This window comes from Electrona antarctica (genome assembly GCF_951216825.1).
Source record: "Electrona antarctica genome assembly, chromosome: 3".
In the NCBI taxonomy this organism is placed as follows: domain Eukaryota; kingdom Metazoa; phylum Chordata; class Actinopteri; order Myctophiformes; family Myctophidae; genus Electrona; species Electrona antarctica.
The window spans coordinates 6,958,244-7,090,282 of NC_136808.1; the positions used below are offsets into that span (position 1 = coordinate 6,958,244).

The 132,039-nt window shown below is 44.6% G+C and overlaps 2 protein-coding genes across 3 annotated transcripts in view; both read right to left on the bottom strand.

The window, feature by feature from the left end:
* Nucleotides 1-10,369, bottom strand: part of LOC306920947 (monoacylglycerol lipase abhd6-A-like) — a 14,174-nt gene extending 3,805 nt beyond the window's left edge. The window contains exons 1-7 of the mRNA XM_079497952.1: nucleotides 10,328-10,369; nucleotides 9,616-9,746; nucleotides 6,356-6,515; nucleotides 5,517-5,630; nucleotides 5,090-5,222; nucleotides 3,070-3,227; nucleotides 2,683-2,736 (exon numbers count right to left, since the gene is read on the bottom strand). Coding sequence (XP_079354078.1) covers nucleotides 2,683-2,736; nucleotides 3,070-3,227; nucleotides 5,090-5,222; nucleotides 5,517-5,630; nucleotides 6,356-6,515; nucleotides 9,616-9,734 — 738 coding nt within the window. The 5' untranslated portion in view covers nucleotides 9,735-9,746; nucleotides 10,328-10,369. The remainder of the gene's footprint in view (nucleotides 1-2,682; nucleotides 2,737-3,069; nucleotides 3,228-5,089; nucleotides 5,223-5,516; nucleotides 5,631-6,355; nucleotides 6,516-9,615; nucleotides 9,747-10,327) is intronic.
* Nucleotides 10,370-36,639: 26,270 nt separating this feature from the next.
* On the bottom strand, nucleotides 36,640-120,117 carry kifc3 (kinesin family member C3). 2 transcript variants are annotated; one of them, XM_079497939.1, is made up of 22 exons: nucleotides 119,899-120,117; nucleotides 91,481-91,601; nucleotides 87,992-88,143; nucleotides 81,687-81,938; nucleotides 81,251-81,548; nucleotides 77,703-77,809; nucleotides 75,286-75,351; nucleotides 73,443-73,697; nucleotides 72,207-72,488; nucleotides 71,310-71,483; nucleotides 65,542-65,689; nucleotides 64,479-64,609; nucleotides 63,052-63,163; nucleotides 61,744-61,925; nucleotides 59,892-59,996; nucleotides 58,703-58,833; nucleotides 54,867-54,990; nucleotides 52,954-53,083; nucleotides 49,321-49,550; nucleotides 47,461-47,622; nucleotides 46,935-47,061; nucleotides 36,640-38,789 (listed from the first exon to the last, which is right to left on the bottom strand). In XM_079497939.1, the coding sequence occupies exons 2-22, from the start codon at nucleotides 91,560-91,562 to the stop codon at nucleotides 38,767-38,769; spliced, it is 3,273 nt and encodes a 1,090-aa protein (XP_079354065.1). In that variant the 5' UTR covers nucleotides 91,563-91,601; nucleotides 119,899-120,117; the 3' UTR covers nucleotides 36,640-38,766. The 2 variants fall into 2 exon arrangements, with proteins under 2 accessions (XP_079354065.1, XP_079354064.1); XM_079497938.1 differs by having other exon boundaries at nucleotides 81,251-81,938.
* Between the last annotated feature and the right edge of the window lie 11,922 nt (nucleotides 120,118-132,039).

Below are 132,039 nucleotides of genomic sequence, written 5' to 3' on the forward strand. Positions count from 1 at the left end.
TACAAAGTTATTCACAGATCCGTGCAGTTAGAGGTAAAAACACTTTTCGGCCAGTTATAGCGCCACCATGAGGCTGAGTTGAAAATGTTCATGGGGCATTTCTTCCTCTGCCTAGTGGGAATGTGCGTGCACAATTTCACGGAAATCACATGATGTGTTCATGATTTGCAGCATTTTGTTTGAAACCGAGCACTCCTGCAAAGTTTGGAAGCCAATCTTAGCCAATCAGGATGGAGTCTGAGAAATCTGAAAGACCCGTTTCGTTGAATGGCTCTAGAGAGACTGTGTACCAATTTGCGTGATGTTTGGACAAAATATGTAGGTGTACTGTCCAAAAACATGTTTTGCACAAAGCGGCCTCCTGGTGGCGCTATAACAGGCCATTCTGGAAATTTTGGGGCAGAGGTTCATCGTTGGCATCCAGGGAGTGTGTGTGCAAAATTTGGCATCGACCGGGTTAACGGTGCCGGAGATTAGCTGTTCACAGACGGGCGGACACACGGACACACGGACGGACGGACACACGGACACACGGACACACGGACGGACGGACGGAGTGCAAAACATACTCTCTCCCCAGCCTTCGGCCTGGTGGAGACAAAAACATTGTAGATCGGCTATATTACGCATTTTTTAAATAGAGGTGCGGGCCGCTATGCAGCCCTCACATCTAGAGTTCTACGCGGCCCTGCCGATCTGATGGATATGTCTCAATCATCGTGTCGGGGGCTTTGTCAGAGTCTCCGTGTACCCGTCAGTCATTGCTTAGGGGTATTCTGCTGTAGCCTATATAGCCTATATAGGCTACAGCTGCTGTCCCCACACGTCTCAATATTTGCCATTGACAATGAACGGAGAAATTACGTCAGAAATCCGCTAAATATGACGGAAATTAAACATCAAAACTAAAACTAAACGCCATTGACATTGAAGGGAAAACTTACATCATATGTAAACGAGCAAATCGGCTAACAAATCACATGTTGGTGGGAGCCCTTGGCCAATAAGGGACCACCTTATGTACTTTATGTAGCAATGTCAAATGTCCGCTAACATAAATTGATGTACGATGACAAGAGCGCCCCTCATTTCACACGGGTGTGATTTTGAAAATAGAAGATATGCAAGCTCACAACACATCACACTGCGATACCACTGCTATAAGAGACCACCTTAAAGCTAACCAAAAGATAAATAAGTTATTTTAGAGGCGCTATAGAGCAGGGGTTCTCAAAGTTTTTGGCCGGGGACCCCCGGAAATGCTTTGGCAATGTCTCGGGACCCCCGCCCCGCCCCCTCCCGACCCCCAATATAAATTGACTGCTACAAAAACCTGATACCATTTTGGGTGGGAACCCCTTTTGGTGTTTTAACCCTTAGAAGGTGAAAGACGCCAATTGGCGTCTTTCACCTTCTAAGGGTTAAGCATTGTTATAATTTAGCTATTGAAAAATAGCAGATCTACAAGCTCATAGCGCGCCACCGAGTGGCGCGCTACGAGCTTGTAGGTCTGCTATTTTTGAAAAATCGTGAAAATATATATATATATATATATATATATATATCGTTTTTGAAAATAATTTGGGGACCCCCTAAAATAATTTGGCGACCCCCCGAGGGGTCGCGACCCACGGGTTGAGAACCCCTGCTATAGAGAGTCGCAGTCACGCCCCCTTTCCTTACGACGACAGGCCCAGGAAATAATTCCCCGTTCATTTTTCCCATAGACATTTCAAAAATAATTTATTTAAAGATCTATAAGCCTCGAACAAAGCCAACTCGGATCGTGACAAATCATGACAACAAGCACAATATTTTGGGGGCGAACAAATCATTACAAAGAAGAAAAACAACAATAAAAGTGTTGTAACCTGCCCTGTTTTTTCTTCTTTCTAATAATTTGTTCGGCCTAAATGTTTTTGTTTGTCGTCATGATTTGTCACGATCCGAGTTGGCTTTTCTGGGTCTGCGTCGTCATGAAAGTAGAGTATTGTTGTACTAACAGCAGTAATAGAAATAACAGTAATATAACAGTAATACCTTCTAGTAATTGAGTTATTAGGTGGGATGTACTAGTGTAGTACTAGTACTAGTAGTGCCAGTGTAAGGTAGTAGTAGTAGTAGTCAAACTCCTTCTCACCATATACAAGACCAGGTCCGGTCTCGCTCCACCCTACATCCCCGATCTAACCTCCCCCTATGTCCCAACCCGCTCCCTGAGATCCTCAGCCAAAGAGCTTCTTGATCCTCAAACTTGTCGGCTAAAGTCCAAAGGAGATCGGGCTTTCAGCACCGTAGCGCCTAAACTTTGGAACACGCTGCCCTTCGAGATCAAGCGCGCTGAATCAGTGTCCTCTTTTAAATCCCTTTTGAAAACACACTTGTATAGATTAGCCTTCACTGCCAATCTAATACTTTAGTATTTTTATTTTTATTTTCTCCCCTGCTGCTTAATATATTTTGTTGTCTATTGAAATGTTTTCTGCTGCATATTTTGCTGTTTGTCTATGTAAAGCACTTTGTAATGTAAATTTGAAAGGTGCTATATAAATAAAGTTTTTATTTATTATTTAGTAGTAGTAGTAGTAGTAGTAGTAGTAGTAGTAGTAGTAGTAGTAGTACCAGTGAGGTGGTGATACTTATAGTAATAGTGGTAGTACTTGTAGTAATACTGTAGCCTACCTTCCTGTAGAAGGCATTGTTGGGGATCGGTACATCAATGATAGACTGGATAATCTGTAGAAGAAAACGGCAAAATAATGTAATCACACTGCTCACGTAAATATACGCTTGCGTTGTCACACGGCGACTTCTCCGAGCAAAAACGCAGGTCTCATTGAAAATGAACTACAGGCGCGTTTTATCGCTCCCCTTTAAGGTTCAAGGTTGTACTTTATCTTGTGTACAGGTACATACGTAAGAGTACAACTTATTTTTGTTTGGCTTCCTCCAGGCAATGCAGCAGCATAGATAGTGACATTAAAGTATTAAGAGTAATGAGTAGTTAATAGTACTAGTGGTAGTAGTACTGTTAGTAGTACTGTTAGTAGTACTGTAGTAATACTGTACCTGTTGAGGTATTTTGAAGCGTACATCACAGCAGAGGCTCAGCATGTCTTCCATCTCTTGTGGTGTGGACGGGATCAGAGGAATATCTTGGGCATTCTGACTGTTCTCTATCTCCTTCATTCTCTTTATAAACACACTCTCTGTGGGGTACACCAACCCTGGGACAAAATACAAGAATCAACGATCAATATTTGCCTGATGAAGACCTACAGTAGTTGTAGTAGGTCGAAACATGGCAAATTGTTGCCTCTAAATAAAGTAAGTCTCTTGGAACTCTAGAAACTAGTGTGCGGATGTTCTTTCTCTTCCTATATTCCTATACATATTTGACACTTTGAGGTGTAGTGGAGTAGAAGTAAAAGTATTGGAAATTGGAAATACCTCAAAATCGTGCTTACCCCATTTTGGGGCGGGAACCCCTTTCGGTGGTATAATTTAGCGATTGAAAAATAGCAGATCTACAAGCTCATAGCGTGCCACCGAGTGGTGCGCTACGAGCTTGTAGGTCTGCTATTTTTTTTTTAAATCGTGAAAATGTGGCACAAATTTGGAATATATATTTCTAACGTTTTTAACTCAAATCTTTGCTTCTGGCCCGGCCCCTGGAACAACATATTTTTAGATGGGGTTCAGCGGCCTCTTACATACATTTTTTTGAGTTCCTTGACATGACATATTGAGGACCACTGATACAGAAACATGAGGTATTTCAGAAAACTGTCAGGATTTAGACATTTCTTTCATTTCGACGTCAGGCCAAAATGGGTTAAGTAATAAGTACAGTACCTAAGTAAATGTACTTTACTCTCCACCACTGCTTGTGACGAAAGTGTGAATGATCTTTTCATGGTCTGCAATCGATCAGCATGGCTTAATAACAATTGCTTCTCCAGTTGGAAGAAGCATGATTGTACAACACATGGCCATCAAAGTACTGTATTAGTCAGGGCCAGCGAGGACACTCGACACATTCTTAAAATGTATTGTCTAGATCAGGGGTTCTCAACCCGTGGGTCGCGACCCCTCGGGGGGTCGCCAAAATATTTTAGGGGGTCCCCAAATTATTTTCAAAAAAAAAAAAAAAGGGGTTTTTTTTATTTATTTTTTTCACGATTTTTCAAAAATAGCAGACCTACAAGCTCGTAGCGCGCCACTCGGTGGCGCGCTATGAGCTTGTAGATCTGCTATTTTTCAATAGCTAAATTATAACAATGCTTAAAACACCAAAAGGGGTTCCCGCCCAAAATGGTTAAGGTTATTGTAGCAATCTTGCAATCATTGCCAAAGCATTTCCGGGGGTCCCCGGCCAAAAACGTTGAGAACCCCTGGTCTAGATCAGCGGCTCCCAAACGTTTTAGCCTGTGACCCAAAAGAGAAATTAGATGGTTGCGCAGGACCCAAACTAGAAAGAAAAATAGCAGATCTGTCGCGTCGCACCGCGTCGTGAGCTTGTAGATCGCTTGTAGATTGTAGATTACACTACTTCTTTATAAACATTTGTTTTTCTATTATTTATTCATGAAATCTGTGAAAAAATCTCTAATTCATGATTCTTTCCTGGGGAGGCTTTTTGATATATTTAAAAAATAATATTAATTAAAAACAAAATGTAGGAAACCAGGGACCCATAACATTTTTCAGTGACCCAAAGTGTTTGCATGGAAACAGTGGTCTAGATCTCTGCCTTGATTGATGGGGGCGGCGGTGGTTCAGTGGTAGAGTGGCTGGATGGTAACCACAAGGTTGCCAGTTCGAACCCTGTGGGCTCCCCCAGAGTTAGTGTCGAAGTGTCCTTGAGCAAGACACTGAACCCCTAATTGCTCCTGATGTGCTGGTTGGTACCTTGCATGGCTTCCGCCGCAATCGGTGTGTGAATGTGTGTGTGAATGGGTGAATGTAATGCACAATCTATGTAAAGTGCCTTGGATAAAGGCGCTATATAAATGCACCATTTACCATTTTGATTGGATGACACAGGTGATTGAATACAGCTGAGCTGTCCGGGGTGTTAAGTGTGTACCTGCCGGGCAGATGAGGGTGACTCCTGACAGGTGAGCGGGGAAGCGGGCAGCGTACACCCCCGCTACGTTCCCTCCCATGGACGTACCGACCAGGTGGAATGGACGTCTGTCTAGACCGACGCTCTGTACAAACTACACAGACAAACACGCGTCTTAACTTTATTCTATTACATTCTATGACGTTGTGTACTATTAACCCATTTTGGGTGGGAACCCCTTTTGGTGTTAGCATTATGTTATGCTTTAGCTATTGAAAAATAGCAGATCTACAAGCCCATAGCGTGCCACTCGCTACGAGCTTGTAGGTCTGCTATTTTTGAAAAATCGAAGAACTGTCAGGATGTAGAAGACATTTTTAGAATCTGATCTCAGGTCAAAATGGGTTAAAACAACGAAAAGGACCATAACAATATGCATTATTATTACCTGATGTATACGTTTGACTTGTCCCTCTATGCAGTAATCTTCAGCATTTGTCCTGCTGGTCCCTTCATGTCCAGGCATGTCCAAACACACAACATGCTGGCTCTTTGGTAGGCACTGTACACAAAAACATACCAATATTATTAGTATTCCAACTACTCTAGGGTTCGATGTTTACCCGATATCCTAGTTTTCTTTGAAGCACAATTATCTTTGCGCAGGATTTCATGTTCTTTCTTTCTATGTTGCCCTTCTGTAACATACTTTGGAGATTGCACTTCTTTGACCGTTTAGCAAGTCTGCTAAACCAGGGCTGGGCAACTTTGACGATGGAGAGGGCCACTATAGTTCCACACTCACTCCAGAGGGTCACATACTGTCATACAAAAATAGCAGATCTACAAGCTCAAAACGTGTCGCACTGCGACGCGTTTTGATTTTGTAGATCAGCTATTTTTGCTACAGGTATATTTGAATTGAAATCCTGAATTATTTTTTCTATTTTTGAATTGGAATCCTGAAAAGTAACCTTTTTATTTAATTTCAAATGCATTTAGTTATGTTATGTTAACTTTATGAACTAAATACAAATGCATTGGACATTAAAAAAGACAATAACATTTTAATACTAGTCATTAAGTTACATTATATATAGACTGAAATAATTAAAGCAGGTCATGTTTTGTTTGGAATTGTAACAGCTGAAATCAATAATATATCAGTCTTCCAATATTAACCTGAGGGAAGTGAAGGTGGTGGGGGCCGCATGTGGCCCCCGGGCCTCCAGTTGCCCATGTATGTGCTAAAGCTAAACGGTCAAACTGTAAAAATTGTTGTGATACCTTGAGCATATAGAGCCACATGTCTTTGTTGAATGAGAAGCCATGCAGTAGCAGGACGGAAGATGTGGCGCCCCCTGGCTTTCCACGGTGGGAATAACAGAACCTGTAATTCCCACAAGAAAGATAGTCTACTTTCAGACCCATCCTGTGCCTCGAAAGCCTACGACAGAGGAGAGGAGAGAAGACAAGACGGTGCTTTTACGATACGATACAAACTTTATTGTCAGCTTGCACTGAATTTGTTTTGTGTCCATGACGTCACCGTTCAAGATACAAGACATACACAATACATTACAAAAGATACATTACAGGACACAAATCACATAAGCAGACAGGAACAAGAAAAATAGAACATATCCTCTTGGTTTACCGATTTGTTTTATCCAAAGAGCTTTACATAAATTGTGCATTACATTCACACATACTGTATTCACACACCATGGCGGAAGAAACCAATGCAAGGAACGGACCTGCACATCGGGAGCAATTAGGGGTTCAGAGTCTTGCTCAAGGACACTAGAACACTGCCCGGGTTAGAACTGGGAACCTTGCGGTTCCCATCCGGCCGCTCTACCGGCCACTGACTCTATACCCCTGATCCACTGCCGCCCGCATTCAGTTGTACTTAAAGGGGATATTTCACTTTCAAAAAATCTTTTGGTCATTTCATCGTCTACTCAGGCTTATGTGAACACCCCGGACAGTTTTTAAGTTGCTTTAGTCAGTATTTAGATATTTGATGTTCATTTTAGCTGCCCTCTTCCTATACAAACCCATTAAAATAACTTAAAACTTCATTTTAACCATGATAGATTCATCGAAAACACCCGACCTATTTTCTGTTGACTGATATTGTCCTAATACGTGAGGGGGTCGTGGTTTGTCATTTGCTGTTTTAATTTATTTTTAATAATTATTTTTGATTTTGTGAGGAGGAGGAGCTGGAGAAAAGAACCTCCTCCAGGGAGGTTCTTTTCCAAAATAATTATTAAAAATAAATGAAAACGGTCAATGAAAAACCACGGCCAAATATCTAATTACTGAATCAAGCAACTTAAGAACTGAAAGTGAAATATCCCTTTAACTCTTAACAGATTCATGTAAGTTGCTGCGAGAGTGAGGTCTAGCCAACACCAACTGGGGATTCCTGGATCGCTGCCCTCCACAGTTTCCTATCCAACATCAGGTTCTTGAGCTCTTCAGTGTTGTCAGCCAAGCTGTCGCGCAGCAGCACGTAATGTAAACTTATCTAGAATCATCAACACCGAGAGCTCACTGGCTGAGCTCAGAGAGATGGTCTTATAGGCGAGACAGAATATGTAGGACAGCTGAGAGGGAGATGGTCTGTGTAGGTGAGACAGAATGTAGGACAGTTGAGAGGGAGATGGTCTGTGTAGGTGAGACAGAATGTAGGACAGCTGAGAGGGAGATGGTCTGTGTAGGTGAGACAGAATGTAGGACAGCTGAGAGGGAGATGGTCTGTGTAGGTGAGACAGAATGTAGGACAGCTGAGAGGGAGATGGTCTGTGTAGGCGAGACAGAATGTAGGACAGCTGAGAGGGAGATGGTCTGTGTAGGTGAGACAGAATGTAGGACAGTTGGGAGGGAGATGGTCTGTGTAGGTGAGACAGAATGTAGGACAGCTGAGAGGGAGATGGTCTGTGTAGGTGAGACAGAATGTAGGACAGCTCTGAAATTCCTGAGCTTCCTTCCTTCCTTGACTTCCTTATTGACATCCCATTGTACCGCCTCCAGCGCCGGAACTGGCTAGCTGCGACAGAGCAGGTCAGAGGCAGGAACGTAGGGACGCGCAGCTAGCCAAGCTGGCGCTGGAGGCGGTACAATGGGATGTCAATAAGGAAGTCAAGGAAGGAAGGAAGAGAGAATTTCAGAGCTGCCAAAACGGTCAAACAAAGATTAAAAATACTTAACGGCTTCTGCGCCAAAAGGAAAATTCTCTGACGTTTCCGTTGTCTCCTATAGCTCCTATATGCTTCTTTTGAAACATCTAACCCCCATCAAAAAAGCGCAGCACAGCCATTTCCGAAGCTATGTACGTCTGTATTCCAATAATTCCATTTAGCGAGGGAGAGATGGGGAGGGAGCCTTCGTAAAGACATAAACATCCAAATGTCAGAAACTTTTTACGGGGGTCCCGAGAGGGGCTAATAGGACAGCTGAGAGGGACATGGTCTGTGTAGGTGAGACAGAATGTAGGACAGCTGAGAGGGAGATGTTCTGTGTAGGCGAGACAGAATGTAGGACAGCTGAGAGGGAGATGGTCTGTGTAGGCGAGACAGAATGTAGGACAGCTGAGAGGGAGATGGTCTGTGTAGGTGAGACAGAATGTAGGACAGCTGAGAGGGAGATGGTCTGTGTAGGTGAGACAGAATGTAGGACAGCTGAGAGGGAGATGGTCTGTGTAGGCGAGACAGAATGTAGGACAGCTGAGAGCTATACAGCAGTGGTGGAAAAAGTACTCAGTTGTTTTACTTAAGTAAAAGTACCAATACTGCAATGTAGAACTACTTCGTTACAAGTAAAAGTATGTAATTGAAAAATGTACAAAAGTATCGGCATCAAAATGTATATTGCAGAATGTCCCATTTCACAAGTTCAAAATGTGTGCAAAATCTTTTGAAAATAGCCAATCTACAAGCTCACAATGCGTCGTGTCGCGACGCATTGTGAGCTTGTAGATCGGCTATTTTCAAATGGCCAAAATGTATAGGGTTGAAGTGGTTAATGTATATTTTCTAATCAAAATCGCCAAAAATAATTGTAGTGGAGTAAGGCCTCACTCAGACCTTTACTGCATGTTGTGTGTTGTGTAGTGTCATGGCCATGTAGTGTCATGGCCGCCCCAATGCATTTCCAATGGGAGTCACATGGTTTGACACAACATTTGTGTTGTATGAGGGGGAGGGGCGCAGTCGAAACACAGCCGAAAGCCATACAACAGCTTGTAGTCCAAAATGTGGACTACAAACCATGTGACTTCCATTGGAAATGCATTGGGGCGGCCATGACACTACACGGCCATGACACTACACAACACACAACATGCAGTAACGGTCTGCGTGAGGCCTTAAAGTACAAATTTTGACTCTGAGATGTAGTGGAGTAGAAGTAAAAGTACTGGAAATTGGAAATACTAAAGTAAAGTACAAATACCTCAAAATTGTACTTAAGTACAGTACTTAAGTAAAAGTACTTACTTTCCACTACTGTAACTGGTAATACACACAGTACTTACGTACCAGGTATAAAGCTTGATGACAGCAGCAGGCCAGAATGTAAAGGAAATGATGAAAACCAGGATGGGGAGCGCAAGGGTACTTCCTGATAGCATTAACATTTTAGCCAAATCCAAGTCCATGACTCCAGGCTCCTTTAAGAAAAACACAGTGGATTATTAAAACAATAATAATAATAATTATAGTCACGGGGCAGCCCGTGCCCTATACACACACACGCTCTGATTATCCATCCATTGCCCATCACCTGTATGTTGCCGTTTTAACTGATTGCTGAATATATAATTGTATTAACGGTTTGTTGTAACTAATATTGTTGTTGTATTACTGTTTTTTTGTATGTAATCTCGGCATCATTGTAAATGAGGGGTTCCCTCAATGGTCTCTCCGAGAATTTAAATAAAGGTTGAATGAAGAAATTAAGGACATTGCACGCACACACACAACACACACAGCTGCATCAAACTATTAATTTAGACCACCGGGCCGTTTGGAAGCAACTGAGGGCAGACAGGGCCTAACATGATCTAATGCGTTTAATCGAATGCATCTAATGCCAATACTGAGTGTTGAATGCATTCACAAATTATTCAAATGATTCAAATGACACAAATGTTTCATAACTGTGTACAAATGAAATGATACACAGACTTAGTTGCAGGGTAAAACATTCAGTGTATTGTAACCCGTGTCTGTTTGGCTCATTGTTTGTCACCTGTATGGTCTCTGCAGTGCTGGCACTCTTCTGAAATTTGAATCTGAACTGCTGAACCAGAGCAGGACTCAACCATTCAGCTTAAGAAGGGGAGGGGAAGGTGCCAAGTACTGTTGAGGAGTAGGGGTGTTTCACAATGTGGATGAGCAAAGTATGTCTACTGTCTTTTGAAATGAATGAAAATCCAAATGATGTTTAGTCTAAAATAGAACATCTATTTGATTGGTTAGTTATTCATATTCATCTGATATCTGTGAGCTTGTAGATAAGCTGATGGGAGTTAATTGGTTCTCTGTTTGTGGTAAGTAGTTTCACCCTGTATAAGTAGTTATAAGTAGTTTCACCCTGTATAGGCCACTTGATTGCCTTGTGAAGTGTGTGGTTTAGCCAGCACTCCTGGCAGACGATTAGCAATCAGTTGAAGTGGCCTTATACCACCAGCTGAAAGCGTCAGCTTTTAAGGCGACAGGCGACTTTGTCCAAGTCCGACTTGGACGAAGGCGACAGGCGACTTTGTCCAAGTCCGACTTGGACGAAGGCGACAGGCGACTTTGTCCAAGTCCGACTTGGACGAAGGCGACAGGCGACTTTGTCCAAGTCCGACTTGGACGAAGGCGACAGGCGACTTTGTCCAAGTCCGACGTGGACGAAGGCGACAGGCGACTTTGTCCAAGTCCGACGTGGACGAAGGCGACAGGCGACTTTGTCCAAGTCCGACGTGGACGAAGGCGACAGGCGACTTTGTCCAAGTCCGACGTGGACGAAGGAGACAGGCGACTTTGTCCAAGTCCGACGTGGACGAAGGCGACAGGCGACTTTGTCAAAGTCCGACGTGGACGAAGGCGACAGGCGACTTTGTCAAAGTCCGACTTGGACGAAGGCGACTTTGTCAAAGTCCGACTTGGACGAAGGCGACAGGCGACTTTGTCAAAGTCCGACGTGGACGAAGGCGACAGGCGACTTTGTCAAAGTCCGACGTGGACGAAGGCGACAGGCGACTTTGTCAAAGTCCGACGTGGACGAAGGCGACAGACGACTTTGTCAAAGTCCGACGTGGACGAAGGCGACAGGCGACTTTGTCAAAGTCCGACTTGGACGAAGGCGACAGGCGACTTTGTCAAAGTCCGACTTGGACGAAGGCGACAGGCGACTTTGTCAAAGTCCGACGTGGACGAAGGCGACAGGCGACTTTGTCAAAGTCCGACTTGGACGAAGGCGACAGGCGACTTTGTCAAAGTCCGACGTGGACGAAGGCGACAGGCGACTTTGTCAAAGTCCGACGTGGACGAAGGCGACAGGCGACTTTGTCAAAGTCCGACGTGGACGAAGGCGACAGGCGACTTTGTCAAAGTCCGACGTGGACGAAGGCGACAGGCGACTTTGTCAAAGTCCGACGTGGACGAAGGCGACAGGCGACTTTGTCAAAGTCCGACGTGGACGAAGGCGACAGGCGACTTTGTCAAAGTCCGACGTGGACGAAGGCGACAGGCGACTTTGTCAAAGTCCGACGTGGACGAAGGCGACAGGCGACTTTGTCAAAGTCCGACGTGGACGAAGGCGACAGGCGACTTTGTCAAAGTCCGACTTGGACGAAGGCGACAGGCGACTTTGTCAAAGTCCGACTTGGACGAAGGCGACAGGCGACTTTGTCAAAGTCCGACGTGGACGAAGGCGACAGGCGACTTTGTCAAAGTCCGACGTGGACGAAGGCGACAGGCGACTTTGTCAAAGTCCGACGTGGACGAAGGCGACAGGCGACTTTGTCAAAGTCCGACGTGGACGAAGGCGACAGGCGACTTTGTCAAAGTCCGACGTGGACGAAGGCGACAGGCGACTTTGTCAAAGTCCGACGTGGACGAAGGCGACAGGCGACTTTGTCAAAGTCCGACGTGGACGAAGGCGACAGGCGACTTTGTCAAAGTCCGACGTGGACGAAGGCGACAGGCGACTTTGTCAAAGTCCGACGTGGACGAAGGCGACAGGCGACTTTGTCAAAGTCCGACGTGGACGAAGGCGACAGGCGACTTTGTCAAAGTCCGACTTGGACGAAGGCGACAGGCGACTTTGTCAAAGTCCGACTTGGACGAAGGCGACAGGCGACTTTGTCAAAGTCCGACGTGGACGAAGGCGACAGGCGACTTTGTCAAAGTCCGACGTGGACGAAGGCGACAGGCGACTTTGTCAAAGTCCGACGTGGACGAAGGCGACAGGCGACTTTGTCAAAGTCCGACGTGGACGAAGGCGACAGGCGACTTTGTCAAAGTCCGACTTGGACGAAGGCGACAGGCGACTTTGTCAAAGTCCGACGTGGACGAAGGCGACAGGCGACTTTGTCAAAGTCCGACGTGGACGAAGGCGACAGGCGACTTTGTCAAAGTCCGACGTGGACGAAGGCGACAGGCGACTTTGTCAAAGTCCGACTTGGACGAAGGCGACAGGCGACTTTGTCAAAGTCCGACTTGGACGAAGGCGACAGGCGACTTTGTCAAAGTCCGACGTGGACGAAGGCGACAGGCGACTTTGTCAAAGTCCGACGTGGACGAAGGCGACAGGCGACTTTGTCAAAGTCCGACGTGGACGAAGGCGACAGGCGACTTTGTCAAAGTCCGACGTGGACGAAGGCGACAGGCGACTTTGTCAAAGTCCGACGTGGACGAAGGCGACAGGCGACTTTGTCAAAGTCCGACGTGGACGAAGGCGACAGGCGACTTTGTCAAAGTCCGACGTGGACGAAGGCGACAAGGCGACTTTGTCAAAGTCCGACGTGGACGAAGGCGACAGGCGACTTTGTCAAAGTCCGACTTGGACGAAGGCGACAGGCGACTTTGTCAAAGTCCGACTTGGACGAAGGCGACAGGCGACTTTGTCAAAGTCCGACTTGGACGAAGGCGACAGGCGCCTTTGTCAAAGTCCGACTTGGACGAAGGCGACAGGCGACTTTGTCAAAGTCCGACGTGGACGAAGGCGACAGGCGACTTTGTCAAAGTCCGACGTGGACGAAGGCGACAGGCGACTTTGTCAAAGTCCGACGTGGACGAAGGCGACAGGCGACTTTGTCAAAGTCCGACGTGGACGAAGGCGACAGGCGACTTTGTCAAAGTCCGACTTGGACGAAGGCGACAGGCGACTTTGTCAAAGTCCGACTTGGACGAAGGCGACAGGCGACTTTGTCAAAGTCCGACTTGGACGAAGGCGACAGGCGACTTTGTCAAAGTCCGACGTGGACGAAGGCGACAGGCGACTTTGTCAAAGTCCGACTTGGACGAAGGCGACAGGCGACTTTGTCAAAGTCCGACGTGGACGAAGGCGACAGGCGACTTTGTCAAAGTCCGACGTGGACGAAGGCGACAGGCGACTTTGTCAAAGTCCGACTTGGACGAAGGCGACAGGCGACTTTGTCAAAGTCCGACTTGGACGAAGGCGACAGGCGACTTTGTCAAAGTCCGACGTGGACGAAGGCGACAGGCGACTTTGTCAAAGTCCGACGTGGACGAAGGCGACAGGCGACTTTGTCAAAGTCCGACGTGGACGAAGGCGACAGGCGACTTTGTCAAAGTCCGACGTGGACGAAGGCGACAGGCGACTTTGTCAAAGTCCGACTTGGACGAAGGCGACAGGCGACTTTGTCAAAGTCCGACTTGGACGAAGGCGACAGGCGACTTTGTCAAAGTCCGACGTGGACGAAGGCGACAGGCGACTTTGTCAAAGTCCGACTTGGACGAAGGCGACAGGCGACTTTGTCAAAGTCCGACGTGGACGAAGGCGACAGGCGACTTTGTCAAAGTCCGACGTGGACGAAGGCGACAGGCGACTTTGTCAAAGTCCGACGTGGACGAAGGCGACAGGCGACTTTGTCAAAGTCCGACGTGGACGAAGGCGACAGGCGACTTTGTCAAAGTCCGACGTGGACGAAGGCGACAGGCGACTTTGTCAAAGTCCGACGTGGACGAAGGCGACAGGCGACTTTGTCAAAGTCCGACGTGGACGAAGGCGACAGGCGACTTTGTCAAAGTCCGACGTGGACGAAGGCGACAGGCGACTTTGTCAAAGTCCGACGTGGACGAAGGCGACAGGCGACTTTGTCAAAGTCCGACTTGGACGAAGGCGACAGGCGACTTTGTCAAAGTCCGACTTGGACGAAGGCGACAGGCGACTTTGTCAAAGTCCGACGTGGACGAAGGCGACAGGCGACTTTGTCAAAGTCCGACGTGGACGAAGGCGACAGGCGACTTTGTCAAAGTCCGACGTGGACGAAGGCGACAGGCGACTTTGTCAAAGTCCGACGTGGACGAAGGCGACAGGCGACTTTGTCAAAGTCCGACGTGGACGAAGGCGACAGGCGACTTTGTCAAAGTCCGACGTGGACGAAGGCGACAGGCGACTTTGTCAAAGTCCGACGTGGACGAAGGCGACAGGCGACTTTGTCAAAGTCCGACGTGGACGAAGGCGACAGGCGACTTTGTCAAAGTCCGACTTGGACGAAGGCGACAGGCGACTTTGTCAAAGTCCGACTTGGACGAAGGCGACAGGCGACTTTGTCAAAGTCCGACGTGGACGAAGGCGACAGGCGACTTTGTCAAAGTCCGACTTGGACGAAGGCGACAGGCGACTTTGTCAAAGTCCGACGTGGACGAAGGCGACAGGCGACTTTGTCAAAGTCCGACGTGGACGAAGGCGACAGGCGACTTTGTCAAAGTCCGACTTGGACGAAGGCGACAGGCGACTTTGTCAAAGTCCGACTTGGACGAAGGCGACAGGCGACTTTGTCAAAGTCCGACGTGGACGAAGGCGACAGGCGACTTTGTCAAAGTCCGACGTGGACGAAGGCGACAGGCGACTTTGTCAAAGTCCGACGTGGACGAAGGCGACAGGCGACTTTGTCAAAGTCCGACGTGGACGAAGGCGACAGGCGACTTTGTCAAAGTCCGACTTGGACGAAGGCGACAGGCGACTTTGTCAAAGTCCGACTTGGACGAAGGCGACAGGCGACTTTGTCAAAGTCCGACGTGGACGAAGGCGACAGGCGACTTTGTCAAAGTCCGACTTGGACGAAGGCGACAGGCGACTTTGTCAAAGTCCGACGTGGACGAAGGCGACAGGCGACTTTGTCAAAGTCCGACGTGGACGAAGGCGACAGGCGACTTTGTCAAAGTCCGACGTGGACGAAGGCGACAGGCGACTTTGTCAAAGTCCGACGTGGACGAAGGCGACAGGCGACTTTGTCAAAGTCCGACGTGGACGAAGGCGACAGGCGACTTTGTCAAAGTCCGACGTGGACGAAGGCGACAGGCGACTTTGTCAAAGTCCGACGTGGACGAAGGCGACAGGCGACTTTGTCAAAGTCCGACGTGGACGAAGGCGACAGGCGACTTTGTCAAAGTCCGACGTGGACGAAGGCGACAGGCGACTTTGTCAAAGTCCGACTTGGACGAAGGCGACAGGCGACTTTGTCAAAGTCCGACTTGGACGAAGGCGACAGGCGACTTTGTCAAAGTCCGACGTGGACGAAGGCGACAGGCGACTTTGTCAAAGTCCGACGTGGACGAAGGCGACAGGCGACTTTGTCAAAGTCCGACGTGGACGAAGGCGACAGGCGACTTTGTCAAAGTCCGACGTGGACGAAGGCGACAGGCGACTTTGTCAAAGTCCGACGTGGACGAAGGCGACAGGCGACTTTGTCAAAGTCCGACGTGGACGAAGGCGACAGGCGACTTTGTCAAAGTCCGACGTGGACGAAGGCGACAGGCGACTTTGTCAAAGTCCGACGTGGACGAAGGCGACAGGCGACTTTGTCAAAGTCCGACGTGGACGAAGGCGACAGGCGACTTTGTCAAAGTCCGACGTGGACGAAGGCGACAGGCGACTTTGTCAAAGTCCGACTTGGACGAAGGCGACAGGCGACTTTGTCAAAGTCCGACGTGGACGAAGGCGACAGGCGACTTTGTCAAAGTCCGACGTGGACGAAGGCGACAGGCGACTTTGTCAAAGTCCGACGTGGACGAAGGCGACAGGCGACTTTGTCAAAGTCCGACGTGGACGAAGGCGACAGGCGACTTTGTCAAAGTCCGACGTGGACGAAGGCGACAGGCGACTTTGTCAAAGTCCGACTTGGACGAAGGCGACAGGCGACTTTGTCAAAGTCCGACGTGGACGAAGGCGACAGGCGACTTTGTCAAAGTCCGACGTGGACGAAGGCGACAGGCGACGTTGTCAAAGTCCGACGTGGACGAAGGCGACAGGCGACTTTGTCAAAGTCCGACGTGGACGAAGGCGACAGGCGACTTTGTCAAAGTCCGACGTGGACGAAGGCGACAGGCGACTTTGTCAAAGTCCGACGTGGACGAAGGCGACAGGCGACTTTGTCAAAGTCCGACGTGGACGAAGGCGACAGGCGACTTTGTCAAAGTCCGACGTGGACGAAGGCGACAGGCGACTTTGTCAAAGTCCGACGTGGACGAAGGCGACAGGCGACTTTGTCAAAGTCCGACTTGGACGAAGGCGACAGGCGACTTTGTCAAAGTCCGACGTGGACGAAGGCGACAGGCGACTTTGTCAAAGTCCGACGTGGACGAAGGCGACAGGCGACTTTGTCAAAGTCCGACGTGGACGAAGGCGACAGGCGACTTTGTCAAAGTCCGACGTGGACGAAGGCGACAGGCGACTTTGTCAAAGTCCGACGTGGACGAAGGCGACAGGCGACTTTGTCAAAGTCCGACTTGGACGAAGGCGACAGGCGACTTTGTCAAAGTCCGACTTGACAAAGGCGACAGGCGACTTTGTCAAAGTCCGACTTGGACAAAGGCGACAGGCGACTGAACAAAGGCGACAGGCGACTTTGTCAAAGTCCGACTTGACAAAGGCGACAGGCGACTTTGTCAAAGTCCGACTTGAACAAAGGCGACAGGCGACTTTGTCAAAGTCCGACTTGAACAAAGGCGACAGGCGACTTTGTCAAAGTCCGACTTGAACAAAGGCGACAGGCGACTTTGTCAAAGTCCGACTTGACAAAGGCGACAGGCGACTTTGTCAAAGTCCGACTTGAACAAAGGCGACAGGCGACTTTGTCAAAGTCCGACTTGAACAAAGGCGACAGGCGACTTTGTCAAAGTCCGACTTGGACAAAGGCGACAGGCGACTTTGTCAAAGTCCGACTTGGACAAAGGCGACAGGCGACTTTGTCAAAGTCCGACTTGGACAAAGGCGACAGGCGACTTTGTCAAAGTCCGACTTGGACAAAGGCGACAGGCGACTTTGTCAAAGTCCGACTTGGACAAAGGCGACAGGCGACTTTGTCAAAGTCCGACTTGGACAAAGGCGACAGGCGACTTTGTCAAAGTCCGACTTGGACAAAGGCGACAGGCGACTGAACAAAGGCGACAGGCGACTTTGTCAAAGTCCGACTTGAACAAAGGTGACAGTCGACTTTGTCAAAGTCCGACTTGAACAAAGGCGACAGGCGACTTTGTCAATGTCCGACTTGAACAAAGGCGACAGGCGACTTTGTCAAAGTCCGACTTGGACAAAGGCGACAGGCAACTTTGTCAATGTCCGACTTGGACAAAGGCGACAGGCGACTTTGTCAAAGTCCGACTTGGACAAAGGCGACAGGCGACTTTGTCAAAGTCCGACTTGGACAAAGGCGACAGGCGACTTTGTCAAAGTTAGACTTGGACAAAGGCGACAGGCGACTTTGTCAAAGTCCGACTTGGACAAAGGCGACAGGCGACTTTGTCAAAGTCCGACTTGGACAAAGGCGACAGGCGACTTTGTCAAAGTCCGACTTGGACAAAGGCGACAGGCGACTTTGTCAAAGTCCGACTTGGACAAAGGCGACAGGCGACTTTGTCAAAGTCCGACTTGGACAAAGGCGACTTTGTCAAAGTCCGACTTGGACAAAGGCGACAGGCGACTTTGTCAAAGTCCGACTTGGACAAAGGCGACAGGCGACTTTGTCAAAGTCCGACTTGGACAAAGGCGACAGGCGACTTTGTCAAAGTCCGACTTGGACAAAGGCGACAGGCGACTTTGTCAAAGTCCGACTTGGACAAAGGCGACAGGCGACTTTGTCAAAGTCCGACTTGGACAAAGGCGACAGGCGACTGAACAAAGGCGACAGGCGACTTTGTCAAAGTCCGACTTGAACAAAGGCGACAGGCGACTTTGTCAAAGTCCGACTTGAACAAAGGCGACAGGCGACTTTGTCAATGTCCGACTTGAACAAAGGCGACAGGCGACTTTGTCAAAGTCCGACTTGAACAAAGGCGACAGGCGACTTTGTCAAAGTCCGACTTGAACAAAGGCGACAGGCGACTTTGTCAAAGTCCGACTTGGACAAAGGCGACAGGCGACTTTGTCAAAGTCCGACTTGGACAAAGGCGACAGGCGACTTTGTCAAAGTCCGACTTGGACAAAGGCGACAGGCGACTTTGTCAAAGTCCGACTTGGACAAAGGCGACAGGCGACTTTGTCAAAGTCCGATTGGACAAAGGCGACAGGCGACTTTGTCAAAGTCCGACTTGGACAAAGGCGACAGGCGACTGAACAAAGGCGACAGGCGACTTTGTCAAAGTCCGACTTGAACAAAGGCGACAGGCGACTTTGTCAAAGTCCGACTTGAACAAAGGCGACAGGCGACTTTGTCAATGTCCGACTTGAACAAAGGCGACAGGCGACTTTGTCAAAGTCCGACTTGAACAAAGGCGACAGGCGACTTTGTCAAAGTCCGACTTGAACAAAGGCGACAGGCGACTTTGTCAAAGTCCGACTTGAACAAAGGTGACAGGCGACTTTGTCAAAGTCCGACTTGGACAAAGGCGACAGGCGACTTTGTCAAAGTCCGACTTGAACAAAGGCGACAGGCGACTTTGTCAAAGTCCGACTTGAACAAAGGCGACAGGCGACTTTGTCAAAGTCCGACTTGAACAAAGGCGACAGGCGACTTTGTCAAAGTCCGACTTGAACAAAGGCGACAGGCGACTTTGTCAAAGTCCGACTTGAACAAAGGCGACAGGCGACTTTGTCAAAGTCCGACTTCGTCACTGAACGATAAGCTGTATCATTGATTAGTGACATATATAGTAGTGTGATAGATATAGTAGTGTATAGTAGTATATGTTTAGTGATCTACAATGTGTTTTCTTCCTATTCCTGTCCTCTCTTCTTCCTGGGGGTCGCACAAACACTGGGTTACACCCAGATGTCGCGACACAACTAATCTCATCTATCCTACTCTTTCAACTCACGTCGAGCAAGTGGTAACGGGAGGGCTTTGGAATTGCCACTCGGCTGTGGTGGAAGGCAAATCTGCTTTCATCTCAGCCTACGCATCCTTGCTCTCCCTTAACTTCCTTGCTCTGACTGAGACCTGGATCAGACCAGAAAACACTGCTACGCCCGCGGCTCTGTCAGATGTGTACTCTTTCTCTCACACTCCCAGAGCCGTGCGGACAGGTGGTGGGGCTGGTCTGCTAATTTCCAGAAAATGGAAATACTCTCCTGTTTCACTGTCACAATTCTCTCCTACCTCATTTGAATTTCATGTGGTCACTGTTTCTCATCCAGTCAAGCTCACCATTGCAGTTGTTTATCGCCCACCGGGCCCTGCTGGTTGCTTCCTGGAGGAGCTGGACCATCTAGTCTCCCACTTCCCTGTCGATGGCTCTGGATTCATCCTTCTGGGTGACTTCAACCTCCCGACTGAGAAGCAGCTAGACCCACTACTTTCGTTTCTCGCCGCCTTTGACCTAGTTATTTCCCCATCTCCTCCTACCCATGAGGCGGGCAACCAACTGGACCTGATCTTCACCAGAGGCTGCTCTATTGCTAACCTGTCTGTCACTCCTCTTTCCAGTGAAAAGGGTAAGAAACTCTCTGATCACTACTTCATGTCCTACTCTCTCTCTCTCTCCTCTCCCCCCTCACAGCCCCTCCCTACCCACATGATTTCCTCACGTCACAATCTTCGCTCACTTTCCTCCACTGATCTTTCCTCTTCTGTTCTCTCTGCTCTCCCTGCCCCTGAATCCTTTGCTCTTCTATCCCCTGATACCGCCACAGATCTTCTTTTCTCTACTCTATCCTCTTCTCTCGACCATCTCTGTCCCCTCACCACCAGGCCTGCACGCCAAACTCCACCTGCCCCCTGGTTGTCGGACTCAGTGCGGACTGAGAGACGGAGCCTGAGAGCGGCTGAGCGCAAATGGAGAAATGGCAACCTCCTGGAGGACCTTCTCACCTTCCAATCTCTCATTTCTACTTTTTCCTCCTCTCTATCAGCTGCTAAAGCTGCTTTTTTCTGCACTAAAATTCAGGCTTCTGCTTCCAACCCTAAAAAACTCTTTGAAACTTTCTCCTCTCTCCTACAACCACCACCCCCTCCTCCCTCCTCGTCCCTCCTCCCTGACGATTTCGCCAACTTCTTTGACAAGAAGGTGAACGATATCCGATCCTCATTCCCTCCTCCCCCGGCTGGTGCCCTGCGCACTACCCACACCCGTCTGCCTGCCACCCCCCCCTCTTTACCTTCATCTACTCCTCTTCCCCCCCCCATCCCCTCTCTATCCCACTTCTCTCCCCTCTCCCCTAACGAGGTCCTTCTCCTTGTTACCTCTAGTCGCCCCACCTCATGCTCTCTGGACCCGGTCCCATCCACTCTGTTGCAGTCTATTGCACCTGAACTTCTTCCCTTCTTAACCCACCTTATTAACACCTCTCTGACATCTGGCTACTTTCCCTCTACTTTCAAGACTGCCAGAGTCACCCCCCTCCTGAAGAAACCGACACTTGACCCCTCTGAGATCAAGAACTACAGACCGGTTTCCCTTCTATCCTTCCTATCTAAAACTCGTCTTTAAACAACTGTCCTCCTATCTCCACCAGAACAACCTCCTGGACCCCAACCAGTCTGGGTTCAAAGTGGGTCACTCGACAGAGACTGCCCTGCTGGCAGTGACGGAGTCGCTCCATGCCGCTAGAGCGAACTCTCTCTCCTCCGTCCTGATACTCCTGGACCTGTCTGCAGCGTTCGACACGGTGAACCATCAGATCCTCCTCTCCACCCTCGAGGGGATGGGTGTCTCAGGCTCTGCACTCTCCCTGTTTGCATCCTACCTGACGGGTCGCTCCTACCAGGTGATGCTGAGAGGGTCTGTGTCAGAACCACACAGGCTCACAACTGGGGTTCCCCAAGGCTCGGTTCTGGGTCCTCTTCTTTTCTCTCTCTACACTACATCTCTGGGTGCTGTCATCCACTCCCATGGCTTTCCTACCACTGCTATGCCGATGACACCCAGCTGATCCTCTCATTCCCCCCCTCTGATACCCAAGTGGAGGCACGCATTGCTGCTTGTCTGGCTGACATCTCGGAGTGGATGTCGACAAACCACCTGAAGCTCAACCTGGACAAGACCGAGCTGATGTTCCTCCCGGGGAAGGGCTGTCCGCACCGAGACATGGCCATCACCATTGATAATGCTGTGGTGACCTCAACCCGGACTGCGAAGAATCTGGGTGTGACCCTGGACGATCAACTGACGTTCTCGGCAAACATCGCATCAGTGACAAGGTCCTGCAGATTCCTCCTCTACAACATCAGGAGGATTCGCCCCTTCCTCACGGAGAAGGCAGCCCAGGTGCTCATCCAGGCTCTCGTCATCTCCCGCCTGGACTACTGCAACTCCCTCCTTGCTGGTGCTCCGGCATCTGCCATCAGACCTCTGGAGCTTGTTCAGAAAGCTGCGGCTCGTCTGGTGTTCAACCGCCCCAAGTTCTCCCACACAACCATCCTTCTCCGTTCTCTACACTGGCTCCCCGTAGCGGCTCGCATCCAGTTCAAAACCCTGGTGTTAGCCTATAGGGCAGTGAAAGGAACAGCTCCTTCCTACCTCCGGGCTATGGTCGATGCCTACACCCCTGCCCGACCACTTCGGTCTGCCACCTCGGGGCGACTGATTGCCTCGTCACTCAAGGGTCCTTCTGGCCACACGGTCACGACTCTTTTCTGTTCTGGCCCCACAGTGGTGGAATGAACTTCCCACTGATGTTAGGACAGCAGAGTCACTGCCCATATTTCGCCGCAGGTTGAAAACCCACCTCTTCAGGAAACACTACCCTTCCTCTCTGCCTGACCTACTTGTTGTTAACTAGTTGTACGAACGCTTGTTTTCTATTGTTGTATTGTTTATTGGATCTTGTTTAGTCGATACACTTAATTGTTATAGCTCATGCTCATTTGATTTAGCTATTTTGTCTCATCTGTTTAAGGAAATAGGTAGCTGATATATTGCACTTTTACCTTAGCGCTAGGTATACTCTTGGTTGCTTGTTTTTGCAGAAAATGCACTAAAGACTTCTGGTGATTAGTAGTTTTTGTTCCCTACCTATGTTGAATACACTTATTGTAAGTCGCTTTGGATGAAAGCGTCTGCTAAATGACTGTAATGTAATGTAATGTAATGTGGTAGGATCCTCTCCTATAAAAGGGAAACTGCAGGCAGGCACACCCACTCATCAGTGATTCTCAGGCGCCCAGTGAGAGAGAGAGCTGCCAGGGCCCTTTTCAATTTACATGGGCATAGCCAGCTAGTGCAGTTTTTGTTCACAACAATGAGCCAAACACGGGTTACAATAAACTGAATGTTTTTACCCTGCATCTGTGTATCATTGAATTGTTCTCATGGGCCCGCCTAGCCTGGTGGAACCACTTAACCCATTTAGACCTGACATAAAAAAGTCTTCTAAATCATGACAGTTTTCTGAAATTTCGAAAACGGATTGGTGCTCAATAATTAATGTCAAGAACCCCCAGAATTATCTGTATTTGGCCGCAGACCCACAGCTGAAAACATGTTGTTCCAGGCCTCCCCCAAGCAATGATTTGAGTAAAAACGTTCGCTCTGAAAGAAAATATTTTCAAAGATTTGCGCCACATTTTCACAATTTTTCCATAATAGCAGATCAAGAGCTTGTAGATCTGCTATTTCAATAGCTAAAGTAGAACAGTATTTAACAGGAAAGTGTCTGTTAAAGCATACAGTAGGCCTATCACCAATATCCCTAACTTTTAAGTAGCTCTGGATAAAGATGTCCGCTAAATGCCAAAATTACAATTTGTCAGCACACTCCCTCAGTACAAGACTTCACATTGAATCTCCGCAAATTCAAAGGAGGAAAAAAAACATTTTCTTTTTTTGCCGATGATGGGTTCCCCCAGATTGCACCTTTGGTAACACAGAATCTGCTGAAAGGATTTACTTTAGGTAAACATGTAGCCTACCTTTGGCAAGACAACAAATCCAGCATGGCCATTCAGAAAAGGTTAACCCTTCACTGGCCCATTCAGCAAACTTAACCCATTTAGGACTGACACCAGATTCTTCAAATGTCTTCAAAATCCTGACAGTTTTCTGAAAAACCTATGTTTCTGTGTCAGTCGTTCTCAAACATTTTCATGTCAAGGACCCCCAGAATAAAGGATGGTTGCAACAATTTGTAATTGGTAATACATTACAGATGTGTTTTTTTTTTGACTGCTAGGTTTTTGTTCGTTTTTTCTTGTCTTTTTCTTTTGTGTAAGTCATGTGTATTTTGTATGCTTTTAATATTATCATTAAAAAACTTTGATGACAAATAAAAGGACCCCCAGAATTATCTGTATTTGGCCACCGACCCCCATCTGAAAATATGTTGTTCCAGGAACCCCCCAGAAGCAAAGATTTGAGTCAAAAACGTTCGCTCTGAAAGAATATATATTCAAAGATTTGCAACACATTTTCACGATTTTTCAAAAAATAGCAGACCTACAAGCTCATAGCGCGGCACTCGGTGCCGCGCTATGAGCTTGTAGATCTGCTATTTTTCAATAGCTAAAGTATAACATAATGCTTAAAACATCAAAAGGGGTTCCCGTCCAGGCTCTTATCAGACTGATAATAATCTACCGGTATCATTACACCTGGGCAAAACTGAATCCATTCTTTTAGGGTCCAGAATTAACCTCTGCAAGGCCAAAGACTTCATGGCCAAAGTGAGTGACAATGTTATCACAAGGAAAGAAAATAAATGACCTACAGTACAGTATTTTAGAGGACAATGTTTCCAGTGGAGGAAAAAAAAGTCTAATAATCAGGAAAGTCAAAGAACAAGATTTGTAGCAGGATCTCCTTGGTGGTCAGTAGAAATACAGTGAGGACACTAGCTGGAGCACTCATCCAATGATGTCATTTTGCCTATGCATGCACCTTGTGGTACTCTAGCAACACAGTCATTAAAAACAAAGCTTCAGACATCCCAAAACCAACTGGTCAGACAGGTTTACTACTTGGCCTCAAAAACCAGAACTCAATAACCTCTGAACAGGGACAAATTAGCCATTGGGCCAGTGGGGCCGTGGCCCAGGGGCCCTTGGCTCTCAGGGGACCTTTGGGGAAATTGGACCGTGCGGTAATAGGTTTGACGCCCTGAAAAGGGCTCCTGTGGCCCTCCATTGGCTGTAGATTTTGTTAAATTTAGGTTAGAAATAGGATAAAAACACGGAAAAACAAGAAAATGCAAAATGCGCACGCACGCTATGGGGGCCATGCAAATATTACCGGCCCAGGGGCCCTCGTGAGGGTTAATCCGTCCCTGCCTCTGCCTCAACCAAGCTGTTAACTTTGTCCAGCCCCAGTCAGAGGGTTCCAACAGTTGGCCTGGTAGCAAGTGCACTTGATGTTCAGTTCTGTTGTGTTTGGCACAGTTGACTGCAAAAGAGGTTAGTGAGCATACTGGGAAAAAAGTGTAATTCTCTGCACAGAACCCACGAACAACACATGAACAAAAAACATTGTCGCAATGCAACACGTTGTGACCTTGAAGATCAGCAATGTTCACAGTATTTGCCAGAGGGGGGGGAAAGGAGGGGGCCTGCCTAGTATTGGCTGGTGGATGAAGTATAGAGGTTGAAGTCGTTCAACCAGTTAAAGGGGCATTCCACTCATTTTCAACATTTTACTATGTCATTAATATACCTTAGAGCTGTTGTGTGGAAATAATAAAATAGTCCCCCCATTCTGTGTTTCCTAGAACTAGAGGTCTGAAAAAAATCATTAACATGGTGAAACACATCTTGATGATGTCATCAAGATGTGTTTCACCATGTTAATGATTTTTGAGTGGTGTAAACCACTCCTACAACTGGCTTTTGTGTGCAGAAAAAAATGAGCATGGTTGCTATGTTCAAAATAATTTCTGACGTAATTAAATCACACCCGGGTGAACTGGATGACCGTAGCAACCATGGTCATTTTCTCTGCACAGAAAAAGCCAGTTGTGAAATCACATCCGGGTGTGATTTCATTACGTCAGATCAGAGCTGATCAGGCTACATAATACCTTACCTTATTTCATTACGTCAGACATTACGTCAGACCACAGCTGATCATGCTATATAAAACCTTACACCACTCAGTTCACACGGGTGTGATTTTTTTCATAATTACAGTTCTGGGAAACACAGAATGGGGGGGACTTTTTATTATTCCCACACAACAGCTCTAAGGTATATTAATGACATAGTAAAATGTTGAAAATGGGTGGTTTTGCCCCCAGAACCCTTTTTGGAGTAGCCTAAGGCCTCTTTTAGACGGCGACCATCTCCAGATAAACCGGCAAAGTCCCGTTGCGTTCTCAGTTTTTATTGACCCTTTACACGAGAACGCACACTTTATGAAAACGCTATAATATCGCTAGGTGGCGGTAACGGGCTGCCAAATAGACCAGTCACCCATGTTATGCACAAGAAGAAGAGCCAGTTCCCCCTTCACGCAACAGTTTCATTGTTCCGTGTCAATCACACTACAACACACACTACAAGTACACACATCAACCCCCACTTTTCAATGACTTCCATAGCTTGCTGTGTTAGGTGTTAGACTACGAGACCATTGTCTGCATTGGCCGTGAGTTCAAGCCCCAGAGCAGACAGTTTTTCGCGATTTTTGCGGTCACTTTATTTTCTCACATATTAAAAACGCTACCAGCTTAAAGTTAGGAATAAATAATACTGAGGTAAATGTAATGTTAATTAATAGGTTAATACTTAATAGGGGATTCCTTTTTGTTTATTCACCTGGGGAGGCGACTGGATTTTTATTTTCATTCACAGGGAGGGTGATGGTGGTGACAGACAGCCCAGAGCATGCAGGCAGAGTGCGCCACGGGAATTGGTTATATATTTTATAATACATTAGGCTACATAAACGCTGCTGCCGCGGCTGCCACCTATCACAATTAAGGCATTTTATTTACATCATGGTTTTACATTCACCATCGCTGATGAGCAGCGCTTTGTAGGCGAGGAGGGAGGCTTGTTCAGGAACTCCATTATATCATAATTATATGGCTCTGCATCAATGTAATAATATATGCGCTGCGAGCCAACGTGAGCCATGATGTCATAAGTTTTGCGGATTCACCGTTTTGCCTGTTTACACGGAGAAGGGATAAAACGGCGTTCTCAAAGATTTCCACTCTGGGAGGTGGTTTCACTTTGATGCGTTTTCACCTCCTGAGAACACCCTTCTCGTCTAAAAGGACCCCAGCAAATGATACTTTATTTTGCCGTTTCTTATGAACACCATCCTCGTCTAAAAGCCACCTAAGTTTCTGGAGAAAACCATGTAATGCAAATAGAGTACCGAAGTCTTGACGTCACTTCCACTACTTGTGGTGGGTGTTATGTGTTGTTATGGGAACCCATGGAGTGAAAGATTCTTTATTTATGAAAGAAATACAATATTTAAGGTGTTTTTATTTTTTCATTTTAGTTATAGAGGGCAAGTAGGCCTATAATGTTTAAAGGCACATTTGTCTTATTAGCCAGGGATCCTTTTAAAAGATTTTTTTTTAAAGCTACAAGGAATTAGTAATAAAGATTTCAAAATGCATACATTTATCATTATTAAAATAGGGTCAACACAACAATACATTACGCAGTGGTTAGTGAGCCCACCTGGTGGTTGTCCCGGCGGGTACGATTCCAGGCCTGGTCAGCAATGTGTCGATGAGCAAGACTCTTAACTAGTCCGAATTACTTTACTCCCCAAATTCCGTAGAATGGCTGCTCGCTGCTATAGTTGTTATAGGATAGGTAAATGCAGAGGACTAATTTCACCTACAGTACTGTATGTGCATTTATACTATAATGTGACAAAACACCCCAAAAGGATATTATAAACAAAAAAGGTCACTGCAGTACAAATGTCCTCAATAGATGGGTCTCTAATATAGAGAGGCCAATTTTGAAAGAAACGTTTCAGATGCGTTACCAATTCATCTAATCGGGACTCGGGAGAATGACAATTTATCAGCTATATTGTTCAGTTTAAAATGTTTTTATCGCCATCATACTTCCAAATGTGTATCCAGTACGATCGAGTTCTCTCCTCCTATTGGATCAAATTGGTATCCTTAGCCTTACTATCCATTATCTGATTATCTCCATCTTAAAGTATCTTAACTTATGCTGTATGAAATACTTGCAGTGGCGTGCACAGACATTTAGAGGGGCAGGTGCTCAGCTCAAGTGAAAAAAAGGGCACCTTGTGCAGCGCGTGGAACTGGCCGGTTGCCTTAATAGTGTGAGATTTATAGATTTTTGGCCCTAAATAATATATTAGAAGCTGCTCTAGCACCCCCTAGTGTCTATCTGTGCACGCCACTGCAAAACGGACCTTGTTGTTTTTAGCGTGCTATCTTTCAAGCATGAGGAGCAGATTATTAGCACACTATGGTGACGTCAGCTTTTTGTTACGACAATTGGCTAGATTAGTCTGTCTGTCAAGGCAACTAATTATGCCCACTTTTCAAGCTGCCTATGAGTCAAACTCGAGACTCATAGGAAGCGTCAGTGAATCCATGTCAGGGACGTGCACACATAGACATCAAAGGGGGCTTCAGCCCCTGCCCTTTTACCCGTCTGTAAAACAACTGCCCTCTCCAGACCACGAATGCAGCATTTACTATGGTGACAGAAATGCAAATGTCACTCCTTTCCTTCCATGCCATGCTAGAAGGCAGCATTCAGGAGATTTGCTTTTTTTCCCAAAGTCTCCTGAACGTGAACACGATATTTTGCACTGAACAAATTTGTTTAGAAATCCATGTCGTCTACACACCCCGCATCTCCACTAGCTAAAGAGTGCTGGGTTGCGCCCCGAAAATAGCTGATCTACAAGCTGCGACGCGTTGAGAGCTTGTAGATCTGCTATTTTTTGTCCAAAAGTGCCCTCTTACGGGATGTCAGCCTCTAACACTCTCTGCACGTCCCTGGTCCATGTTATGTGTCTGGCAGAAGCCAGGCCAAACATTTGGTACATGCATGCATTACATTTACAAACTATCATCACACGTACAACGACAACATCACCTGGTCGTTGAGGGACAGGTCTTGAACGTAACGTTGCTGCTGGGTTCGGGGCCAGGAAGATTGTGTTCCTACAAGCGTGGTGAAAACAGAACCACCGTCTTCAACGTTTTTTCAAACCAAACCAATGGAAATTAAGCAGGGACCCCCGCTATACAGTATACATATATATGCATGATATATGTATTGTGTTGCAGATTAAACTTTGTCATAGACATGTTTGATAGCACTATATCATTAGTGTTGATGCGTATTGATGATTTAACCACTTAAACAATACTGTCAATACTTAGGAAACTTGCTCTGTACATGGTCTCACGTTGTGAGCTTGTAGATATGCTATTTTTGGCTAAATTATCCTCAGATTAAGGATGCTATTATGGTTCAAGGTTAACACGGTGACTGCGGAGAATTGAAATAGTGAAACAAACTTCACTGCTGAGTATTTCACTAACCTTTGAAGACAGTATGCCTTTGATCTGCTGCGCAGCAAATATTTCGACGACTGTCATGTATATAATGCCTTATAAACTCATTATAATGCATTATAAACATTTTTGAACTGGGTGCAAGAAATTGATATGTGTTATTTTACCTCCATGTTTTCAATCAGTAAAAGAAAGAAGAAGAAAACAAAGAACTATAAATAGAGAATGGTTTGCATATTCTTACCAAGGTTATTACAGATTTGTTTGATATTTAAACCCTATGCAGTGGCAGAGCATAACCATATCCACTTGTTGCAGGTCACACTGGGACGAGGACTCTAACTAGGATTAGAGGATTTTCTTCTTTTGACTTTGAGAGTTTTACTCAACAGAAGTTAGAACTTCTTTTAGCCCTAATTCACATTATGATATTGAGCTGCTTGACTTGGGAATTATCCTTTATTCTACTTTAGTATTATCATCTAATTTTGACACTTGCATTTTTCTGCCAAATTCTTAAACCTTTTCGGAGAATTATTGTAATTAAGAATACTCATTTTGCCGTACTCATTTGGTCTTTCTATCCACATTTATTGGTGAGTAACGTTTGTGACAGATGAAATCATCTTTGAGTGACACATGTACTGAAAGCGTCCCAGAAGCGAGTAAAGGCTCATTCATAGTCTGGATTTTCGGTGGTGAGGTGACCACCGCTCCAGTGGTGAGGTGACCACGGCTCCGGTGGTGAGGTGACCACCGCTCCGGTGGTGAGGTGACCACCGCTCCGGTGGTGAGGTGACCACCGGAGCTGAAATAACGTTGATCGGTGGTGAGTAAAAACAGAGAGAAGGGCTGGGGCGGTGGCGGTGGTTTGCTCTTCACCGCGGCTCGTGACGTCATGTTGTAGTTCGGTGGTCACCTCACCACCGAAAATTCAGACTATGTATGAGCCTTCATACATAGTCTGGATCTGGTATTTGATAGTCTGGTCTGTCAAATACGGGGTGGTTTTCAAGGTTATAACAAATAGAAGCCAATGCATCTGAGGTACAATTAGACGTGTTTGACATACCTGTATAAGAGCAGCAGGGTGAGAAAGACAATGATGACAAAACTCCACTTCAGTGTCCTCAGCTGACACCCTGACAAACGCATCATGGCCGTGTCCTATTGGCTGCTGTCCCCACATGCAGATAGACATTTCATTATAAGACTAAATAAGAGTGGAACTAGAAAAGGTAAGGTCAGGAGACAGTAACATTTGTGACGTTTGGAACAAAATGTGTAGAAGTAATATAAAATTGCTTTGCTAAAATGTGCCTCCAAGGTGGCACTATAGGGCAGTGTAAAAATGGTGGTTTTAATTGTTACTCAACGTAGTGGAAATGGGTAACAAGACAACTCACCCCTTTTGCCTCTTTTGGTGAGTTGTCAGGACAACTCACCCCGAACGTGAAGACAACTCACCAGGGGTGAGATGTCTTCACTTTCAGGGGTGAGATGTCTTCACTTTCGGCCACTTTCGGGGTGAGTTGTCTTCACTTTCGGGGTGAGTTGTCTGACTGAATATGTAGCCTTTGAGCTCTTTTATATACTTTACTGAATATTGCACAATAATACTCTAATAATAATTAGAACTGTGATTGATTGATCATACATTATTATGATGTTATTTCACACTAGGGTACATTTCAAACAAAAGCAGACCAAAAAGCACTAAGACTTGTTTACATTAGGGTCTTTCGGTTTAAATTTATCAGAACATTCGTAAATATATACACTTCTATGAAATGAAAACAGGAAATCATCATATAAAGAACTAAATAAATAAAGGGAAAAATGTATCCAGTAATGGAAAAAAGGCGTGAATTTAGAACTAATGGTGACATAGTTCCTATTGGATATTGAAGTAGTCTATTTTCAGAACTTTACAACAACAACAACAATTTCTACAATAATATATAAGTATAATTAAGTCAAGGCATGATAGCATAATCACAATATAGGCTACAGATGTAAATATATTTATGACACAGTAAAATGTCGAAAATGAGTGCTATTCCCCTTTAAGTATGTCAAGGTCAAATTCATACATTTAATAAACCTTACAAATACAAACATTATTGTTTGTATGTAGGCTACCCAGTAGCCTACCCATATGATTAGATGAATGTGCAACATTGTTTCCATCTTCCAAGCATATTCCTGCCAAAATGAAGATGTGTGTGTGTGTGTGTGTGTGTGTGTGTTTTAAACTTCTGAAGAAATGTGAACTGAACCCCTCCTAATTTGGTTACTCCAGATGGCTGAATGGTTATATAAGGTCACTTGTAATTTCTCACATGCGAATGTATAACTAGCAGTAGCCATATCATCATCGTTGTTGGGGGGGGGGGGGTCAATATTGCTTTGCTATTCAGATGTAATTCAGTCAGTATAAGTAGGCCTATTAGAACTGTGATTGATTGATCATGGGTGCGTTGGGAGTGCAGTCTAATTAGCAACTTTGTACAGCCGTGAGACTCTGCCTTTGAAGCGCAAACATTATCCACAAACGACCCCCCCCCCCTCAATACTGCATAGAGAGTGAGAGAGAGAGACGCTCTACTCCTTACTTACAAGTGTTTCACCGGATTTTACTGTTAAATAAATAAATAATTAGCCGTGACTGCGCACGTCTGTAGGAACCGATAGTTAGATCCGAAATTGAATTAGGCCTACTGTAATGGGTGCCACGGAAAGTACAGACAACTCACCCCGCAATGTCAGAAAGTGAAGACAACTCACCGGGGTGAGTTGTCTGGACTTTCGGGGTGAGCTGTCCGTACTTTCTCGCCCAACTCGCCCCAGCGGAAAGTACAGACAACTCACCCCGACATGTCAGAAAGTGAAGACAACTCACCAGTATTCGTGGAAATGTGCGTGCAAAGTTTCACAGAATTTGGATGCACACGCATAGAAACACGCACGTGACATGTATTGCATTATGTCTGATTAATGTAACACGTGGCCAGAATAATCTGAAAACCTGCATCTCCCATCATAGTCAGTCCGTCAGTCACGCCTCGTGACACGCTCCATATATGGCCAATACAGAATTTGGATCTCCATATGTGGAGCTGACTATCATCACCTGGATCTCCATAATGAAGATCAAGACCCTGACCTCTGATTTATTTTGTTGATTTGTGAATGATATGTCATGTTCCATCTAAGTCATCACTATAGTTCATGTCTCTCTCTCTCTCTCTCTAAAACAAAATAGGAACAAGTTGTGTTTGTTTCCAAAACTGTAATTTACGTAGGTATAATTTGTTGGTATAATTTGGTGTTATAATTTCTTCCAGTCCATGAGACTGTGCTACGTTTAGAATCTACAATTACAGTGAAAGTACAGGGTAATATTATGGAAACAAACCACGCTTCCTTTCACAGTACAGTTCCACCTTTCTTACACGGTAACTTGCAAGGTTTTACCTGTTACCGTAAAATGAAGGGTTACCGAATCATTTGCATTGTCCCTGGTATATAAGGTTGGCGGAGGGTGTGTAGAGCCCAGGATCACATTAGATAATTGACACAGGGGTGAAAAACGGGTTACAAAATCGAGGGATAACAATTATAATAAAAAAAAATAAAAAAAAAGGAAAACAAAGAAGAATCATTTTACCTTTTTTGTGTGTTTGTCTTTTCCACCTGTCCTGCTTTATTCCACTGTGTTATGCAGCATGGAAAAACTATGATGACACGCCTCTGTCTCAACCTGATGGGCGGGCCGCGGACCGTCTTTTTTTCATAACCCGCCCGTCCTGTCCTTAGAGAATATATTAATAGAGACGTCACCTCCCATCCACTTGCATTGAGTTGCTCACCCTGCAGCGCATGAGGCATTCTTCCGGGTTGGAAACAGTGCATTCTGTCATATTGTCATATTGAGATAGGATCCAACAGGAAGCACTAGTACGCACATCTAGAGAAATTATACAGGTGCTGGTCAAAAAAATGTTATTGGTACAACGTTTTTCCAAATGGGACTGATTGAGGGTAGCTACTGGGACGTAAGTCGGGACTCACCTGAGTGTAACCAAGTGTAAAATGACTTATACTGGATCTCTTGTCCACTAGTCCCTTCCTAACATTATAGTCTAGTTTTTATTTGTTGATGAAATTGTCAGTATATTTAGTCTTACTTTTAGCCATCATAGCTTAGTTTTAATTTAGTTTCCGTTTAGTTTTCGTCGACGAACATTTTTCATCTTAGTTTTAGTCTACAAAATCAACATTGATAGTTACCCAGCAAGCCTGTGGGCCATGCATATATGATATATATGCCACATATATTCCATGTTTGGGATTTCAATAATTGGGTCTTTAATATCAGTACAGTTGCAGGAGAAAAAGGGCCACTTAGGTGAATGGGTGCGTATAGCATACTCGAGAGCTACTGTACACATTAGGTTATTACAGTAGGCCTATATAGATTGATGGAGACAAGTTATACAAGCTAAACTAGCTTTTTTGTTTGTCAGCGTAAGAAAGTATGCATGATGCTGGAACTATATAATTAGCCTACCTGAGAGCGTGTTTAATGAAGGGCATGGCATGATTTACTTTATAGGAATGCAGTGTCACAATAGTTTGACGCAAAGATGCCTAACCCTGATCAGAGGTTAGGAGGAGGTCTGATGGTGAGCCTGAGGATCGAGGGTCTCCATGAGTTATGCTTTATGAGTGTTGGGTTATTCATTACACACACACACACACACACACACACACACACACACACACACACACACACACACACACACACACACACACACACACACACACAGTCACTGCCAGGTGACTTTGAATCCGTGGTGGGACTGGGAAAAAAATAATGCGCGGAAAGAACTTGGCATCCGTTTTGTCACTTGCCATTAATATAGTGGTTGCAACTGTATTAATTGATTGCCCGAGTCCCGTGGTGGGAGTTCTGCTCTGGTTTTGGTGAAATATTAAAGTTCCGGTCATTTTTTGGGGGGGCACAAATAAATCCACAAAACTAACGTCAAATATTAGTGCAACTTTCGTTCATTTTTTCTATTACACGGAACTATGTTTTTTGTGTCCACATCACTATACGCCCCCAAAAATTGCTCCGTGTGATAGAGGGGTCAAAGTTGAATGAAAGGTGCGCTAATATTTTAGAAATAGGTCAACAATACAAATGACATCAGTTTGGTGAATTAATTTACTTTTACTGCGTGGCCCCCGGCCTGTGCTCCCCACAAAATGACCGGATCGAATGACTTAATATTTCACCAAAACCAGAGCAGAACTCCCACCACGGGACTCGGGCTTGGGCCACTGGGGGGGTGGGCGAACAGGTATTCATTCAAATGCTAATGAGGTGGCTTTTGTTCTGCTGCCAGGTAGAGAGTATAAATGTTGCATTGCAGTACAGTACAGGCTTTATTTCCATTTGACTACTATGATGAAGCCACCTCCAGCCAAGAAGAGATTCGTCCAGTCCATGCTACAATTCGGCGCCGCCGCCAAGACCCCGCTCCCAGTGCCCGCCGCCGCGGCCACACCGACTCCGGCGCCCACCGACAAGATCCCGGTGGCCGCCGACGACAACGGAGCTGCCGAGGCGGACGCCGCCGCCGCCGCGGGCGCCAAGACCCGGCTCCCAGTGCCCGCCGCCGCCACACCGACTCCGGCGCCCGCTGTCAAGGCCCCGGCGCCCACCGACAAGATCACGGTGCGCGCCGCCGACAACGTAGCTGCCGAGGCGGACAGCACTGTCACTGTCATTCTTTACTGTTTATCATTGATCATGCTGAAATGTTGAAACAAGATGCTGAAACAATTGAATGTGTTCGTTGTGAACTGAAAGCGCACTGTGTTCATTAGAAAACTGTAAATAAAGTACCAAACGAAAAAGAAAAAAAACCTCGTTTATCATACAAGATGCTGAAACAATGTAATGTGTTCGTTGTGAACTGAAAGCACACTTTTTTGGGGGGGGGGGAGCACCCACTGACGTTTTAAGAACCTTCCGCCACTGATTAATACAGTTGCAACCACTATATAAATGGAAAGTATTTCATGCTGCTTATATTAAGTTAAAACAATCTGAACTATCCCTTTAAGATCCAGTTTCTGAACTTATTGAGGGGCGCCTCCTATGAACAGCTAGTGTAGATTCTGTCTTACACACTGCCGGTACACACTGCAAGATCTTTTAGATTTTTAGGGACCATGTTGACCACCATTCTTGGGGACGTAATAACTAAGGTATCTTTCAAGGTTGGTATAAGGTCAATAATTGATTAGAGTTTCGGGTGTGATTTTGTTTTCCTACAAGGAGGGAGGATAGTTCACACCTCCCAGTTGTCTTGAATGTAGGAAGACAGATGATTAATATCATGACTGGAGTGTGACCCGCGTTGTAACAACCACGTTGAACGTTTCAACCAGTAGAGGGCACTGCAACACTAGCTGTTGTGGTTCCTCGATAGTCTACTATTTAAACGCATCACTCTCAGTAGCCCACCTCAGTGAATAGATAGCCCACATCAGAGTGAATAGATAGCCCACCTCAGTGAATAGATAGCCCACCTCAGTGAATAGATAGCCCACATCAGAGTGAATAGATAGACAGAAATGGTATCTTATAATGATCATTAGCGAGTACCAATTATATTGGCCCCAAAACTGTGGAATGCACTCCCCGTTGCAATCAGAACTGCAGCATCACTCCCAATCTTCCGCCGTAGTCTGAGACCCACCTTTTCAGACTCAATCATGGCCCGTAGCACTTATCCTACCCCCTTAGATAGCACTTTTAGATAGCATTTGAAACAGACTTATAGCATGTCATGTAGACAGCACAATAATTGCATTGTATGTAGTCATAGCACATCATAGTACATATGTATAGCATAGTATATATGTATAGTTTATATGTATAGTATAGTGTCATTATATATAGATATGTTCTATAGTTACGTTCTTAGCTTACGCATGTTTCATGATAAATGCATTTTATATATGTGATGTATTCCCATGCTTTTTGTTCTTGCCTAATGTAAATTGCTCTGGATTAAGAGCGTCTGCTAAATGCCTAAATTGTAAATTGTAATTATATTAAAAGGTTGAATGCTACTTTCAGAAACAAATTTGGTACATATTGCCTGAAACCTTTTACTTTTTAGTGATACCCCTTACCCCTTAGTCTAGACGATTAACATTAAAAAAATAAGTCTGATAGTCTGATGAAGAGCAGAGGATCGAAATCTCACATCCATGGTATAAACGTTAAAGGAATCATTAAATCATTAAATAGTGTGCGGACGTTATCTTTCTTCTTTATTATTCTAACCTCGGCCCGGCACATGGTTTTCATGCTTTATTGTGCTTCTCTGTGACATAAAAAAAAAAAGGCCTTGACATTATTTTCTGGAGAAAACTGGTCGCAAAAAGACAGCTTGAAACAATTGACATTAACTTGATTTTGAGTTTATTTAAAAAGGATATACAAAAAAACAGATGGAGTAGAAATCTACATCAATGACAAAAGACAAAGCAAGCAGAGATCGACAGCCAGCACTTCAGCATCCCTCTCACACGGATGATCAATTAACAGCTCATTTATGCTTTGTTGAAACCAGCTGTGTTGCTTGCTGAAGCATAAATTGGTCAGTGGTTCATCGCGGGCCCTTCGAGGACCCCTCCGGTACTGCTAGATAGAAAACTAGCAGCACTATAGTTACCACAGGACTGCGTTATAGGTGAATAACACTGAGGGTGAATGGTCAAGTTCAGCTGAGTGAATTTCTAAGCATTCCTATTTACACCTGTACAACAGCTCACAGGTCAGCAGCAGGCTAACGGCTAGGCTACACACTGTACAGTATGTTTGTTCTGGTCATACTAGGTCAAGATATCGTCGCTTGTAGTCGAAGCAGCAGCGTGACGATTAGACACGTAGACACATATTGAATGTTGCACCTGGTGGAGATGAAGTCCAGTTAAATTAGAGGATTTAAAAAGGACCCTTTATCTGTGGTGAGTTCGTAGCAACGTTCTACCACAGAGCTGTGGCTGCACCATACACGGGATTGGCATTTCCTGTATGGCAGGTCTAGCTTCATTTGCACTATTTAGGAGAAAGAAATACGGCAACATAAATGGGAGCGTATAATGTTTCCGTGGTGCATGGAGGCAGGTGTCTGTATTGCCTTGCTACTTGTTCTAAAAACACAAATATCTACATAGCTCTGCACTCTTTGCTCGTATTGCTCATGTCAGAATATAGCTCAGTATTAGTGGAAGTACCCTGGTTGGATATGGATTGGGAGGCCCATGACAAAAACCAAGACAGCACCCCCAGGAGAACACCAAAGTAAAACAAAATAATTGAGAATTTAAAGCATCAAACACATAAATATATACCGCATTATGCATAAAAATCAAACGTAACTGTAATTGCATCTTAGAAGAACCTTCAAAAAGAATAAAGTGCAACTTTGAGGAATACTGTGATTGGAAAGTCTACTTGTTTTCCTTGTTTTTTTTGGTGTGGGGCGGGGGATAAGAAAAGGTAGTTTGGTTTGATTACCTTCATTTTTAAATTGCAGAAACACAAACAAAGAAATGTTAAAAAATAAAAAAAGAGAAAACGAACAAAAACTAAAAAAACTCCCCACAAAAACAATGAATCGTTATCAGAGATGGAGGGCAGCTTGATCCAACAGCCTGTAGGGAAGCCAGTGTGGGTCATTTTGGGCTTGACCCAACAGCCTGTAGGGCAGCCAGTGTGAGTCATTTTGGGCTTGACCCAACAGCCTGTAGGGCAGCCAGTGTGGGTCATTTTGGGCTTGACCCAACAGCCTGTAGGGCAGCCAGTGTGGGTCATTTTGGGCTTGACCCAACAGCCTGTAGGGCAGCCAGTGTGAGTCATTTTGGGCTTGACCCAACAGCCTGTAGGGCAGCCAGTGTGAGTCATTTTGGGCTTGACCCAACAGCCTGTAGGGCAGCCAGTGTGGGTCATTTTGGGCTTGACCCAACAGCCTGTAGGGCAGCCAGTGTGGGTCATTTTGGGCTTGACCCAACAGCCTGTAGGGCAGCCAGTGTGGGTCATTTTGGGCAGAGAGGAGTGCTTTCTTGAGTCCACCTTCCTCTTCCTGGTACATGTTAAGTGTTTGCCGCCAATGCTCAGCTTACCATCAGGAGTCAGAACGTGGACGGGACAGTTTAATAATCACCCAATGATACAATTACTCATCCGTTAGTGGAACTGAAGCAGAGGAGAGAGAGCAAAAACAAAAAAAACCCACTGTAGCAGATAGTAGGAGATCTGCTCTATATAGAAAGTTCACTGCAGACTCTCCCTTGAACACGAAACACTCCCGTTACCCTCAGTCATTTTGCTGCCCCTTTGCCTGCAATCAAAGGGTTTACGTTTCTCCTGCCGGGCATCATGTCCAAAAATGCTAAAAGGTAGTGGATCAGCGTGCTGGCCGACACCCCACAGGCGCACAGAGCTATCGCCAGGTCATTGTCCCAGTGTGTTCCAGACGGCTCTGTGGTGGTGGTGGTGGTGGTGGTGGGGGGGGCCCTGCTCAGGCGGTGAGTTTCAATCGGCCTGCAACAAAGCATAGAGTCAGAGGCAGGTCAGCTGTGTGCGTTGTGTGCAGGTGGTCGACAGCAGCGTTCCACAGTATTAGCCAAGTCCACACATATGCACCCCAACCCAGCCACAAAAGCAGCAAAAGATGACAACAAAGGCCCATGCACATTATCACACAAGAACAAGGCTCCTGCAATGTGTGAGCAGCGAGCTCACTCACCGCTGTTGGTCACAAATATATTCTTATGCCAAGTCAGCCCTTGTATCTGTTGTGGTTTAACCCATTTTGGCCTGACGTCGAAATAAAAACATTTTTCACTCTGAAAGAATATATATTCAAAGATTTGTGCCGCATTTTTACGATAAAAAAAAAATAGCAGACCTACAAGCTCGTAGCGCGCCACTCGGTGGCGCGCTATGAGCTTGTAGATCTGCTATTTTTCAATAGCTAAAGTATAACATAATGCTTAGTTAAAACACCAAAAGGGGTTCCCGTCCAGAATGGGATAAATGAAGTCCAATGTTGGGGCCAATGTCGCAAATGAGAATATGGATCAATAAGCAAAAACAAAAAAACAAGATTCATTGATCCGTTGATGATACACAAGAATCCACCAATCAGATTCAATTATGTATAGGTTCTTGGTCAGGGACACGTGATTTGGAAAGGTACGGGAGGCAGTTGGCAAAGTCCGCCCCTGGGGAACCACACTGGAATCCAAACAGCGCCAATTTATGTTACTATACTTAGTCCTAGTTGTTACCTTTTAAACATTAATTATTATTATTATTTTTTTTGTGGCTTTCACCTTTATTTTATATTTTTTTATAGAGGGACAGGCAGTAGGCTGACAGGAAATGGGGAGAGAGATGGGGGGGGGAAGACATGCAGTAAGGGCCGTCGGGATCGGGAGTCGAACCCGCGGCACACTGCCAGACTGGATTACCAGCCAAGGTGCCTGGACCGCTGAGCCACGGCCCAGGCTAAACATTAATTATTACAGCTGCAAACGGTGGGTGCGGTTTGGATGCCAGGGGGCGGGCTTTGCCAACCGCTCCCGTACCTTTCCCAAATCACACGTCAGGCGTACCATATACAGCACACTGTGCACGACTGTGAAAGGCAGGAAATGGGTCTCAATTGAACTGAGCCGCAGAGGCACATGCAAATACATTCTTTGTGTGATGTGAATGAGCCTTCTGGAAGATATAAGAATACTTGAACGCGCGCGCACACACACACACACACACACACTTAGGCCAGATACAAATAAGCATTCAACCACATGTACTCCAAAGTCAACACAAGACACAAACATGTACGGTACACACAAACGCGCGCACACACACATGGCTCTGTCCGACCATGTGCCATACATGGCTATTTTGCAGATAGACAAACAAAGCTGGGGGTGGGTCCATCTGGGTTAGGAGGTGGGAGGTGTTAAGACAGGTGGGTGACGTCGTGGGCACCGGGGGCACCATGCCATGCTGAGCGCTTCCATGCCAAAGCTAACCAATGTTTTAAAACCCCAACCTACCTGCCCACCATCCACAACCAATGGGCTGGCTCTGTCTACCTGTCTGTCTGGAAACCAATCAAGTTAAGACCACAGAGTTACCTCACAGGAACTCAATGAGTGGATGGATGTTTTGCTCGTACATATAATCAAGTATTACGTTTGTCATTTTTAGTCATTTTTACTAGCCGACTAGTTGCCTAGTTTACTAGTCGACTAGTTGTTTAATCCATTTTGGGCGGGAACCCCTTTTGGTGTTAGCATTACGTTATGCTTTAGCTATTGAAAAATAGCAGATCTACAAGCTCATAGCGCGCCACAAGCTTGTAGACTGACATATAGCTTTTTCAGAAAACTGTCAGGATGTAGAAGACATTTTTAGAATCTGATCTCAGGTCAAAATGGGTTAACTACCCATTATGTAAACATATATATATACACAATTTAGAAATACATATTTGTACATTTAAAAACTGTGTACATTGGTGACTATAACTAAAATCTACCTGATCTTGAGGCCTACAAAAACATCAACAAAAAAAAATCTTATAAACTAGTCAACTAGTACCAACAAGGTCGACTAGTGGATTTACTAGTCGACTAGTTGCTTAATGCCCTAATGCAGGTGTGTACAGTATGCGAGCGGTGGGGTAGTAGGGATGCACAATATATTGACAAGAAATGAAATTCACTAAATAAGTAAATATAGCCGTTACGTTTGCAGTGTTAAGGGTCTATGTATGCGTGTCTTTAGGGATGCACCGAAAGGGAAATTCTTGGCCGAAAACCGAATACCGAATATGATTAATATTATATATCTTTTTTTCCTACCATTGCTGTCATGGCCGTACCTTAAAGCTACCTGATTTATGGCAAAATAAATGGTTATGGCAAAACTTAACTTAAATAATAATCACTATTATGGGTCCATAAAACATTTATTCAGCTCTTTTGAATGCATTAATTGCAGCCATACACTATTCGGTGATATATTTTCTGCTTATTCGGGCCGAAACCGAATAGGCCGAAAATGCATTTTTAGCCATTTTCTGCCGAATATTTTCTGCGGCCGAAAATTCGGTGCATCACTATTTCCAGGTGCTACTCGTTAACCAATGCAGTGAGTAGAGGGACCGAATGGTTTGTTAGTGGGAACAATGGCAGTGGTTTTGTGGATAATTATTAATATCAAACATTAGCAAAGAATATTAGTCTCATGAGTCTTGTACATGTTAAAGGGTGCATTTATATAGCGCCTTTCTAAAAAAAAAAAAAAAACATTCAAACACACCAACTACGCAAGGCACCAACCTGCTTATGGGGAGCAGTTAGAGGTTAAGTGTCTTTGCTCAAGGGCGCTTCCAGCACGTCCAACAGCCAGGAGGAGCTAGGGGATCGAACCGGGACCCTTCAGATTCCAAGACAACCACTCTGCCTCCTAAGCCATTTGCCGCCCCCCGATTGTACATTACAAAAACAGTAACACACAGGCTGTTTTGGACCATAATGCCATGGGGACTTTGCACACAGACAAACACAGCTGTTAATGGAAGTATTTGCATCTCTGTTCCCATCTATCCCACCACCTCTATAGAGCGTCGCAGCCCCTTTCATGACGACACCAGGCCCAGGAAATAGTTCCCATAGACATTTCAAAACGTATTTATTTAACCCTTAGAAGGTGAAAGACGCCAATTGGCGTCTTCATCAGAATTCCGTAAATGATCAATGACGCCAATTGGCGTCTTCACAGTTTTTGATGAATCTAAACATATTAATATGCTCCGAAGCGCTGTTTAAATTCCTGAGCTTATATTCCAACTACATTACCCAGAAAACCCGTGTCACGTGACACACGTGTACGTGTTGCCATTGGAAGCTGGTCCCACCCCCTGTAAACAGTGGGGGCAGAGGGAGTCTTCATAGTTTTCATTGTTTTGCCTGTTTGCCGTCTCGCCCGAGCGATTTTCTAGCAGAAAAAGTTGAAAGCAGTACTATTTATTTGAGCGAGTTTTGTGGTAGTAGTATTGATCCATACGCGTCCCAGTCGCCTTCTCCAGGCGGAGTAGCCCTGGTCCAGTGCTTACAGCGAGACTCGCTGCTCCCTCCCTCCTTTTTTCATTGTCTCCCCATCGTCGTCCGATGAGCTATACCGGGAAACCATTGAAGAAGACGATCAACCCGGAATGTTTTGAGGTAATCTTATTGTAGAAAATGCCCTTCTATAGTGATCAGAAATCATAAGATGATCGCTACAAATAGATGCTTGGATAATTACTACTACTAGTCAGATCATGACGCCAGAATGACTCACCACGATGGCCCCCAGCCATTAGCCAGCACCGAAGGTGCTGGCTAATGGTGTTGGTCGGTGCATTGGTGCTGGCTAAGGGCTGGAGGGGGGGGTTGGTGTCGATCGGTTGGTTGGTGCAGTACAAATGTATCGTAGCAGGCATGCACGCATGGCAGTACAAGTATTTTATATTGTAGCGTGCCTTATAGGCGATCTGATCTTTAGAGTAATGTTCGCTCCTTTTATTTACTGTCTACAAAGACGGAGAACAAACATGCATCGTTTACTGAAGCAACGCGTGGTTATGATGACGTTGCTACAAGGATCGGAGGGGGGACGGGGAGTGAAGCTAACAGTAGCGTATTATATAAGATCTGTATGACGTTTCATTGACGTCTGAGCTTGCATGATAATTGCATTCATTGTATATTGTATACAATCACGATTGTACATTGTTTAGTGTGTCTCCGTGTGATGATGATGATGACGATGATGTCAGATAGCTTACGTCCCCCCCCCCCCAACTGGCTATTGGCCGGGCTGACTACAGCTAAATGTTTATTTTTATATATTTAGAACTGGCATCGGAGGAGGAGGATGATGATGATGATGATGATGAAGACGAAGAGTCAAGACTGCGATGGAGTTCTCCGACACTGAACCGGATGCATTCATTCATTTCAGTTGTTGTTTTTTTTAAATTTAGCCTACACACACACACACCGTCAAGAACAACTGGAATGCAGTGGTTTGGGGACACTGGGGAGTTTGGGGACAACTGTTTTGTATGTAGGCCTATTTATTTTCTGTAATATTTATTATAATTGTATTATGTTAGTAGTCATAAAAAATAAAAGACAAGCTTTTACAATGAGTTAGACCTGTCATGGCTATTTTGTTCACTAGTCTGAGGTTTATGGTTTGACTAAGCGAGTTTCAACTGTGATTTACTCTGTAACGGTAGATGGTAAGAACCCAATTTTTTTGTTATAATACAGTATACATTCAAGTCTATATTTTGATACATATCATGGGCACAAAGTCATATCAAAACAATGTCCTTGGATGAGTTTTTTATCAAAACTGTTTCTTCACAACAGGTTTTTGAGATACATGCATGAATAGACACGGTACTGGTAAGACTATGTAAACATGGTATATATCAAAATGTGCGTTAGAATGTCTAATTTTACCCCAAAAAAGAATTGAGTTTATATGATGTTCCATTTCAGAGCTAGGGGGACTTTTAGCTGGATAGGTCAGATTGATCATGACTGACCATGCTATTTATAGATGGCAAAATATCTACAGTGGTACATGTGATAAACTTTTTATTTTATTTTAATTGAACTAGACAACTCACCCTTTAAAATGAGATATTGCATGGCTATGTACGCCCAGCAGAATAAAAGTTATTTAGAAAATAAAACTTCAACCGGTCATAACTTTTTTTGTTGTCCTAGAAACACTACCCAGTGTAAATGCAGGCTCTTTTAAATGGCTTCCAACACCACAAAAACATTTTATCAACTCAGTTCATTTTTTTCCTGGAAGCAGACAAGCCAAGCTTTCTCTGAAGGTCTTTCGTTGTCACACATTCACAGCAGAGAATTTTCAATAAATCATTCAAAAACGCCATTCTGCCATAGAGAAGTCTAAAAACTATATAGAAATCCTTGAAACTCTCAAAGAGTTAAAGACCTTATAAGCGTCGTACAAATCCAACTAGAGTCGTGACAAATCATGACAACAAACACAATATTTTGGACCAAACAAATAATTACAAAGAAGAAAAACAACAAAAAAAGTGTTGTAACCTGCCGTTTTCTTCTTCTTTCTAATTATTTGTTCAGCCCGAAAAATTGTGTTTGTTTTTGTCACGACAAGAGTTGGCTTTGCCCGCGGCGTAAACGTCTTTAAATAAATACTTTCTGAAAAGTCTATGAGTAAAATTAACAGGGATTTTTTTCCCGGGTCTCTCGAGGGGGCGGGACTGCGACGCTCTGTATACTGTACACTGCACAGTCCAAAATGTTCTACCCTGCTCCTGAATGGAAGCTGAACTGCTGCCTGTGAACCCAACCCCCCTCAATGGGGGTTGGGTTTTTGTGTTAATTCGCTTATTTCCATCGAAATAAGTAGTAAAGCGTGCCGCTTGGGATACTATTTACATTATGAAGAGAGGATATATACAAAATAAATGATTTTTGAGCGATGGAAATAAGCGAATTAGCACAACACCCCATAGCCCCATTCAATTCATTTAGGGCCTATGGTAGGGGAAATAGCCAATAATGCGCTTTTGCACAAAATAACACCTGGATCTCTTTGGTGGGGAGATGCAACAACTGCAAATAAAGGTAAGAAAGCCTTCTAGCATGGAATTCTCCTTTAACGCTCATTTGACTTGAGGGCCTGCTTTGTGAAATTAAACTTTCAGATATTATTGCCTAGATCTACAGAATGTCACTGTGAAAATCAATATTGCACCATACTGTAGGTCGTCATGATATATTGTGCAGCCCTAATGAGCACCGATATGACTGCCTAGTCTCTCGCAATCAGGTGAAGAAATCACCTGTGTTTTTGGCAGCAAATTTCTATTTTAGTTTCAGTCGTAGTCTCTTGAATAGTTTTCATTTAGTTTTAGTCACATTTTAGTCACCTGGAATGTTTTAGTGTTAGTCTAGTTTTAGTCGACTAAAATGTATTTTGGCGGGCCTTGCCCTTGATGCCGTCGTAATGACTTTTTTTTGTAAAAAGTGTAAAATGACTTATACTGTCCCGGTTGTGGGCGGAGTCACAGTTTGAGGCGCTGTTTACGCGCCGTGGTGTCAGTGTATGGAATATATGGAATGCATGTGCTAATGACTCCGCCCAGGCGCCCACCCCCTGGGGAAGTTGTGATTTGCGCTCGTTCATTGCAATGCAATTTGCAGCATTTTCAAAACAATATTGAGCAGAGTAGCGATTATCAAACGTATTTGCAATACCATACGTTGAAAGATCTGTTGCCCGTGGACAAGGCACGCTACCTCCGCAAGTTAGATAGCATCGGCATAAATGTTTGTCCGTATGTGATTAAGGATTGGACCAAGTTGCATTGGCAGCCATAGAAAATTCTACTAAGCTCTCAATGCGTCACAGACTCATTGAGAGCCTGTAGAATAGACGACTCATTGAGAGCCTGTAGAATAGACTACAGTCACAGACTCATTGAGAGCTTGTAGAATAGACTACCGTCACAGACTCATTGAGAGCTTGTAGAATAGACTACCGTCACAGACTCATTGAGAGCCTGTAGAATAGACTACCGTCACAGACTCATTGAGAGCCTGTAGAATAGACTACAGTCACAGACTCATTGAGAGCTTGTAGAATAGACTACCGTCACAGACTCATTGAGAGCTTGTAGAATAGACTACAGTCACAGACTCATTGAGAGCTTGTAGAATAGACTACCGTCACAGACTCATTGAGAGCCTGTAGAATAGACTACAGTCACAGACTCATTGAGAGCCTGTAGAATAGACTACTGTCACAGACTCATTGAGAGCCTGTAGAATAGACTACGGTCACAGACTCATTGAGAGCTTGTAGAATAGACTACGGTCACAGACTCATTGAGAGCTTGTAGAATAGACTACTAAGCTCTCAATGCGTCACAGACTCATTGAGAGCTTGTAGAATAGACTACTGTCACAGACTCATTGAGAGCTTGTAGAATAGACTACCGTCACAGACTCATTGAGAGCCTGTAGAATAGACTACCGTCACAGACTCATTGAGAGCTTGTAGAATAGACTACCGTCACAGACTCATTGAGAGCTTGTAGAATAGACTACCGTCACAGACTCATTGAGAGCTTGTAGAATAGACTACCGTCACAGACTCATTGAGAGCTTGTAGAATAGAGTACTGTCACAGACTCATTGAGAGCTTGTAGAATAGACTACTGTCACAGACTCATTGAGAGCCAGTAGAATAGACTACTGTCACAGACTAGTTTTCTGAAAAACCTTATGTTTCTGTATCCGTGTCAAGGACCCCAAAAACTATATGTAATATGCCTCCGCCCCCCCATATGAAAATATGTTGTTCCAGGGACCTCCCCAGAAGCAAAGATTTGAGTTAAAATGTTCACTCTGTAATAATATATATTCAAAGATTTGAGGCACATTTTCACGACTATTCAAAAATAGCAGACCTACAAGCTCGTAGCGCGCCACTCGGTGGCGCGCTACGAGCTTGTAGATCTGCTATTTTTCAATAGCTAAAGCATAACATAATGCTAACACCTAAAGGGGTTCCCGCCCAAAACGGGTTAATTAATCCATGTGTGTGTACCTGTAGACAGCTGTGACTGTGACCTCCTGCGGGTGCTGGGGGTCCTGGAGGTGGAGGACAGGGTGGAGCCGGCACTGCTGGCGCGGGAGATGGGCAAGGGCACGGGGGTCACCGGGGGGCTGTCCAGCTAAAAGGGGGCAAAGCAAACAAATACAGCCAATTGCTATAAACACAACCGTTTCAACTGACAATGTCGTGTCAACGAATCACTAAAAAGACACGTCTATATTTGACATTATAAAACAATTAAATGAAATGAATCTTTCCTATAGTTAGCGACGATGGACGATACAGCTCTGCATGGCCTGATTTCATCATTTGATGTTTGTGCGTGCAAGCTGTGTGTGTGTGTGTGTGTGTGTGTGTGTGTGTGAGCTGCTAGGAAGCTTATCTATGGACATGCAGAGAGACTCTCCACCACCTACCCACCATGGTCCAGCAATAATTCATTTCTGCGTGTGTGTGTGTGTGTGTGTGTGTGTGTGTGTGTGTGTGTGTGTGTGTGTGTCTGTGTGTGCTACTGTACCTCCACGCTGTCGTGTGTCGGAGAGGAGGAGGTGGAGGAGTTCTCCTGTCTCCTGCTGTAAGATACGTTGGAGGTGGAGGAGCCCAGCTCGATGGTGCGTACGCGCTGGGCGAACTTCAGCGAGCACACCGACTCACTCGTGTTGCTGACCAGAGGAGACACCTACAGGACGGAGAGGCGGAGCGAGTGAGAACAATCATCAATGTGTGGGGCTAAATATTTGATCTTCTATATATAGTCTAGCTATGTAATAATATACTCTGTATCTATACTGCTGCTCGGTTTCTCTGCTTATACCAAAATAAATATATATATATAATAATAATATATAATAATAAAATCACACCCGTGTGAAGTGAGGGGCGCTTTACCAACCCTTATCATCCTACGTACATCATCGTGATATAACATATCATATGCCGATTTGCTCAGTGACAGACAAAACAAACATTAAACTCTGTTCAATGTTAATGGCATTTAATGTTTGTGTTAGTGACGAAACAAACATTAAACCTGTATATAGGAGGGGCTAGCGCCCCTCAATAATATAGTAAAATATAATCCTTGAACATATTCCCGGATAAATACATTTCATGACATCTTTTTATCAGTCAAACGTTTCATGACCATGTGCATATAGACCAGTACCGTAAGCCGTAAAACACCATGAGACTGTGTGAGACTTTCAGCGGTGGCAGAGACCCAATTTACAGCCATTAATTGACAAATTGACAATTGACAATGTGGAAATTGCATATCTTGACAGGTGCATAGTGCTGACATGCTACTCTACTACAGCGTAATTGTTCTAGTTTCAGATTTGAGCGAAATCCGTCACCTCAACCAGCCTCATTGGCAGAAGGACATGACTGAGAGATCCCATTCTATTTCAAATGTGTACAATACCAGTGAGATAATGTATCCATCAACAACTAATGTCGATTCCCACCTGCTCCCTGTCTGATGAAGAAACGTCACTTCCATGGTGTAAAGGAACCATTAACCCCCTTGGTGTTTTAAGCATTATGTTATGCTTTGGCTGTTGAAAAATAGCAGATCTACAAGCTCATAGCGCGCCACCGAGTGGCGCGCTACGAGCTTGTAGATCTGCTATTTTTGAAAAATCGTGAAAATGTGTCTTTTTAACTCAAATCTTTGCTTCTGGGAGGTCGCTGGAACAACATATTTTCAGATCGGTGTCGGAGGCCAAATACATAGATTTTTGGGGGTCCTTGACATGAAATAGTTTGAAAACCACTGATATTAGAAACATAGGGGTTTTCAGAAAACTGTCATGATTCAGAAGACATTTTATAGAATCGTCCTCAGGTCTAAATGGGTTAAATAAACGTTTAACCCATTTAGGCCGGACGTCGAAATTTAAAAAATGGCTTCTAAATTCTGAAAGATGTTTCTGTATCAGTGGTGCTCAATATTTCATGTCAAGAACCCCAAAAATGATATGTAATTGGCCACCAACCCCCGTCTGAAAATATGTTGTTCCAGGAACCCCTCAGAAGCAAAGATTTGAGTTAAAAACGTTGGCTCTGAAATAATATATATTCAAAGATGTGTGCCATATTTTCACGATTTTTCAAAAATAGCAGACCTACAAGCTCGTAGCGCGCCACTCGGTGGCGCGCTATGAGCTTGTAGGTCTGCTATTTTTCAATAGCTAAATTATAACATAATGTTTAAAACACCAAAAGGGGTTCCCGCCCAAAATGGGTTAAAGTTTTGGACCATCATCCAGTGTGTCGAACCTTATCTTTCTCGTCTTATTATTCAAACCTCTGCCCCGGCACCGGGTTTTCCAGTGAGCCATGCTTTCTATTGTGCTGCTTTTCTTTGATTCCTCACCTGCACCATCATCAGCGTCTTGCTGTCTCCGCTCAGCGAGTCCTGCAGGAGGTACGTGAGACGGGAGTTCCTGAAGGGCACGTGGGAGTGTCTGCTCCTCAGCGCGTGGATCACGTCCCCCAGGGCCGACAGGGACTTGTTGATGCACTGGGCCTCTCGGAGGCGGCTGCCCTCGGCCCCGGATTTGGCGATCCGCTCCGAGCCGGCGAGGTCCACCAGGTTCAACTTTCCTGCAAGCGAGCGACACAAAATGCACATGGGACAATTTTGAGTCTAACCCATTTTTAGGCCTGACATCGAAATTAAAACGATGAATACTGAATAATAATAATGTTGTTTAACCGCTAATTGTTTAATCCAGTGTTCCACCGCGGGTAAAACGCTATACCCGACATTTGTTTAATGCGTTTAATTCGCAGTTTTAAAATAATTAAAAAGAAACAGCTGATTTATCCGGGACCTGATGACGAGGCCGTCGCGTTATGACGAAACCGGGAATCAAGTCATCATCTGGGCTGGGAAATTGAGCTCAATGTAAGTGGACGGGGGGTTTGTTTGGACTACAATGCCTCATGGAGGCGGATCCTGTAGCGCATTGTAATTTTTCGCCGGATTTTCGTCATTGAAAGCTGCAAATACTTCAGCGTATGCTCTAAATGTAATAAAAAAATCTCGGCAGTGTAGAATATTTGATTAAATAGCGGGTAACGCGTTTTATGGAGTCAAACTGTTAAAATATGTTAGAGAAAAATGACATGTACAAAGGATAGGCATTAATAAGCTTTGGGCTTTCGGCCTATGCCTTTTCCATCACCTATAAGAGAGTGTGAATATTTAATGTAATGATTTATATTACACTGTTGAATTGATCGAAATAAACTAAACTAAAACTAAACTAAACTATTCCGCCAGCTCTTTATAGCAGAGTTAGTCAGACTTGACATTAACAATGTAGCTAATGGACTTAAAGCTTGTATTAATTCATTAATTATTCCGCCACCACCAGTGTATTTAGGTGAAAACCCTTATTTTGAAGTCCAAACGGGACCCGAGATCGTCTTTTCTTTCACCCGGAAAATACATTTTGTACCCGCGACCATCGGTTCTTTAATTATGGGCCGTTTAATAAAGCTCGTTTTGAAAGAAAAAAAAACACAATCTGGGAAGATAAATGTATTTTTGTAAATCTCTTTACATTGAGGTGAAGGAGGCCGTGTTTTCACTTCCGGTTTCTATCCGTCGCCTAGCAACCTAGAGACATTCATAATGAATGAACGAATGAATGCAATCAACAGTATTGTGTTGTCCAGTGGCGTGCACATAGAGACACTAGGGGGTGCTAGAGCACCCCCCTGCCCTTTTCCCTCTGGACATCAATGTGCCCTTTTGAAGAAAAAAAAGGGCACATTGCACATTTTTGTACAGTGTACACTGTACAGTACGTGGACCATGGTGACATTGATAAATTCTTGATAAAAGTTTCTAATATATTATTTATGCCCCAAAATCTATAAATCTCACTCTATTAAGGCAACCGGCCGGTTCCACGCGCTGCACAAGGTGCCCTTTTTTTCCCACTTGAGCACCTGCCCCTCTAAATGTCTGTGCACGCCACTGATGTTGTCCACAGTATAGTAAAACCAACACGTGCATGTCTGTGAGTGTGACTGTGTGCACTGTACATATACCTTGTTGTGCGGTGTCCAGTGGATGAGTTCTATATATACCTTGTGTGCGGTGTCCAGTGTATGAGTTCTACATATACCTTGTGTGCGGTGTCTGTCCAGTGGATGAGTTCTACATATACCTTGTGTGCGGTGTCTGTCCAGTGGATGAGTTCTACATATACCTTGTGTGCGGTGTCCAGTGGATGAGTTCTACATATACCTTGTGTGCGGTGTCTGTCCAGTGGATGAGTTCTACATATACCTTGTGTGCGGTGTCCAGTGGATGAGTTCTACATATACCTTGTGTGCGGTGTCCAGTGGATGAGTTCTACATATACCTTGTGTGCTGTGTCTGTCCAGTGGATGAGTTCTACATATACCTTGTATGCGGTGTCTGTCCAGTGGATGAGTTCTACATGTACCTTGTGTGCGGTGTCTGTCCAGTGGATGAGTTCTACATGTACCTTGTGTGCAGTGTCTGTCCAGTGGATGAGTTCTACATGTACCTTGTGTGTGGTGTCTGTCCAGTGGATGAGTTCTACATGTACCTTGTGTGCAGTGTCTGTCCAGTGGATGAGTTCTACATGTACCTTGTGTGTGGTGTCTGTCCAGTGGATGAGTTCTACATGTACCTTGTGTGTGGTGTCTGTCCAGTGGATGAGTTCTACATGTACCTTGTGTGTGGTGTCTGTCCAGTGGATGAGTTCTACATGTACCTTGTGTGTGGTGTCTGTCCAGTGGATAAGTTCTACATGTACCTTGTGTGTGGTGTCTGTCCAGTGGATGAGTTCTACATGTACCTTGTGTGTGCGGTGTCTGTCCAGTGGATGAGTTCTACATGTACCTTGTGTGTGCGGTGTCTGTCCAGTGGATGAGTTCTACATGTACCTTGTGTGTGCGGTGTCTGTCCAGTGGATGAGTTCTACATGTACCTTGTGTGTGCGGTGTCTGTCCAGTGGATAAGTTCTACATGTACCTTGTGTGTGCGGTGTCTGTCCAGTGGATGAGTTCTACATATACCTTGTGTGTGGTGTCTGTCCAGTGGATAAGTTCTACATGTACCTTGTGTGTGGTGTCTGTCCAGTGGATGAGTTCTACATATACCTTGTGTGTGGTGTCTGTCCAGTGGATAAGTTCTACATGTACCTTGTGTGTGGTGTCTGTCCAGTGGATGAGTTCTACATGTACCTTGTGTGTGCGGTGTCTGTCCAGTGGATGAGTTCTACATGTACCTTGTGTGTGCGGTGTCTGTCCAGTGGATGAGTTCTACATGTACCTTGTGTGTGCGGTGTCTGTCCAGTGGATGAGTTCTACATGTACCTTGTGTGTGCGGTGTCTGTCCAGTGGATGAGTTCTACATGTACCTTGTGTGTGCGGTGTCTGTCCAGTGGATGAGTTCTACATATACCTTGTGTGCGGTGTCTGTCCAGTGGATGAGTTCTACATATACCTTGTGTGCGGTGTCCAGTGGATGAGTTCTACATATACCTTGTGTGCGGTGTCCAGTGGATGAGTTCTACATATACCTTGTGTGTGCGGTGTCTGTCCAGTGGATGAGCTGTACATATACCTTGTATGCGGTGTCTGTCCAGTGGATGAGTTCTACATATACCTTGTATGCGGTGTCTGTCCAGTGGATGAGTTCTACATATACCTTGTATGCGGTGTCTGTCCAGTGGATGAGCTGTACATATACCTTGTGTGCGGTGTCCAGTGGATGAGTTCTACATATACCTTGTGTGCGGTGTCCAGTGGATGAGCTGTACATATACCTTGTGTGCGGTGTCCAGTGGATGAGTTCTACATATACCTTGTGTGCGGTGTCCAGTGGATGAGCTGTACATATACCTTGTGTGCGGTGTCCAGTGGATGAGCTGTACATATACCTTGTGTGCGGTGTCCAGTGGATGAGTTCTACATATACCTTGTATGCGGTGTCTGTCCAGTGGATGAGTTCTACATGTACCTTGTGTGCGGTGTCCAGTGGATGCGTTGAAGCCAGCCACAGTGATGATGAGGAGAGCGTGTGAGCGAGAGCTGTGTTCATTGAGGTTGGTGCAGGCTGTGGCCCTGTTCATGTGACCCAGTTCGAACACCTGCAAACAAACAGAGGTCAGTCCAAAGGGCAGGCTTTTGTTAAACGGCTGACTGTTAACGCTCAATTCATCATTACACAAAACAAAAACAGAAACACGCATTACAAATGCAACCTATGCAGGCATTAAACCTACTTGAGAACAATGAGCCTCATTGGTGGACATGCTCAGAACAATGAGCCTCATTGGTGGACGTGCTCGTAATCGGACGCATAGAAACAAATCCCTGCTTGGGCGCATTCCACCGTTGCGTTGGAACGTACAGCACTGCTTGGGCACATTCCTTCTTCTCGCTGGTACATGCAGCACTTTTAGCTTAACCCATTTTGACCTGAGATCAGATTCTAAAAATGTCTGTTTGAAAATGACAGTTTTCTTCGATTTTTCAAATAGCAGACCTACAAGCTCGTAGCGCGCCACTCGGTGGCGCGCTATGAGCTTGTAGATCTGCTATTTTTCAATAGCTAAAGCATAATATAATGCTAACACCAAAAGGGGTTCCCGCCCAAAATGGGTTAATTTGTGCTTTCATTATGGTTAATCTAATTTATTTTACTTTTAGAATTAACATTGTATATGATTGTGTCTATTATTTAAGAATATATTAGACAGTCTCTTACTATTTCAATTTGACTATTATTTAAGAATTATAGAAAGTCTGACTAATATAAAAATAGCAGTAATGGTAAAATAAAAAATGATAATAGTAAAACATCTGTAAAGACTTTCAGCAAGTGTAAAAACAGTCATTATGATGGCATCAAGGCCCACCAAAATACATTTTAGTCGCCTGTAGATTTAGTCGACTAAAATTAGTGATCGACCGATATGGTTTTTGGCCGATATATCCGATCACCGATTAGTGGACAATCAAAAAGCCGATAGTCGATATTATGAGCCGATATGATTTTTTTTTACAGTAACATAAATTCCAACTCCATCTATGAAAGCACCAAGTGTGTGTGTGTGTGTGTGTGTGTAATTGTCCAGAACCGCCCCAAAAAGGCCTCTGCCCGGGCTCTGGACAGGGCCCATGCCCAGCGTCCATATATGGAGCTGGCCTGTTCTGACCTCACAACACTCCATATTTGGGCATGCCTGACACAGAACTCCATATATGGGCATAAAAGGGAGACAGACATAATATCTGGGTGGGGCATTCATTTCCAACTTGCATCGTTCCAAGTAGGTCAGTGCCCAATGGGCAGTAGAGGCCCTACCTACGGGCACCGTTCGAGTTTATCAAAATTGGCGATCTACAAGCCCACAGCACATTGCAGCATGACATGTTGAGAGCTTGTAGATCTGCTGCCCAAACTCTCCAAAGCCATGTGACCTTGTTGTTTTTACTCCACCACTGAAATTTGCCACTTTCAAGATCACTGGCCACTTTTTTTAACAGTTTCAACAGTAACATTATTGGCAACTAAATGAATATGAATTAGAAATGAAGACTGACAATGCTACTGATTGGTTCATTGGCTTGCAGTTAGTTATTGAATATAGCCAAAATGCAATAATCATATTAGGCTGGTCAGGATGGGGGAAAAAAGGTTCAGTGACCTCTCACATCCTGCAGATGGAGCCCTTTTCATTCTGGCAGAGACACATCCAGATGCAAAAGATGACTCATTTTTACGATGTGACTGATGGCTCAGAATGGTTTCCCCATTTCCTGACATTTTTACCATACCTTTCCAAGAGACTGTTCAGTGGAATTTCAGCGCAATTAGATGATGTCAAACTTTGTCTTTAGTTGACGTTGGCGAACATATGAACTTACCCTGTTGATGTCCTCTGGACTCTGAACAGTGAACTCGGTCAGTCCCGGGACGTAGAGCTGACCGCTGCCGTCTGGGTTCATCTTGATGTCCAGCTTGTCACTGGGGTTGTCCCCCAACAGGTTCCTGTTGGATACAAAACAAAAACGCACATTAGGAAGAATTTATAGTCGTCATCATTAATCCATATACACCGGAGGACGATTCTACAAATGTCTTCTAAATCCTGACAGTTTTCTGAAAAACCCTATGTTTCTATGTCAGTGGTTCTCAAACTATTTAATTTCAAGGACCCCGAAAATTATATGTAATTGGCCGCTGACCCCCATCTGAAAATATGTTGTTCCAGGGACCTCCCCAGAAGCAAAGATTTGAGTTAAAAACGTTCGCTCTGAAATAATATATTATATTCAGATTTGCACTAGAGACTGACACGGGAGTAGATTTTCACTCCTGTCCTGTCCCACTCCCACAGAAAAAATCCTGTCCTGTCCCAATCCTGGGCCAGAGTTTAAAAAGAAATCCCATCCTGTCCCACTCCTGTAGAATGACTCCTGATCCCATCCCGCTCCCACTCGAAATGACTCCCGCTCCCATCCCGCTCCTGTTTTTTTTTTTTTAGTTAGTCATTAGGCAATTGATCGATCCATCCATCTATCTATCTAGGCCTATCTATCTATCACTTCTGGCTTCTCAAGACAGATATCCTACCAATAAAATTAAAATAAATAAAGTGTTGGATTTAACTTTGACTACCAAATACAGTTCCGACACTTAATTTAAGTCCTATGACACTGTTTTTCCCTGAACAGAACTTAAAGCTTAACAGTTAACAAGTGCTTTGTCAATTAAAAGTTGAGTGTTAATTTAACTCTATATGAATATTTATTCAGTGTACAAGTCTATGTGTATGGCAGTGGTTCCCAGGGGTCCTTGAGAGAGTTCCAGGGGGTCCCCAGCTAAATAATAGTTTGGAACCAAATGGACCCTTATGGGTCTAACAAATTATGTTATGGGAGTGTACAAATGGAACCAAATGTTGTTCCATTTGTACACTCAAGAGTTAAATGAACTTGATTGATTTTACAATATAATTTGGGGGTCCCAGCGATAAAAATGCCATTAAATGGGGGTCCGTAGACTAATGCATGTCAAACTGGGGGTCCTTGAAATTAAAATGGTTGAGAATCACAGCTAGAACCGTTCTGTTATGGGGGTCCCCGCCCCTGGCATCTTTTCAAATGGGGGTCCGCGGGCTAATAAATGTCGTTTTAGGGGTCCTTGACACGAACATGTTTGGGAACCACTGGTGTATGGGACTCGGTTGGGAGAAAGAAGGGAGACGATGTATTGTAGAACATTCGCTCAGACAGCTGTTCAGGGAGCTAGCTAACAGTAACAGCGTTAGCATGTAGCTAACGTAGCATCACAATTTAAAGTTGCAACGTTGCCACTGCCAGGGGAAACAAATGCATCAGGATGATCTGGCTATAAATAATCGATTAAATCACGGCACTGGCGCGATGCAGAATCATACACGGCCGCATTGCGATGTCTTCATATAAAACTGTAAAAGACGTCCAGCCCGACTGGATTGCATGGAGGAGTTTTTTGTGTTGTGGAAGGCAGCACTAGCACTGCTGGATTATGGGTAACTATGTAGTTCTTTTGACCTGTGTCAGCAAGTCAAAAGAGTGTTGGCTCACAGAAAGATGACTACAACAAAAATGGGTGCTTCTGTTCTTTTGGTTGGAACTTGGCAGCGCGACCAATGTAATTCACGCTCCTGCACACTCCCGTTAACTTTCATTCCCGTCCCGTCCCGATCACGGGATCATTAAAAATATGAATCCCATCCCGTGGGAATCCCGTGGGAATCCCGTTTCCCGCGGGAGTCCCGACAAAATGTCAGTCTCTAATTTGCACCACATTTTAACGATTTTTCAAAATAGCAGATCTACAAGCTTGTAGCACGGCACTCGGTGCCGCACTATGAGCTTGTAGATCTGCTATTTTTCAATAGCTAAGGTATATAACAATGCTTAAAACACCAAAATGGGTTAAGAGAGACCGGTGAGTCAGGCGCTCGTCCAAAGTTCAAAACAGCCCATCAGTAACTTTGATGTGTGACCAGGGGTGTCATTTGGGGCATCGGGGGATGGCAACTGCCACCCCCTAGTATTCACATTTAACCTTGAATTCAGTCATTTTAAATCCATCCACATTGTCCCCAAGTCCCACTCAGTGTTGTTTTTGGCAGCAAGTTTTGATTTTAGTTTTAGTCACCTGGAATGTCTTAGTGTTAGTCTAGTTTTAGTTGACTAAATATCACAAGAGTTTAGTCTACTAAATCTACAGTTGATTTAGTCGACTAAAATGTATTTTGGCAAATGTATTTTGACAAGTTCACAACGCGTCGCGACACGTTGTGAGCTTGTAGATCTGCTATTTTCAGCATGCAACCAAGTGTAAAATGACTTGTACTGGATCTCTTCCCCACTAGTCCCTTCCTAACATTTTAGTCTAGTTTTTATTTGTTGACGAAATTGTCAGTATATTTAGTCTTAGTTTTAGTCCTCATAGCTTAGTTTCCATTTAGTTTCCATTTAATTTTCTCTCAGTGGAAAAAGGGTAGTCGATGAACATTTTGAGTCGACAAAATCAACACTGGTCTGACTTGCAGATTAATCTGATTTCATTGCATTTTATTGTATGCAACTAACCACTTTCAACGTGGCATCCCTGTTTTCTTTTATAGCAGGACTGTTATACTGTAAAATCCATCAACAGAACATTACCGACACACACGTGTTACACTGTTAAACCCGGAGATTTAATTTAACCCTGAGATGATACTAATGGACCCATAAGGTCCCCTCTCAGACCGTTCCGTCGCCCTCTCCTTGGCTGGAACTAAAGCTTACACAGATGTTCAGAGGTTATGCAACATGACGGAGGGAAAAAAATATACTTTGTACTCAACAGATGACCGTGGATGTTTAGTATAATCCGTCTGCTCACAGGAAAATCCCCCCCCCCCCCCTCCCCAACACACGCAATGTGTTTCCTTGCCAATTTCATAACGTTTCAACTATGAGTGTAGCAGAGAAAAAAGAGGAACTAACCAGGTGCTCAATGGAGACAGCAAGATGTGATAATGATAAAAAGGTGCTCACACGGAGCATGAGTGTAGCAGGATGACCTTGACGCAACATCAGACTGTCATTTCACATTTTATTAACCCATTTAGACCTGAGAACGATTCTACAAAATGCCTTCTAAATCCTGACAGTTTTCTGAAAAAAACCTATGTTTCTATGTCAGCGGTTCTCAAACATTTTCATGTCAAGGACCCCCAAAAATATATGTAATTGGCCGCCGACCCCCCATCTGAAAATATGTAGTTCGAGGGACCCCCCCCCCCCCCCCCCAGAAGGAAAGATTTGAGTTAAAAACGTTCACTCTGAAAGAATATATTCAAACATTTGGGCCACATTTTCACGATTTTTTCAAAAATACCAGACCTAAAAGCTCGTAGTAAGCTATGAGCTTGTAGATCTGCTATTTTTCCAATAGCTAAAGTACAACATATGCTTAAACACCAAAAGGGGACCCCTTTTGGTGTTAGCATTATGTTATGATTTAGCTATTGAAAAATAGCAGATCTACAAGCTCATAGCGCGCCACCGAGTGGCGCGCTACGATCTTGTAGGTCTGCTATTTTTGAAAAAGCGAAGAACGACTGACATAGAAACATAGCTTTTTCAGAAAACAAAATGGGTTAACAAGAGAATGAATGGATGCCAGAAACATCAGGCGTTCTCTCTCTCTCTCTCACCGCAAGGTCTCGTTGTATATTTCCACCATGCTGACTGTGATCTTGTAGTCCCAGTCGGGCGCTTTCTCAGTCACCTCGGAGAAGAGCAGGCGGAGAGCCCTCTGGTTGATGCCAGGGTCCTTGGCCACGCCCTGGAGGAATAGGGGGAGGGGGGGTGGGGGTGTTAACATGGCACGTGTCCTGAGACATGAGTCAGACAGCAAGGTGTCGCCGCTCATACGTTTCATTTTCTATTTCCCCAGTTAGTCTACTTGCCAGCCCATAGAGCCCCATTGTGAACCCGGACATGTTGAGTACACCAACGTTTTATGTTAGAAATGTTGAGTATGGGTCCCCAGCATGTAGAAACTGCCGGATGCTAACTTGCATATGTTGAGCAATTTTCATAATTGGCATAATATGTGACCATACCATTAACAACCTATAGAGGGCAAAATATTCAATATTTTAAGCCCAATGAGTGTTATTTTTGCAAAACTAATGCTTGGAATGGATTCAGCATCATGAAAACCCCCTAGTTTGACATGTCACATGCTAGATAAAGCATATGAACTGTTGAATATTTTGCCTTCTATAGGTTGTTAATGGTATGGTCACATATTATGCCAATTATGAAAATTGCTCAACATATGCAAGTTAGCATCCGGCAGTTTCTACAGGCTGGGGATCCATACTAAACATTTCTAACATAAAACGTTGGTGTACTCAACATGTCCGGGTTCACTTTTTGGTTACTAGGCTAAGTAGGCCTGTCACAGAATCTCCTAATCACATTTGTTTGTCATTATTTGATTGATTTAATTGATTGATCAATTTATTTGAACGTTATACTAACGAAGAGAAATACAAGTAAAACACAATGCTTTCACTGAGATAACACGTCAAGGATAAAAAAAAAGTCAGAGACATATTTCCATTGTGGTCCTTGGTCTTGTACAAACGGATAACAGACTTTGATCCCTAAGCCGACTCGAACAACTATACAACTCTGTCACCTATAAGACTAAGATTATTTGAGCAAATCGCAATTATTTTGCATAAACGTTAGAATATCTTTCATTTAAAAAAAATATGCAGATCTACAAGCTTAAAACGCATGTGTTGCGAGCCTAATTCCCTGGACAACTGGAATGTGAGCGTACAGCTTACCTCCATGGTGTATCAACTAGAATGTGAGCGTACAGCTTACCTCCATGGTGTAGGTCTTTCCTGAGCCGGTCTGACCATAGGCAAAGATGCACACGTTAAAGCCATCGATGCAGGAAGTCACCAACGATTGCACCTCCTGGAACACCTGGTGGAACATGGACATGTGGAACAAACCTTGTTATCTCCATATTACAACTTTCTACGTTTTTTTCGTACATTAAGTGTTACGAAGTCACGAAAATACTTGCCACGCCTCGCGTTGCGACACGTTTCTAGCTTGTATATCACTTATTTTAGCCTCTTTTTCTTAACACTTTGAAAGTGAATGTGGTTAGGTCTGCGCCTACTGACAAATGTTCAACTTCCTTTGAAGGTTTTGCGCCATTTTCATGTATTCTCTAATCTCTATGTAAAGCACTGTGATCTCTGTTCTGTGGATGAAGGGTGCTACAAAAGATGTATTACAGTTGGAGGCCATCGATATTGTGCTTTTCTTTTTGCTGAGGTTTGCGTGATCTGCGCAAAAGGACAGTTAACCCATTTTGGGCGGGAACCCCTTTTGGTGTTTTAAACATTGTTATAATTTAGCTATTGAAAAATAGCAGATCTACAAGCTCATAGCGCGCCACCGAGTGGCGCGCTACGAGCTTGTAGGTCTGCTATTTTAGAAAAATCGTGAAAATATTTATTTCAGAAAACTGGAGGATTTAGAAGGATTTTTAAAAATGTTGAGGTCAGGCCTAAATGGGTCAAATGATAAGGGACAATATCGGTGGCACCCAACTGTATTATATTCAACGAGCATCTACAGTATAAACTATCATTACATTTTACACTCTGACTTAACACGACGCCCGCCAGAAACGTAGTAACCGTAGATAAGCTTTAGTCTGGCAGCCCGCCAAAACCGGAGCCTACGCTTTCTAGGCTTTATATTCTTTAATCCATGTTTTGATTATATCGCATCGATGGCTCTCTCCCGTTAGCATCCCAGTGCAAAGTGTGACAGTGGGCGCGGCCATTTTGAAGATGCGCGCGCATCCACTTGCACTCTATGTGCTGCTTTCAATGGCCTGTATCTCCAAAATCGGCGCAATGAATGTCGTTTCCGTTTTTTCAACGGCCGACAGCAGGCGCTGTGATACTCGCGGTCGGGTTTTTTCTGCACCGAGCGAGAGAACAACAACCGGTCAAGACACCACACGCACCATTAAGTCATCGTAACATCCGGTTACGGATATTTGGCTCTTCAAAATAAGGGTTGAAAGGGGAAACACAGAGTCTACTCTCTGGATTTTGCTGTCATGCATTGAATTTGTCACAATGTCACTGTTGCTACACTATATATGCACACAAGGAATTTGACTTGACTGATCGATCTACACACAATACTGTACTAGTACATACATGTACAATTGTGACCAGATTTGACTGAGAGCCTGCCATCGCACACATTCCAGCTTTTCACCAGAGGAGAATTATTTTTTCCCAAAATGAGTTAATATCACTGGCAGACTCTTCACATAATAGAGCATGTCTGAAATAAATGTCAGAGCTGAAATCGACATGTAAATATGAAATAAATGCTTAAACATGTAGCTAGGTGTAATGTTAGAGACCACAGAAGTGAACCTTTCAAGCCTGTTTTCTCAACTCGCTGTTTTCTGCAAGACATTACTCTATAAGCCATATCTCCCAAACTGGTGGGTCAAACTGAACAACTAATGTCAATTTGAAGCTATGATTCCCTGCTTTCATATGACATGAAAATTTAAAAAAAAAATCCAATCAGTCAAATTTGGTCACAATTGTTCATACATTACATCATGCATTACCTACCATTAACGTGACCCAGATCATGACTATTTCAGGAGATGTTACACGTGACTGACCTCTTCCTGTGTAGCCTGAGGTGCGAAGACTTTGTCAAGTTCAAAGGTCATTAGTTTGCCCTTGTTGGAGAGGTAGAGCACAGCGTCGTCCTCGGAATCAAAGCTGACCATGTTTTTGGCATCGGCGGATTCCTGATCCTCGGGCCACACGGGCCGCACGCGACAGAACACCCTGATGTTACCTGGGAAATGGAGTCAAACAGAAAAGCCTCCTGTTGTCAGAGAGGTCCAGTAAACCAGTGGTTCTCAAACTTTTTCATGTCAAGGGACCCCCAAAATTATACTCATTAGCCCCGCGGACCCCCTATTTAAAAATATATGCCAAGGACCCCCCATAGGAGAAGATTTTTACAGCTCTAGCAGTGATTTTCAACCATTTTCATTTCAAGGGCCCCCACGGTTTGACCTGAATTAGGCTACAGTGCCCTATTTAATGGCATTTCTATCTCTGGGACCCCAATTTATATTGTAAAACCAATGTTAATAACAGGTTGTGTGCCCAAGACGTCCACAGACGTCCTGGGAAACGTCCCGTATGTAGTGCCCAAGACGTCCACAGACGTCCTGGGAAACGTCCCGTATGTAGTGCCCAAGACGTCCACAGACGTCCTGGGAAACGTCCCGTATGTAGTGCCCAAGACGTCCACAGACGTCCTGGGAAACGTCCCGTATGTAGTGCCCAAGACGTCCACAGACGTCCTGGGAAACGTCCCGTATGTAGTGCCCAAGACGTCCACAGACGTCCTGGGAAACGTCCCGTATGTAGTGCCCAAGACGTCCACAGACGTCCTGGGAAACGTCCCGTATGTAGTGCCCAAGACGTCCACAGACGTCCTGGGAAACGTCCCGTATGTAGTGCCCAAGACGTCCACAGACGTCCTGGGAAACGTCCCGTATGTAGTGCCCAAGACGTCCACAGACGTCCTGGGAAACGTCCCGTATGTAGTGCCCAAGACGTCCACAGACGTCCTGGGAAACGTCCCGTATGTAGTGCCCAAGACGTCCACAGACGTCCTGGGAAACGTCCCGTATGTAGTGCCCAAGACGTCTGTGGACGTCTTTGCAAAAAAAAAAGAATAATAATAATGTAAAACGTGGGCACCCTGGGTTTTTTTTTTAAAGTGTTGTGTGGGCACACAAAGCGTTTTAATTTAACTCTGAGAGTGTACAAATGTGTTCAATTTGAGTGAGTGTTCAATTTGTACACATTTGGCTGGGGACCCCCTGGAACTCCCTCAAGGACCCCCTAGGGGTCCCCCCCGGACCCCACTTTGGGAACCACTGCGGTAAACTACCATGTCTCTTTACCTTTGAGGCGTACCAGCTCGTTGTGACATTTCTTCCTCAGGTTCATCTCCCTCTTGTATTTACACAGCAGCTCCTGGTTGGTACTGCTCACCTCGCTGATCACCTGACAGATCTGAGAAGATGCAGAACATCGGTAAACAAACACACACACATATATATACAGACAGATGGCAGAACTTTAGTTTTGTTCTGTTTGTTTTCTGGTTGTCACAGTGGAGAGAGATGGGAAACAAAGAGAGCAGCGGAGTGACACGCTGGAAATGGTCCGTCTAGCCTATCCCATTTTGACCTGAGATCAGATTCTAAAAAATGTCTTCTACATCCTGACAGCTTTCTGAAAAAGCTGTGTTTCTATGTCAGTCGTTCTTCGATTTTTTCAAAAATAGCAGACCTACAAGCTCGTAGTGCGCCACTCGGTGGCGCGCTATGAGCTTGTAGATCTGCTATTTTTCAATAGCTAAAGCATAACATAATGCTAACACCAAAAGGGGTTCCCGCGTCAGAGTCCTAGAAGGTAGCTCTACTGTACTGTGTCATCTACACAGTAAAATGAGTTAAATGAACACTAAGGATTTTACTGTGTACAGTATATTAACTCATTCAACAGGAAAAAAAACAACGCAAATCCACAGTTTTTTGGTGCAGAGCCAAATTGCAAAAACAGAATGATAAAAAAATAAGAGGGGGGGCTCGCAACTGGAAGTCACCTCGGTAGCCTAATGGTGAATTATCTGTCAGCACCACTGCCCATACCATGTAATGTTGTTGTCGTTAGTAGGAATACATGCAGAAGCAACCGGGAGGAGGAGCCAAACGGAGCTCCTGTTTCTACACAAAAAAGAAGGAGGTGTCCCCGGAGACTAAAACTAAGGGAAGAAATTATCTTTCCCCCCCCCTTTTTTTTTACTGAAATGGGAAATGGTAGAATGACACAGGATGCCTGGGAAGGTCACTTTAGAGAGCAGTAGGGTCTGTTCATATCACATACTGGGAGACGTTCAGAATCTTAATAATAAGATTATATGGAAATATATGGAACACAATGGAAATATATTGCTGTGCACTAGGGCTTTCACTTCTAGTGATTTTCTAGTCGACTAGTTTCCTAGTCGACAAGTTGTTTAACTACCTATTGTGTGAAACAGAAAACAAATCAATTTTTTTATGATATTTGTACACTTTAAAACTGTGTACATTGGTGACTATAATCTAGCAGATCTTGAGGCCTACTCAAGTGACTAGTGGATTTACTAGTCAACTAGTTGAATAGTCAACTACTGTAGTTCATGCTTAAAGCCCTACTGTACACTTGATGTCCTCTCCACAGTCCACACTACCTTAAAGAGAGTCAGAACCCAGCTCTTCAATGTATCGGTTGGATCCGTATCTGAGAAAACAATGCATAAAAGGACTGTTGTGTGACTCACCTCTTGTTTGGCCTCGGTTATAGCTTTGTCCAGCATGAAGGGGAAGTCCTGCACTTGTCTCTTCAGACAGTTGTAGTCACAGGTCAGGGTGCGGAGGGCAGGCTGCAAAGTCAGCAGGTTCATGCGAACACCTGCAAAGGCACACAGAGGTTGTTGCCGCAGCACTGCATAGGGCTCACATAAGAATCAGTGTCACGTACCAAAAATAACATCTGCAAGCTCACGACACGTCGCTCTGAAACGTGTTGTTTTGTGATCAGCGTGAAAGTGCACTTTCATTCTAGAATGACTAAATTGCAGACATGTGGAGCAGTGTTGATTTTGGCAAATTTCTATTTTAGTTTTAGTCAGTCTCTTGAATAGTTTACTTAGTTTTAGTCACATTTTAGTGTTGCATTAGGAATTAGCCTTCCCTCTCCAAATGATTAAGTCCTTGTGACATCAGAAATGTCATCCAATGCAGCTTTAATGATGCCATTGCTCAGTGCTGTACCATTTCCCAGAACACCATGCACTGTGACAAGCTTGTGACATAGATTAGAAAACATACACCCATAGGAAACACAAATACATGAACACACTAGTGTTGTTTCCGTCGACTAAAACTAAGACGAAGAATGTTCGTCGACTGCCTTTTTTCACTGACGAAAACTTTCACTGATGAAAACTAAGCTATGATGACTAAAACTAAATATACTGGCAATTTTGTCAACAAATAAAAACTAGACTAAAATGTTAGGAAGGACACGAGATCCAGTATAAGTCATTTTACAATTAGTTGCATGCTGAAAATAGCAGATCTACAAGCTCACAACGCACAGCTATTTTCAGCAAGTGAAAAAAAACTCTCATTACGTACGGCATCAAGGCCTGCCTAAATACATTTTGTACGACTAAATCAATTTAGTCGACTAAATTCTTATGTTTAGACAAAAACTAAGACATTCCAGGTGACTAAAACTAAAATGAAAACTATTCAAGAGACTACGACTAAAACTAATATTATTTGCTGCCAAAAACAACACTGGAACACACACACAGACACACACGCACACACACACACCTGCCAGGTTCTCGTGCACGGCTTTCATCTCGCTCTCGGCTCTGATGAAGGCCTCCTCGATGACGCGGTTCTTCTCGTCCTCCAGGTTCTGCATCTCGGCCTCCAGCTGGCCCTGGGCTCTCTCCATCTCCCCCTCATACACCAGGATCTGAGCACAGGTGGAAGGGGCTGTTGGTAGAAGCAGCTACAGTGGTGGGAGGACAACAACCAATAGAGCGTCGCAGTCCCGCCGCCCCCCCTACCAGGGCCCAGGAAATGATTCCCTGTTCATTTTCCTCAGACATTTCAAAAAGTATTTATTTAACCCATTTAGGCCCGACCTCAAAATTAAAAAAAAATCTTCTAAATCCTCCAGTTCCAAAAATAGCAGATCTACAAGCTCATAGCGCGCCACTCGGTGGCGCGCTATGAGCTTGTAGATCTGCTATTTTTCAATAGCTAAATTATAACAATGTTTAAAACACCAAAAGGGGTTCCCGCCCAAAATGGGTTAAAGACCTTTTAAGCCTCGTACAAAGCCAACTCGAGTTGTGACAAATCATGACAACAAACAAAAATTTTAGGGCCGAACAAATAATTAGAAAGAAGAAGAAAACACTTTTTTTTTTGTTTTTTTCATCTTTGTAATTATTTGTTCGGCCCAAAATGTTGTGTTTGTTGTCGTGATTTTGTCACAACTCGAGTTGGCTTTGTCCGCTGCGTAAACTTCTTTAAATAAATACTTCTTGAAAAGCATATGGAGAAAATGAATGGGGAATTCACGTCGTCATGAAAGGGGGCGGGACTGCGACGCTCTATACCTGGCCAACATCCAGTCTCACATGTGGGCCTTGTTTGAGGCACACACAGTGGTACTGTAGCAAATAGTTCTCAACCCTGGCCCATGGCCCACTGTCCACACACCTGCCTTGTTGTCAATTTATTTAAAAAGGCCCTGCGTTTGTTTGTAAAACCTTGCACATACGCCGGATGTTGAGTGAACCAAAACAAATGTTGTGGGAATCCACTTACATGCACATAGGACACCATGTGAATGCAATTAACCACTTGCAACCTGGTGTCCTTATTTTGGACATTATGAGAAGATGTTCCAAATTCAAAGAATTTCAACATTCAGAAATAGCCCAAACATTGCCCTTCTGCAATCTTGTGACATGTTTTTAGCTTGCAGAGCATACATTTGTACTATTGCTCTGTGTGCGTGTAAGTATACAGGGCGAAACTGGTTAAGATAACATTTACTGAGAGCAGCATTTAAGAGTAAAACAGTTGAGAATAAGATTCAAGAAATCAAAATAAATAAATGTAGTTTGACTTTGACGCAAGACATCTGCACGGGGTCTGGCTCCGAGTCAGTCAAACGTAAAACTGTGAATATGAGACTGAGTTCCATGTATTTCATTGTACACGGTATTCATAGTGGCAGGATAGGGTAAAACCAAACTGCAGTACGAAGAGTTTTGCAAAGATCAGGGTTGAAATACCAGAGATGGACTTTAGAAGTACTGGCTAGAAGCCAACTTAAAGTGGCACTTACAATGACAGCATTCAACCCTAACCACTTCATATCCTACTACTTACAATGACAGCATTCAACCCTAACCACTTCATATCCTACTGCCAATTGTTACAACGACGATAGCCTCTGTTGGGGGGGAGCCTCTGTTGGGGGGGATCTAGGCTAGCTAAGGAGATGAACCAGGTCTCTGTTGGGGAGGATCTAGGCTAGCTAAGGAGATGAACCAGGTCTCTGTTGGGGGGGGATCTAGGCTAGCTAAGGAGATGAACCAGGTCAAGAAATACACTGCTCCCAAGCAGTGTTGATTTTGTCGACTAAAACTAAGACGAAAACTAAATGGAAACTAAATGAAAACTAAGCTATGATGACTAAAACAAAGACTAAATATACTGACAACTCCGTCAACAAATAAAAACTAGACTAAAATTTTAGGAAGCGACTGGTGGACAAGAGATCCAGTATAAGTCATTTTACACTCTGAAATAGCAGATGGGCTATTTTCAGCAAGTGTAAAATCAGCCATTATGACGGCATCAAGGCCTGCCAAAATAATCTTTTTTGGCAGATTACTAAAATCTTATATTTAGTCAACTAAAACTAGACCAACACTAAAACACTCCAGGTGACTAAAATGTGACTGAAACTAAATTAAAACTATTTAAGAGACTATGACTAAAACTAAAATCCAAATTTGCTGCCAAAAACAACACTGCTCCCAAGTTATATCTGAACACTAATCCTAAAAGAGATTCTGGGCAGGGTAGACAAGGGGAGGTTGTTTACTCCACATCACGATAAACCACACAGGGAAGCAGGGGTCCTGGGAGTGGTGGTGGAATAAGTACTCACATTGTTTTACTGTGCAGAATTCTACATTTACTTGAAAAAAGTAAAAGCACAACGTTTTGAAGTAATTGTGGTGGAGTAAAAAGTACAAGAGTAGTAGTAGTAGTTGAGTAGTTACTTTACACCACAGGAGAGTAGATACAGGGAACTGTTCACATCACATATACAGGAGATACCTAGGTTCCATCCTGGAGGCTAATCTTTCCGGTGATAAAATGGCCACCAACGTAATCAAAAAAGTCAACCATAGAACAAGATTCCTCTACAGGATCTCCTCACTGGTCAACAAAAACACCTTGAAGACCTTAACAGGAGGCCTTGTACAGGGTTTCTTTGACTATGCATGCACCTCCTGGTACCACAGCACCTCAAAGGCCCTTAAAACCAGGCTCCAGACTTCCCAAAACAAACTGGTCAGGCTCCTACTTGATCTAGCCCCCCGAACCCACCTCACCCCTGCCCACTTCGACAGGCTGGAATGGCTTAGGGTCGACGACAGAGTACAGCATCTTGCAATGGGTCTGGTCCACAAGATTCGATACACCACCAAGATACCCATGTACCTGTCTAGATACTTCCTTAATGTTAACGAAGTCCACACCCACAACACCAGAGGGAGTGCAACGAACCATGTACAACCCAGATTCGGCACAAACAAGGGACTAAATTCTTTTCGCTCCTATGCCACTAAAATGTGGAACGCCCTACCAACTGTCATTAAGACATGCGAATCCCTTGACTCTTTCAAAACCGCTCTCAAAGGGCACCTACGGACGGCTGCAATTCGAAACTGGCCCCTGTAAAATCGGAATCCCTCAAACACGAACGCAATGACAACACAAGAGACGGTCGCGGCCACACAGCCAACTCAAGGTATGGCCACTGAGCCAACTTGGGGACCCAACGCAAGGACAACACAAGAGATGGTCACGGCCACACAGCCAACTCAAGGTACGGCCACGGAGCCGACTTGGGGACCCAACACAGCTCCTCCAAGGAAAACAAACAATTTAACGGAGCTGAACGTGAATCCCCCCCCCCCGCCCCCCCCTTTTTTTCCCCTCACTGTATATTTTTCTTTTCCCTTTTTACCTCCTTTTTGATGAATTCTTTTTTGATGAATTCCTGTTCTGTCTATAGCAGTGTCTATTTGTACGTCTCTAAATGTTTTGATGATTTGAACATGGTGGACCCTGTTGGAAACAAGTGTAATGCTTAATTGGGTCGTCCACTCACAGTTAACAGCCTTTGTATTGAGTTTGTGCTTGAAATGTACTGTAATTCTGCAAACTGTTAATAAATTCTTCAATCAATCAATCAATCAAAGATCTCACGGGTTTCAAAGGTCCCATGGTCCAAGGGGACAAAGGTCCCATGGTCCAAAGGTCCCATGGATTTTTAATTTATTCCTCACTCATGGACGTTTAAAGGTATGACTGGGTACGATGGGACTTTCTTAATCACCCATGGACATTAAAGGTGGTGCAAGTGATATGTTGTTACATTTTGTTCAAACGTTAAAGCTCCGATTCTGATGTATTCTCCAGCTCTTATAGAGAAAACACTAAACATATTTTAAGGTGAGTCACTAATTCATTCATTTATTTCATCACTTCCAATGTCTATCCTGTGCCATGTGCCATGAGATCTCTTTCCTGATTGGATGAAATTAGTATTCCGACTCAACCGTTTACTAAAGAGCTGGAGACACTGGGATATATTTCTGAACAAACACTCTATGCTGTAGCAATGATTATTATCAGAATACAGAGCTATTTACTTTCCTTTAACAAAATGATATCACTAACAGTACCTTGAGTTATAACTCTTGGAACTTGGGAACAGTTGAGGCTACGGGTGCAGTACTTAGTTTAGACAGTTTTTGGTTTAGACTAGTCATTGGTTAGACCAGTCATTAGTCCTACAACTACAACCTTTCTCAAACCCTCACCCTAAACCTAACCTCCCACGGGGCAGCACACCTAAACCTAACCTTAACCCATGTCTAACCAATGACTAGTCTAAATTAAGTATGCACCCCGAGGCGGATACGTTTGATCACTCAATCCCAGAGTTGACATGGAGGGGTTGGGGGGGGATTGGGGGCCCAACCTTGGACAACCAGAGATGACATGGAGGGGGTTAGGGGGGGATTGGGGGCCCAACCTTGGACAACCTGAGATGACATGGGGGGTTAGGGGGGGATTGGGGGCCCAACCTTGGACAACCTGAGATGACATGGAGGGGGTTAGGGGGGGATTGGGGGCCCAACCTTGGACAACCTGAGATGACATGGAGGGGGTTAGGGGGGGATTGGGGGCCCAACCTTGGACAACCTGAGATGACATGGAGGGGGTTAGGGGGGGATTGGGGGCCCAACCTTGGACAACCTGAGATGACATGGAGGGTTTAGGGGGGGATTGGGGGCCCAACCTTGGACAACCTGCGAATGACCCCGGCGTTAGCCCTGCCGACAGCCTTAGAAATAAGGCTGCAGAGACGGCCTTGGTCCGTCAGCAGCTGTAACCAAATGCATGCAGAGAAAGAGAGGGGGTTAAACTACAGAGCCACGAATGCGCAATTAAGTAGTAAGCTTTGCAGAGCCATGAGGCCCACAGGGCAGGAGCACATCTTCCATTTCTGTAGCGCGAGGCGGCTTGATGCAAACCCCCCGGACATGACGCTAGTATGTCGCAGGGATGAGTGGTCAACCTAAACTCTGGGTCGGGGTCTCTTTCCATGAGACTTCAAGAACCCGGTCAAACTCCTATCGTTGGCCACATTATGGTTCGGTACCGATATGAACAAGTTGGACCAGTACGTAGAGAAACAGCCACAGCACATCAGAAGTTTTGTTTTTTTCATTAATTATTTTTTTATCCCACGATTTTGGCAACCCATTTTTTCACCCAGTGTCAATTATCTAATGTAATCCTGGGCGCTACACTTCCTCTGCCAACCTGGAGGAGACTGACCTCATGCTTCCTTCTATGCATGAGGAGCTGCTTCTTTTCAGCCTGACAGGAGGGAGTCTCCCTGGCTAGACGTAGCGCGTGGAAGGAACACGTTATTCCGACCAGTTCCTTTCCCCTCCATCAGGCGCCCCGGCTGGCCAGGGGGAGGCCGTTTATAGAGACCAGGATTACTGCATGTTTTTTGTGAGGGTACCTACCCTAGGGGACACGGGGAGAACATGCAAACTCCACACAGAAAGGCCCTTTCGCCAAGCCCGCCTCGGGTATGGGCACTGATGACGCGGAGGAGGGCAACACGGGGCCCCCCCCAGCGTCCCCAGCTGGAATCGAACCCAGGACCTTCTAGCTGTGAGGCGACAGCACTACCGACTGTGCCACCGTGCCCCAGCACATCAGAAGTGATGGTATGGTACTAATTGTAGCCGTACCTGTGTACGTAGCTGAGTGCAGGTCCTCTGGGACTCGTGCAGCTGGGTTTCCAGCTCTCTCAGCAGCTGCCTCTGGACAGCCAGCTGCTCCTGCAGAGCAGCCTTCTTGGCCTGGGCTTCAGTCAACGCCTTCTGGGTCTCAGGATCTTTGACCTCTACTGTCTGGGTAACATACTGAGAGACACACACACACACACAACAGGAAAGAGAAAAGAAACCCCGTTAATTTCACGATAATACTTTTGCTCGTTTCGCTTCACCAACAAGAATTACAATTTAGCAAAGTCAAAGTCAAAAGTCGTACGATTAGTCACAGACGTTACCGCAGTGAAATTTGTTCTCCGCATTTGACCCATCTCTTGGAGCGGTGAGCCGCAGCGTGCGCCGCGCTCGGGAATCATTAGTTGATTTGACCCCCAATCCAACCCATTGACGCTGAGTGCCAAGCAGGAAGGCATTGGGTCCCATTTTTACAGTCTTTGGTATGACCCGGCCGGGGATCGAACCCCCGACCTCCCAGTTTCAGGGCAGACACTCTAACCACAAGGCCCCTGTCTGGCAGACAGTAATCCAGAGCGACTTACAATAAGCAAGGTAAATAATCACATACCGGTACTTAGAATGTACTTTGTAATGGCTCAAGGAACTATAATACCAGGTGAAACTTGAACCTATTATTTGTCTACTCTAAAACAATATGCCATCTAAATCTGTATCGAAACTATAGGATACCATGCGGGTAAACAATTAACCTAGTCTAAATAACGTGCCAACATGAGAATGACTGACCAAGATGTGTCTGCAAGTAGCCATATATTGCATCAACCTGAGAGAGAAGTTGGAGAATCAATTTGTTTTGCTCTTCATTGTATCTTTTTAATTTGTCATTAATGTCACCTTGACCAGTGAGGGCATGGCGGCCTGCCGCGCCAGCTCCTCCTCGCACTCCCGGAGCTGCAGTCCGAGGGACAGCTCCGCCTCGTCCTGCTGCCGCCTCGACTCCTCCAGCTGCCGCCGGCTGTCCGTCAGCTGATGCGTGGAGTCCTCCAGCTGCCTCTGGAGGACGTCCACCTTGGACGCTTTTTCCAGGAGCTCACGCTCCAGGTCAGCCAGCCGCCTCTCGCGCTGCCTGGCCTGGCTCTCCCAGCGGGACACCTCCGCACGCAACGCGTCCACATCCTGTGTCATAGTTACCCATGGGAGATTTAGATGTGATGCTCAGATCCACAATGTGGATAACAAGTGGATACCGAGTTATACTTGGTTGCGTGCGGGTATCGTACACCGAAAACGGCCCGATATACAAGCTCACAATGCGTCGCAGCTTGTAGATCTGCATGCAACCAAGTACACTGTAAATCTGGGAAAAGTATGCTACTGTAAAATAAATCCTGTACAACAGAGTACATCAGTTTTTTTTTTTTTATACATTTTATCCCACGATTTTGCAACACATTTTTTCACCCAGTGTCAATTAACTATTATACAACAGGTCGTTTCGAGGAAGCAATCTGATTGGTTGAAACAGCCTTCTAGCCGTGGTTCAAACGAGCACCACTCCACACCTAATCAAAACAAAAAAATCAGCTGCTCTGTTCTCCCAGAGCGCAGCAAACTCGGTGGCTAGGCTAGCTAGTGGTCGTAGTGACTACATTGGTCATTGGTTGGACGTAGCGCGTGGAAGGAACACGTTATTCCGACCAGTTCCTTTCCCCTCCATTAGGCGCCCCGGCTGGCCAGGGGGAGGCAGTTTATAGAGACCAGGATTACTGCATGTTTTTTAGGGGACACGGGGAGAACATGTGAGGGTACCTACCCTGGGGGACACGGGGAGAACACTCCACACAGAAAGGCCCTTTTGCCAACCCCACCTAGGGTATGGGCACTGATGACACGGAGGAGGGAACACGCCCCCAGCGGGAATCGAACCCAGGACCTTCTAGCTGTGAGGCGACAGCACTACCGACTGTGCCAGTGCCACCGTGGCCCTACATCACAGTTTGATGACGTTTTGTAATTTACGTTTCATTCAATAGGGGATTGTGACACTGAAGTTAAACTTTCTGTACATTCACATAATCACGTTCACAGCACACACACACACACACACACACACACACACAGCGCACTAACCCGGCTGTGGGGGCAGTTGCTGCAGGTGGAGGCGGCGGCAGCGTCTTGGTGGAGAAGCAGGGAGCTCTTGGAGGCGACGGCGGCAGCAGCGGCCGCGTCTTGGTGGAGAAGCAGGGAGCTCTTGGAGGCGACGGCGGCAGCAGCGGCCGCGTCTTGGTGGAGAAGCAGGGAGCTCTTGCATGACTTCAGCTCCTGCTTCAGCTGCTCGTTCTCAACCACCAGCAGCTCCAGGTGTTTCTCCAGGTCCGTCGCCCCCTGCAGCCACGGAGGACAAAAAAGGTATCAAAAAGGCGTCTTCTCTTTTCCACAATGTTTTTGTTGATTCTATGCTCTCGTTTTCATTAGGGATGCACCGAAGGGAAATTCTTGGCCGAATCCGAACACTGAATAAAGGAAACAGTTGGCCGAAAACCGAATATCAGAATATTATTAATATTATATATTTTTTTGTTCCTACCATTGCGGTCATGGTTGCACCTTAAAGCTACCTGATTTATGGCAAAATAAATGGTTATGGCAAAACTTAACTTAAATAATAAAACATTTATTCAGCACTTTTGAATGCATTAATTGCATACACTATTCAGTGATATATTTTCTGCCTATTCGGGCCGAAACCGAATAGGCCGAAAATGCATTTTTAGCCATTTGCGGCCGAATATTCGGTGCATCACTAGTTTTCATAGTAATCTTATTTCCTGCGTAATGCTTCCTCTTATGTTCCTTTACTTCCATTATTCTATTGTGCATCTTCATTCATTTTATAAAGTACTTCATACCAACTTTCGGAAAATAACTTCATAAATAAGGTAACATCTTTTTTTATAGGGGAAGTCGACACACCATCATGCGGCATCAGCAGCCTAGGTGCCCAGACGACTATGCCAGCCGTCCGGGGCAGAGGTAACATCTTTTTGAAAAGGTCTTTAACCCATTTTGGGGCGGGAACCCCTTTTGGTGTTTTTAACAATAATAACTAATGTTATGTTAGCTAATAATTTAGCTATTGAAAAATAGCAGATCTACAAGCTCATAGCGCGCCACCGAGTGGCGCGCTACGAGCTTGCAGGTCTGCTATTTTTGAAAAATCGTGAAAATATCTATTTCAGAAAACTGGAGGGTTTAGAAGATTTTATTTTTTTTAATTTCGAGGTCAGGCCTAAATGGGTTAATAAATAAAAGGTGTATAGGTTCATCATTCATAATAAGAAACTGTCCTATTTCCACCAGCCTGCAATGGAGGGCGCCGCACCCCCTCTGGGGTTGTCGTTTCAGAACAAGTATGTCACGGTGCAACCGTACACCTGTAAGGAGAGGTGTGTCTGTGCCGAGTCTCCAGATCTATGGCTGCAACCAAGGAGCCGTTTGACGCAGAGCTGGAGGTGGATTTCCCAGGAAAGCCACCCAAAGCCCACTAGCCCAGCGGAGGAATGTGGGCTGTCTCCCAGGTAGTGTTCCCTATCCTTCTGCCCTCATTATTTTTAACCCGTTTAGACCTGGGAACGATTCTACAAAATGTCTTCTAAATCCTGACAGTTATCTGAAAAAAAAAAACCTATGTTTCTATGTCAGTCGTTCTCAAACATTTTCATGTCAAGGACCCCCCAAGATTATATGTATTTGGCCACCGACCCCCATCTGAAAATATGTTGTTCCAGGGACCCCCCCAGAAGCAAAGATTTGAGCTAAAACGTTGGCTCTGAAAGAAGATATATTCAAAGATTTGTACTACGTTTTCACGATTTTTCAAAAAATAGCAGACCTACAAGCTTGTAGATCTGCTATTTTTCAATAGCTAAAGTATAACATAACACCTGTAACCCCCTCCCTCGCCTCATCTCACCAGCTCTGAGCGCAGTCTCTCTGCCTCCTGGGTCTGGTCCAACAGCTTCTCCTCCAGCTCCTCCACCTGACGAGTTCAGAGTGGAAACATGAACAAAACTCAATTTGGATATATAATCACATAAACATTAACTGAAAAGACAAAACCTTTAAGTGTAAAAAAAAGAAAAAAGTGTGTGTGTGTGTGTGTGTGTGTGTGTGTGTGTGTGTGTGTGTGTGTGTGTGTGTGTGTGTGTGTGTGTGTGTGTGTGTGTGTGTGTGTGTGTGTGTGTGTGTGTAGTGAGAAACACCTCAGTGTACATGGAACCATGGGGGGTTCATTTTTACACTTTGATTACAGTAGGTGTAGTTCATAATAATAATAACTTTATATAGCACTTTTCTGGACGGAGTCACAAAGTGCTGTACAACAAATTCAGTTTGTTGGAGCCTACAGGCTACAGACAGTATCGTAGGCTGGTTTTAGGTGGGTGTGTCTACAGGCTACAGACAGTATCGTAGGCTGGTTTTAGGTAGGTGTGTCTACAGGCTACAGACAGTATCGTAGGCTGGTTTTAGGTGGGTGTTTCTACAGGCTACAGACAGCATCGTAGGCTGGTTTTAGGTGGGTGTGTCTACAGGCTACAGACAGTATCGTAGGCTGGTTTTAGGTAGGTGTGTCTACAGGCTACAGACAGCATCGTAGGCTGGTTTTAGGTGGGTGTGTCTACAGGCTACAGACGGTATCGTAGGCTGGTTTTAGGTGGGTGTTTCTACAGGCAGTATCGTAGGCTGGTTTTAGGTAGGTGTTTCTACAGGCTACAGACGGTATCGTAGGCTGGTTTTAGGTAGGTGTTTCTACAGGCTACAGACAGTATCGTAGGCTGGTTTTAGGTAGGTGTTTCTACAGGCTACAGACAGTATCGTAGGCTGGTTTTAGGTAGGTGTTTCTACAGGCTACAGACGGTATCGTAGGCTGGTTTTAGGTGGGTGTTTCTACAGGCTACAGACGGTATCGTAGGCTGGTTTTAGGTAGGTGTGTCTACAGGCTACAGGCAGTACCGTAGGCTGGTTTTAGGTAGGTGTTTCTACAGGCTACAGACAGTATCGTAGGCTGGTTTTAGGTAGGTGTTTCTACAGGCTACAGACAGTATCGTAGGCTGGTTTTAGGTGGGTGTGTCTACAGGCTACAGACAGTATCGTAGGCTGGTTTTAGGTGGGTGTGTCTACAGGCTACAGACAGTATCGTAGGCTGGTTTTAGGTGGGTGTGTCTACAGGCTACAGACAGTATCGTAGGCTGGTTTTAGGTGGGTGTGTCTACAGGCTACAGACAGTATCGTAGGCTGGTTTTAGGTGGGTGTGTCTACAGGCTACAGGCAGTATCGTAGGCTGGTTTTAGGTGGGTGTGTCTACAGGCTACAGGCAGTATCGTAGGCTGGTTTTAGGTAGGTGTGTCTACAGGCTACAGACAGTATCATAGGCTGGTTTTAGGTGGGTGTTTCTACAGGCTACAGACAGTATCGTAGGCTGGTTTTAGGTGGGTGTTTCTACAGGCTACAGACAGTATCGTAGGCTGGTTTTAGGTGGGTGTATCTACAGGCTACAGACAGTATCGTAGGCTGGTTTTAGGTAGGTGTTTCTACAGGCTACAGACAGTATCGTAGGCTAGGTGTGTCTACAGGCTACAGACAGTATCGTAGGCTAGGTGTGTCTACAGGCTACAGACAGTATCGTAGGCTGGTTTTAGGTAGGTGTTTCTACATGCTACAGACAGTATCGTAGGCTAGGTGTGTCTACAGGCTACAGACAGTATCGTAGGCTGGTTTTAGGTAGGTGTTTCTACAGGCTACAGACAGTATCATAGGCTGGTTTTAGGTGGGTGTGTCTACAGGCTACAGACAGTATCGTAGGCTGGTTTTAGGTAGGTGTGTCTACAGGCTACAGACAGTATCGTAGGCTGGTTTTAGGTGGGTGTATCTACAGGCTACAGACAGTATCGTAGGCTGGTTTTAGGTGGGTGTGTCTACAGGCTACAGACAGTATCGTAGGCTGGTTTTAGGTGGGTGTGTCTACAGGCTACAGACAGTATCGTAGGCTGGTTTTAGGTGGGTGTTTCTACAGGCTACAGACAGTATCGTAGGCTGGTTTTAGGTGGGTGTGTCTACAGGCTACAGACAGTATCGTAGGCTGGTTTTAGGTAGGTGTTTCTACAGACTACAGACAGTATCGTAGGCTGGTTTTAGGTGGGTGTGTCTACAGGCTACAGACAGTATCGTAGGCTGGTTTTAGGTGGGTGTGTCTACAGGCTACAGACAGTATCGTTGGCTGGTTTTAGGTGGGTGTGTCTACAGGCTACAGACAGTATCGTAGGCTGGTTTTAGGTGGGTGTACAGTACACTTACAGACAGTACTGTAGGCTGGGGTCCAGCTAGAGGTACCTGTGTGCGCAGCTGAACAATGAGCTGCTCTTCCTCTGGACTGTTGAGGCTTTCGATGTGTTGCTTCTGCACCCGTGGCTCAGCCAGGCTCTGCACGGCCCTTACACCTACGAAACGCACAACATTTAGCCTGAGACGTCAACTACTACTAGTTTCAAACTTTTCTTCCCGATAAATTGCTTTTCCTTTCACTCCATTATCTACAAAGGATCACAATTTGATTTCCTATTTTGTGCGCCTTTAACCCATTTAGGCCTGACGTTGAAATAAAAAAAAAATCTTCTAAATCCTCCAGTTTTCTGAAATAAATATTTTCACGATTCTTCAAAAATAGCAGACCTACAAGCTCGTAGCGCGCCACTCGGTGGCGCGCTATGAGCTTGTAGATCTGCTATTTTTCAATAGCTAAATTATAACAATGTTTAAAACACCAAAAGGGGTCCCCGCCCAAAATGGGTTAACAGGGACCCCCTCAACCTCAATATTAATGATTTATCGACTGAATTATGTCAACCCAGCTGCAAATTACGTGATGACAGACTATGATGACAGACTATTATTATGTGCTATCTGACATCCATCACAATTTGAAATTAAACTTTGCCGATAGCTAGTTGGCCCCCTCTTGATTGTCCATTTCTATGCTCTACCATTGTTCATCCATAGCATATGATGCTGCATTATTCGAGACCACCTAAAGCAAGACCAAGTCGAGACAGAGACTGAGGAGAGGCGAGACCGGGTCAAGACCAACAACAGAAAATGTGTAATCCTCATGGAGGCCATGATGAGGCTAGCACGGCAGGCTAGTGAGCAACGCAGCTGCAGTCAATAAACCTAATAATGGGTGTGTTACATTATAGATGTGCCCAGAGCCATGGGTCTGCCAATGTGCAAGCAGGAACTGAACACACCCATTTTACACTTGATTACTAGCTACAGCTGTGTTGCTTACATAATATGAGGTCAGTCTTACAAAGCCGGCCATGTTCTTTACCATGCCGTTTTGCCTTGCTCGACTATCTATGTAGCATAGGTGGCCGGCTGTCCCTCTGAGAGAAGAAGTACAGTAGGTTGTGAGTATTTTAATTCCAATAAGAAAGGTGCCCTCAGCAACTGCAACAACTGGCGTGGCATGACCCTTTTGTTTTTTTACCAGCTAAATCCTTGCCAGAATCATCGTACAAAGACTATCAGATGCGAAAGACAAAAAAGGAACAAAGCAGGGTTCCGGAAAGGTAGAGGATGTGTTGACCGCAACATCAGAGAGCAGTGTACAGAGTGGCAGAGGCAACTGTAATCTTTGTGGATTTCGAGAAGGTTTTCTATAGTATTCACAGAGACAGCTGATGGAGAATACTACGTAAGTTCATTTGGGATTCCAAACCAACTTGTCCTTCTCATCAAAAGCTTCTATAACAACTTCACATGCCAAATTGTAAACCGTCAACACAGTTTCGCAGTCATAACAGGGGTGAGGCAAGGTCATTGTGTCTGCACTACTCTTCAACCTGGTCATACACTGTTTCCACACCTAAGCGCAAAACGGTCGTACAGCCGCGCACTTCTTAAGCTGTGCGCAGATTATTTTCCGAGTTTTTAGACAGCTGGTGGATGGAAATTAAGCTCCACCTCCGTGGACGACTTGCGCGGAGGAGAGCGTTTCCGGGAATCTGGCCGTTGCGCAAGTCTTCTGCGGAGGTGGAGCTTCTTTTCCATCCACCAGCACTCTAAAAACTCGGAAAATAAGCTGCGCACAGCTTAAGACGTGCGCGGCTCTTTAGATAGTGTGGCAGCACCTATAGACTGGGTGATGAGAAGAACCACCGCAGATAAACCAAGAGGCATCAGACTCTCTTCTCACAATTGGAAGATCTCGACTTCATCATCGCAGATGACTTGGCTGTGTTCTCACACACACACACCAACAGTTGCAAGAGAAAACATGTTGTCTGAACAACTTTGCAAAGTAAGTAGGTCTGAAGATCAACCTGAAGAAGACGGAGCTGATGATGCTGAACATCCCAAACACCTTACCGATACACATAGATGGAATAAACCTACCCACAACAGATCTGTTCACATACAGAGGCAGCATTGTCAGTCACGATGGAGGTGCAGGTAGCGACATCGCCAGCAGACTCAGCAAGGCCAGAAACACCTTACAGAGGCTTAACAACGTCTGGAAGTCGGCCCAGTACAGCACCAACACCAAACTTAGACTGTACCAGAGCTGGGCCCTGTCTACCCTGCTATAGAACCCTTCCACACCAAGGGCACTAATTTCGTAATATTTTGAAATACATTAAAATTGTTCAACTAGCCCATTGGTTTTCAACCCTCTTCATTTCAAGTTCCATTATGTATTCTGCATTTGAGCCACGGAACCACCGTTTGATGACATTTAGCCTCTCAGACCCAAGACTAAGGAATATGTCCATGTCCATGCTGTATTGATGTTGGTACCTTAGGAGAGATACACGGCAAACGATCAAAATAACAATTCTTCTACATTCTCTAATTGAGGAGACTTCTTGTAAAACTTCAATAATGCAGATGTTTAACAATAATTTAACTCTTGAGAGCGTAGAATGAAACCAAATGGACCCTCACGGGTCCATTTGGTTTAATTCTAGAGTTAAAGATCTATTGACCATTTGCAGACCACGGCCATCAGAGTTTGGAAGCACTCGTTTTCAGTAAAGCAACATCCCACTGCCTCCTGCGTTATGTGCTAATTCAAAACAGGTGGTATGCAGGGCTGTTGAGTGATATCTAACGAGCACTTCCAAACTGCAACACTTAGAAAAAGAATCACCTGCAAGGACACAAAGTAGCTCATAACATGTCTACGGTGGATTTTTATGAAACACTTTCAGGATTGAAAGAGAATAATTCAAGCTTTTCGTACAGCTGCAATGTCGGTGAGTTTGATGTTATTTAATATAATTAGATAGGACTTTTCTGTTTGGATGAATGGGCTGTCAATGGGAAGTTGCACCTTGTTAGCACCTTGCCATTAACTTATATGGTAAGATGGCCGCGGTCTGCATTTGGTCCATAAGGGTCCATAAGGGTAACCAACTCAATCATTTAGCTGGGGACCACCTGGAACCCCCTCAAGGACCACTGGTTGAAAACCACGATCTAGCCAATCTACATTAACACGTTGTGAGCTTGTAGATCGGCTATTTGAACTATTCAAAAATGTTTTTCAAAATAGTTTAAAAAAAAAAGAAGAAAAAAAAGGCAATGAAGTTTAGGGATAAATTACAGTATATGAAGATGGGTTGAAAATCTGTCAAGTGGACAAGTGGTCGTTTTTAAGTAATTAAGTGAATATTCAAGCATCCAGGGTCCAGAGTCCTACGGTCTAAGGCTGTGTCAAGGACGAGTAAGACTGCAGGTGAGACCAAAACAAGACAGACTTGTATTGAGTGCTATAGCACTGGACCGTAAAATCATCAGTGTTCATTTTATCCATTTGTAACAGAGTTAAATGAACACCTAGGTTTTGACAGAGTAGTAGGCTTCGTATGTCCCCTCACCGTTAGGCTGTGCACAGAGCAGCTCCTCCTGTGGCACGTGTGGTAGGCTGCTGTCCTCCTGTGCACTGTGTGGTAGGCTGCTGTCCTCCTGTGCACTGTGTGGTAGGCTGCTGTCCTCCTGTGCACTGTGTGGTAGGCTGCTGTCCTCCTGTGCACTGTGTGGTAGGCTGCTGTCCTCCTGTGCACTGTGTGGTAGGCTGCTGTCCTCCTGTGCACTGTGTGGTAGGCTGCTGTCCTCCTGTGCACTGTGTGGTAGGCTGCTGTCCTCCTGTGCACTGTGTGGTAGGCTGCTGTCCTCCTGTGCACTGTGTGGTAGGCTGCTGTCCTCCCGTGCACTGTGCACGTGTGGTAGGCTGCTGTCCTCCCGTGCACTGTGCACGTGTGGTAGGCTGCTGTCCTCCCGTGCACTGTGCACGTGTGGTAGGCTGCTGTCGGCCTGTGCACTGTGCACGTGTGGTAGGCTGCTGTCGGCCTGTGCACTGTGCACGTGTGGTAGGCTGCTGTCCTCCTGTGCACTGTGCACGTGTGGTAGGCTGCTGTCCTCCTGTGCACTGTGCACGTGTGGTAGGCTGCTGTCGGCCTGTGCACTGAGCTCGTGACTACTCTGCTGCAGTGTCTGCAGCAGCAGTTGAGAGACCTCTTCGCTGTGCAGACGAGTCTGGAACTCGCACACCTTGTCCTGTAAGGCCTGCAAGCACACACACAAACACACACAGCACACACACACACACATAATCCATGCATTAAATTATGTTAAAATACAGGATCTACATTTTCCTGTTGTAGAACACTATAGTAAAAATTAGAAAAAGGCTACACACGTAGCCACGATGCTGTATATTTATTGACAAGAATCCAACGTTTCGACCTAGGAGGTCTTCTTCAGGGAAAACACTATAGTTCCATCACTGCAAGGTTTTAACCACCACTGATTTGATCCATTAAACGATTTTGCACCACAGCACTCCCACAGGGCTCTTTCTTACACCCAACCCAGATCTAACAGAAGAGTTACAATATAGAGGGGGGAGAAACGGAGTGCTTGAGCGCTGTTCATGCAGCCTGAACTGAGACAAGCTGGAAATACAGAGTACATTGTTTTCAACGAGGGCGGCGGAGCTATTTTAACACATTTTGTGCCCAAAACGTCTGTGGACGTCCTGGGTATTACCGCACGTGCATAGCCCAAGACGTCTGTGGACGTCTTTGAAAAAAAAAATATATATATATATATATTTTTTTTTTTTTAATTAAAAAAAATCAGAAAAATCAAAACACTTTTTTTTTTTTTTTTTAACACGTGGTGCCAAAGTTTGTGTTTTCGCCATTGAGAATGCATTTGGCGTTTAAATTAAATAACTCAGAAACTATAAAACATTTCAAAGTAAAAAGTTCCAGCATGTGTCTCCACAGTCAGCTGAATTATAAAAAATGTGAATGGATTTTCTAGGTGAAAGTGATTTTGGGCAGTTTTGCGTGGGCTCTCAATGTGTTAAGCACGTGTGCAACATGACAACTGTTTTTAAGTATTGTACAGTAACAACTAAAGTCTCTGTAATGTTTATGTTGTACTATTACTACAAAACATTCTAAAATAAAAGGTATTTAAGATCATTAAAGGTGGGCTGTTGCCTGAGTCCAATGCATTTCTGCCTACTTCCGGTCCAGGACTTGTCCCAGTTGGTCGTCCCCACGCTCAATAGAAGTCTATGTAGGAGAGCCGCCATTGGACTGAAGCCCCCATGAAGTGAACGCAGTTTGCGTAACTCTGTCTATATCTAAGGCTCCGACCCAACCCAAGCAGACTCGGCAAGCTCTGCTACGGCAACAGGAGCCCTCAACATTATTGTTGGCAGCACGTCATTTTATGATCCGTTTTTATTCAGTATTGATCCGATTGTTGTGGCTGTCTGACCTGGTCTCTCTGCAGAATGAGAACCAATGGACCCATTTTGGGCGGGAACCCCTTTTGGTGTTAGCATTATGTTGTGCTTTAGCTATTGAAAAATAGCAGATCTACAAGCTCATAGCGTGCCACCGAGTGGCGCGCTACGAGCTTGTAGGTCTGCTATTTTTGAAAAATCGAAGAACGACTGACATAGAAACATAGCTTTTTCAGAAAACTGTCAGGATGTAGAAGACATTTTTAGAATCAGATCTCAGGTCAAAATGGGTTAAAAGAAGAAAAGATGGGAGTTTCATGGAAAGCAAAGTGGAAATGTTAAGTAAGTATAGAGAGGAAGAGACAGTGTCGCAGAGCAAGAGAGAGGCAAGTGTGTGAATTTAAGTGGACCAGTTTAAATCAATACTCTGATTTTGCAGTGTGATGGGGGCTTGTGTCCAGAAGCTGGACCAGGTCAACTTCGAAGGACAGAGCAATGAAAGGGAAGGGAAAATGGACTGATGAATCAAGAGGAATAGAGAACAGAGAGAGAGAGAGAGAGGGAGCAGAAAAGAGAAACAATAAGCAACACAGAGAAGTTTACTGAACTGAACCAATTCGGGTCTAAGGAGGCAAACATGTCTGACATGCAGAAGAGCACATGCCGACCAGCGTGGCTCAGTTGATGCGCCAGATTAAGCGGACAGCTGTGTCGTCTTTGATAAGAAGCCAGGCCAGAAGTGACTTGGGGGAGGTGCTTAAGGACTCTTGTCATTTCAGGTTTTTCTGCTGAGTCAGCTATTATGACTCGGCAGTGAGGCCGTCGCCGCGTATCAATCCTGAAAAAAATAATGCATGCGTGCGTGCGTGCACTATTTTTAAGAATGTTGATTCAGCTATAATAAAAACAGGTGCCATAAAAAGATTATTAGAATGAATGCCACAGCTTTACGTCAGTGTGATTTTGATACCAGAATGAATCACGTACTTTTCTCATGTTCCATCCAAAGGAACTGTATTCACGACTTTGTTTGCGTCACTAACAGATGGTGACGTTCATATAATGATTTTGCAGTTTCTTACAGTTGGGTGCCACCGATATTGTCCCTTATCATTTGACCCATTTAGGCCTGACCTCAAAATTTTAAAAAATCCTTTTCCAGTTTTCTGAAATAAATATTTTCACGATTTTTCAAAAATAGCAGACCTACAAAGCTCGTAGCTCGCCACTCGGTGGCTAAATTATAATGTTTAAAACACCAAAAGGGGTTCACTGTCCTTTTGCGCAGATCACGCAAACCTCAGCAAAAAGAAAAGGACAATATCGATGGCCTCCAACTGTACTTTCTTATAATACATTTGAGATGGGGGGGGGGCGCACAAAAATGGGCGCTAGTTCAGATCTCAAAGTCATAGACCGTAGACGAAACCACCGTTCGGAACCCCACTGTGCTTCCTGGTTCTCATACGCCGTTCTACCAGTTCCATCTCGCAGCATTATTTTATTTACTTTAATTTCACTAAATAGTACCTCCTCCACCTAGCATCGCACCTTCTTCCGTTTTTCTGAAGGCCGCCATTACTCACTCTGTCCGTCTAAAAAACATTTCTCTTCAAAAGCGACCTGAGATCAGATTCTAAAAATGTCTTCAAAATCCTGACAGTTTTCTGAAAAAGCTATGTTTCTATGTCAGTCGTTCTTCGATTTTTCAAAAATAGCTAAAGCATGACATGATGCTAACACCAAAAGGGGTTCCTGTTCAGAATGGGTTAACATTGTCACCTCGACACGACATCAGAAATGATTCCAGGACGTCCGCACTCGTGTTCAATCACCGCAGATATGCCGCCTACAATCAGAGAAAACGGCATTTTAAAACCGGCCCAGAAACAGGAACTCGACTCCCGCGTTTCCTTCTTCTGATTGGCCTCTGACACGCGCATCGGCGCAGTGCAAGGCATGCTGGGTTACAGGTTTTTGAGGCGTGCTAGCCCCGTCTATGCACAGCTTTGTGTGTACCAAATAACGATGATTTGATTGGCTGAACATGGAATGTGGTGTATGACGATAAGAGCGCCCCTCACCTCACGAGAGTTTTTTTAAATGGACCTCTAATGAACTACACACAGTAGAAACCTTAGTGATCGGAACTCAGAGGGCCCTATTTTGACGATGCAACTTTGCGCCATGGTCTTAACTGCCCGTGGTGGTGCTTCCACCACTATGGCCCAATCTACAGGTCCAGGATGCTAAAATGCCCCTAGCGCCATAATGCACAATCCCTAGTGCTCAGCGTGCCGTTGTGGCCAATGAATTAGTCTTGGGTGTGTTCTGGGCGTTGCATTAATAACACCAGTATCGGTTGCGCACTGCACAAGGCGCAGTGCTATCCAAGTTGCGAGATCAAAAAGGAGCACAGAATGCTTTCCTAAACGACGACAAACCCAATGAAGCATGCACGTTCAAAAATCTACTAATAACGTGATATAATGATGTCAGGAGATGTCAGGCGAAACATCACATTGGAGGAGAGATGTCCAAATTCAGTGCATGGCCTTCAGAATCATTGTAGCCTTATTTTGCATTTTGTTTTCCACTGTAGCCTGCCTATTAAACACTTAGGCTGCTAGCATTTATTGAAAAATTAGGATCTAATTCACGCCAGCATTTTTTAAATTTTAGCTCTTATTTTGAAAAGCCACCATTTCCGCTCCACAAACAGTAGTCCTAAGTTAGGAGTTTTCACACAGCCAGGCGGGCCTTGTTTACAATGTGAATCCAGGCCGGAGCTTCGGAGAGCTCTAGATCGTCAGCTCTGTGCCGTCAAAACGCTGTTTTGACCAAAAATGCCATCTGGGACAAGGAATAGGAGATACAGGCGATTGAAAGAAATGGATAGAATGGATTCTTATGGCGACGACGATCTAAGATGGGCGATCCAGTGCTGTGCTAACAACACAGCTAGCTAACCGGCTAACGTGAGTAGCATTTTGGCTCGAGCAATCGAACACGCTATAAAAGCTCAATTGCCGAAGGCCGTCGGCAATGGCGTTAAGCGTCAGTATCAAAATTAGGCTTCAATTGACTTTAATCGTCGGCAATGGCGCGCTAAGTGTTAATCATGTATCATGTCCAACTTTTAGATCACATATTTTTTGTAGGCACGGAACACAACTACTGTAAAAGAGGTGCCCCATTTTCTTTCCATAGCCGCTCGTCTAAAAAGGCATAACAGAGGTTTGCCTTTTTTTTTCCATTTCATATAGGACTACTGAAGGATCAAGTTCTTGAAATGACACGATCAATCATTGAACATTGAGTGTTCAGATTGGATGGATTGAAACGAGCCGAGCAGGAGTTTCCGCTTTCTTTTCATGCCATGCCAGGAAGGGGCAACGACGTGCACAATCGGTGTCCCATTTAGATATTACAGTTGCTCTGCCAAGACGGTGGCTAGCATGGATTGACCACATTCTTATGACAATTAACTCACTTAGGCCAGACGTCGAAATTAAAAAAAAACTTTCGCTCTGAAAGAATATATATTCAAAGATCTGTGCCGCATTTTTACGATTTTTCAAAAGGGTAAATGGTGCATTTATATAGCACCTTTATCCAAGGCGCTTTACATAGATTGTGCATTACATTCACCCATTCACACACACATTCATACACCGATTGCGGCGGAAGCCATGCAAGGTACCAACCAGCACATTTGGGGAGCAATTTGGGGTTCAGTGTCTTGCCCAAGGACACTTCGACATGTAGACAGGAGGAGCCGGGATTCGAACCGCCGACCCATGGATCATTGGACGACCTGCTCTACCTCTTGAGCCACAGTCGCCTCAAAAATAGCAGACCTACAAGCTCGTAGCGCGCCACTCGGTGGCGCGCTATGAGCTTGTAGGTCTGCTAGCTAAAGTATAACATTACACCAAAAGCGGTTCCCGCCCAAAATGGGTTAAATAAATAAATGTTCTTTTTTTTTCTCTCCTTCTTCCAGTCCTCACTCATCTTTCTTTGGAGGCGCATAACAGCGCAAACGTAATGGTCATTAGGCCCAACACAGTGGGATTGATGAACATTGAACATTTTATGCCGTCTGAGCACAGGAACTATATTTACGGTTTGTGGTAGGCTACAGTATTATGGAAAATTGGCTGATGGCAACGGACACTCGCTTATATGGAAGTCAATCCAACAGATAAGATCAGGTCGAAGCTGGTCTTAAGTTGGAAGTCTGTGGGGAAGATGGCTTTGCAGCATGATTGTGCAAAACTACTCCTCATTTTAAGATCAGCACACCTTCACCCCCAAAGTCGGCGCTAGACCATTTGCCATCAAGACAAACCAGGTGCAATTCCTGTGCATCGTGAGAAAGATAGTGTATAGCTCCTGGCACTAATAGAGAGTTTGCATGTTGCGGAGGGGCCCCCACCTCAGTGTACAAACAAATGTAAACAAAGTCACCACCAAATCGCTCTGGATAAGAGCGTCTGCTAAATACCTATACATTGTAAAACTGTGAAACGACCCCTTTTGGTTCAATTTAACCATTTTGGGCGGGAACCCATTTTGGTGTTAGCATTATGTTATGCTTTAGCTATTGAAAAATAGCAGATCTACAAGCTCGTAGCGCGCCACCGAGTGGCGCGCTACGAGCTTGTAGGTCTGCTATTTTTGAAAAATCGAAGAACGACTGACATAGAAACATAGCTTTTTCAGAAAACTGTCAGGATGTAGAAGACATTTTTTGAATCTGATCTCAGGTCAAAATGGGTTAACTAACTCTCAGAATTAAATACACAAACATTCAGGGATTTGTACAGTGCAACTGCCCAAGCTTCCAGTGGCTCACCTGTATGAGTAACTGCTGGCTCTGCCGTTGAGCAGTGGCTTCTGAGAACTCTGCGGCGGTCAGCGAAGGGCGCTGAGAGAAGGCTGAGGCGGGGAGCGACAAGAAGGAGCCGTCCTCTTCACCATCACTCATCAGGAAGTCCACTGAGCTTGCTACGGACACGGACACACACACACACACACACACACAGGCACACAAACACACACACGTACGTTTGATTAACTCTAAATCGGCGGTTCATAGCGTCGGGTCTGGGGACTGTCGAGGAAATGTGGAATACCTAAGTTATACATTTAAGGAGATCAAATCACTCATGGGAAAACTAAACTATGAGAAGCTGTTTTCTGTCCCATTATTATCTTTACTGACATTTGACCTGTGACTTGTGGACTAAGGGGATGGTCTTTTCATTGTCTCAGCTGTTAAGACCCACCTACACCCTGAGGGGGGTAGGAAATGTATTTAAGCTGAAGTCTGACTGAGTTGTGTTGAGTCAGTATGGTGTTCCATTGTAACGCTTGACGCTGGCTCCGTATTCGAATACAAGATTCCAATACTCTGAATTGTGTCTGTCTCATTATGTTGTTTAACTGTGTTATAAGTGCTCTCTAAAAGATTCCAGTGGCACAGGACCACCAGCGGTCCAGATGGACCCTTACATTCTGTAACTCAGAGTGTACAAATTAAACCAAATTGACCCGTTCATTTATACACAGAATTAAATTGACAGTGAGGATTTTACATAGTAAAGCCAAGGTGCCGTTTTTTTTTTAAGATTGACAATGTTTAGGATTCATGATTTTGGGGGATAAACAATTACCTGAAAACTAAGCAATATGAACAGATGTACAAAAAGTGCTAGATCACTTTATACCTGTATACTGATGATTGAAAACTTTTAGGACACTCTCCAAAACGAGATACTAGATCTCAATGGGGTATTCCTAAATAAAGAATTTCAAACAAAAACCTGTTTTTAATCGGTTTGATTATTTGTGTAGTTACTGCACTTTGTAGGAAGGGCAGTATAGTTTTCAGTGATTTACAACCTTTTTAATTAAATTAAAGGACCCCCGGTTTGATATGCATTAGGCCACAGACCTCCGTTTGTGGCTTTGGGAGCCCAAGCAACACTGTCAAATCACCAGTGTTAATATGACTCTGAGAGCGTACAATTATTCTGGACACCAGACCAGATATGGATCCATTTGGACCTCTAGTGGTCCCCGGACCCCACGTTGATAAACAGTGCTCTAACCCATTCTGGGCGGGAACCCCTTTGGGTGTTTTAAGCATTATGTTACACTTTAGCTATTGCAAAATAGCAGATCTACAAGCTCATACTACGTGCTTGTATAGGTCTGCAGTTTTTGAAAAATCTTGAAAATGTGGCGCAAACCTTTGAATATATATTCTGTCACAGTGAACGTTTTAACTCAAATATTTGCTTCTGGGGGGGGGGGGGGGTCCCTGGAACAACATATTCTCAGATGGGGGCCCACAGCCAAATACAGATATTTCTGGGGGTCCTTGACATGAAAAAGGTTGAGAACCACTGACATAGAAACATAGGTTTTTCAGAAAACTGTCAGGATTTAGAAGGCATTTTGTAGAATCTTTTCTCGGGTCTAAATGGGCTCAAAGGAATGTAACTTGGGACACCAAGTCGGAGCTGTTGCGCGTTGAGTGTCGTTTAATCCGTATAAGCCCCGTCTTCCCCCCTCATGTATTTCCTCCTAAATCAACCAATACAAATGTGTGATTAACCCATTTTGACCTGAGATCAGATTCTAAAAATGTCCGTTTGAAAATGACAGCTTTCTCAAAAAGCTATGTTTCTAGTAAGTCAGTCGTTCTTCGATTTTTCAAAAATAGCAGACCTACAAGCTCGTAGCGCGCCACTCGGTGGCGCGCTATGAGCTTGCAGATCTGCTATTTTTCAATAGCTAAAGCATAACATAATGCGCTAAGTGTCAGTGTGTCCATTTATTTATAATCTCTACCTTCTTTGCTCATCATGAACGGTCTGGCGGTTGCCACAGAAACCCAGCAAGGTCTCGTAATGAGCTTGATAACAGCAGGTCACACATTAACCAGAGGTGTGACGTGTGTGAGACTGTGTGTGTGTGTGTGTGGGGGGGGGGGGGGGGGGGGGGGGCACACAACATGTTTGTTCCCACACACACAAGACACAAAACACACACACGACACACGCTTATCAATCTTGAGAACAATCAATGCACTGTACCACCGTATGACCGAGCTGAGACACGCTCTTATGGTATAAGCGCAGTTGACCAATTTGCTCACACACCCACATGCAGTGTGCTATAGCGGACAAGTACACCGATACTTACACTAGGCAAACACTAAAACTAAACGTCCCAGGTAAGCATTTTTCATTGTACACTACACACACACACACACACACACACACACACACACAGCCAACACAGAGTATATCACAATATTGTGAGTAATAGAGCTTCAAACTGTCAAATCACGGATAGGAATAATGCTTACAGTAGCGCACACACAGTCACACAGTCACACAGTCACACACACACACAGCAAAACAGCTGAACGCACACACACCATGAACAAGAATACTCACCTGTCAACAGTTGAGTGGAGGCATTATATGAGCCCTTATACAGGAGGAAACCCTAACCTCTCCCATCCCCTGCCGCTCTTTTGTTCCCTCTATCTCGCTTTCGACAGTGTCCCTTTCTCTCCGCTTCTCCGCCCTGCTGCTATCGCTCTCTCTCTCTCTCTCTCTCTCTCTCTCTAAATCTCTTGTCATTCCCTTCAGCTCCCTAGTATTCTGGCCAGGCACGGCCACGACTACAGCGTGCCACTCGATCGTCACCTTGGCTGCAAAGTGCACTGCTGCAGGGGAAAACGCAGGCATGCATGTTTGCTGATACAATACAACAACACACGGGGCGTGAATAATCCACCCCCCCCGTTTCAAATAGGTGTTCGTTCAGGAGTGCTAGAGAGAAGGATAAGAGAGAGAAAAGAAAGGAAGCGAGAGAGAATAAGCGCCGTCCAATAAGTGCCAATAAGATCCATTTCACAGCAACCTGCTAACCTCGTTTTTTCTCTTTTTCCTCTCGACAATGAGACCAAAAACAACTGACCTGTATTCCATGGAATACATTCAGCCTCCTCATCAATCCCAGTCGCTTGCCAGCCAGCCAGCCAGCCAGCCAGCCAGCCAGCCTGGTCCTCCTCAGGTACGACCCCAAAACACCGTTCCTTCACCCCCACCCCTCCCTCCCTCCCCCCACGCCCCCTTTTCCCTCTCTCACACAGCGAGACACCTGTCAGTACAACATGCACGCACGCACCTCTTCTCCTTCCACTCTCGCTCTCTCTCTCTCTCTCTCTCTCTCTCTCTCACGCCTGTCATTCTAAAGAATGCAGCGGCACTGGTATTATTAGAGCCCCCCCCCCCTCTGCTGCCGTTTTGAGTGACAGACTCACCGTCCAATGACACGTCTTTCTTCCAGAGCTCCTGCAGGCAGGGGGAGTGGTTGAGGTCCCAGGTCTTGCGTGTTCCAAACATGACCGCAGGGCTGAGCAGAGCGCTGGACCGCTGGACCAGCTGCACACACACACACACACACACACACACACACACACACACACACACACACACACGCACACACACACACACACAACGAGACAGAAAAGGGAGAGATTTGTTCATGACTTGTGTGGCATTATTAAAGTGCCGTGGTCGTCGTCATGACTTATGGAATTTGGAATGAATCATTCAATGGACAAACTCCACCCTATATTTCCATACAAGTACTGCTATTGTATCATTCAGCAAACTGTGTGCGAGTAGATGGTCTGCTCGACACAGTGGTAAAACACTCTTCTAAAACGGTTAGTCCCAATATTTGATTCCGATTGGCTGGTTACCGTCACGTGACCGTTGTAAATTTCACCGATAATCCACACCTTCAATCACTTTGTATCATCCTGCAGCCTTGTAGCTGTACTGAGGAAGGGGAGCACTTGATTGCCTTATACACACACGCTGGCCGTGCGGGCGTGTGAGCACCGCCCGCACTCATTTGACGGTGAATGGGTGGCTCCAGGCAGCGGGTAGAAGACCCTCTGCTGCGCGTCGGGTCTACCTACACCTCCCAGCCATTGTAAAATACCTGGTAACCTGAGACCTCTTGTGGCTCATTGCTTTAATCTACGTAAGCATATTGATATCCATGATACAATGATGACCATCGACTGCTTTATCAGAGAGACTGACGTCTGTGCACAATGATACGAGGTTCATGTTCTGTCCCGTGTTCATTCTGTTCTTATCCTTGTTCTGATATCTTCTAGGCACGTCATGTATCCTATCCACTGTCCATACTGTGTGTGTATGTATGTATGTATGCATGCATGCATGCATGCATACATACATGTACCGTATGTATGTATGTATGTATGTATGTATCGCTGTCTGTCGGTGTGTCTGTCCACTTCCGGGTCACCAGTGAAATGCATGTTGGGACGGCTTCCGGGTCACCAGTGTTGTTGGGACGGACACAGATTAATACTGGGACACACTTTTCCGCGTAACAGACCCACAAGGGGAAATTCCACGTAACAGACCCACACGGGGAAAACAACGTGGACGGGGCATGTTAACGTTAACACACACGCTGTTTCGACACCACACATCATTTGCTGTTCATACATTCAGAACGGGTAAGGACTAGTATATATATATATATATATATATATATATATATATTCTCTGTTGTCTGTAATAAACTAGAATGTGTCGTGCAATACTCCCTCCCTGGCATCGTCATGTTCTCCGCGCACGTGTCACTCTCGACTGAATCAACACTCGCCAACCCCGGTCTAGATGGAGACTCATGAGGGACCACAAGGGCGGTCAACCACCATCACAACAGCTGTTCGTTCGCGTTGAATGGAATGTTTGTGACTTGACAAATAAAAGTAGCCCGGCTTTGAAGTCTATGAACATAGAGATTTGACGCAAGACAGCTGCCAAAGCATACGAGAGGGAATACATTCAAGCTGCCGCTTCGATTATTTAAAGTCTATACAAGGAGTAAATAATATTTTGCAGAATGTGAAGACCATACAATTATGAAAAATTTAATGAGCAGGCCTCATACCCATAACCTCACAACTAGGACTACTCTGCAGAATCCTGAGTGAAATTTTAGCCGTCAATTTTTACACTTATTTTGCAGGGTTTTACCAGGGTTCCCTCCTCCCCATACTGTACATTTACAACAATATTTAGCATACTGTATTTTCCAGTTTGGGGGATTTATAAAGTATTATCCTTTACACCAGCAACAAGTTGGGCCATCAATATAAAACTGTTAACACAAAAAAAGCCAACATGACCTTACCATAACATAACCTTGAGTCTCGATAGTTGTTCAGAATTAACACGAAGTCAGACAGACATGCATTGCATATTTTCCTTCCTTCCGTTTCATCAGATATTTGCATATATATTCCATTATTAACTTAAGCTAATAAGAGAGCCTTAAGGCTTAACCCATTCTGAACGGGAACCCCTTTTGGTGTTTTAACTTTTAGCTATAGGAGCTTGTAGATCTGCTATTTTTGAAAAAATCGTAAATATGTGGCTGCAAATTTTTGACCATATATTCTTTCAGAGCGAACGTGTTCAACTCAAATCGTTGCTTCTGGGAGGTCCCCCGGAAGGAACAACATATTTTCAGATGGGGGTCGGTGGCCAATTACATATCATTTTTGGGGTCTTTGGACATGATGAAATATTGAGCACCACCGATATAGCAACATGAGGTATTATGCATTTGCAGAATCGTCCCTCAGGTCTAAACGGGTTAAGCATTACAGTGGGGCTCAGCATTAGGATGCATGTGACTCTGTGAAATAGATCAAGTATCCTTGCACACCACACTGTACTCTACACTGTACCCTAGTTAACATCCAGTGTGTGCTGCTGCAGGAAACAAAGACATCTCGTCCCGAGGGACAGAGACTAGACGTATCCAGCTACCAGTTGTAACCAATGTTCTCCGTCTTTCTGCTTGATTGCATTTATCGATCGGACCCGATTCCTAGTGTCGTGGTGCCGTTGTCGTCACCCCTAATTATCCCATTCTGACCTGAGATCAGATTCTAAAAACGTCTTCTACATCCTGACAGTTTTCTGAAAAAGCTATGTTTCTATGTCAGTCGTTCTTTCGATTTTTCAAAAATAGCAGACCTACAAGCTCGTAGTGCGCCACTCGGTGGCGCGCTATGAGCTTGTAGATCTGCTATTTTTTCAATAGCTAAAGCATAGCATAATGCTAACACCAAAAGGGGTTCCCGCCCAAAATGGGTTAAAACGTAGTCCGGGGACAGTTTGATGGACTCAAACACAGGATCATGTGATACCACCCTTGTGTAAATGCAGTCTCTGTGACACTAGGGGCTGCAATCTGCATTCATAGATTTGCCTAGAAGCTTTGTCAATGGTCGATTTGCTTGTCTGCTGCCTGATTGGTTAGACATTGCGACCGGGTTTTTTTTTTCCGACCAATGACAAAGCTTCTAGGAACATCTTTGAATGCAGATTGCGGCCCCTAGATGTGTCACAGAGACTCAAAATGTTGAATACCAAACAAATTATAATAATAAGTCATTAAAATGTTGACATATTGCTTATAGCAGCTTTAAGTCACCGTGTGGTATTAACATAGCCTAGTTTGATTACTGCACCTGCACATCCATTTTATAAAGAGGTATGTATTGTTTTTTTTGTGGTAACTAAAGGCTCATACATAGTCTGGATTTTCGGTGGTTAGGTGACCACCGAACTACAACATGACGTCACGAGCCGCGGTGAAGAGTAAACCACCGCCACCGCTCCAGCCCTTCTCTCTGTTTTTACTCACCACCGCTCAATGTTATTTCAGCTCCGGTGGTCACCTCACCACCGGAGCGGTGGTCACCTCACCACAGAAAATCCAGACTATGAATAGGCCTTAAAGGAGAATTCCATGCTAGAAGGCTTTCTTACCTTTATTTGTAGTTGTTACGTCCCCACCAAAGAGGTCCAGGTGTTATTTTGTGCATTAGCACAACACCCCATAGCCCCATTCAATTCAATGCAATTCATTGAGGGCTTATGGTAGGGGAAATAGCCAATAAGGAGTTGGACCTCTTTGGTGGGGACGTAACAAGTTACAACTACAAAGAAAGGTAAGAAAGTCTTCTAGCATGGAATTCTCCTTTAACTGGTAACTTCACGGGTGATTGGCTGCCCTTCGTCCCCACTCTGCTCTCCACAGTCCCTAATCCTCTTGCCTGTATCCATGGACACTGCACACACACCCAGAGACTTTATAGGTTTACATTTGTTTAGGTTTAGGGAGGTAGAGAGTGGAAGGGTCCAGGGTCCACTCAGCCACCTTAACGCATTCAGAACGGGAACCCCTTTGTGTTTTAAGCATTATGTTATACTTCAACTATTGAAAAATAGCAGATCTACAAGCTCGTAGACGAGCGTGTAGATCTGCTATTTTTTTAACAGTCTTGAAAATGTGGTGCAAATCTTTGAATACATATTCTTTCAGAGTGTTTGTAACTCAAATCTTTGCTTCTGGGGGGGGGGGGGGGGGGGTCCCTTCCTTGGAACAACATATTGTCAGATGGGATTTGGCGGCCAATTACATATATTTGTGGGGGTCCTCGACATGAAAATGTTTGAGAACGACCGACATCGAAACATGAGTTTCTCAGAAAACGGTCAAGATTTAGAAGACATTTTGTAGAATCGTCCTCGGGTATAAATGGGTTAAAGCTTTGGCTTTGTACCATACCAACACACAGGTCTAATCTACTTAAAACGGTTTCATGAAGAACAAACACTCTCCAGACAACGCATGAACTTCTTGGTGTATTATCTTGGTTCACTGACTCCAGTCAACAATAGAGAAAGAGTATATAGACCACCGTGCTGTAAATGCTGCCCCAGCAAGACAACAATCACTTTGTCATTACTCCTCCTTATCTTGCCAACAATCCATTACACGTGGCACCAGCAGATCCATGCATCACTTTCATCCACAGGCTCAGCTGAGAACAATAGTGATAATTAAAATGCACTCAGTGCCTATAAAACGATCCGGGATCTCAAAGTGTCCGAGATGAACTGCTCTAGTTGGAGATTTGACCCCACGTTGGTCAATCACTGGTAAGCATTTGGAAGCCCCACACACACAATTATAGACAGTAAAAAAATGGGATGACACTCAAACTAAATGGTTTAAGTAAATGTGTAATAATCCTCTGATCCACTTCATGCATCAGCATAGCTATATAGTCCACTTAATTAACCCATTTAGGCCCGACATCGAAATAAATAAAAATGTTCGCTCTGAAAGAATATATATTCAAAGATTTGTGCCGCATTTTCACGATTTTTCAAAAATAGCAGACCTACAAGCTCGTAGCGCACCACTCGGTGGCGCGCTATGAGCTTGTAGATCTGCTATTTTTCAATAGCTAAAGTATAACATAACGCTTAGTAAACACGAAAAGGGGTTCCCGCCCAGAATGGGTTAACCCATTTCGACCGAGACCGATTCTACCAAATGTCTTCTAAATCATGACAGTTTTCTGAAAAACCTTGTGTTTCTATATGTCAGTGGTTCTCAAACTATTTCATGTCAAGGACCCCCAAAAATATATATGTAATTGGCCACCGACCCCCCCATCTGATATGTTGTTCCAGGGACCCCCCTCGGAAGCAAACATTTGAGTTGAAAATGTTCGCTCTGAAAGAATATATTTTCCAAATTTGCGCCACATTTTCAAGTTTTTTCAAAAATAGCAGATCTACAAGCTCGTAGCGCGGCACTTGGTGCCGCGCTATGAGCTTGTAGATCTGCTATTTTTCAATAGCTAAACACCAAAAGGGGTTCCCGCCCAGAATAGGTTAAATAGGATGACCATTACAGTATGTCATAGATCAAAGCATCCCGTTGGAGAACATTCTACAACCAATCTATCATCCTTGACCTGTATGAAAATGAACAGTTCAAATCAAATATGCATGTTCCAGACCATGTGTGCCCAAAAGATAGATCGCAATCTACAAGTAGATCACAAAGGCTGTGCAGGTAGATCACGTGACATATGCCCCTAAAGAATATTTCATTTAAATATATAAAAAGAACTATTTCTGGCATCTGCCACTTGAATTAAAAGGTGACTTGATTGATTGACATCAAAAAGTACCTGTCAGCTCAAATCCACAATGCAATATTATTTTGAGTGTTGCTGTGCACAAACGACGGTAGAACTATGAAATAGAAAATTCTCCCCCTCTATTTCTCCATTCCAAGTGCAAAATTTGTCTTTTAATATGCAATATCAGCACCACTATTCTAAAGCCTACATATTGGCTGCCATAGGTTTCCAAACCTATTGTGTAACACAGCTGTTGCTTTGCCCACTGTACAATATGGTTGTTCATAATATGATGGAATGCAATTACTACAAAGTTGCTAAACCCATTTAGGCCTGACGTCGAAATTTTAAAAAAAAAGGTCTTCTAAATCCTGACAGTTTTCTGAGAAACCCATGTTTCTATGTCAGTCAAAACATATTGACTCAAACATATTCATGTCAAGGACCCCAAATATATATATGACATTGGCTGCCGACCCCCATCTGAAAATATGTTGTTCCAGGGACCCTCCCCGTAGCAAAGATTTGAGTTAAAAACTTGCTCTGAAAGAATATATATTCAATGATTTCAGGCACATTTTCACGATTTTTCAAAAATAGCAGACCTACAAGTTCATAGCGCGGCACTCGGTGCCGCACTATGAGCTTGTAGATCTGCTATTTTTCAACAGCTGAAGCATAACATAATGCTTAACGCACCAAAAGGGGGGCTGGGCCATGGCTCAGTGGTCCAGGCACCTTGGCTGGCGGTCCGGTCTGGCAGTGTGCCCCGATCCCGACGGCCTTTGCCCCCCCCCCCCCATCTCTCTCCCCATTTCCTGTCAGCCTACAGTCTGTCCCTCCATAAAAAAATAAAAGGCGAAAGCCACAAAAATAAAACGTGTTCATCTCAACACGTTTTGCTCTTGTGAGCTTGTAGATCGGCTATTTTCAGCATGCAACCAAGTGTAAAATGACTTGTCTTTTACTTATACTGGATCTCTTCCTAACATTTTAGTTTTTATCTGTTGACAAAACATATTTAGTCTTAGTCATCATAGCTTAGTTTTCATTTAGTTTCCATGTAGTTTGTCAGTGAAAAAAGTTAGTCGACGAACATTTTGTTGTCTTGGTTTTTAGTCGACGAAACCAACACTGGTGTCGGTGGGGGATAACAGAACAGTAGAGAGAGTGAAGTCATAAGTCATTCTTTTACAGTCTCTCATTGGGCCAACTTCAGGCCAGTGAAATGGAAATGTGTCATTGTTTTGACCGCTCATCAGTCTGACCCATTACCCTATGCCAAACGCTAACCCTAAGCAGAATCGCACTTGGAAGCCTCCGGTTTTAACCGGTCACATAGTCAGGCTAACGTGTTGTCTGACTAATGGGCAGGGGTGCAGGCAATTGTTCTGACGTACCAAGAGTTTGACAGTCATTAGTCCGACACTCGAGATCCGACCCAAACACTAACCCACGGGTGATTTGTAACCCGTAAGCACAGGTGATTTGTGACCGGCAACACATGTCGGGAGCCACGGGTGATTTGTAACCCGCAGCACGGGTGATTTGTAACCAGCAATGCATGTCGGTCTAATGACTGTCGGGACTCTTGGCATGTCGGAAAAGCGCCACGGGTGATTTGTGACCGGCAACGCATGTCTTGTCAGGAGTGACGGTGTTGTCGGACTAATGACTGTCGGACCCTTGGTATGTTGGAAAAGCAGTCAAGTTGAATTTAAAATTCAATGTTCCATTATTTTTCTGGGGAACCCCTGGCTGGAACCCCCTCATAAAGACCCCCCTCTTGTTGTGTGAAGAAGTATTACAAGAGACACACAGGCTGCCTATACCCCTACTACTGTACCCTTCCAAGTCCCATGTCCAGTCAGTTTATGGTACCAGATCACAAGATAAGCCTTTGCTGAAGGTACCAAAAACCACTACTAAATTGGAAGATACTGCCTTCAGGGTGCATGTTCCACATTTATGGAATTATTGTCAAGACGAATTGAAGTTGGATGTCCTTGTCTCTTTTACTATATTTTTAAATACTCTTAACTGACCCCACACTAGAGGATATATAGAGCATATGCACCTGCTTTTTGTAATATGTAGTTATATGGTTTTGTTTCTGTGTGTATGTGTATTATATCTTTTGTACATTGTGTCCCATGTCATGTATGTAAAATCATTGCTGTAAATGTTCTTGTTTGTATACAGCAGGGCGCCATTGAAAAAGAGACCCTGGTCAATTCCCCTGAAATAAAGGTTTCAATCATTGGATGAACGTAGCGTATATAGTACAGTCCACCGTCCAGCTGGCTTTTTGATGAGTGCTCCAGCCCAGCCCAGCACGCTGCCTGTCCTGGCTGCTCATGTCCTTGACCAGACGGTTCAGCATGCAGACCACCTGGCTACTTTCACTCATACAATATGGTCAAACTCACGCCTGCCCCACATATGCTACACTATCACCATCATTAGTCGAAACAGTTAGTGTCTAATGGAAAATACTGTCTATTTAAGATTCTTTAGAAGTATGTTCTATTTAAGATTCTTTAGAAGTATGTTCAAAGGGGGTCCTTCTCATTTGACAGAGTAAGACTTAACCCATTTTGGGCGGGAACCCCTTTTGGTGTTTTAAACATTGTTATAATTTAGCTATTGAAAAATAGCAGATCTACAAGCTGGTGGCGCGCTACGAGCTTGTAGGTCTGCTATTTTTGACTCGATATGTAAAATCTTTTTAACTCAAATCTTTGCTTCTGAGAGGTTCCTGGAACAACATATTTACAGATGGGGGTCGGCGGCCAATTACATATAATATTTGGGGTCCTTGACATGAAATATTGCACCACTGATACAGAAACATGAGGTTTTTTCAGAAGAAAAAAAACGTCAGGCCTAAATTGGTTAAATTCAGTGGCACCCATAATGTCCCGGAAATTCCTGTCAGATTATTCACCTCCTGCCGTTTCTCCTGCTGCAGAGCAGACACGGTCTGCTCACTTCTCCTTAAATGGATGAACGTAGACTGGTAGACTCAGTAGCACCTCGAGACTAAAGGCACATGGGAGGCAGTAACACTGGACGCACTCGCAGTCCTGCACTCACTTCTTTGTGCTAGATTTGCTTGGCTTAAAATAATATGTATTCATTCATTCATTCATTCATTCATTCATTCATTCATTCATTCATTCATTCATTCATTCATTCATGAGGGGGGGATGAAGGCCCATGATTTGAAATTCAGAAATACCGATTAGTCTTGGCAATGAATTGGTTGAACATAAATCATGGAAAAAAGGTCTCTCACATGCGTGACATGTCTGTTAAAGGACCACTTCACCGCTTTTCAACTTCTCTTCCTATAATTGGTCCTAACTAATGTTCATGATAAAATACCACCATTTCTTCCTACTCAGTCTGTGTCTCATAGGAAGGCTGGGGGCAGTTCAGAAACCCGTCCGTCCACCAGTGACATCATCGATGGTGAATCCAAGCTAATAGAAACGGCAGGCTTTCTTTTCCTGAAAAGTTGCAATGCAAAAGTTGAAGCCATCGTTCTCGCGATAATACAAATCTAAATATATTTTTAAAACAAATCTTGTTTAAAAAAAAATCTGCCTAATGATGATGTCACTGGTGGACGGGTTTCTGAACTGCCCACAGCCTTCCTATGAGACAGAGTCTCTATTGTATACTTTTTGAGGGTAAAACAGTCTGGTTGACACCAGACTGTGTCTGGTTGACATGTCATATCACATATCACAAAGCAGGAGCCCAGGCCCTCCTGCTGTGTGTGTCCACAGGCCATGACAGCACAGCCTAATATTGTTTATGACAGGATGTAGACTAGAGGAGAGGCTTTAGCAGGCTTCTGATTGTCTCCCTCTCTGTCTGTCTACTCCGTGCTTGAGTCAGTAGTCGCTATGTGGAAGAGAAAAACAGCAATTCTAATAAACTTCCATCAATGAGATAAACACCACTTCGCCACAAAAACATATATTGTTAACTACTAGCAAAAAACAGATAACTGTATATATATATACATTTGTTTATAGGCATGGAATATCAAGTTTGACATGTTGGCATTTCAGTGCGGTGCTGGCGTGTGTTGGAGGGACAGGAGCATTGTAATTGCCTAGTAGTATCCCATGCGGCGGACAGCTTGCACCAGCAGACAGCAGATGTATCCCATAGCATGGAGGGACAGTCAGTGAGTGCATCTCAGATTAATTAATTCACAAAAATATCCTAGCTGTTCACCGAGACACACGGACACACACGAAACCAACCTCTGCCCTGCCTTCGGCCTGGTGAAGATAATAAAGGTGTTATTGATATGGACAGGCACTGGCCGAGTGCTCCTCCACAGCTTTCCCCTCAACACCTCTCAGAAAACAGCCCATCTACAAGCGCATCTTCTAGATCTGCTATTTTGTGATGAAAGAAAACGGAAGCTGAAATCTTAGTAAGGTCATTGTGATGTTAACACATTTTGACCTGAGATCAGATTCTAAAAATGTCTTCTACATCCTGACAGTTTTCTGAAAAAGCTATGTCAGTGGTTCTTCGATTTTTCAAAAATAGCAGACCTACAAGCTTACGAGCTTGTAGATCTGCTATTTTTCAATAGCTAAAGCATAACATAATGCTAACACCCAAAGGGGTCCGGTTCCCACCCAGAATGGGTTACGAGTGAGAGAATTGCTGTAGAATATATCTGGTTATCCAATATAACAATTTTAGATTAATTTACCGTAACATTCAACAAACTAATCTCTGTCCCTGTTGCTTCTACTTTAACCTTGACCTTGGGTGCTGCTAATGTGATCTTTCAATTTACTGAGGAAATCAAGCACAATTAACCACTTTAGAGAAAACGTGAGAACTGAGACTTCTGGCTCATGTCATCATGGTAAATGGTGCATTTATATAGAGCCTTTATCCAAGGTGCTTTACATAGTGCATTACATTCACCCAGTCACACACACAAACACACACACACACACACAGATACACCGATTGCGGCGGAAGCCATGCAAGGTACCAACCAGCACATCGGGAGCAATTTGGGGTTCAGTGTCTTGCCCAAGGACACTTCCGACATGTAGACAGGAGGAGCCGGGATTCAAAACCGCCGACCCATGGATCATTGGACGACCTGCTCTACCTCCTGAGCTCATGGTATCAAGTCATATTGTCCAGAAACAATGCTGCATTGACAATATAACGTACACACACAGCAAACCATCATATTCATCGTGTTCTGAACAGTTCAATAGCATTCAGGAAACGAGTCAAATCCTGCCACACAGCTGCCTGCGGTGGACCGACAGAAGCCAAAACAATTCCATCATGTTGTGAGAAGAACATGAACACTGCTTCTGTTCTGCGTACCACCCAGGGAGACTTCAACGCCCAACCTCTTTCCTCCTACTCCTCTCATTCCACCCTTCTTTACCACCCCCCCTCCTTCACCCAAAACTGGGTCAAATCATTTACCGCTTCCAGCCACACACCATGAGCTCCGTGTCAAAATGCCCTGTCTGCTCTCGGCAGACAGGCAACACGGTCTCGACTTACGACGCATGTCACACGCCTACAGCTCCGTTCAGACAATGATACCATGTGTATATGCGTTTGTGAATGTAAACCCAAACATTAACACAGACAGTCAGTCACACACAAACATGGCATTTATGCTCTATGAGGCTTCCCAATGCACTGCAACACACACACACACACAGTCACACACACACACACACACACACACACACACACACACACACACAATAAGGCCAACAGATGGGAAACATAATACGACCCCCTGGTTAGGTTACAGCTCACACAGTATTACTCCATTTGTGTCTCTCTCTCTACACACAAGCCCCCACTGTCCTCCTTCTCTGTCGACGGCATGCATTCATGTGCATTCTTTCTGCTTCAACATGGCTTCCTCTACCTTCTTTCATCCATGCCCCCCCCCCCCCCCCCTGCTTTCTGATCATCTGGTACCTACCTCGCTCCCTGCGGTCTGAGGGTGCCCATCATCCCTGCATGGATGCAACAACCGTCCTGGTTCCCCGGCACAGAGAGGTTCACTTCACACGGAGCTCGATCAAGAGGTGCGTGTGTACCGTGTACAGTACAGTAGACGCCACCAGCTTCCCCCTGCCTTACGCTGTCAGTTCTGTCTCTCTAATGTGTGCTGCTGCTGCACACACACACGCTGCTCTCAGTCTCTCTCTCTCTCCCCGTTCCTTAGTAACAGCGGAATCCGAGCCAGCATCACATCTCCCTGCTGCCCACCCGCCCCCTCCACTGCCATCTCCCTCCCACCCTCCCTCCCTGCCTGTCTGCCTCTCTCTCGGTGTTCTCATCTCTCCCTCCAGTGGTGGAATAAATATTTCAGCCACAAATGAAGAGCTCAGCACTCTTTACTCGCTCCCTGCCTGAAATATTCAGCAGCCATAGTGTGTGTGTGTGTGTGTGTGTATAGCATTTACAGTATGACCATGTGCCCACTTTAGCACACACACAATAGTTTTCCTTCTGCATACTGTAGTAAAAATTGGGAGTGTAAAAATGGACCCCTAAGGATCAAATTAATATAAATTAACTCAGGATTTTGTGCCGACGTGCTCTGCAATGCAACAATGCATTTGCACAGCCATGTCAAAATGTAATTCAACAGGGCAGGGGTCTGACGTGCACCCCTCCCCCACACATACAACAAATATTGCTGTCAACATGCTGCGCTGAACCTGTGACACTATTTTGTGAGATGATCCACTCACGCCCTTTCCAGACACTAAACCCCTCCTACCACATAGGCCGTGCACCGAGGAATGATGGGTAGTGGAGTTTTATTCAGGATGCAGACAGGTGCTGGTGTATGTGCACCAGTGGTCCGGGGACCACCAGTGGTGGTTCCAGGTGGTCCCCAACCCCCATGCAGCTAAATGATGGAGTTGGTAATCAAATGGACCCTTATTAGATATTTAACCCATATATACACTGTGTGTGTGCATGTGTGTATATATATATACACACACACACACACACACACACACACACACACACACACACACACACACACACACACACACACACACACACACACACACACACACACACACACACACACACACACACACACACACACACACACACACACACACACACACACACACACACACACACACACACACACACATATATATATATATACACACACACACATATATATACACACACACACACACACACATACCATACACCCTCAGTGTATGGTACACATTTGTAACAGCATATTCTTTTTAGGCTTTTCAGTACTCATCTAGACTCTAGAGTACAAATTACAAATGGCAATGTTAAGACTATGACACAGCTCATTAAACTGAACCTGTGAATTATAAATGAGACACACTAAACCAAGTCTCAGGTAGCCTCCATGACACACAGACAGGCAGCAGCACTGGCCTTGTAGCCTCCATGACACACAGACAGGCAGCAGCACTGGCCTTGTAGCCTCCATGACACACAGACAGGCAGCAGCTCTGGCCTTGTAGCCTCCATGACACACAGACAGGCAGCAGCACTGGCCTTGTAGCCTCCATGACACACAGACAGGCAGCAGCTCTGGCCTTGTAGCCTCCATGACACACAGACAGGCAGCAGCACTGGCCTTGTAGCCTCCATGACACACAGACAGGCAGCAGCACTGGCCTTGTAGCCTCCATGACACACAGACAGGCAGCAGCTCTGGCCTTGTAGCCTCCATGACACACACTAAGACTAAATATGCTGACAATTCCGTCAACAAATAAAAACTAAAATGTTAGGAAGGTACTAGTGGACAAGAGATCCAGGGTCAAGTCATTTTACACTTTGTTTGCATGCTGAAAATAGCAGATCTACAAGCTCACAACGCGTCGCGCTGCGACACGTTGTGAGCTTGTAGATCGGCTATTTTCAGCAAGTGTAAAAACAGTCATTAATAAAATACACTAATACATTTTAGTCTAAACTAAATCAACTGTAGATTTAGTCGACTAAAATCCTGTTATTTAGTCGACTAAAACTAGACTAACACTAAGACATTCCAGGTGACTAAAATGTGACACTATTCAAGAGACTATGACTAAAACTAAAATATGCTGCCAAAAACAACACTGCCTCCATGATGGCAGTGTTGTTGCAAACTATTTCAAGGTTTCATTTCATGACATTAATTTTAATATAACTTCCGGGTTTGATGATGATGTCATGCCTCTATTCTACTATTCTGATGATGGCATGAGACTTTTAGATTTATAGAGATATTTAGAGCAGTAGTCGGCCCTGGTCATCCCTTGTAGCCTACTGGTGTCCGTTTCCTTCTAGCTGGCCAATCAGGCACTAGTTGGTAACCACTAAACTATAAACAAATCATATAAAGTAAATGATATTGAGAGGAGGACTAAACAGACGATAAAAACGAACATTTTCTAAAGAAATCCAAGCTTTTCTATGACATCAGACATGCCAAAACACAGCACACAAGGGGGACGTTGTTACAACAAACATCTATTAAATCATTGCATAAGGTTTGATCTGATTTACATGTCCATGTAAAGAAACAGACCCAGCCTCAGTGTTGACCTCTACATCGGTCAAAGGGACAGGGGGATTATTTAACAGAGATTTAAATGTTAATGTTACATCATGGCAGGATGCCGCTGGCCAGATGTCAAATAAATGACTCACAAATTGAAAGCTCACAAGAGTGTACATGGAGAGGAAAATCAGGTTTGTGTTGTATGCAACCATGTTGGCAATCAGCAGATTTCCATTTCCACATGACTCCTCCTGGCTAATGTGAACATCATGTCTTCCATTCCAAGAGGCATGTGCTATCACCTGACATACCGTATGTTGTGAACTGTGGGATTGCAGAACAAAACAAAACAAACAACATTCATAACTGATGGATGGGCAACCCGACACTAGGGCATTCACTTCTAGTCATTTTTACTAGTTGACTAGTTGCCTAGTCGACTAGTTGTTTAACTACCTATTATGTAAAAAATAAAATAAATTAAAAAAATATATATATATTTTTTTTCCTTATCAACTAGTCCAGGGGTTCTCAACGTTTTTGGCCGGGGACCCCCGGAAATGCTTTGGCAATGTCTCGGGACCCCCGCCCCACCCCCTCCCGACCCCCAATATAAATTGACTGCTACAATAACCTTAAACCATTTTGGGCGGGAACCCCTTTTGGTGTTTTAAGTATTGTTATAATTTAGCTATTGAAAAATAGCAGATCTACAAGCTCATAGCGCGCCACCGAGTGGCGCGCTACGAGCTTGTAGGTCTGCTATTTTTGAAAAATCGTAAAAATATATTTTTTTAAAAAAATCATTTTTTTTTTTGAAAATAATTTGGGGACCCCCTAAAATAATTTGGCGACCCCCCGAGGGGTCGCGACCCACGGGTTGAGAACTAGTGGAACTAGTTCTAGTGAGAACTAGTCGACTAGTGGATTTACTAGTCGACTAGTAAACTAGTCGACTAGTAAACTAGTCGACTAGTTGCTTAATGCCCTACCCGACACTGCCTTTCATCACACTGAATCGAGACCAAATTCCTTCTGGACTGGAGGTGTGCATGGCAGGGGGCACTGGCCTCGCAATTGGGTTAACCCATTTTGACCCGAGATCAGATTCTAAAAAAATGTCTTCTACATCCTGACAGTTTTCTGAAAAAGCTATGTTTCTATGTCAGTCGCTCAGGTCCACAAATGTGGATATACCAAGTGGATACCGAGTTATACTTGGTTGCGTGCGGGTATCGTACACCGAAAACGGCCCGATCTACAAGCTCACAAATGCGTCGCAGCTTGACCCATTTAGGCCTGACGTCGAAATAAATAAAAAAAGTCTTCTGAAAAAATATATATTCAAAGATTTGTGCTGCATTTTCACGAATTTTCAAAAATAGCAGACCTACAAGCTCGTAGCGCGCCACTCGGTGGCGCGCTATGAGCTTGTATATCTGCTATTTTTCCAATAGCTAAAGCATAACATAATGCTAACACCTAAAGGGGTTCCCGCCCAATTCACCTCTTAGCGATTCCATTCTGCAATGCTTATCTCACTTTTCTGTATTACTGGCTGCACAGCTGAGAGTAATTTCAGTTAATACAAGCAGACAGATACATATTGAACTGCTCTTTTTATTTAGAAACTGCTGGGATGTAAAATCGCTATAATCAATGAATTGATTATAGCGATTATAGCGATTGATTGAAGAATTGATAATTTTCCCACACCTCAATTATGGACTACTGGGGCTTAGCTATACATGCATTCTTATACTGAACGGAAAGAACAAGAATATAACTAGTATATAACTGGAAGAAAGATCTTGTCTCATGTCTAGAAATTCTGCAACACGTTTTCAAATTGAAACAAACTATGTATACCGCGTCCCATCTTCATTTTTAAGTCCGTAAATCCTCTCGCATCATTCAATGTCTCAACATTCCATACCAGCCTTTAATATTTGACACTGATCCCCTAAATTGCCATCATTCGTTCACCTGCAATGTTTTCCTGCTGTCGGGGACATTCCGTAGGCAGTCTCCACTTCCTCCTGGATCTCCATCCAGTCTACAGCGTGGCAGGCAATGGTAGCCCACAGTCCTGTGCCTCCCCCGGTCAATGGGTCCCAGATGACCTCTGTGGCCTCCGGGCCTAGAGGAGCCCTTGGCACCGAGGCCGTATACCCCCACAGAGGCGCTGTCCCGGGGGAGCAGGCCGGTACCACCGTCCCCTGCTTCCTCTGTGGAGTTGGACTCCAGAGCCTTGTGTAGATTCTTGAAGATTCCGTGTATGGTCAGCACCACCAGGGTACATAGCACGTACATGATTCCCCCCAGAGTGGCCGCGCTCAGACCTCTCCGCCTTCCCAAAAAATTGTCCGCGGGCGCTCAACAAGGCCCAGTTCTTCAACGGATCAAATCTTCTCCAGGCTCCATTTTTCCATGATGAATGCAGATGAGATCTGCCAAGGTGTCTTCGGCGAGACTCGAGGGCCTGTGAGATATCATCATCATGGCATCATCAGTTTTTCAGCGTAGGTGAAAGACGACCGCGACTAGGGCAGTACAAGAAGGCGGGTCCACCTCCTACTAAAAAAACGACTAGTAGAGGGAATTACATTAAGAGGGAATTTCCTTGCACAACAATGAATGAATGCACCAAAGCTAGATTGGGGTGTGAATTAGCTCCACTTTCTCTTCTGCTGTCGGGTGTCGTTCTCGATCAGCCGAACAAGGTGGCAGAGCACCCTAAAGCTCATCAGGACTGTGCTTGCTAATCCAAAAACCTGATCCCTTCACTGGCTACCACAGAGAGAGAGAGGAGAGTGACCACTAGCCAAATATAAATGAGCATAATCCTCTCTCCAATTCCCTCTCTCGTTTTTTGTATCTCACCTACAGTTACTGTCCTAAAGCCTGCTCACTCAGTGACTATATAGTACAGTCCAGCATAAGTCTGATCAACTTTTGGACCTTGTCCTGTTGTCACAGCGAGTGCCGTCCCACTGCCAAGGTGACGGGAGTCCAGGTAACCCAAGCCGTCTGCTCTGCAGGTAGCTTAATTTCAGGCGCGCTACCCTCGTCTTGTGCAAATACCACACACACACACACACACACACACTCACACACACACTCACACACACACACACTCACACGCACGCACACACTCGTCAAGAATCCAGAAAGTGTAACATGATCCAGACCGGCCTGTTGGGGGGTCAAAACCCATTAATTTTCACCAATTAAAAAAAACACACAAAACGCGTGGCATGCTCCGCTGGGCGTCTCTCAGATGTTGGATTCCTCCGTGTCCTGCCAAGTTGGTTGCTGTTTGGCTACATCCTCCTGGTTTAAACGAGCAACAGCTTCACGGACCCGTCTTGTTCCTCCGGTCTGCGTACCAGGACGATGGGACTATGGCTTTGTGGGTGACAGAATGCAAGCTGTGCCCCCTCTGCTCCAAATCAGACTCACTCTGGCACTCAAGAGATTAGGCTATACTGCGTCGTGTCAGGTTAGGGCTTCACCTCATCATCACACACAGAGGAGGGGGGGGGGGGGGGAGGCTACAGAGAGAGACTCGGAGAGAGAGAATCCGCCACAGTTTCATTTATTTCCATCCATCTCCGTCCCGGTCCGTCCTGCTCAGACCAACCATCTGCCGTTTGTGGGATAAGCTCTGGATAGGACATGGAAGTGATTCACTGATGATGTAACATGCTGTATACATATGGATTTATGCAAAAAAGTAGAAAAAAAAGATTGCTCCCATGATGTGGCCCTTATTCAACATCAGACTCCTATTGGCTGTCAGGATGGCAAGACAGTCAAAAGCGTGACATTGGTGTGTCCCCCCCCCCCACCCCCAGTAACACCATCCTGACCTGACAGGGTGAATCACAGCCAGTGAATTGTGATGCGTTTGTTTATAGATTGGTCCGTGGGGTCCACAGTACACAGTGGGTCAGTTTGTGGATGCAGAAGGCCGTTTCGTGTCCTGGAACATGCCATGGTACTATTAACATTATACTGAGCTGTTCTGTTCTATCTGTATAGGCAACAGTTTTGCAAGAACAAAAAGGCAACAGTTTTCCAACTGAGTGATCACTTTCAGGTTCTAATGAAGGGGAGGGGACTGGCCAGGGGCACGTCCCCCTCAAGTTGCTGGCCATTTTCCAATTGGGCCAATGTAAAAAAGACACTCTAGTGTTTAGGGATTAGGGATGGGAAACATAAACCTGAACAACAGACAGAGACAACTGAAAAATGGTCACCAAACACACAAAAACCCAACACACAAAAACACTAAGTAAACAACTAGTTAAGATGTCTGTGTGTGCGTGCGTGCGTGCGTGCGTGCGTGCGTGCGTAAAGGCTCAAGCCAGTTGATCTCAAGCAGCTTACAGGAGAAATTAGACCCTCCTCTCACCCTAAGAGCATAATTATTAATGAAGGCATTCAGGCCTTCACTTTCAATAAGCCAACATGAAGGGCATTGCAAGGACTTTTGTGTCAGAGAGAGACATTACAGGCCAAGAGGGACAGTCACAACAGAGGAGGGAGAGACTGACGCACGCACAGACTGTAGAGGGGGATGGAGAGAAACTGAATGTGAGACTTGAGAGAGGGAAAGAGACAGAGTAAAGTTAAAGTAAGTAAGTACATTTTATTTATATAGCACCCCTCACAGAGAGATCTCACAAAGTGTGAGATCACAGTGAGAAAGAGCAAAACAGGGGATGAAACAGAAAGAATACTGTATAATTTGACTAAAAAAAAATAAACAATAATACACACATCGAAAAAATGAAATCATGAACCATCAACAAAGGTTTTAAGACTTTTCTTAAAAATGTCAGCTGAGGGACAGAAAGAGGGTTTGAGAGAGAGAGAACGCAAGATTGAGCAAGAGAGGGACGCCACAGGTCGGCTAAACCGTAATAAGAGTGTCAAATCCAGCAGAATGGATGGCGGGAGAGAGGAAAGATGGAGCGAGTCAGGTACAGTATGGTGACATACACACACACACCCCCACAGCTGGAAGAGTGGACAGTTTAGCAGAACAGGCTGTAAAAGCCCATAATAATCCCCTGTCCTGTGACTCCTGTCCTCCCAAAACAGCACTGCACTGCACACACCCATTTAACCCATTTAGGCCTGAAAAATGGCTTCTAAATCCTAATAGTTTTCTGAAAAAGAAAACCTTTTTCATGTCAAGGACCCCCAGAATTGTCTGAATATGGCTGCGGACCCCAATCTGAAAATATGTTGTTCCAGGGACCTCCCAGAAGGAAAGATTTGAGTTAAAAACGTTTGTTCTGGGAAAAAAAGAAAAAATCCAAATTTGCGCCACATTTCCACGATTTTTAAAAAATAGCTTGTAGATCGGCTATTTTTCAATAGATAAATTATAACAATGTTTAAAACACCAAAAGGGGTTCCCGCCTAAAATGGGTTAATCTGTCTCATCTGGGCTTTTTTTAGGCTGGACAAAATTACAGAGTGCCCCAGCAGGATGGAACGGAAAGGAAAGCGCGTGCACGCACACACGCACACACACACACACACACGTGGATGAACAAGGAGCTAGGTTGAAGTGAACTCTGCCGCCGACGGCCAACACGACAGTGACATCACCACTGGGGCGAGGGCCCGGGGAGGGAGAGAGAGAGAGAGAGGGAGACTCACAGGAAGAGGCGGACAGAGTGAAAAGAGCCACTACTGTCTCCTCCCCTTCTTCCTGTGTTCTTCTTGCCTCTGGATCTCCGGGAAAAGCACGTTTGTGTGTGTGTGTGTGTGTGTGTGTGTGTGTGTGTGTGTGTGTGTGTGTGTGTGTGTGTGTGTGTGTGTGTGTGTGTGTGTGTGTGTGTCCTCCCCAACCAGGACACTGTACGCCTCTGCAAGGTTGTTCTAAACATGAAGGACATTTTAGCTTAGATACAATTCCCTACTTAATCCATTTTGGGCAGGAACCACTTTGTGTTTTAAGCGTTATACTTTAGCTATTGAAAAATAGCAGATCTACAAGCTCATGGCGCGCCACCAAGTGGCGCGCTACGAGCTTGTAGGTCTGCTATTTTTGAAAAGTTGTGAAAATGTGGTGCAAATCTTTGAATATATATTTCAGAGCGAACATTTTTAACTACAATATTGGCTTCTGGGGGGTCCCTGGAACTACATATTTTGAGATGGGGGTCCGTGGCCCAATAGAGATAATTCTGGGGGTCCTTGACGTGAAAAAGGTTGAGCACAACTGACATAGAAACATGGGTTTTTCAGGAAACTATTAGGATTTAGAAGCCTTTTTTTTAATCGACATCAGTCCAAAATGGTAACAGACGGTTAATAATGATAATAGTAATTAACTAAATGACAATATGACGCATGTATCACTGCATGTTCCACTATACCTGCCTCTTAAAACGAAGAGTTAAAAACTGATAATAATAAACTTCAATGTCTTTTGCGGTGACTGCAATTATAGGAATGAATGGGACTTAGAACTAGATTAACAATCAACACAGTCGTAAAATACTTAATATGCAACAGGGATAGGAAAGATTTATTTATGGGCTTTCTCCGTCTGTGGAAACCACAACACGCCTGCTGTGCTCTATAGCAGGCACTGAAACACACAGTCAGCTTAACCCGTTTTGTGTGGGAACCCCTTTTTGGTGTTTTACGCATTGTTATACTTTAGCTACTGAAAAATAGCAGATCTACAAGCTCATAGCGCGGCACCGAGTGCCGCGCTACGAGCTTGTAGGTCTGCTATTTTTGAAAAATCGTGAAAATTCGGCACGAATCTTTGAATATATATTCTTTCAGAGCGAACGTTGTTAACTCAAATCTTTGCTTCTGAGGGGTTCCTGGAATAACATATTTTCAGATGGGGGTCGGTGGCCAATACATATCTTTGACATCTTTTGTTTTATTCTTATTGTATTATTTTACTGATATTATTATCTGTAAAGCACTTTGTAAACTTGTTTTTGGAAAGGTGCTATATAAATAAAGTTGTTATTATTATATATTTTTGGGGTCCTTGACATGAAATATTGAGCACCGCTGATACAGAAACATGAGGTATTTCAGAAAGCTGTAGGATTTAGAAGACATTTGTAGAATTGTCCTCAGGTCAAAATGGGTTAAATTAAACTTAGAATAGGCTACAGATAGGCAAAAATAATTAGGTAAGTAGGAGATACATTTTGAGGGGGAAAAGAAGAATATAAGAGAAAGCTAGCAAAAGGCTGACAGTGAAAACATACTGGAACACTGAAATATACATACATAAATGGAAAACCACGTAACTAAAAAAAAATACTAGAATGAGTCTTGAGTGCAAATTTTGTAAGGCACATGTGGAAAAAGTATCAAGGGATGTTGCAAGAGACACACACACACACAGGCTGGTGTCTCCATCAAAAACCACAGGCTAGACTCTGTAGTGATCTAGACGTGAACAAGTTGATGCTGAGGATTATCCAGTTACTGCAAGTTGCTAAAGACACAGCACAGAAAGACACACAGGTGTACACATACATAAGGAAACTACAGTACTGTATATAGAGAATCAATAGGAGAGCTGTTATTAAGGGGCTTCAGATCAGACCTACTAAGCCAGAGGTTATCTAGGACATATTTCTTTTGAAGATTATTTTGAAAATTGCAGTTCTACAAGCTCACACTGAGACATATTGCGGCACGTTGTGAGCTTGTAAGCCATTTTCAAATAACAATGTTTACACTATACAGGGTTAAAGACAAGTGGGTAAAAAGATTTGTGATGCGTATATTAATACATTCTGCTGGAGACCCCCTGGAAACCACTTTCAGAACCACTGCACTGAGCAAACGGTTTGTTGTGTGTTGACGTGTATGCGTGTCAAATTACAAGAACGCCTACATTGCCTAGCAGAAGTTAAACATCTCCCTTCTTCACCAGACATTCAATTCATCAGTTATGTGAAGCTTAATGTTACATAGAAGAAACTATGCATGTGAAATCCTGAGTATATCTATGAATGTCAAATGGATCTTTTTTTTTGGCATACTGTACACATCAAGCCTACAGAATGGCTGGGCAACGTTGAAGCCACCATCCCTCCTGGTCAAAGGTGGTACTGCAGGCCCAGGTTACATTTATGAATGAACCGTGACGTAGGACGTGACGTAGAGGTACCACAAGATTATCATCTTCACAGTATTGTATTTGGCAAACTAATAGTTTACCCTAATTAGCTTGATTGATAACGTTAACTTTGCTTATTAACCTATTCTGTAGAAATCAAATTTTGTCAGTGAAGCTATATTCACTGGGGTCGCGACCCCAAATTATTTTGGGGGGGGTCCCCAAACTATTAAAAGGTTTAATGTTTGTCTTTAGTTCAATGTTTGTGTTGTAAACGCATTGACAATGAAGGGAAAATGTACGTCATAATGTCTCTTTATTGTTAATAGCGTTTAATGTTTGTGTTAGCACCGTTTGTTTTACATCATCATTACATCACCTAATCAACATGAGTTAGACTAATATATTAGCGCCCCTCACTTCACACGGGTGTGATTTTTTTGCAACGGAATGGCTGGAAAATGGAAATTAAGAGTTTACATAGTACACATAGTGCATGCATAAACTTTCCTTAATGATTATATCTGGTTTCAGTATTCATTTATGATATATATTCTCTACTATTAAGGTTATTTTTGCAGTCAGTTTGTATTGGTGGTGGGGAGGGGGGCGTGGCAGGGGGCGCGAGACATGGCCAAAGCATTTCGGGGGGGTCCCCAGCCAAGAACGTTGAGAACCCCTGGTCTAGATTGTCTGTTCTCGCTCAGATGATTTAGGGCTGCAGTCAGACTGTCACTGTTTAGGCGTACGTAGTACGTTCAACACCATCTCTGCTGTTCCAGTGCTGTTAACAGCACTTCAGTATCAAAGCTTAACCCATTTAGATCTGCAGCAGATTCTAAATCCTAAAGGTTTTCTGAAAAACCCGTTTCTGTCAGTGGTTTTCAAACTATTTCATGTCAAGGACCCCCAAAAATTATATGTAATTGGCCGCCGACCCCCATCTGAAAATATGTTGTTCCAGGGACACCCCAGAAGCAAAGACTTTAGTTAAAAATGTTTGCTGTGAAAGAATATAATATGTTCAAAAATGTACACGTGTTCACGATTTTTAAAAAAAAATGCAGATCTACAAGCTCGTAGCGCGGCACTCGGTGCCGCGCTATGAGCTTGTAGATCTGCAATTTTTCAACAGCAGAGGGGTTCCCGTCCAGATTGGGTTAAGACCCTCTCAGACAGTTTCTCAATGCGGGTGCAGCACATTGGAAAACTCAACGACTGTGAAACTACTGTACAAATGAGGATTCTTAATGGATGATGGATCAAAAGGTTGCCTTTTCCAGTTGGTTTAATTGGGAAGATTAGTCACAGCTGGCTTTGATTTTTAACATGCTGTGCCGTTGTTGCTGCTGCACTCGGATTGGCTTAAAATAAAATGTGTCTCATACAATCCATTAAAAAACCAGCTGTTACACTTTCTGCAAAAGCAACAAACTGCGAAAACAATAAGGGAAGTGGTTTCTGTAAAAAGCTACTGGCATGACTGAGAAACATGCAGGTCAATTCTTTCTCACCCCGATAAAAGTACAAAAAAAATCATAGCTTCAACCTGAATGAATAATTTAATATGTTAAAATTATCACAGTATCCAAGTCTGAGTATTAGACCACAGTGTGTGGCTGACTGACTAGACTACAGTTCCAGGTCGCCACCTGCTGGAAATAAAAGGAAACGCTGGAAGCCAACAGGGGCAATCTGGTTCCAATCAAAGAGCCTGTTGCATAACAACGCCATGTGTAGGAAGTCACAACAACATGCCATTCTATATGAGTGGTGGGAAAGTGTGGTCCACTCTCACCCCCCCCCCCCCCCCCCCCCCCCCTTTCATGTCATATCCAACAACACACAAGTTCAACAGGTCTGACTGACCGAGTGACCGTGCTGCACACAGACAGGAGCTGCAGCCGTTGTAAACAACAGATGGAAAAAAACAAAGAAAGACCTCACTTCAGCAAAATTGACAAACAAACACAGGACACTGTCTTATGGTCTATTTAAAAGAAAACACACACACACACACACACACACACTACGCAATACATTGTGCAAATGTACAAATGCTGCCTCTTCTTTCTGCTACCGACTTGCCCTTGTTGATAAATTAAGTTTTGCCTTTTTTAAGATGATATGAATGCCTATCTCTCAGCATAAGTCAGTGCCATGACTAACAGGGGTCACAGTGTTCCATGGGCTCACAAGCCACAGTCCATCCACTCATCTATGCTAGAGGGTATGTGTGCATAAAGTGAGTGGCAAATCGAGTGGCAAAGTGAGTTCAATGTTGTTTAACGTCGTTAAATGCAATCAGATAGGACTTTTCTGTTTGGATGTATGGGGCCGTCAAGGCCAGAGAGTAGTTTTTGCCACTCAGTGGGCGTTCCCACAAAACGTCCGGGTATGATTATGTCGTCACGCGCACACACTCTATACCAGGGGTTCTCAGCCCGTGGGTCGCGACCCCTCGGGGGGGGTCGCCAAATTATTTTGGAGGGTCCCCAAAGTTTGTTTTTTTTTCCACGATTTTTCAAAAATAGCAGACCTACAAGCTCGTAGCGCGCCACTCGGTGGCGCGCTATGAGCTTGTAGATCTGCTATTTTTCAATAGCTAAATTATATATATATAGCTTAAAACACCAAAAGGGGTTCCCGCCCCAAAATGGGTTAAGGTTATTGTAGCAGTCAATTTATATTGGGGGTCGGGAGGGGGCGGGGCGGGGGTCCCGAGACATTGCCAAAGCATTTCCGGGGGTCCCCGGCCAAAAACGTTGAGAACCCCTGCTCTATACTGTAGAGTGGACAACTCTCCTAAAATTGGTACCTGACAGACCAACATGGAACAATTTAATCAAATCACATCTAATCTAATAACAAGAGCAAATGATTAAATGTAATTTCTTCTCGAGAAGGCGGACTACCTCACTATCTCTTAATGTATTTTTCCATTGCCACTTGACTGAAGGTGGTAGTGCATATAACAATGGCAAAATGTACTTTTGTGGTAATGCAATTACACAAGTAAAGTAATTTTTAAATTACTTTGTTAATTGTTCACTTTTATGTTCACACACTGCAAGTCATTTCTATGGTTTTAAACTTAATTTTATGATATTATAATTTTCAGAGCAGTCAGACTTTGATAGGCCTCTTTGCACTGAAAAATAATGGAGCGATATTTCTCGGTCATTGGTGAAAACTTAATAACTTTGGTGTTAGCATTATGTTATGCTTTAGCTATTGAAAAATAGCAGATCTACAAGCTCATAGCGTGCCACCGAGTGGCGCACTACAAGCTTGTAGGTCTGCTATTTTTGAAAAATTGAAGAACGACTGACATAGAAACATAGCTTTTTCAGAAAACTGTCAGGATGTAGAAGACATTTTTAGAATCTGATCTCAGGTCAAAATGGGTTAAGAGCATAGAGGCACAGATAGCAGGCCAGTATCTCTCTGCTCATCTCCACTGGAACACATGCACCACTGTACAAGCTAACTTTAAGCTGACTTGACGGATGACATGAATAATATAATATTGTTGTCTTGACTCTGAAGTTAGACACATGGTCAAACAGTGGAGCATGACTGTGTTCTCCAGTGGAGAGTTCATGCTCGTGACTTTCCTCTGGAATGCTTTTCCCAGTGATGACGTGCGTGTGACAAACTGAGGAACAAAATGGAAAGAGTCTAGTGTCAAGTGTGTGAGTGTGAGTGTGAGTGTGAGTGTGAGTGTGAGTGTGAGTGTGTGTGTGTGTGTGTGTGTGCCTGTCTGTGTGTGTCTGAGCATACCAAAAGCATGACATGAATTGTCAGTCTATCCATCCTTGTGTTTTCATTATGTAATATCCTGTTGTGCTGTATCTGGGTCCAGACTCCCCCATGTGTTCTGTTCAGGGCAGGCATGTCAGCCGATTCTGTCCCTGCACTCATACCAAAGCAAATTCCATATATAAACCTAGGAATAAATAAAGTGTATCATTACAAGACCTGTGTGCGTGTGCGCGCGCGACGTGTGTCTGTCTGTCTGTCTCATGTCTTCAGACCCGACTTAGGCCTAACAAATAATAACAGGGAGGAGTGAAGGCAGGATATTCTCATTTGGTCATTCCTCCCCTCTTCTTCGAGGCGGAAAGACGCATTCAACCGAAAAACCCTCATGCCAGAAAAGTCAAGAGATTTATTTATAGGATCCCGTTTCTTCTCTGTTGGCCAGTAATTCCAGACACACCCTGCAGCAGGCGTTCCGCCACATCCCTTTGAACCGCTCGCATGTGCTGCTGTTAACGATTATAATCTGGTTGAACCAGAATCCCACAGAGACAAGCAAAAAGGAATAAAGAATAAATAAAGGAATAATAAGTAAAAAAATATGTGCATGCATCGACGGCAGAGCGCATGTTGTACTACTGGCTGGGCGTTAGAGAGTTGTCTCTTAACGGGTGCTATATTCCCATCTTTCCTGGGAATTCCACTAAGTTTGTGCAGGAGCAGCTGCTCCTAACAGAGCTCTAGACCAGGGGTTCTCAACGTTTTTGGCCGGGGAGCCCCGGAAATGCTTTGGCAATGTCTCGGGACCCCCGCCCCGCCCCCTCCCGACCCCCAATATAAATTGACTGCTACAATAACCTTAACCCATTTTGGGCGGGAACCCCTTTTGGTGTTTTAAGCATTATGTTATAATTTAGCTATTGAAAAATATTTTTGAAAAATCGTGAAAAAAAAAAAGAGGGGTCGCGACCCACGGGTTGAGAACCCCTGCTCTAGACCACAGCTACTGCAGTCAGTGTGGTTTTCAACCAGTGGTCCTTGAGGGGGTAACTTCCAGGTGGTCCCCAGCAAAATGATGGAGAGTTGGTAACAAAATGGACCCTTGTTAGATCTTTAACTCTTGAGAGTGTATCATATTATGCTGTTAAACATAAGCAGCATTAATACTTAATTTACAAGACGGAAGTCTACATAATTAGAGAATGTAGAATATTTGTTATTTTGATCAATGTTTTCCTGTTGTCTCTCCGAATTTGTGCCATCAATATAGCATGGAATTGTGGACCAAATCGTATCTACAAAACAACAAACAACATTTTTTTTAATTGGGCCCGAGAGCCTAAAATCTCATCAAATGGTGGTCCAACCATGGCTCAAATACAGACTAAATAATGGGCCTTGATGTGAAAGGGAAAGGGTTTGAAAACGACTGAGCTAATGTTGTTGCAAAAGAATTGCCTGTCAGAGTTTTGTGACTGCAGGGAGTCGCAACTGAACTACTGCAAGGTGAACCCGCTGTTGTGTCCAGCTGACTGTCCACTAGTGTCCACCACTGACCAGTGACACCAGTATGACCACTGCCGCTTCTGAAATGAAAATGCTGAGAAAGGGAAGCGCTTTCTGTTGGGAACGGAACGGTCGGTGTTTTTTGGACAGATGGAAACTGCTCGACTGGTGGGTGAGCAACAGCAGCAAGGACACAAAGGTGGTGATGATGATGATGGTGGGGTGCAATGTTGGGACTGGGAGGCTGCACTGGTCTGGGTTTATGACAGCTAGGGCTCCATACCGTGGGCACGCACGCACACACAAAGTCACACACGCGCGCGCGCGCACACACACACACACACACACACACACACACACACACACACACACACACACACACACACACACACACACACACACACACACACACACACACACACAGCGACTGTACGACCACACGCAACTTTGCACGCGGCTACATTAGCAAGACTAATACAAACAACACAACAACTCGATCATATTAAACAATTATGTTCGATTCGCGATCGAAAAGGATGTAAAATTGTAAAGCATGTGTGTCGGCTGGAGTAAATATGCCACGGACACATGCAGTTACGCCGCAATTAAATAACGTGATAATATAATATATTGTGTAAATCAAACTGTATAAAACCGTATTATTATCGGTAGTAGTAGTACTCCTCGGTCCCTTACCTCGGGTCCAAGGCGCAACACCACCCCGACCTCTTCACCGCAGTCTCTCCTCTCCGTCAAAGTTAAAGTATTCCGAGTTTCCGACAGTTTGAAGTACTATGAACGAAACACGCCAGTTTATGAAGAAGGTATCGAACTTGACTGAACTTTGCAGGCTCTCTACATTACAAGGTTTCCATGAATTATGTTTTTGAGACTCCACTACTAGTGCTCACTGAGAGTCACTGACGGAGTTTGACCAGCTGAGCTGATGGTTGAAGACTGTGGCATCTACATCCCATAGTCTGGAGGTCTACCACGCTGTGATTGGCTAGCTGATGGTTGAAGACTGTGGCATCTACATCCCATAGTCTGGATGTCTGGCACGCTGGGATTGGGCTAGAGCTGAGCTGACGGTTGAAGACTGTGGCATCTACATCCCATAGTCTGGAGGTTTGCCACGCTGTGATTGGCTAGAGCTGATCTGATGGTTGAAGACTGTGGATCTACATCCCATAGTCTGGGATGTCTGTCACGCTGTGATTGGCCAGTTAGTTGCAGCGGTGGGCGGAAAAAGTACTGAATTTATTTTTACAGTATAAAAAGTACAACATAACATATAAAAGAGCAGATACATAAGCTCACAATGTGTCGCACTGTGAGCTGTAGATCGGATATTTTCAAATGGCCAAAATGTATATAGGGCTGAAGTGGTTAATGTACCCTATGTTTTGTAATAATATTCTACAAAGTAAGAATATTATTAGTAGTTCTAATCTACAAAGTAATTAGTAACTATAGTTTGCAAATACAGTAGGCCTATGCTAATTTTAGTGGCGTAAAAGTAGGCCTACTGAAAATTGGAAATACTCCAGTAAAGCAAAAATACCTAAATGATGACTAATGATGTTTTTGATTCAATTTGCAGTTAATCTCGTCTAGTTTGAGCTGCATCACAAAACAGCATACAGTACACACACACGCATGCGCGCGCGTGTGTGTGTACTGTGTACTGTTACTGTCTATTAGAGACCAGCGGGTGGCGGATTTAGCCGCGGTTGCCGCGGGTGAACCGCAGTTTAGGGTGGATTAGGGTCATAAAATATATTATAAATTAATATCGGATAAACCGCGGGTGAAATAAATGTTCTTATACCCATAAAATATCCATATAATAATACAATTCATAAAACATCCATAAAATAAAATCTGTGTGTTTGTGTCTGTGACTCTGCGAGTGTTTTATTTGTATACATTGATTTGAACGTAATGTGATTTTTCATCTGGCACGAATTAGCCACCTCCTCCTCACACGTGTGCAGTGCGCTGGGAGCGGGTCCTTTCATTCAAAACAATGGAGGCTAACAAGGCAGCAAGATTTGCCCAAGTGCGAGAAAAACTTAAAAACGGCGAATTTAAAACAAAAAAGAAGGTAGGGAGTAAAAGTGCAGCGTGGGAGAAGTTCAGTGTAGTTGTTCGCGCTGATGATGACTCGACCGCTGGATATGTCGTGTGCAACAGTTGTGAGATCATCTACGTGTTTGATAGCCACAAGACGGGCACGTCTAACATGGTGCATCATCACTGTGCCAATAAGCCTGCAGCACAACCACAGTCTACCCTGCAGTCCTATGTTCGTCGTGACAGCAAAGTGGTGCCACTAGACGTGAAATCAAAGCTCGTCAATGACTGCGTGGACCTTTGTTGTCTCGACATTCGGCCATTTGAAACGGTAAGCGGCTCAGGATTCTTGCAGCTGGCCCAATCGCTTGTCAACATCGGAGCTAAATATGGTGCTGTTGACGCAAGTGCAATATTACCCCACCCCACAACTGTCAGTGACAGGGCTAAACTACAGGCTGCACGCGACAAAGAGAAACTCGCTGAAGTCATCCAGAAAGCGATGGGAGACGGAGGGCTTGCAGTGACCACAGATATGTGGACAGACGAGTTCAACCAGAGGGCATACACATGTCTTACATGTCACTACGTGGATGAGAACGACCGTGGGGAGTGGTGCCTCGAGAGTCGGATTTTGACTACAGTTGAGTTCGATGCTAATAAAAAGAAAACAGCCGAGCATGTCCGGGAGCAAATAATCACTGAGTTGACAGCGTATGACATTCCAGCTAACAAAGTTGTTTTTGTCAGCGACTCTGGCCCTAACATTAAAGCTGCACTTAAAAATTACACATGGCTCCCGTGCTCTGCCCACATACTTAACACGGTGTTGAGGCATACATTCTCTGACAAGAATGCACCAGAACCTATCGCAGAAGTAGTGGAAATGTTGGATAAGTGTAAAAGCCTTGTCAAATACCTGAAGAAATCAGGCGCTGTTGCAAGTTTAAACAAAACTGTGCTGCAAGAATGTGAAGTTCGATGGAACAGCAAGATCAACATGCTTGAATCTGTCCTGAACCAGTACGGTGACATCAGGAACATTCTGGAAGGCAAAGATCAGCTGCAACGATTGGAGGGCATTTACAAGGATCAAATGAAGCACTTGATCGAATTCCTCTCTCTATTCAGAGCTGCCATTACCGACCTAGAAGGAGAGAAATACCCGACAATTCACTCAGTGGTACTCTGGTTCGTCAAGCTCAAGAAGCACTGCGCGCCCAAGTTTGGAGATCCACCCTACATGAGCCTCCTCCGCACTCGTGCAGCCAGCCTGCTTGTGGAGAAGTTGAACTTGACTACAATCCACAAGGTTGCCACATTCCTGTCTCCCAAATTTAAGTCTCTGAAGATGTTGTCCCCAGAGGACAGAGAGGAGGTGATAAGGCAAGTGCGTGGCCTTGTGAGTGACATGGATGAGCCCACTGCCGGCAGCGACACAGAGGAGGATGTTGAAGAACCCCCCCAGAGCGCAGCCACCGCTGACGGCGAGCCATCAGAAGCGGCACAAGGTAAATAATATTTTTAGCATAGTATTTTATTAATTTGGGATGCGTGTAACTGTAAACCTAAATCATGCTGCTGTGCCTCGCGCGTAATTACGCACCATGCCTTGTTGCCTTCATTAGCCTATGTTCTGTTACTGTAGATGCCGGTGCGGGGAAAAAAAAGAAGGTGGATTTGTTCTCCGAATGGGAGGACGAGACCTCCACAGACAGAGATGAAGTGGATGAATACTCCTCCACAACATTTCCACTGACGGAGGAGGACGGTGACAATCTGCTTGCTTTCTGGGAAAAACAAGGCCACTCATTCCCTCGGCTGCAGCGACTTGCAAAGAGAATGCTTGCAGTTCCCGCAACAAGTGCTGCTAGTGAACGGTGTTTCAGTGCAGCAGGGCGCATAATCCAGGCGAGGCGTAATCGCCTCAATCCAGGCACAGTTGATGCGATCTTATTCCTGCACAGTGCAAAGAAAAAGGACATGTCTGTTAAAAAATAGGCCCGTTAGGCCAAGGGCAGTATCAGGCACCAGTTTTGGCAGCTATTCTGTTTTATAAGCTGCAAGGCAGCACTGCAGTGAGCCGTGCTGCGCACTTTATAATATGACTATTATTATATTATGTTAATGTGGTGGCCACTGGATTTTGTATAGGCAGTTAGGCACCAGTTTACAGTTTTGGTTATGCTGATTGCTTTATTATAAGCTAGAAGGCTGAGCAGCACAGCTGAGTTGGCACTTTATATGCTCAAAAAGGTTATTATTTTGTTAATGTTGGCCAGAATGGCTACTGGAGTTTGTTCAATTGTGCGCACTTTGCGCTGGGAAGTTGCTGATTGCACATTTCGTTGCTGCTAAGTGCCAATAGAATAGGCCTATCGTTGGCCTATTAGGCCTATCGTATTGTCTGTGAGACACAGACAATCTGTGTTCAATCTGTTTATATATAGGCTTGGCCTATGTCTATTTTGAATAAATAAACATGTGTTTATTTAAAACCAGAGTACTTCTTTGTATAATAATCTCATGTAGCTAAATATCCCATAGAAATGTATGTGTGATTGTGTGATAAATCTACAAGGCGTATGCATTATGCAACATATTTTATTTATTCATTCGTCATGACAGGATCGCCCACTCGTCCAGTTGTAGGCTGCTGTTACAGTTCATAGCTGTAGTAGTCTATAGTAAGTCTAGTCTAGTAGTCTACTGTGTTCTAAGCAAAATTATTAAATTCATATAGTGAAATGAGTCTTCTAGAGCTGCGCATATAGAATCCTCCTGCAGAGAAAGTCATGTTGTGTTAGCGCAGGCCAGCCCAGAGCGGCCTCCGCAGCGCAGCGCAGCGCAGCACCAAAAAAAAAGACGAATGGACAAAATACAAATCCGTAGGCTAAATCAACGCATCTCTGCAATCGCACGACTAAAAAAACTAACGGAATTACCATAAAAGAATAATAATAATTTTAAAGATGCGGATTTCGGGTGGTTGCGGATTCATAATTTGGATCAATTAATTAATGCGGTCGGATAACGGGCGGATCATTAATATGCACGGGCGGATTAGGGTGACAAAAAAGCTCATCCGCAGTTCTCTACTGTCTATACACCAGTAAGACGCCCTGAGGGCGCGAAGCAACCTCGCCCGCGTGCATGCATCCGCCTAGGTGACAGCAGACTGCTGGGCGAGCGCTGGCGCTTTGGCATGGGGGGCAGAACAACATATGGAAGGAATTCTGTACTGGCCACATATAATAATAATAAACTTTATTTATAGAGCACCTTTCATGACACAAAGTGCTTTACAAGACAAATAAAGTACAAAGTAGCCTATATAAAACTATATAAAATATCAAACAACATAACAATCAAGGCACAATCAAAGTACAAAAAATGCCAAAAACACCAAACAACATAAAAAAAATGCTAAAACATCAACCAACATCACGATCAGGGTCACAATCAGAGCAAGATCAGTGAAAGCATAGTACAGAGGCGTGATGAGAAAATGCATAAAAAAGACAATGAAATAGGTAAAATAGGTAAAACAGTGAGTCAACAAAAAATTTGACTCAGCCAAATGCTAGAGTAAAAAAGTAGGTGTTGTGTATTTTGGACACGAAACACCACGAATTACTTAACCAAAACGGGAGAGCCAGGAGAGAATTGTGAGACGGCAGCAGACAGAGTAAGATGTTCCTTGATGTTTATTTCGACAACACAGCATACAGCAAAGCATGGCATAGGCTCCTCCAGCCTCACGGCCTCGGATCGACTGACTAAATGACATAGAGAATCAACTAGCTTAAGTACAGGTTTACACAATACACATTGGACCAGACTACCATTTGGCCATTCCTAGAAGGTAAATCAGGATCACTGTGGCCCTTTGATCCACTGTTTTAGCATTTGATGGCCCTAGGTGTGAACCAGGATCTCAGGACTCAAACAAAAGGCACAGTAAAAACAACCCCTGTCCCCAGGTGGTCCTTGAATATCAAAGACAGACCCCAATTAAGCCAGCCAGCTAGTCTGACCAACTAAACAGATCACCATATGCTATGCTCAAGAACATGAGATATTGTAAGAATTATTGATTCTCAGATTCCACACAACCCCCCTCGACAGACAACAAACGTCTGTCGCAAAAGAATATGAAGAAACCATAATTCTTACCAGTTACCGCCCCCCTTGATCCTCAGCTTAACAATACATTCAAGACACCAGAATAACAGCCTTACAGTACAGAATCTCCCCCAACATGGTTTTCAAACACAGACATTCAAGATTACACAACTTGACATAAATGATTTCATTACAGAAGTTACATCATTAGGAGGATAATTTCCCTGTCGTTACTCAAATCTAGGATAACGTTTAAGCACCAGATCACATGAAACTCTCTTGGAGATTCACAGGACCATAACATGAAAAATAAGAAAAAGGAAGAACACGTTATATCCCAGAACAGAAGCCAACAGAAATTTAACCCCTCACTAATAACTCCCATCCCGTAATTTAAATCAATCTTCTGACAACTAAATAATCCCACAAACAGTGAATAATGGTAAAATGATTCAAATGGTTACAGAGACAGACAGAAATCAAGGTTACATAACTTCTTCAGGCAATTCTCATTACACACTTTACACATAACTAAATTTCGGTTCAGCATCAGTAGAATCTTTTAGTGTTCTATTAAAATCTAATCTGAAATGTTGATTGATTACAAATAAGCGAGATCGGGCGTGTTTATGGCTTGGGACCGCCAGGCCCAACCCTGCTAATCAACACATTAAAAACCTAGACACCACTATAAAGCGAAAAAACATCCTATACTACACTGCTTAATTTAGGACATGCTATAACATATACGTTTATAATGCTTTAAATAAAACTCTGCTCTACTAAGGCAGTTCAGGTATAAATACGTTAACAGGCCAGAGTCTAAGGCTCTAAGCAATATTCAACTAATATTCTCTACACGTCTCTAGGAAATTACCTCATTGTTCCATAAGTAGGCTACTCATGACTCAACTTATCAAATTATACGACAAAAACATACAATCAACATAATTGATGGATTTATAATTAAGATAAAACCCATTTGTTGCATATAAAATGCCAAAGGGACCAAAGATATAAAGGACTGTATTATACTGAATTACTGAGCCACACAGGGCTAAAACTATAAAAAATACTTTAGAGAAAGTACTCAAAGAGTACACAGAAAGTATTTTAAAAGTACTGATGAATACTCAGCACCACAACTAGGCCGAGAGCCTATGACCAAGTTAACCATAGCTTTAAGCAGGAAATACTCTTTTAGAAAAATACCTTCAAGTCAATAAAAAGATGAAACCACCAGGAAGAAGGATTGTCCAGTCCGAGCAATTATGGTTTAGTTAATTCATTTTCAGATCAGAGAGACAGAACAGATCCGCATACAGCCAAATTACTCTCCCCTGTACCACCAAAAGGGCACAGGGTAGTCTCTGACGAACAATTCATTTCAAAGGCTATTCATACTGTAGAATACGTTATTGTTGATACACATTTCATTGGCTCAATACACAGTTAATTTCCACAATGCCACGCTGGCACTAGGTGTCGAACGCTGATTGGACCAGCACATAGGTGATGGGACTGATATTGGGACAACTTCCTTAGTTTCCGTCATGAAAGCCATAGACCGGGAAAGCGTGGACGCTGGCGTTGCTATGGCAACCTGAAGATAACATTCTTTCCCTGCTAGCAGAGACAGAGAGAAATACTCCTATCTACTTTCTCACTGGGCACCAAGGTCAAATACATGTAGTGTTTATCCAAATAGACCTCTCAATATGCCAGCTAACTTTTGACTACAGGCAGACAGTATGGAGCCTAATTAAGATATAAAATCTGAGCTTGGCGTCAGGCAATCCATAATATAATATGATATAATAATATAGGTCTGAGATGATTAGGCCTGTGGAGGGTGATAAAACTGATGGTCAAAGGGCAAGATGACAAAATATGAACACTTGACACATGTCCACAAAAAATACCAAAGTAGCAGATCTACAGATCCATCAATAATGCCTACTAATTCGTGTTGAAAACAATATATCTTCTCTTCCAATTTGTCTAGTATGCAATTAAAAACACTTTCACAATAATACATAACCTCTTTGTCCATCAGTCATCACGCTCGGGCAGTCAAGGCTGCAGTTCCTCGACGCGCCGCAATTTTCGTAATCAGAAAGAAGGAATGCGCATCTCCCCTCCATATGAACAAAGGAAAATCTTCTGTTTGCTGCATTCCGTTACCTCAATGTTCGCTCCAGCCACGGATCAAGTTGAGAAAATGTTCACCGCTGTTCTCGCTGAAAGTTCTCATAATCATCTCATCATCACCTCCCCCCTCCCAGCTCTGAAACAACAGAGATGGGAATACGAAGAGAAAAAGGCCGCAACGTAACTTCATCACAGACCCCGCAGGTCCGCAAGGCCCTCAGCTTGTGTCGGCAGTCGGCCATGGAAAGTGAAAACCGTCGCCACGCCGAGCGTCGAGTGGTCGCCTCCCCCCGTCGGGATGAGCGATCCCCTCTCCCCCTGGAACGCTGGTGCCCCCGCCGCGCCGCATCGCTCCACTGCTCGCCGTCCCCTGCGCCGAGTCGAAGATCGAAGGCCCCCGTGAAGGCTGCTGCTCCTCGTCGACCGCTCCTCTGCCCGCCGGCTGGAAAGAGACGCACGTCGCCGCTGCGCAAACACTCCTCATCGCGGTGGTCCGTCGCCATCCTCGTCCTCGTTCCGCCGGAACCCGTCGTTGTCGTCTCCCACAAAAACTTGCTGATTAGACTGAATAAAAAAGCCGCCGATTCGTCCTGCCTGGCGCTGGAACGCACCAAAGACACCGGGTTTCAGGGCAACATCATGTCGTTCCCTTCGCCTGACGCAAAAAATGCATCAACACGACCGGGTCGGCACCACATGTTGTGTATTTTGGACACGAAACACCACGAATTACTTAACCAAAACGGGAGAGCCAGGAGAGAATTGTGAGACGGCAGCAGACAGAGTAAGATGTTCCTTGATGTTTATTTCGACAACACAGCATACAGCAAAGCATGGCATAGGCTCCTCCAGCCTCACGGCCTCGGATCGACTGACTAAATGACATAGAGAATCAACTAGCTTAAGTACAGGTTTACACAATACACATTGGACCAGACTACCATTTGGCCATTCCTAGAAGGTAAATCAGGATCACTGTGGCCCTTTGATCCACTGTTTTAGCATTTGATGGCCCTAGGTGTGAACCAGGATCTCAGGACTCAAACAAAAGGCACAGTAAAAACAACCCCTGTCCCCAGGTGGTCCTTGAATATCAAAGACAGACCCCAATTAAGCCAGCCAGCTAGTCTGACCAACTAAACAGATCACCATATGCTATGCTCAAGAACATGAGATATTGTAAGAATTATTGATTCTCAGATTCCACATAGGTCTTAAGCTGTGTTTTAAAAACATCTAGGGAGGGTGCCAGTCTAAGGTGCATTGGAAGTTTATTCCAGGAGGTCGGCCCGTGGAAGGAGAACGCTGCTTCGCCATATTTCTTCAATGCCATTCTTTGTGGCTTTTCAAGCAGGCCAGCAGTGGCGGACCAAAGGAGGCGGTTTGGGACATACCTGGGCAAGCAGTCCTGGAGATAGGTGGGGGCGAGGCCATTTAAAGCTTTGTAAACAAGTAAAGAACTTTAAAATCAATAAAACCAACCGGTTTTTGTTAGGACTCTGGCTGCGGCATTTTGCACAAGTTGTAGCTTGTCAGTTGATTTCTTTGGGAGGCCAGATAAAAGCGCATTGCAATAATCCAAACGTGAGAAGACAAAAGCGTGGATTAATGTTTTTGCATCATCTAATGACAGGTAGGCTCTGATTTGTGCAATGTTTCGGAGATGGAAAAAGGCCGTCCATGTTTCGGAGATGGAAAAAGGCCGCATGGAGCGTGTCTTGAGTGTACAGGGTTTAATGAGGTCAGATCAACATATGCAATGTCAGAACAGGAAGGATGGTTGGGGAAGGATCAACAAATGGAATGTCAGAACAGGTCAGCTCCATATATGTACATTTAATAAACAGATCAGCTCCGTGGTCAAAACTAGTTATTATCAACTTAGGCTCGTGGCCAGGATCAAGGGCTACCTTTCCCGACCTGACCTTGAGAGGGTCAGCCACGCCTTTATCTCATCAAGGCTCGATTATTGTAATGCGCTATACTGTATGTAGGCATGGACCAGTCTGCCCTCAGACGTCTGCTTGTGCAAAATGCCGCCGCTCGCCTCCTCACTGGTACGAGGAGGTGTGATCATATCACTCCCGTCCTTGCCTCACTGACTCCACTGGCTACCCGTTAAATTCAGAATTGATTTTAAGATTTTATTTTTTGTTTTTAAAGCCCTAAATGATTTGGCCCCCCTGTATTTATCAGTACTCATGGACCCATACACTCCAGCCAGGGCCCTGAGGTCAGCTGACCAGCTGCTCCTGACTTAGCTCTGGCCCATAGCTCTAATGCGATGCATTTAGAGCTATGTTACTCTCAACTTCCAACAAAGGCGGGTTGTGTCATTAGAAAGCCTACTTTCCTTAGTGGAAGCACGTTCTTTTTATTTACGCTAAAGACGAGAGGCTGGTCTGCATTCATGCGAGCGGCGGAAGTCGAGAGTAACATAGCTCTAAATGCATCGCATTAGAGCTATGGACTCCTGACTGTGCCCAATTCCAATAACAGGTCCAGAGGCGAGCGAGTTTTTCAGTGGCCGGCCCCAAACTCTGGAACTGTCTGCCCCTACATATTAGACCAGTCCTGAAATGGAAAAAACCCTTTAGAAAATGACCCTGTAGGCATTCTTGGGGCAAAATTACTTAATGGGTTGTTTTCTATATGATTTTGATGTGCTGAATCCATTTCTGCCGTATGCTGAGTGATACGGGTCACTGTGTGGTCAGAACTTGAGTAATTAGCATAATTAATCACTAAAAACTGGAAATGGGCTATAATTCTGATAAATAATTGTGCTTAATGTGTTGTTTCTATATGATTTTTATGTGCTGAATCCATTTCTGCCTTCTGCCAAGTGATACGAGTCACTGTTTTGCCAGAAATATAAGTAGCACAATGAATCACTAAAACTTGAAATTGGCTATAATTCTGATAAATTGTACTTAAATTGTTGTTTCTATATGATTTGTATGTGCTGAATCCATTTCTGTTGTATGCTGAGTGCTACGAGTCACCGTTTTGTCAGAAATTGAGTAATTCACATTTAGTATTTAGCATTTTTTGAAAGTTCAATGTAACCCAAATAAGAATCCACTGTATGCCGGTGAAATAAGGGTCCCCGTTTTTTTAGAATTCCTCTTCCAACAACATGGTGATGTTTTAGGCAAAACCTTGAATTCAATGGAGCGACATTTCTGCTTTGTAGAACTCACCCCCAGAATGAGTTACAGCCACATATAGCTGCACTGTACACATTACTGTCTGGTGCTCTTGAACCCGGGGATATGAGAACCAAGGCGGTGAGTGCATGGTTTCTGGCCGTTTTATAGGAAGCAGAAGTCCCCTAAAAATATGCTGTTCCATAGACCAAAATAAATTCCTGGTGAATACATTTAAATATAGTGAATGGAATAGTACTCCTGGTCAGGACGGCACTAGAGCTCTGTGAAGGGGTCAGGGGTCAGTTATTGGTGTGAAGTAGTTAGGGTGGCACTACTTTAGGTTGGTTGTAAACCCAATGCATGACTCAGAGACATCTATCTGTCCAGGAGGGGGGGGGGGGGGGGGGGGGGAGTGGCAAGCGTGTAGAGGCAAGGAACCACAGCAGCCATGACAGCAATGGAGTCCTGTGGATAAACGGTGTTTAGCAGAGCACAAGCACCGGACTGAGAACAAGTCACAGCCATAAGCTAACATAGCTCCTGACAACTGTCGCCTGTACACTATACTGTCAAGGGAGTGAGAGCAGCGCTTCTTTGATGTATATGGCTACCCTTAGATGTTCTGACGATTTGAATTGACGTGTCTTCAAGGTCTATTTCTCACTCTGTGAATGGCGCAGCAGAACGTCATGGCTCCTCCTGAGAAGCACAACATCCAGATGTGTGGCTGGAGTCTTCACCAGAGCGCCAGGGCTCTAGTGAGGGTTCCAGTTATTTGGAACCCCAACAGCTGGATGTGTGTCTGGAGTCTCCACCACCAGAGCACTGGGCTGAGGGTTGCCAGTTATTTGGAACCCCAACAGCTGGATGTGTGTCTGGAGTCTCCACCACCAGAGCACTGGGCTGAGGGTTGCCAGTTATTTGGAACCCCAACAGCTGGATGTGTGTCTGGAGTCTCCACCACCAGAGCACTGGGCTGAGGGTTGCCAGTTATTTGGAACCCCAACAGCTGGATGTGTGTCTGGAGTCTCCACCACCAGAGCACTGGGCTGAGGGTTGCCACTTTCTCGATGGACAGCAATTAAGAATCTCCACCTCAGAGCCTCAGGGCGGCGTAATGGAGCAGAGGCACCGCTCAAACAGCACATACGACAAAACATCAACGACTACCATTACAGTATGTCCATGAGTTTATTGTCAAACTAATTATTAGATCATTATAGCGTATGTACATTGATGACATGTTACATCACATTGCATAGTGTCTATTAACATTAACAATACAGTTCATTGGATTGTAGCTTTGGAATGACAGATTTCTTACATATAGGCC

Excerpts from the sequence above, each read along its gene's own strand:
- kifc3 (XM_079497938.1), bottom strand. The coding sequence starts at position 91,562 with ATGTTTGGAACACGCAAGACCTGGGACCTCAACCACTCCCCCTGCCTG. Across the intron at positions 58,834-59,891 it reads GAAAGACCTACACCATGGAG|GGCGTGGCCAAGGACCCTGG; the intron begins GTAAGCTGTACG and ends CTATTCCTCCAG. Across the intron at positions 54,991-58,702 it reads ATATACAACGAGACCTTGCG|GAACCTGTTGGGGGACAACC; the intron begins GTGAGAGAGAGA and ends TGTATCCAACAG.